This window comes from Hyperolius riggenbachi, chromosome 4, assembly GCF_040937935.1.
Source record: "Hyperolius riggenbachi isolate aHypRig1 chromosome 4, aHypRig1.pri, whole genome shotgun sequence".
In the NCBI taxonomy this organism is placed as follows: Eukaryota; Metazoa; Chordata; class Amphibia; order Anura; family Hyperoliidae; genus Hyperolius; species Hyperolius riggenbachi.
In genome coordinates this window covers 60,316,683-60,447,150 of record NC_090649.1, presented here as the reverse complement: position 1 = coordinate 60,447,150, position 130,468 = coordinate 60,316,683, and the positions used below count along the sequence as shown (strand labels likewise).

Below are 130,468 nucleotides of genomic sequence, written 5' to 3'. Positions count from 1 at the left end.
TAACTGTTAGCACGCATGTGAAAACCCCCTTAGTACGCCAAATAGAGCTTTTTGCGCGCTAGTTTGCGCGCGAACCGCATCGCGCGCAAAGTAATGCGCGCAAAACTTTACGCGCGCACTGCACAAAGCGCAGGGCGCTTCGTGCAAAATGCCCATTAAAGCCTATGGGATGGCATAGGACTTTGTGCGCGATCTGATTGAGAAAACCGGTGCTAACCTACTTAGCACCCTGGTTAGCGCGCCTAAAGACTTTAGACGTGCTAAGTAGATTAGCACCGCATAGTGAATCAAGCCCCAAGTGTATTTTTGGTGATCCGCTGCCAGATTACGCATATTTTGGGGAGCCGCTGCCAAATTATGTGTATTTGGGGGAACCGCTGCTGCCAGATAACATCTATTTTGGGGGAACGACTGCCATATTATCTGTATTTTGGAGGAACCTCTGCCAAATTGCATGGATTTTTGGTGAAATGCTGTCAGATTACATGTATTTTAGGGGGAAACACTATGGCAGAGTTCACACTTCCCCGGCAGACCTTTTACACCACTGCTAAGGTCATGTATATTTTGCCCCACCCATGACCACGCCCACATTCTGTTGTGTGACCACACCCATTTTTTGGTGCACCGCGATACGCAGGGGTTTTTGTCAGTATAAAATTTCCCAATATAAAATATTTACTGTTGTCAGTAAATGATTATATCTTAGTCTGTAAAAATATAACGTGAATGGTGGGAAACACTGGTATGGGGGCCCCATAATCTCCTATTGCCCGGGGGCCCCATGAGTTGTCAGTCCGCCCCTGAACAGTTCAGTTGGATCTGTCTTGTTTTCTGGTGAATTGGTGGTCATGTCACAGCTCACCAAGTCTGCCTGGTTGATCTGTTTTGGCTCAAGGGAAGTAATACAACATATAAGTACAGTATAATAGCACAGATTCCCACAAAGTCCATTGATGGAGTAAATGTCCTCAACTTCCACTGGTTATGGCTAGAGAGTTTGGGACCAGCAAGAAGTCCAAAGCAGTCACATAATTACTAACAGAACTTTAAAAAAAGGCTATTAAGAGCAAAATGTAGAAGGAGAGAAAAAAAAACTCACAAAAATGCTATGTATTTGCCACAATGGATCCCAGATAACCAACGCCTTAAAGAGACACTGAAGCGAAAAAATTTTTATGATATTATGATTTGTATGTGTATTACAGCTAAGAAATAAAACATTAAGATCAGATACATCAGTCTAATTGTTTCCAGTACAGGAAGAGTTAAGAAACTCCAGTTGTTATCTCTATGCAAAAAAGCAATTAAGCTCTGCGACTTTCAAAGTCGTGGAAAGGGCTGTTATCTGACTTTTATTATCTCAAGTGTTATTGAACTATTTACTTTTTCTCTGCCAGAGGAGAGGTCATTAGTTCACAGACTGCTCTGAAAGAATCATTTTGAATGCTGAGTGTTGTGTAATCTGCACATATTAGAGAATGATGCAATGTTAGAAAAAACATTATATACCTGAAAATAAAAATATGAGAATATTTTCTTTGCTGCTAAACTTCTAGTATTTATTCATAGTACACAACCAATTGATTATATCATATATTTTTTTTCGCTTCAGTGTCTCTTTAACACCGACAGCCTGCAGTCTCCTCCCTACCATAGTCATACTCTAATGTCCTTCCATGTTGTTAATATGCAGTGTGTTGTGAGGTCTTACAGATCTCTTGTCTTCTTTCATTCTCTATATCCCAAACTTATACCATGCTCTTCACCTAACCGACAAGCCCCCGCATGAACAGGAGGTGACCAAGTAGCACCTACCTGACTATGGTTACCCCACAGGACTTCAGCGTGCAAGCTATAGAGACAGACGCCGAGGAGACCAGAGTACTATCAAACCACACTAAACAAAACAGGCAAAAGACAGTCCAGGTCAGCAAAAGGAGATCAAGAGATACAGTACCAAATTGTGAGACGTGAAAGAATTCAGGGACAGTCCAGGTCATAGATCAGACTATCGCAGTACAAGGAAGCAGGCAAAGGCAAGTTCAATACAATCTGTGGTTGGTCCAGGCAGCGATCCACAGAGAGGTCAATATAACAGGCAAGGTCAAACACAGGAGATCCAAATATCAGTAACCAAAAGGCAACTTAACCATATCATGGGCAGTTACAATGAGGCAGAGCAAGACTTATGTACAGGCGCTCTCCCAATCAGTGGCCAGCCACACACAAACTCATCCAATCAGAATTCAGTCAGCCGGATCATCTAACATTACCTTTGCCAGCGTCTGAGTGCATAGGACGGACGCCTGGTAATGTGCGTCAGATCCCCTGTCAGACCCGAAGTGTGTATGCGTGGCCCCACTGGAAGGAATGCTGGGGATGTAGTGCGTAAGTGAAGACCGCCCAGGAAAAGCACGGACCCGGCCAACTCTTGGGTGGAGACGGTCACATTGCTCGAACCTGCAATATTGTCCTGCCATATTATTAATATGTATTTATATAGCTCACACCTGAATCCCTACCATAGTAATGGTCTAATGTTCTGCCATATTATTATTATGTATTTATATAGCACTGACATCTTCTGCAGCACTTTACAGAGTATGTCATGTCAGAGTAGTCATGTCACTGACTGTCCTCAGAGGAGTTTACAATCTAATCCTACCACAGTCATGGTCTAATGGCTTATCATATTATTATTATTATGTATTCATATAGTACTGACATCTCCTGCAGCACTTTACAAAGTACATAGTCATGTCACTGACTGTCCTCAAAGGAGCTCACAATTAAATATCTACCATAGTCATAGTCTAATGCCCTACCATATAACTATTATGTATTTACAGTATATAGCACTGACATCTTCTGCAGCACTTTACAGAGTACATAGTCATGTCACTGACTGTCCTCTGAGGAGCTAACAATCTAATCATACCATAGTAATAGCCTAATGGTGTACCATATTATCATTATGTATTTATACAGGACTGACATCTTCTGCAGCATAGAGTACATAGTCACGCTACTGACTGCCCTCTGTAGTGCTTTACCGAGTATTGACTGGTTGAACTTGAAGGTTTCTGGTTAAATTCAACGGACGCATGTCTTTTTTCAACCCAAATAGCTATGTAACTGTCCTCAGAGGAGCTTACAATTGAATCCTTCTATTGACCAGTTACAGAAATTCCTGGTAATGAGGACACTGACAGCAGCAGGGGCAAAGCAATAGCCATAGCAACCATAGAAGCTACTATGGGGCCCTGGAGCAGAGGGGTCCAAGCGGTACTGTGTTTACTACTTATTTTTCTGTTTTGTTCCATGCTCTGACTTTCTCCCTGTGCCCATAGACTGTTTGCAGCGTACATTGCATAGGAGTGTACATTGGCTAGTCAACTTATCTATCTTATAGGATAGGGGCATGTGACATTGCTCTTCAGTGCCACTGCCTAGGTCTGAGGGTGCCATTCAAATTCTGCTATGGGGCCCTATAATCTCTAGCTACGCCTCTGGACAGCAAATAAAAAACTTTTAATAGAAGACTTTGCTCTGAGGTCTATTGGTTTCCTTGGGTATAACATTCCCCAGTGAAAGGTGGGACATGGACAGCCACATAAGTATGCACAGCACCCTTCCCAATCTAACCAATATGTCTGAAAATAATTGCTTCCTCTTTAATTTCACTGGCCAGTGTAAGCGGCGATGAGCGCCTTGCTAAACTGTCTTGTAATAACCAGGACACAGGGACACAGCAGCACCAGCCAAGCTTGGCATGTATTTCGCATCAAACGCTGTGGCTTCTAAGCTAATACATTTTATACGCAAATGACCACTTTCCATCCCATCGCTGGATCTAGATGGCTTTCCATGCAAAAACATGAATTTGCCTTTCCAATGTCAGGAGATACTGATGTATCCACAACACACGGCTCACAGGTAAAGTGCTGCCCATCTGCTGGAAGAAATAAGGATTTGCGGAAATACGGTTGCAATTAAATTCTGTAAAATAGTGGACCTGAACTCTCGCACAGGACAGAAGGAATACATATAGAAATGTACCCTGTATGTGTTTAGAGAGTTTAGCCTGTGTAATATCCCCTCATCTGTGACTAATCACAAGTTGCAATTATATCCCTTAGCTGTGTCAGCTGACTGCCACGGCAGATAAGCTCATTTTAACTCCTTGCCGACCGCTACACGCCAATTGGCGTGCACGCTGCGGCAGCCCCAGGACGATTCACGGCAATTGGCGTGAAGTCCTGGGGGCGGAGATCTCAGGGGATCGCGCACGCCGGTGCGCGCGCATCCCCACTTCAATGACGGAGCTCTGCTCCGTCATCAGTCTCCCAGCCATCTATTTACATTGTACAGCACTGCGATCTACAGCGCTGCAACACGGCTGTACTGGGGTCACTCGGCTGTCCCCTCTGGAGGCACAAGAGCGATTGGCTCTCATAGGCTGATGTCTATGAGAGATGATCACAGGGATTGGCTGGCAGGGGGAGTGTCTAAAGTATAATAAATAAAATAGCAAATTTATTAAAAAAACAAAACCAAATAAATAAATAACACAAAAATAAACAAACATACCAGCAGAGATCAGAGCCCACCAACAGAAACTCTGTTGGTGGGCAGAAAATGTGGGGGGAATCACTTGTGTGATGAGTTATATGGCCCTGCAGCGAGGCCTTAAAGCTGCAGTGGCCTAATTTGTAAAAAATAGACTGGTCACTAGGGGGGTAAAGCCAGTGGTCCTTAAGTGGTTAAAGAGACTGTATAAAAAAAAGTTCCCCTGGGGGTTACTTACCTTGGGAGGGGGAAGCCTCCGGATCCTATCGAGGCTTCCCCCGTCCTCCTCCGTCCCACTGTGGTCTTGCTGGCCCCCTCCGTGGTCTTGCTGGCCCCCTCTGGATCTGGATGTGCAGGTGCGGACCCGACTGGGATCGGCTATTGTCGCCTGATCCTGAGCTGAGAGCCGCTACTGCACCTGCGCTGGAACTGGAGAGGTAAATATTTACATGGCCACAATTCTGAGGGGCCCAGCAAGACCACCCTGGGACACAGGAGGACGGGGGAAGCCTCGATAGGATCTAGGCTTCCCCCTCCTGAGGTAAGTACCCCCCAGGGGCACGTTTTTATGTTACAGACTTTCTTTAAAGCACAGGATGTTAACATTATATCTGCTTCCATGAAAGCAGGAAGTAGGCAAACTGCAGATCTACAGCAAGGTTTGTATCAGTTGTAACAAAGATATGTTTTTCTTTAAAGGTTAATATGCTGTTGCTTAACATTTAGAGCAGAGAGGAAGTTCTGAGTTCATGCCCGCTTTAATCTTTCCTGGTATAGTATATCAGAAAACAGGGTCATTTCTAACCTATTTAGTCACCTAGGTGAGATGTTTTGTGCCCCCTCCCCTGTATGGAAAGGGATATGGAGGTTGCCATATATTTATTTCTATTCAAACAATGCCAGTTACTTGGCTGTCCTGCTGGCGTACGTTAAAAAGGGGCGCTGGGAAAAAAGGGCGCGGGGTTTTAAACGATAAGCATGGATAACGTTTAAAAATGTATTGTACTGTATTTCGTTTAAAATTAATGTTTTATAAAGTTATAAATCATTAAATAATGTGCATTAAATCGGCAATTGTAAAAACGTTAATCTTTCGTTTAAATAGTGAAACGTATAATAACGTTTAAAAAAAAATTACTAAGTAACCCTCCCTGTACCTACCCCTAACCCCTAGACCCCCCTGTTGATGCCTAAACCTAAGACCCCCCCTGTTGGTGCCTAAGTAACCCTCCCTGTACCTACCCCTAACCCCTAGACCCCCCTGTTAGTGCCTAAACCTAAGACCCCCCTGGTGGTGCCTAAACCTAAGACCCCCCTGTTGGTGCCTAAACCTAAGACCCCCCTGTTGGTGCCTAAACCTAAGACCCCCCTGTTGGTGCCTAAACCTAAGACCCCCCTGTTGGTGCCTAAACCTAAGACCCCCCTGTTGGTGCCTAAACCTAAGACCCCCCTGTGATAAGCATTAATAAAGTTTCAAAAACATATTGTCCGGTTTTTTCGTTTAAAAATAATGTAAAAAAAAAAAATTGTACTGTTTTTCGTTTAAAAATAATGTTTGAAAAAAATATTGTACTGTTTTTCGTTTAAAAATAATATTAAAAAATGTATAAATCATTAAATAATGTGTAATCATGAGAAGCAGTAATAAAACATTAAGTCTCCGGGCGCCGCTTTTAAAACGTTATTTTTCTCCGGCGCCCTTTTTTCCTATCGGGCGCCCATTAAACGATATTTATTATGGGAGTGAATGGCGGCGCCCGATTTGTCCACTAGCCTCCTGCGCCCTTTTTTACTGGTACCGTCCAGCTGATCTTCTTGTCTTCAGTGGTATCTAAACCCCACAACTCAAACAAGTATGTAGTTAGTGTGGTCACAAACTTCAGGCATAACACTTGCTTGGCACAATTGCCCTGGGTCTCTGGCCTAAAAGGGACCCGAGGGGAGAAAAATATGGAGACTGCCATATTAATACCCTTTTAAACAATACCAGTTGCCTGGCAGCTCTGCTGATTCTTTATGAATCAGTAGTGTTTGAATCACACACCTGAAACAAGCGTGCAACATCTGATAGCATACTTTCTTGTGGACATCCACACTCAAGTGCATGGTTGCTGGGCAGCTGAACGGGTGGGGAGGGAGATGACGCTGTTCAGCTCCTCATTCAAACAAACTTTTAAGCTAAGTACACACGGGGTACCGTTGTAGCTTGTCGCTAGCACACTTGGGGACGTGTGCGAGACAGCTCGGCACCAGCTCATCGCCAGGTCCCTCTGTGCAGCAGCCGTACACACGGCGCACAGAGGGACAGAGATGCGGCGGAAGCTGTCGCCAAAGGTTCCTCCCCCCCGCCGGAAGCTCCGTCCATGATCTATGGGTTGCTGTCGCTAGTCCGCATATACACGCAGTACGCGTGGCAGACTAGCGACAGTTGCGGCGACAGCTGTTGCCGGCGATTAGCCACGTCAATCACCTGGCGACAGCTCTGACTAGCGACGGTTCGTGGCGCACGCGTTATACACACGGGGGACCTGTTGCCGCAAAACGCGCGCGCCACGTGGTTGCGGCGACAGTTGTAACCCGTGTGTATGAGCCAATAGAGTTGTGCAGATTAATCAGGGCTGGGTCAAGCCACTTTGGGGCCCTGGGGCAAAATTAACCTGGGAGCCCCCCCCCCCCACCCATAGCAACCCCCCCTGCCCATAGAACCCCCCCACACACACACTTCCTCCAGCAAATTAAGCCCCCCTAAGATCTCCCCCCTCAGGTAAGTAACTATAAATCATGGGGCCCCCCAGCAAAACCTTAATAGGGCCCCTAGTGTTCACACCCTTTTGCCTTGTACCTTGTGACCATCACAGCCTGTGGGCCCATCTCACGAGGGTCATAAAACAAGTGTGGCCATGGTAATCTTCACACCCATAGCAAGAGTGGCCACAAAGACAGCTGATCTGAAGGATGGACCCTTCATTAGAGGTACTGAAGTTGCAGCTGGGGGCCCCCTCACAGCTCTGGACCCCACTGCGGTCATGGGACTGCTACACCGTAGCTACACCCCTGTCCCTCCTCAGCTTTATTATGTTCCCCGGGGTCCCTGCCGGGACAGTTGCTATGCTGACAAAACATTTCCCACAGGGAGCATGCAAAGGGAGATTGGGGGGCAGCAGCGCTTGGGGACCCTGGGCAATTGCCCCTTTGCATCTATGGTAGCGCCAGGCCCTGAGACTAATGGATACTGTCATCTACCCTTACTGACCAGAGCTGCAGAATGTTTTGTTAATGTGTTAGGGGCGGCCATCTTGCTGCAAATTGTGTATTTGGTACTCTTTTTTTTTTGATTGTCTGCCTCTAAAGCTAGCCCTACACGGTTCCATAACAGACCAATCAGGAAGTAGCGATCAATTCTACCAATTCATACCCTCTCTACACACAAACAGATAGCAGTCCCCACTTTCTGGGACTGTGGTGTGCAGGGCCGGTTCTACTGTAGACTTTTAGCTGACAGAGGCAGACTTGTGAGGATGCCCCCCACCCCCACTTGGAATGATCGCACAGCACCTGACAATTTACTCTGCTTCGTTTAAAGTGTACCAGAGCTGAGATAAAATAATCGTTTTATACATACCTGGGGCTTTTTCCAGCCCCTTGTGCACCGATCGCTCCCACGCCGCCGTCCTTTAGGCTTCTCCCACTTCAGTACCGGGTCCCGTCACTTCAGCCAGTCGGGGCCAGTCTACGCAGAAGAAGTGCGCCCTTTACCTATCTCTCAGGCAGACGCCGACTGGCTGAAGTGACGAGACCTGGTACCGAAGATGGAGAAGACTGAGGACGGCGGCGTGGGAGCGATCCATGCGGATGGGCTGGAGGAAGCCCCAGGTATATATAAAACCTTTATTTTATCTCAGCTCTGATTTCCTTTAATGTTCTCACATGACATGCTGCAGCTAGCACACTGGCTGGCTGTGAGCCTGTGACAAACAAACTGCTCACCCTCAGCCACTCCATTCCTCCTCAGGAAGGTACACACAGTCATGAGCGTAACAATAGATCCTGCAAGGGATGCCTCCGCAGGGGGGCCCAGAAGCCACAAGGGGCCTGTGGGGGGAAAAGTTTGAGAGACTGACAGCTAAGGGCATGGAGTGAAAAGGTATTCTGCTCTTGCACCATTGTTATATTGACTTCATGTGTCCACCACACAGATAAGGACTCATACACACTTTGGAATTTGTACATGGTCCCTGCTCCCTACGGTTCGTAAAAAACATCTGTCTCTCACTGCTGCAAAGATCTGATGACTCCATGTACAACCTTACAAACAAAGGAGTCACATTTTGAAAAAAAAGTTGTAGACTTTCCCTTTTCAGCAATCACTCCCAAAGGATTCCTAGATTCTTATCACACACAGGCTAATGACCTTATGGCTCTGATTACTTTTACAACATAATGGAGTGGAGATTGATGTCTTACTGTTGCTGCTTCATTGAGAGCTTGTTGTCTCATACTGTTGTCCAAGATCCTGTAATAACAGTATCAATCAGTGACATTCTGAATGTTTTGCCAAAGTTACATTGATACTATATCTTACGTTCAGCATGTCATTGTTGTTCCTCCATATAGCATGTGCTCTCATGTAGTATAATAATACAGCTGTGTGTGTATGTATGTACTGGGAGCAGAGCTGCAACGAGGGACTTGTCGGCTGCAAGGGGCTGGAGGAAGCCCCGGGTAAGTAGATCTGGGGGTAGCTTAGATTGCCTGATGTTTCCTTTAAGTCTAAGTGTTTTTATCTGCATGGGGAAAACACATTGGTCCTCAGTTTTCCTGTGCAGAAAGCGAGGCTGGTGGGGGGCCCCATCCAAAGTTTCGCGGGGTGGGGGGCCCCATCCAAAGTTTTGCAGGGGGGCCCAGTAATGTCTAGTTACGACCCTGCACACAGTACAAAAATATTGCCCTGAAATCTCTGCGCCTGATGCAAATGCTTCACCTTGCTTCATGAGAGAACCAGCCCTGGTGATGTTAATATCAAAACTGATAGACCTGGGGACACATAGTGGCTTTTATAACTATTCTGCACACCACAAAAACTGTTTATTTGCTGATGTCTTTCTTGCTGTTGGACAAAACACAATGAAAACACTAATATATGGGGCACTAACATATAGGGGACAGCAGTAAAAAACCTGCAAGAGATTCTAACTCCTTATCGGCCTATCCAGAGCTAAAATATCTTTCCCGGAGCTTCTCAGAGCTGAACAGCCTGTCTGTACAGTGGTCTTTCAAAAACTGCTAATGTCTACAGAAGGTTTTGAGCAACAAAACTCTGCGTGTCCCTGGCTGTAGACTGGGCATTTCTTGTATGTGAAATCAGCAGTGCTGATGGCTATCATAGTGTGCGACCATAGCACATGTGACAAGTGTTCAGGATTGGGAGGGGCAGTTCTAGATTTGCCTGCCCGCTCCTAAAGCTTCGTACACACGCCTGACTTAAACAGGAACTTTAACTTTATCCCAATCAGTAGCTGATACCGCCTTTCCCATGAGAAATCTTTTCCTTTTCTCAAATAGATCATCAGGGGACTCTGTATGGCTGATATTGTGGTGAAACCCCTCCCACAGTGTGATGTCATGACCATGGTCTTGACAGTTTGCTGTCTGTAAACCTCATTGCATTGTGGGAAATAACAGCTTTTTCCAACTGCCAAGCAAGTAGTATCTCCCTCTGTGCATAGAACTCTCAGTAATGAACATTCCGCACAGGTCACCGTACAGAACTAAAGATGTCGCCAATGATAAACCTCAAAATGTAAATTTAGGAAGAGGAAAGACTTTATAATGGGGCAAACACTAACTAAATAATCTATGTATTAATATTGTAAAAAAAGAAGCAATTGTATTCACTATGTTATTTTCACTACAGTTGAGTACCTGGGGGGTACTCAACTCGGTAGGGGGAAGCCTCCGGATCCGATCGAGGCTTCCACCGTCCTCCTGTGTCCCACTGTGGTCTCGCTCTGGCCCTCCGAACGGCGGGGATGTAAATATTTACCTTCCCGGCTCCAGCGCAGGCGCAGTACCGGCTCTCCGCTCGGAGATAGGCGGAAATAGCCGATCGCTGTCGGTCCTCTCTACTGCGCAGGCGCAAGTCTCCTGCACCTGCGTAGTAGAGCGGACCCAACAGAGATCGGGTATTTCCGCCTATCTCCGTGCGGAGAGCCCCAACAGCGCCCCCGCTGGAGCCATGAAAGGTAAATAAATGTAGCTTGTCAGGCTTATTGAGTCTGGATTACCGGAGACTTCGGGGGAGCCAGCGCTGGATTGCCTGCAGCTACAACGTCGGGGGAAGCCTTATTGGGACCCTGAGGCTTCCCCCTACCGAGGTGAGTACCCCCCAGGAGAACTTTTTTTTGTTACAGGTTCTCTTTAAGACAGCTGAGGTGGCCGATGACCGCCTCAGCCAACAATCAGGCCCTACTCGCGAGCAATCCTCCAGACTGATCTACCCAACCCTGTGACAAGGATCCCCCGCCGATCCCATTGTTTGCGACACCTACCCACCGCATGGCATCATGAATGCACCGCTCGTCAGCCCTCCATTATCCCCCCACATAGCAACACAGCACGTCACTAACTACAGAGCTGACACACGTGTGTGCGGCCCAGCAATGCCGCCCAAGGGGATCTGCTTTTGACAGGCATCAGTTGGGCATGTGTAGGCATCCTTAGTACACGACATGTAATCTACCAAATAAGAAGAAGAAGCGTGTACTACATTCCAGTATTGTACAGTATTTCTTGGAGCAGTACTGCTACTTCCACCTTGACACATCACAAAAACTCCCATTTCTAGAATAAATACAAATAGGCAGTTTCAGTTTTAACCATAGATCACATTTTGACTATGCAGTTTTTCACAACATGCTCTGTTTCTATCATCAGGTTTAAAACCATACCAGGGGTCTCAAACTCAATTTACCTGGGGGCCGCAGGAAGCAAAGTCAGGATGAGGCTGGGCCGCATAAGGTATTTCAAAATCAGCAGCTCCCGTCCCTTGCATTGATTTTTATTTTAAAATCAAATTCACACTGAAGCATTTTGCCTATTTTACCTTATAGTTCGCTTCAGTGCTCCCATTACAAGTAATCCGCCGTGTCCCCACTGTAAAACGAGGGCTGCAGAGCCCCCAAATCGCCCAAGAGGCAATCCGCCGGCATTTCCTGGAAGGGACAGAGCTTTCAGCTTCAGCTTTGCCCCTCCTGACGTCAATCGTGGCTCTGCCTGCCCCTCTCACTCTTCCTTCACAGAGAGGGGCGGGGAGAGGTGGCGATCCGTGCGGCGATTGACGTCAGGAGGGGCAGAGCTGAAGCTGAAAGCTCTGCCCCTTCCAGGAAATGCCGGCGGATTGCCCCCCGGATGATTTGGGGGCTCTGCAGCCCTTGTTTAGCGGCGGGGATGCGGCGGATTACTTGGGAGCACTGAAGCGAACTACAAGGAAGCTTTTGCTGGCGAGAGCCACAAAATATTGTATCGAGGGCCGCAAATGGCCCGCAGGCCGCGAGTTTGAGACCCCTGATCTATACCATACCTCCCAACTTTTTGAGATGAGAAAGAGGGACACTTAAGCCACACCCCTGTCACATTCCTAGTCACGCATACCATAAAGATTTCATAAGAAAAATATGTTGTTTTATAGTTCAAACCACACTGGTCCTTTCTATCCTGGTTTATTTTCCTTCATATTTAAGAGAAACTCTGACCAAGAATTGAACTTTATCCCAATCAGTAGCTGATACCCCCTTTTACATGAGAAATCTATTCCTTTTCACAAACAGACCATCAGGGGGCTCTGTATGAATGATATTGTGGTGAAACCCGTCCTACAAGAAACTCTGAGGACCGTGGTACTCGTGGCAGTTTCCTGTCTGGAACCTTGTTGCATTGTGGGAAATAGCTGTTTACAGCTGTTTCCAACTGCCAAAAAAGCATGCAGCAGCTACATCACCTGCGTAACATAAAAAATGTCACCATGTGATAAATGTCAGAATGTAAATCAGGGATTTAAAAGATTTTACAATGGGCAAACACTGACTAAATCATTTATACATAATTATTGTAAAAATGAAGCATTTTTTTATTACTTTATTATCACTGGAGTTCCTCTTTAACATTTTACAATTAGTAATATAACAATTTTAAGGAAGGCAATAAAGTTTAGAGTCAATCAAACACATTTTTAGTAGAGAAAAATCTATATTTACATAGAAAGAGGGACAAAGTCCTGAAAGAGGGACAAATGAGGAGGAAAGAGGGACAGAGGGACAGGGCTCCCAAAGAGGGACTGTCCCTCCGAAAGAGGGACAGTTGGGAGCTATGTCTATACACATTCCCCTGCCTTATGTGGGTCGTTAGGAAAAAAAAACAGTTTTTTTCTTTCTTCCCTAAATCCAGCAGCCTGATCTACTAAAGTCCTCGAATGTATTCAGTATACAACAATATAAGAGCACTGGCATCCGCATTTTTTTATTCTTTCTAACTAGAAATTTTTCCTCTGACGACAGAACTTCCAGTATTGCAGATTGTAGAAACCTCTGGGGCTGACTGCAAAGCCCTGACTAGCTGGCTGGATGAACTCTGGGTAATGTAGTCCAGGCATACATACAGAGTGCGCTGTTTAGAGCACGCAGAACTACATGTCCCAGAATGCATTTGGTGAAAAGTCCCCCCTCCTGGCACGGAGTTCCCTCCCTTCCCTGGTGATCTGCGTGCTGCTTAGGAGAAGGGTGAGTGTGACATGAGGTTGGGTGTCAGGATGCAGTGATAGAGGTTAGGAGTATACTGGTCAGGTATGTGTGCATCATCCATAACAGATAGCTGAGCAGGGTTGGTCTACAAGTCAATTGACTTGTGATGGAGTTGATCATTCTTGCTTTCATGATAGTATTTTATCTGTTCTGGATAACTAAGGACAATAATGTAGAAGTGTGAATGCTATGTCACTATTCTATTCAGCAAAGCAGATTATCAAAAAGTTAAAACTTTATTCCTGACAAACAAGTGCAGCCATTGCTGACTTTCTGAAAGTTTCTAGTGAACATGGAGAGTGGAAGCTCATCTTGGATTATGTAGAGAATACATGTCAAACTCCAGCCCGCGGGTCAAATCTGGCCCTCAGAGCCATTAAATTTGGCCCCCAAGTGGTTTCCCCACTTTGCATTATATTTGGCCCAGCTATATTGGAGGTGAAGCTCTAGATCACCAGGGAAGTCATATGAAAGTGTAGGGGCAAGTAACTAAACACTAAGGAATTGTATAGGGGAGGGTGGGGGACACTAGACACCAAGGGAACTCTATAGAGGAGGGAGGACCACTAGACATCAGGGAACTGTATAGGGGTTGGAGGGGGCCCATTAGACACCAGGGAACATTATAAGGGAGGAATGTGGCCAGTAGACATTGAGTTTGGCCTTCTACTAGTACCCAGTGCTTAAAAAAAACCTGTGCTGAAACAAGTTCCCCTGGGGGGTACTCACCTCAGTAGGGGGAAGCCTCTGGACCCTATTGAGGCTTCCCCCGTCCTCCTGTGTCCCGCAACGGTCTCGCTGCAGCCCACGGAACGCACAGGTGACAATTTTGGGCTGTGCAATATTTACCTTTTCTGGCTCCAGCTAGGGTGCTGTTGCGGCTCTTCCCACAGACATAGGCGAAAATAGCCGATCTCCGTCGGGTCCGCTCTACTACGCAGGTGCAGGAGACTTGGGCCTGCGCAGTAGAGCGGCCCGACGGAGATCGGCTATTTTTGCCTATCTCCGTGCAGAGAGGGGATACTGCGCTGGAGCCAAGAAAGTAAATATTTACATCGCCGCCGCTCCGGGAGGATTTTCGCTGCTGCCGTGGGACCGAGGAGGACGGGGGAAGCCTCAATAGGATCCGGAGGCTTCCCCCACTCGAGGTGAGTACCCCCCAGGGAGGTTTTTTCATTACAGATTTTCTTTAATTTCGGACCACTTAGTATTTGAGTTTGACACCCCTGATGTAGAGGGAATGCATACATAGAACCCTTTCTGGCTTTCTCTCCATTGCCTCATTCCACTGCTGTCCCCCGGTGAAGTTCTGCGACCAAATGCCTTTGTGAAGGCCGAAGACGTGACCAACCTGGCCAAAGTGCAGCTTGGAGTAAGGGGACAGGGCGAGGACCATCCGGAACCTTCCCTCTCCATAGGTTCAGGAGCATTTCAGGCCCCTTTTACACTTACAGGTGTGTTAGGGCTGGTTCACACTTTTACGGATGGAGCATGGAAATGGTAAGCACATCCGCAAGGCAGATAAATACCGTCTGTTCTGCATCCGCATGCAACAATTTTCTCCCATCCGCACTTCGCTGCACGTTCACATCGGTGATCACATCTGCCTGTACGTATTGCCACTCACCTGTTCCGCCGCTGTTTGGTCCCTTCAACAGTCTGGAGGCTGGCAGATGCCTTTGGCTCTCCATAGGCTGCAGCAGGCCAATTGCCTAGCAACAGGGAGAATTTTCATTGGTCCAACATGGCCACCGAGCTGTTGTGAAGGGGCCGAGCGGTGGGACGCGGATGCGGCGACTAACTTAGTGAGAATGGATAGTGTCTGTTCTCATAGGCTTTCATTGGACACGTTTTCCCGTCCGGTCCATGAAAATGTGCCAAGTTGGGACTTTGCTTTCCGCGGCACACAGATTGTATGCGGATTAGTGTTTTGTAACAAGTGGAAGCGGATCTTATTTTTAACATAGGAGTGGAGCTTCAAAAACGCATCGCACGGATATGTTTTTAAAGCAAGTGTGAACCGGCCCTTACCCTATTTTACAAGGGGCCGCAAAAGCAATGGAAGTCTATGGAGACTTTCCCACCTATTGCTGTGCAGTGGACGCATCCAATCCAGTGCAAGGGCTGCAGTGCGTTACCGCAAGCACTGCATGCACGTTGTTTGGGGTAATGGAAGTCTAGGGGTGACGCAGTAAGTGTAAACAATGGAGCTTGGTGCGTCACAGCGCACATGGGCGAATCAGCGGGAATCCTAGTGACATACCGCCCAGCAGGGAGTACGTCACTGAACGGGGGGCGGCGCTATGCATATGACCCTGTTAGCGCATTCTGCCACAGGGTCATATAATTGTGGGTTTTTGTGTTGCGGTGAGATGCGGCAGGAGCATTGGGACGCAAAAATCAAGTGTGAAACCGGCCTATAGGATACCCAAGGTAAAGGAAAAAAAGTTAAGATTTACTTACCTGGGGCTTTTTCCAGCTCCCTGTAGTCTATCAGGAATCTCGCTGTGCTTCCAATCCACCACAGTGTACCTCTGCCCCCTACAAAAGATCCGCTGGTGGCTGCTACTGCACATGCACGGCCAAATTCATGCGCCTCGCTGATCATGCTACCTTTGTCGGGAGCATGTGCAAAGATTTAAACTGCGCATGCCTGCCAAGGGAGTGCAGTCGAGGAGGCGTGTGGCCAGGTTTACTTCGGGTTCTCTAAAGATGTCGCTCCCCTTCTAGAAGATTTATAACAGAAATATGTTAAAAACCGTCCCCAAATACTGCCGTAGAAAGTTGTGGTCGTGTCGTAACGCAAAAGAGCATTTGTTGTGTACATTCTTTAACGGAAATATAGATGACAACATTTTGGGGGAGGAGGGGCTATGGTGGCTATTATGAAGTGTATTTGTGTGTTATTGGAGGAGCTGTGGAGGAAGCTGTGGATGCACTTGTTATGAGGGAGTGTTATATGCTGGCCACACTTTTCATGGTATTGGTTGCGTGGACTGGTTGACACACTTGATATACGTTAAGAAAAGGTGTACGCTGAAAAAGGGTGCTGTGGTAATTTGGGCGCAAGCAGAACACCCTAGCAAAAGATATCTAAAATTACAGACATTCTACTATTCAGCACTGGCTAATACCCATAAGAATATCGATACTTTTACTGGTAGTCTACTAAAACGTTACCTAACACAGTAACCCACCCTCTACCTACTGTTAAAGGTGGCCAATAACGATCCAATTTCTAGCGAAAAATTGTTTGAGCGATCAGATAATTGTGGAAGAAAAATCGTTCACTACACCATCAACAAACCAATGTTTGCTTCCTATCACTTTTGGTTTGATCGGATGACTATTTTTATAATCGTTCGCAATTGATTGTGCTAATCAATGGAGATTGTTTACATCCAATCAGAATTTCTGATCACTCAAACGATTTTTCGCTAGAAAGAATTGGACTGTTAGTGGCCACTTTAACACTGACCTACTCCCCCAGCCAATATCTGCTCTGCAATGTGCCTCCGCCCATTTCTGTATCACCATCTAAAGCTGCCAAGTTTTGTTTAGCGGCATCTACATTGTTATATATTTATTGAATATTTTATCGATAAAGCATTCAAGAAATCTGTAACACCTTAGTGAATTCAAAATTAGATTTTACCCATGAAGTAAAATATCAAATGTTCAGTAAAGTGTTTGATAAAGCTTAGTGAATTGAGGCCAAATTTGTGTGCCGCTAATTAAAGTGTACCAGAGCTGACTTAATTAAAAGTTTTATACATACCCGGTGGCTTCCTCCAGCCCTGTCCGCTCCAATCGCTCCCTCGCCGCCATCCTTAGCCTTCTCTTTCGCTGGTTCCCAGGTCCCGTAACTTCCTCCAGCCCCATCCGCTCAGATCACTCCCACTCCACTGTCTTTCGCCTACTCCTGCGCCGGTACCGGGGTCCGTAACTTCCTCCAGTCATGGCCAGTCTGTGCAAGAGAAGTGCGCCCTCTCCGTATCTCTCCAGCGGCCGCTGGAGAGATACGTAAATAGCGTACCTCACTTGTGTCATAGTGGCCACGACTGGAAACAGGACCTGGTACCGGCGATAGGGAGAGGACCGCACATGGGAGCGATCTGTGCGGATGGGACTGGAGGAACCCCCAGGTATGTAGAATGGTGCCCATACACAGTACAATAAAAATGTTCAGTTTTCCCATATATTCAACCAAAACGAATGAATCAAATGAAAGTTTAAAAGAATCTTTTTCTCGATCAAGAAAAAAAAAATCGATTATCCCGGTTTTTTTTCAATAAAAATCTGATTAAACATGTTGGAAAAATCTTTATATTCGATCTAACAGAATAATCGAACAAAATTATCTAATTAAAAAAAATGAAAAAATTGTACCATGTATGGGCACCATTAAACTTTTAGTTCAAGTCAGCCCTCGTTTCCTTTAAAGTAAATCTGTAACTTCGAAAAAAAAAGCAAACGTTAGATACTTACCTCGGTAGGGGGAAGCCTCTGATCCAGAGGCGTCCAACATCCTCTTCCCCACTACTGATCCAGCGTTGCACCCTCTGGAAGTTCGCGGCCATGCTCTTGTACAAGGGTGGTCGCACTGCACAGGACGACTTACGTGCAGTAACACAGTAAAAAAACTGAGTCCGTTTGGCTCTGTGCTACTGCACAGCCATCTTGCGACTGCGCTCGTTCACAGGTGGGATCGCGACTGTGCACACACTTCGACAAAGCCTTGGCCCTTTTTGAAGTGGTTCTGGGGCTCCCAGCGCTGGATCAGTGGAGTTGAGGGGGGTGAGGAAGTCTTTGGATTATCCAGAGTCTTCCCTTTACTGAGGTAAATTCTCATTTGGGGCGCTTTTTTCACTTCATTTTAACCACAGCCGGTGGTACCCAAATTAACTGCTTTGTAAAAAAGGAACTGATAAAGGTGCCACTTCTGTTATGGGACAGGTTAGGGTACCCATACATCTAGCGATTTTGGCGGCCGATCGACCAAAAGACAGATCTCTCTCTGGCCGAAGAGAGATCTGTTGGCTGCTATAAACCCAAGACCAATTCCCAACCACTTTCACCATGAAATTTTGTGGGAATCGGCCTTGTGATGCCGATCGGCCGCCCCAGCCGCTGCCCCCCTAAAGCCCCCGTGCCAGTGTAGTTATACTTTACCTGCCACTCTCTGCGCTGAGTGTCCTCGTACTTCTGCATTTGCGCCCCCGCGTGGTTGTCAGCGTTATAGACGTCACACACGCACCCCACGTGATATATGTCGGTAGCCCAGTGGGGCCAAAATGTGGAAATAGGGCACAGCGGCTAACACCGGACAGGTAAAGTGTTAATTTAGGGGCACCGGGGAAGGGGACATAAAAAATAAAGGGGGGGAACAATGGCCGGGGGATTCTGTTACGTTCGCCGTTCATGATTATTGCATGCCGTTACTGCCGCTCACCCGGTCGAGCATGTTGGCCCAAGATTTTCCGGCATCTCCAATCGATACATGCGATCAGTTTTGGGTCCGAAATTGGTCGAATTGTCAATTGAACATGCTCTTGGCGGCACAGATTTTCATCAGATTCGATAATAATTATTGAATCTGATGGTTGATTCGCCGACAAGTCGACAGATGTATAGCCACGTAAAGCAAATCTAAAATAAAAATTTCCCATTTACTTACCTGGGGCTTCTTCCAGCCCCTTGAAGTCTTCCTGGACCCTCGCCATCATCCCGCGCTCAGCCGTTCCTCCGATGTCCAGCTCCGAAATCCAGACAACTGACTAGTCGGGTGGCCATTGTGCATGCTCGACGCCGGCCGCGTGTGTCCTGTAACACGCTCTTAGGCCCAGTTCACATCTGCGTTTCAAGCCAAAAGGATCTGGTGAGCGGATCCGCTTCACCAGATCTGGATGGCTCTGTCCGCGGCCTGGTTCACATAGTGAAAACGGATCTGATCAATGATTGATCGGATCCATTTCACTCAGCAAATACATACCTAATCTTCAGTAGCAGCCGGCGGTAGAGGCTTCCTCTTCTTCCGCTGTGACCACACAGCGCGTCATGTGACTAGTCACATGACGCGGAAGAAGATGGAAGCCTCTACCGCCGGCTACTACTGAAAATAAGGTATGTATAAACCCTCCCTCACCCACCCGCCAGGCTGCTGCACCCTCCCCTCACGCTCCCGTCGCTCAGGTTCGCGTGTCGGAACATGCCCCCATCCCCGGTGGAACGGTCCGTTTCTTCACTAGTGTGAAGAAACGTTCCGTTTTCCATTGCCCCAATACTACAGCATTTTTTGTCCAGATCCGTTCCACTGGGCAGAACGGTCCGGAAAATTAGGGCCTGCAGCAATTTTTAGATCCGGGGACCGGAACGTACGGAACATATCCGTACCAACGGACGCATGTGAATGGATCCATAGGTTAACATTGGATCCATTCACATCCGTTCTGTTTGTACAGTATACGTTCCGGTTCCGATCCGCAAAAAAACGCTAATGTGAACTGGGCCTTACAGCTGGGAGAGTTCTGTGCATATGCGGTAGCAATTTTTGCTTACTGTGCAAGCGCAGGGAGCATGATAGAGGACGCCCAGAGCCACACATCCAGCATCGGAGCGGGATACCGGAGGAATGGCGGAGTGCGAGATGACAGCAGGGGACCAGGAAGACTTCAGCGGGCTGGAAGAAGCCCCAGGTAAGTAAATGGACAATTTTTTTTCTACTTTTAGCTATGATTGTATGGCACCATATAAATACTAAAATAGTAACTTGGTCACCTTAGCAAAGGAGGCACAATATCACTGTGGGGGCTGCATGATTTCTAGTGACACCCCTGTAATGATAAAATAATAATGGTAAGCAATATTAACACCAACACGTCATTAAAAAAAATACAAACAAATAAATGCAGTAAATAATAATAGGTCCTGAAGGTGCTGCCCAGTCAATGTCTCACTGTGGCAGTGCGCGCGCCTTGTGTGCGCGCCCCCGTCTCAGGCTCGGCGCGCTCCCGTCTCTGTGGCTCGGCGCAGGGCATGCTGGGAGTCAGAGTTTGAAGCCGCTGGCGGGAGTTTCTCTGCAGCTGCAGCGTTTAGTGAGAGATAGCGCCGTGTGTCCCCGGAGAGCAGCCGCCGTATTCCCGCCATGGCCGCCTGCACCCCCCGCAAGAGGAAGCACAGCTCCGCCACTGGAGACGGGTGAGACAGAAGCTTGATAATGATTACTGATCAGTGCTCGTACCGGAGAGAGCCAGGCTGTGGGACTACAACACTCAGCATGCCCTGCCACCTCCTGCTAGGGCAGCGCTGTGTGCCTGCTTCCATTTACTTAGTATATGCTTATTCCCTATTTACTGCGCACGTAGGGAATGAGCGACCCTTATGTAACATGGAGCGGGCTGCAGTGCTAAGGCTGGCCATTAGGTGGCGATGGAGAGCACAGGCTGCTGCACTCAGCTGTCTGCAGAGCAATCAATGGGGAGACTTTCTGTAAAAGGACTTCATTTACATGTAGGCATTTTCTGCAGCACTTCAGACTACCTTGTGTGATTTATGTCACCAGCTTTCCCTCAGAGGAGCACACAATCTTATCTCTACCTTGATCCTAGACCAAAGCCACATACACACTCAAGAGCGGTCTTTTAGGCTCTCACAACTTTGGGTACACACGTTACTTTTTTTTGTGCGATTTTGCAGCACAATGGTTTTTTGGCATGATTCCGCAGTTGATTTTGCCCTTGATTCTCTTATCTTCATTCTTTTTCCATTCACCGCTATGAGAAATCGAGCGTGGAAATGATCGGGAGCAATATCGGACATGACAGATTTTATCTATCTTTCCCATCTATTGCATGGAAAATTGTACCATGTGTACCCAGCATAACACCTAAAAAAATCTCTTGCTATTCAAACAGCTGATAAGACTGATAAGTCAATTCAAATGTTGAATTGACTTCTTATCAGTCTTATCAGCTGCTTGAACAATAGCAAGAGATTTTTTTAAGGTATTTCACAAGAAAAGTTGTGAGAGCCTAAAGGTAGCCATACACTGGTCGATTTGCCATCAGATTCGACCAACAGATAGATCCCTCTCTGATCGAATCTGATCAGAGAGGGATCGTATGGTTACCTTTACTGCAAACAGATTGTGAACCGATTTCAGCATGAAACCGTTCACAATCTGTTGTGGTCGTGGTGGTACTGCCGCCGCTCCCCCCGCCCACATGCCCGCATACATTACCTGCTCCGCCGGCGCGACTCCAGTCCCCAGGTCTCCGCTGCCTTCTCCGCTCTGGTCTCCAGGTCCGGTATGCTTTACTTCTTCCTGCCCGGCAGGAAGTTTAAACAGTAGAGCTCCCTCTACTGTTTAAACTTCCTGCCGGGCAGGAGGAACTGAAGCATGCCGGAGACCAGCGCAGACACGGAGCAGCGGTGACCGGGGGTAGTCGCGCCGGCGGAGCAGGTAATGTAATGCTGCTCTATTGCGTCGGTCGTCGGGCACTCGAATGCCGCTAGCGACGCGCTCCCTACCCGGGGGCGATCGACGGTAATTTTTCGCACGGAGCGATCGACGGGATCGGACAAAATGGATCGAAATTCGGCGTGTAGTGCGAACGATTGGCAGTAGATTCGATCCCAGTGATCAAATCTGCTGTCGAAACGGCGGCAAATCGGGCCAGTGTATGGCCAGCTTAATGCTAGGCATACACGGATGCAATTATGCGCAGGATCGAGAAGCTGGTTCGATGCCGGTGCATCCCCGCTCGTGCGCGCGAATCGATTCCCGCTCGTCCCCGCCAGCGCTCCTTATCAGCCACTCGATTCCCTGCTATTGTCCGCCAGCGGGGATCGAGCGGGGAGTCTATCCGGCGGGTCATCGGACCTGTCAGATATTATCAATCGAGCCATTAGCGGCTCGATTGATAAGGAAAGGAAACTCTGAGTATGCCCAGCATAAAAGACCGCTGTTGAGTGTGTGTATGGGGCCTAATGTCCCTCTTATAGTCTGGCTAATTTGGAGGGAAGCCCGCTAACCTATTTTTAGAAGGGCAGTAGAGCCTTGTAGGGTGTTATGACTGGTACACACCATGCAATTTCCTGTCAGAGCGATGGGTCAAATCAATAATTTGCGATAGGGCCGATCAGGTTTTTGATCAATTTTGTACAGAAGTGATTGGAAATTATTGTTTCGACCCGTTGAACTGACGGTAAATTACCAGGCATTAGTCATCAGTAAAAGTAGTACGTTTTGAATCAGGATGATACCATTTATTGGGTATGAAACTAAGTGAGATATGTAAATGCTGGCTTTGTGGGGGGCAATGTTAAATTTACTTATGGTGCTGCTCTAAAGTCCCTGTCTTCACGAAGGCGTCCATCTTGCGGCGGTCACTGCCGTACTTAAGTGTCTGCGAGTCTAGCGTGTTCCTGCCCACTAGTGCATGCCAGGAGATGTAGCATGTTCCTGGTCGCTAGGGCATGCCAGGGCATACATGTGAAATCGACGCCGGTAGACTTGGGCGCCGGATACAGCCGGTATATGGCTGATCCTGCTTCTGCACAAGTCCGGGCCGTGTTAATTACTATTCCCCCTCCAGGCTGCCATGGATAGTGGGGGAATGATATAAATTCGGTTTCCAGCGATTGCTGGAGGCCGAATTATGTTTTTTTAAGCAACTTCGGGTCCGTCTTCTGACGGCGCCGACGTTACTCGCTGAGCGCACCTGTAGATGTGATTCCCATTATAGTCTATGGTGGCGCCGGTTGAACCCAAATCTAGCAGCGCTAAAAAGCACTGCTCCGCATGCCAGGAGATGTAGAATGTTCCTGGCCACTAGTGCATGCCGGAAGATGTAGCAAGCCTGGCCACTAGTGTATCCCGGGAGATGTAGTACGTTCCTGCCCACTAGTGCATGCCAGGAAATGTAGCGCTTTCCTGCCCACTAGTGCATACCGGGAGATGTAGTACGTTCCTGCCCACTGGTGCATGCCAGGAAATGTAGCGCTTTCCTGCCCACTAGTGCATACCGGGAGATGTAGTGCTTTCCTGCCCACTAGTGCATACTGGGAGATTTAGCACGTTCCTGCCCACTAGTGCATGCCAGGAGATGTAGCGCTTTCCTGCCCACTAGTGCATGCCGGGAGATGTAGCACGTTCCTGCCCACTAGTGCATGCCAGGAGATGTAGCACGTTCCTGCCCACTAGTGCATGCCAGGAGATGTAGCGCTTTCCTGCATACTAGTGCATGCCAGGAAGTGCAGTCGTTACATTTCGGAGATGTTTAGACAATGAGGGCTTGTTCTCACGGGCATGCTGCGATGTTTAACGAAGGCCGCGGCACATGGCGCTTAAGCGCTGTTGAAATATATAGACAGTGCCACTACCGTTGTTTACTGCCTGTTGCACAAATGCCGCCTTTATCACGGTTTTTGCGTCGTGTGGCCAGCGCTTAGGTAATCCTAAAAGCAACATGTAGCTTCCAGGATCGCTTTTCCATGTCCCCTGCGGGAGGTGAAAACCTCATACTGCGCCTGCACAGTAAGCTCCTGGAGATGCGTGCCGTATTTGTCTAGTTAGACGAATAATTAGACCAGACCGGCGGCGGAGGATCGTAGGAGGACGACGTGGGACATGACTGCTGCAGGGGGCCGATAGAAGCCCCAGGTAAGTGTCAGTTTTTTTGTTTTGTTTTTATAGCCTCCACAGTACCCCTTTAATATACTCAGGCCAGTTGCTGTTGAAATTTGATTTTTATGGTGACAATCCCACTTTAAGTGCTTATTGGGCTTCCTGTATTGTTTTATGTAAAAACACAATAAGATGTGTACAATAACCTTATTATGGGCTTTCCACCTTTTTTAGAACTTGGTCGTCGTCTTTTGGGACCCCAGTCAAGCAGCTTGTAGTGGAATGCAGCGTTGTTCTTACGCCATTACAGCCTAGAAACATGAATAAACAAAACAGCACGAGGCGTCCCTCTACTCCAGCCTACACTAATATTGAAGACCCCAAGGAGAAGGAGAATTATGGGGCCTCCCCAGCGAAGAGTAGCGTTGCTAGGAAGCTTCTTGTCTCTCCACCGCCAGCAGAGGACTTTGAATTTGACGATGCCTATGACTTTTCTCCAGTGAAGACGCCCTCCTCATTGAATGCCGTAGTGCCACCAAAGTCCTTTTACAAGAAAGATACAGTCTATGTGGGTCCTCTGGACAGAAAGCGGATCAAAGATTCCAGATCTAAGGGTGTTAGGGTCACCTCCACTCCGGTCAGCTCTAAAATCCAAAGTTCTGAGGCGAAAGTTGAGACAAAATTTACTAAAACCAAACAGTTGAGTAGTAAGAAAAGAAGGTCCGCCAGTCAAAGTGCATCATCCCCTAAAACTGAGAAGACAGAGGTGAAGCCTTCCGCCAAGACATCCCCTGCATCAGTTGATGTAGAGAGTCCGCCCCCTAGTCCTCAGAAGAGCACCATCCTGGGGTTGAAAATGAAACCACGTCCCAAACTCACGGTGGGAGCTGCTTTTTTCTCGACTGGTAAGAAGCATCATTCAGCGCCAAAGAAGCTTCCTCCTCATATCAAGTTTCCTGCAACCTCAAAGTCAAAGCTCTTAAAGAAGGCCACCAGCCCAGTCCTGAGCTCTGACGGAACAGGAAACAGTAGTATGGAGAAGATTCAGAGTACAGGGGGTGAGAAGGAAACTGCAGTTGGCAAAGCTAGGGAAGCCAAGACTGACAAGAAGGTGAGGTTCAGCCCCACGCAGACTTCTGAGCTGCCCAAAGTGAAAAGTACACCTAAATCATCAAGACTGGACAACAGTGAATTACAGGTGAGATCTTCTCTGCCATGTGATTTATCTTCCAGTATGCTACAGTATATGACTGGTTAACGACATCAAGAGGTTTGCTCTGTTAGCATTTACAAAGCGTAAAAAGTAAGGCTTGGACCACACTATGCCGGTTTTGCATTGTCCTAGTGTGATGTACAATCTGCTATGTCTGTCCATTTACATTTTTCTTTGTTTGTTTTTGTTTTGTTTTTTTGTATCAACTGATATTTGTTGTAGTATACTTTTTGACTGGTCAGCAAGGGGGACCTATTTTGGAGGGGACTAGAAATAGATATTGCTGTTATGCCTGTTTACGGTCTTTGTTTAAAGGAGTCATCAGCCAAAAATAACAAACCTCGACCCCTCCAGCCCCTTGTAGCTGACATGTCCCACGCTGACCGCTCCGCTCGCAGCCGCCACCTTCCGGTCCCCAGTGGTGCAGAGGCCGACCTCCTCTAGTGCGCTTGTGCGCCGCTGTCAAGTCCACGTTGTCTGTGGTGTACTGCGCAGGCGCAGTAGTTCCTCGAGGTTGTCCTCTGCACTGGTGGGGAACCCGGGTCAACAGCTGAGAGCGGAGCTGCAGTGTGGGAAATGTCAGCTGCAAGGGGCTGGAGGAAGCCCCGGGTAAGTAGAGCGGGGGGAGCTCTTTTGGCTGATGACTCCTTTAAAGCACGAATGAGAATGGATTTAGTTTATCTTTGTAGTACTTTATTGTGTTTGTCAGACAGAACTTTACATATTTTGCTGCCGGAGTAGAAGCAATGCATATGCTGAAAACAGATGTCTGAAAAGATCCTATAGAGATAATATGAAATACAATGGTGTCTGGTTATCAGCTTGTCTCTGTTGCGGTAAATGGTCAGTATTTATGTGTAATGTGGGCCGGTTCACACTCCAAGTGCAAATTGCGACCATGATTTTTTTGCTGAGATTTGCGTTTTTGATTCCCGTTCAATAGAACGAGAATCGCAACGCAATCGTCCCTGAAGCGCGTTTTGCTATTGATTCAAATTGCAAACCCTGCAATGATTACTTGCTGATCGCTGGCAGTCATTTCAAGCTGTTTCTTGGCTGTTTAAATTGAATGGGAACCGCATTTAAAAAAAAAATGAAGCAAATACTTACCTAAGGAGAGGGAAGGCTCTGGGTTGTATAGATCCTTCTGTCTCCTCTCTTGGTTCCCTCTATCCTGTGCTGGCTCCCTCCCCCCGCCCCCGTTTCAAGCCCCTGCTTGAAAACAAAGGGTATTTGGAAGTCTTTGGGAGCCGTGTGGCTCCATACTGCACCGGCGTGAGCATGCAAGAGAGTGTGCGTGCTCAGGCGCAGTACAGGGCCGCCCTTCTTCAGGAGCACTCTGGCTCCCTGAAGACTTCTGAAGCCTCCTTCGGCCGGGTAAAGCAGTATTGTTACCGAGCAAGCCAGCACCGGAACGACGGGACCAGGAGAGGAGCCGGAAGGCTCTATAGCACCCAGAGCCTTCCCTCTCCTTGGGTGAGTATGTCTCATTTTTTTAAAATGCGGTTCCCATTCACTTTAAAGAGACTCTGAAGCGAGAATAAGTCCCTTCACCCCCAAACCCACCCCCGCAATCGTTGGTCGTAAAATTGGTTGCAGCCCTGCCTCCAGTCGCGTCTATCAGCGGCGCATCGCCGCCTCTCCCCCGCCCCTCTCAGTGAAGGAAGACAGAGGGGCGGGGAGAGGCGGAGATACGCGCTGACAGACGCGCGTGGGGCAGGGCTGCGGCGGTTAGCCCTGCCCCAACCAGGAAGCGCTCCCTCGCTGCACCGAGGGGATTTGGGGGTGAAGGGACCCCCGTTAAGCCGCGGGATAGCGGCGTTTTAGCAGGGGCACACATGCCCCTGCTATCTATGAGGTCTGAAGCGAGATTTATTCTCTTATTCTCTCTTCAGAAAAAAAGACCGAGTTCGACCAAGTTGGTTGGTTAGCTCAGAGAAGCTCTCTTGCATGGATAGTAACTCAAGTTTTTTTTTTCTTTAGCTCTTATACTGGACAACAGGAAGGGACTTTACATCATTTGTTAGTAGGACCAGTATCCTATCTGAATATATTTTTCATCATGTCACATGTTGCTACAGATTCACTTTAAAAATAAAGAGGAAAAAGCAAACAGACACTCTCAGAACTATGAAATTACAAAAACTTTGTTAGCGCAAAATCAGTGGACCAAACTGACAGCCCTCAGTATCCCCAAACCTATTAAAATCCCCCGCAGGTACCTGTTAGCTGTGGGATGCCGCGGCACTGGTTTAACTGGATGGCTGTAAGATTAAAACGCAGCGCATACGATCGCACACCATCTGTGCTACTAGTATGCGCTGCAGATCCCATTCACTACAGTGAATGTGATTCCTGAAAAATGCATGAAGCAGTGTGATAGCGCATCACACAGCTGCGCAGCGCATATGATGGGAACGGTAGAAGGTCTGTCTATGCCCTTGTACCGTTCTTACGTGGTGAACACTATACGTGCTGCCAAAATGCGCACGGCAGCACGTATAGTCTGAACGAGGCCTAACAGCTTGGAATGCTACTACGGAAAGGTAACACCGTACGCTGAGCGGATAGCCAGCGGTCTATGGTTACAATATATGGTGTAGCTGAGCGGATAGCCGGCAGTCTATGGTTACAATATATGGTGTAGCTGAGCGGATAGCCAGCGCTCTGGTTACAATATATGGTGTAGCTGAGCGGATAGCCAGCGCTCTGGTTACAATATATGGTATAGCTGAGCGGATAGCCAGTGGTCTATGGTTACAATATATGGTATAGCTGAGCGGATAGCTAGCGGTCCATGGTTACAATATATGGTGTAGCTGAGCGGATAGCCAGCGGTCTATGGTTACAATATATGGTATAGCTGAGCGGATAGCCGGCAGTCTATGGTTACAATATATGGTATACCTGAGCGGATAGCCGGCAGTCTATGGTTACAATATATGGTATACCTGAGCGGATAGCCAGCGGTCTATGGTTACAATATATGGTATAGCTGAGCGGATAGCCAGCGGTCTATGGTTACAATATATGGTATAGCTGAGCAGATAGCCAGCGGTCTATGGTTACAATATATGGTATAGCTGAGCGGATAGCCAGCGGTCTATGGTTACAATATATGGTATAGCTGAGCGGATAGCCAGCGGTCTATGGTTACAATATATGGTATAGCTGAGCGGATAGCCAGCGGTCTATGGTTACAATATATGGTATAGCTGAGCGGATAGCCAGCGGTCTATGGTTACAATATATGGTATAGCTGAGCGGATAGCCAGCGGTCTATGGTTACAATATATGGTATAGCTGAGCGGATAGCCAGCGGTCTATGGTTACAATATATGGTATAGCTGAGCGGATAGCCAGCGGTCTATGGTTACAATATATGGTATAGCTGAGCGGATAGCCAGCGGTCTATGGTTACAATATATGGTATAGCTGAGCGGATAGCCAGCGGTCTATGGTTACAATATATGGTATAGCTGAGCGGATAGCCGGCAGTCTATGGTTACAGCGTATGGTATAGCTGAGCGGATAGCCAGCGGTCTATGGTTACAGCGTATGGTATAGCTGAGCGGATAGCCGACAGTCTATGGTTACAATATATGGTGTAGCTGAGCGGATAGCCAGCGGTCTATGGTTACAATATATGGTATACCTGAGCGGATAGCCAGCGGTCTATGGTTACAATATATGGTATAGCTGAGCGGATAGCCAGCGGTCTATGGTTACAATATATGGTATAGCTGAGCGGATAGCCGACAGTCTATGGTTACAATATATGGTGTAGCTGAGCGGATAGCCAGCGGTCTATGGTTACAATATATGGTATAGCTGAGCGGATAGCCGGCAGTCTATGGTTACAATATATGGTATAGCTGAGCGGATAGCCAGCAGTCTATGGTTACAATATACAAAATATGGTATAGCTGAGCGGATAGCCAGCAGTCTATGGTTACAATATATGGTATAGCTGAGCGGATAGCCAGCGGTCTATGGTTACAATATATGGTATACCTGAGCGGATAGCCAGCGGTCTATGGTTACAATATATGGTATAGCTGAGCGGATAGCCAGCGGTCTATGGTTACAATATATGGTATAGCTGAGCGGATAGCCGACAGTCTATGGTTACAATATATGGTGTAGCTGAGCGGATAGCCAGCGGTCTATGGTTACAATATATGGTATAGCTGAGCGGATAGCCGGCAGTCTATGGTTACAATATATGGTATAGCTGAGCGGATAGCCAGCAGTCTATGGTTACAATATATGGTATAGCTGAGCGGATAGCCAGCAGTCTATGGTTACAATATACAATATATGGTATAGCTGAGCGGATAGCCAGCGGTCTATGGTTACAATATATGGTATAGCTGAGCGGATAGCCAGCGGTCTATGGTTACAGCGTATGGTATAGCTGAGCGGATAGCCGGCAGTCTATGGTTACAATATATGGTGTAGCTGAGCGGATAGCCAGCTGTCTATGGTTACAATATATGGTATACCTGAGCGGATAGCCAGCGGTCTATGGTTACAGTATATGGTGTAGCTGAGCGGATAGTCGGCGGTCTATGGTTACAATATATGGTATAGCTGAGCGGATAGCCAGCGGTCTATGGTTACAATATATGGTATAGCTGAGCGGATAGCCAGCGGTCTATGGTTACAATATATGGTATAGCTGAGCGGATAGCCAGCGGTCTATGGACAGTGTGCTTGCCGAGGAAGGCTGAATTCCAGTATTTGTATAGTGTTATGCGGCCATATGAAACTGATATTTTTCACCATGAATACAGCAGACATGTAGTTCATTAATTGAAGATGAATCTGCCTCAGATCTGCATATAAATGCAGTTGTGCTACAGAAAAAGGAACTCTTGCTGAATTCTAATAGACTCACATTAGCCCTTTTTAACGATATATGGTATTTTAGTCCAGCTCTGTCTGCACACAATGTAGTGAATCAGCTGATCCTGAGTTTGAACTGTGTACTATGAGAGTGCGAACGTGTCCGGTAGCATTTTTGGCTGTTCTCCAGGGGGGGGGGGGGGGTTATAGGTTTGGGGATACTGTGGGTTGTCAGTTTGGGCCACTGTTTTTAATCTAATAAAGTTTTTGTAATTTCATAGTTCTGAGAGTGGCGGGTTGCTTTTTCCTCTTTTTAGATGCTTATCTTTTGCAAACCAGCCTTGCTTTATGTATAGGAGGTGAACCATAAATAAAAGGACCTGTGCACCAGATTTAGAATAATTGTGTACAGATTCACTTAAAGCTAATTGACATTTTTATAAATCTGGTTATCCAGAAAAGTGATGTTATTTCTACAGAAACAGGGCTGGTGGCCGTGCAATCAATGTTAAAGTAAACCTGAGACCATTACAGCACAGCCCAGTAGTCAGGGACTACTTACCTGAGTTTTCCTCCAGCCCCATGTAGACCGTGGGCTCCCTTGGTATCTGTCTGATCCTGTCTGCTGTCCCACTGCCAGTCCTGTAGTCAGGGGCTACTGCTCATGTGTGGCCTTCGTCATGCTCTGGTGGACGGGAGTGTTTGCGCCTGCGACGTTAGTTAAGGCTTCTAACTGCACAGACAAAGACAGAACACTCCTGACTATGGGAGTGCAACCAAGGGGGCAGGACCGCGCATATGCAGTATAACTTTACCGGGGCTGACTGGCACGGAGGGAGCTCATGGACTACAGGGGGCTGGAGGGAAGCCCCAGGTAAGTATAGAACCTTGTGTTTCATTTGTCTCGGGTACATTTTAAAGAGACCCTGAAGCTTAAAAAAATGATATAATGAATTGGTTGTGTAGTATGGAAAATACTAGAACATTAGTAGCAAAGAAAATATTCTCTTTTTATTTTCAGTTATAGGCCTGGTGGAGTTTTTCTGAGCGTTTTGAGTTTTTAAATCTGCTGCTAATGTTATTCTATGTGTCTGTGCACACTGGAGCAATGAGGTTTTGTAAAAACCCCATAGCATTACATTGGGAAGAGCTTTTAGAGGTTTCAAAAGCTCTTCCCAATGTAATGCTATGGGTTTTTTTTTTTTTTCAAAACCTCATTGCTCCAGTGTGCACAGATACAGAGGATAACATTAGCAGCAGATTTAAAGACTCAAAACGCTCAGAAAAACTCCTCTGGTGTGCACCAGGCCATAGTGTTTATTATAACATTGCATCATTCTCTAATAGTTGCAGTTTACACACTACTCAGCATTCTAAATTATTTTACAGAGCAGGACAGTGAACTTTTGACTTGTGCTCTGAAGAGAAAAAGATACAGTGACTGACAGTTGAGATAACAAGCTTCAGAAGACAGAGCTCTCTGCTACTTTGGAAGTTGTGGAGCTCAGTGGTTTTTTTGCATAGATAACTGGAGTCTCTTAACTCTTCCTGTACTGGAAACAATATTAGACTTATGTCTCTGCTCCTAATGTTTTATTTCATAGCTCTACTACACATACAAATCATTATATCATATATTTATTTTTTTGCTTCAGTGTCTTTTTAAAGGGAAATTAAACCCAGCATTTCTTCTTTGCTCTAATTTTTTTTTTTTTACAACATATTATATACAACCAGCATTTTTTTTTACTAGAACAGCATTCAAAGGGTTACACACCGGACTCAGTTCAGTGCGGAGAAATCTGGACGCAGCTGAAGTGTAGATAATGTTATCTTGTGTTTACTTAATTGTATTAAGTGAGGAATGTGACACATTCTGTGACTGTGCAGAAGCTCCTGGACACAGACAGACACTCAAAGCATTTCTGCCTTCAATACAACATGAATAAAACCAGTTATGAATAAAATGAAAAGGCAGCTCTCAAAGCAAAAAAACTGTACTTTTGGGAACTTGTAATTTCTAAATGAATAATGATACTTATGCACAAATGCAAATGATAACCGTACGGCATATAAAAAGTAGGAAAACATGTTTTTATTGAATATTATTCACAAAATATACATTGGTCTTCCATTGACATATCAACTCGGAAATCTAACTGCGCTGCATGAAAAATTTGCAGATGCACCGATGGATTGCGGGCCCTCAACTCAGATACTATGAATCTGCTATTATTATTATTATTATTTATTGAATATTATGTCAGGGTTTTATACCGCTTTAATCCAATATTTCTAATGAAATTGTATCTGGTGGTACAGAGCAGTAGACAAAAGATATAAATCTTTTACCTGCTCTACCACAAATGTTTAAAGAGACACTGAAGCGGAAAAAAATATATGATATAATGAATTGGTTGTGTGCTATGAATAATTACTAGAAGATTAGTAGCAAAGAAAATATTCTCATACTTTTATTTTCAGGTATATAGTGTTTTTTTCTAACATTGCATCATTCTCTAATATGTGCAGATTACACAACTCTCTGCATTCAAAATGAGTCTTTCAGAGCAGTCTGTGAAGTAATGACCTCTCCTCTAGCAGAGGAAAAGTAAATAGTCCAGGAACAGTTGAGATAAAAAGTCAGATAACAGCCCTCTCCATGACTAACTTAGTCGGAGAGCTTAATGGCTTGTTTGCATAGAGATAACAACTGGAGTTTCGCAACTCTTCCTGTACTGGAAACAATTAGACTGATGATCTTATGGTGGCCATACACTGGCCCGATTTGCGCCCGTTTCGACAGCAGATTCGATCACTGGGATCGAATCTGCTGCCAATCGTTCACGCTACACGCCGAATTTCGATCCATTCCGTCCGATCCCGTCGATCGCGCCGTGCGGAAAATAACCGTCGATCGCCCGCGGGTAAAGAGCGCATCGCTAGCGGCGTTCGAGTGCCCGACGACCGACTCAATAGAGCCCGCATACATTACCTGCTCCGCCGGCGCGACTCCCGGGTCTCTGCTCTTCTCCGTATCGGCTCTGGTCTGGTCTCCTCCGGTATCCTTCCCTTCTTCCTGTCCCGGCAGGAAGTTTAAACAGTAGAGGGCGCTCTACTGTTTAAACTTCCCCCAGACAGGAAGAAGGGAAGCATGTCGGAGACCAGAGCGGAGACGGAGAAGAAGAGCGGTGACCGGGGGCAGTCCCACCAGCGGAGCAGGTAATGTATGCGGGCGGGGGGAGCGGCGGCACCACCACCACCACCACAGATTGTGATCGGTTTCAGGCTGAAATCGGTTCACAATCTGTTTGCAGTAAAGGTAGCCATACGATCCCTCTCTGATCAGATTCGATCAGAGAGGGATCTATCTGTTGGTCGAATCTGATGGCAAATCGACCAGTGTATGGCCACCTTTAATGTTTTATTTCTTAGCTGTACTACACATACAAATCATAATATCATAATTTTTTTTCCGCTTCAGTGTCTCTTTAATGTGTACTTCACTTAATACATGGATGTGCTTTATAACATTACTGATCAGACATGTCTGAGTGAGTGCTGCTGCCACCTCCTGGTGAAATGTGCATACGGCATCTATAATTCACTGTGGTTTTATGTTCCTTATAGGAAACTGAAACAGATTCTCACAATCCGTTTGATCTGGATGAGCCCATCCTGAAGTCTTCCGACAAAAAAGGTAATAAGTGTAGTTCTCGTTTATGCTTTGATGTCTCCCAGTGAAATACCATTGCTAAATTTCATTTTCTTTCCTTGCAGCTTCCTCTGTGTATCCCATCTTCAGCACACCATCTGTAGCTAAGAAAAGGTTGGTGTAGAGCTAGTTTACACTTTTTATGGGCGCTCCCATGTTTGAGTGTGAAACAGCTTGCTATGTATAGTATGTACCTGCGTCTATATACTGGACAGTATCTGCAGTGTTCTCCCCAGGATTTTTGTCTAGACGGATAGCATGAAAAATTAGCTGGGTGGGGCAGGACAGGGAAATACAGGGGCTGTTGCTTCCATAGCTGCAAAGCAGTTCTATGGGGCTAACTGGGCAATTGCCCAGGGCCACCGAGCTGGCTGATGGGCCTCCAGTTAATGCGAGTGTTTCCTCAATATCCTTGCAGAGTATCTGTGTGCTCCTCTGACACATGATTGCTGTGTGCACATTCATTCACACACAAACACACACACACACACACACACACACCTGCTGCACCCTAGTTTGCTGCCTGAATTACATGCATGATGGTAATTCAGGCAGCAAACTCTAGGAGGGCACCAGCGCTGTACACTGGTACAAGAGAGGATGTTTCGCACACTCTCTCCCGATCTGCTGTTGACATGCTGGACTACAGAGCTGCATGGTGTGATCCCACCCCTTAATTGTTGTTCTCTGCTGGCTGGCCCCATCTCCTTTATGCGCTGCCCTGATAAGAGAGCCATGACAGCCGGCCGCTTCCCAGAATTAGCTGGGCGGAGCACCCGGCTAATAGGGTTTGGGAAAAACACGGCTCTACAGTGTCGGTCACAGCAGTTGCCTCACATGCCTATTTACTCAGAATACTGGCACCTCAAAGTGCACATTTATTATGCCCTGGGAGCCTTTCGTTCTGTGTAGTGTCAACTGTAGCGCTGTGCCAATCACATAAATGTATTCCTTGAATTTTCATAGACCTCAATAGTCCTCAATCCCCTTCACTCTGAATCCAATCCACCTGTAATGGCACTCCTCCAAGTGCATAAACAGAGAAACGTAGGGGGAGGATATCCTCTGTGTTCTGTCTTCAAATAATGACGGCAACAGACGAAACTAGTCGGGGCGAGAGGGAAGTGTGATGGAACGGAGTACTGAAAGGTTCAGAGTACCACTCCAGTGGGAAGCCATCACAGCCAAGGGGAGTCCTAGTTGGATTAGGACCCCTTAGACGTGGGTGAACCTGTACTTTTCATGCTTTTATACACTTCCAAGACAGAACACTGAGGATTCCTATCCCTTCTTTTCTGTTTATGCACTTGGAGAGCTATTACAGGTGGATTGGATCCAGAGTGAAGGGGAATGAGGACTGTCCTATGAGAATTCATTTATGTGATTGGCACAGCGCTACAGTTGACACTACATGTTGCTCTTGGGATGAAGGAATTGTTCCATCTGTGGCAGCGGCGTGATACATCATGTATATGACTGTTGTAAATGCGCCTCTGGTTTGATATTGCCTTTTTTCTGTGACAGTTGGCAGGAAAAGTTCTTTTGCTGGATTCGTAAATCTGCGATAACAGCTAGATATTGGCGTAAGGGAGTAAAGATCTGCATGTGTGTAACCAGTTTGTCTGTCCTCTCCAGGCCGTGCGACCTGCGGGCAGATATCGCCTCCCCCGTGTGCGCCAGCACTCCGTCTCTTCTAACCAAAATGCCAAAACACAGCAAGAAGAAAGATGCCGGAAAAGCCGAAGACCAGCTGATCATTGTAAGAGCCAGACTCCTAGGATAAAAACAGAGTTTATTATAATACTAGTTGGCTTAGGCCTGTTTAAAAACGGGCTCTGGGTCTCTTCACACCGCCAGTCAGTGCGCACGCCCCCGCCCATCTGCCGGCTCCCATGGCCCGTCCTCCTGTCCCAATGGTTTGTCTGTACTGCGCACAGGCTTAGTACAAAAAACCCACTAACACACAGACAGGGACAGGAAGGATGACACAGGGACAGTTTGGTTTTATTGTATAGGATATTAATCTTGAGTAGGCTTGGAGCTTTTTGTAGCTCTCAAATGTAGTGATGTTTTAGAGAACAACCCAGTTCGCATTGAAATAAAATTGGGCCACTTAGCGACCGTAATAGAACAGACACGGAGGTGAACAGATCCTATGTTAAAGCGGATCCAAGATGAAAAACTAACTATAACAAGTAACTTGTCTATATATCTTATCTAAAGGTTAGATAGTTTACACAGCAAATCTAGCTGCAAACAGCTTTAATAGAATATGATTATTTCTTCCTGTGATACAATGACAGCAGCCATGTTGTTTGTAAACATTACACAGAGGCAGGCTTATCTGCATCGTGAGCAAAAAAACCTAATCCCCCTCCTCCTCCCCTCCGCCTCTGAAATCTCTGGCTAGTAATACCTCCCCCTCCTCCTGCCCAGACTGAGCTCCCATGAGCCCTTGCTACTGTCTGAAAGTGCCTTGGCTCTCTGAAAACCTGTGGGCGTGGCTTCTTTAGTTTATAGGGAATTAGAGTGTTAAAACAAAAAAGTATTTGGCTTGAGGAATGCCGTATAAACAATAGGAAAGGAAAACAATTATGCAATGACTAAAATTTCATCTCGGATCCACTTTAATCAATAGGATCCGTTCACATTGATCCGTTTGACCCACTCCACCGAACGGACCGCAAGTTTGGGTCTGCAGCTATTTTTCTGGATCGACACTGCTATCGAGTTGACTGCGCGCTAACTAAATGGATCAGTATTTCATCTGTGCAAGTGTAAACCAGGCCCAAAGAGGCCCTGTAGTGACAGTATCATGCAGTAAAGAGGCCCTGTAGTGACAGTATAATGCAGTAAAGAGGCCTATAAAAAAAAAAAAAAAAAAAAAGCAATTTTATTAACTACATTACTTTCACTACAGTTCCTCTTTAAATAGATGTCTTGGTCTGTGAATAAAGGCCCGTACGCTCTACACCCTGGGTGCCCAATAGGCCTGCTGAGTAGATCCTGGCCGCGACCTGTCATAATCAGAAGCCGCGCAGCCGCAGCTGTTAGATTTTGCTGCCTTGGCAGCATCGGTGAGAAGAGGGGAGATGCGCGGCTAAAGGGGAGGCGTGGCTGAAGGAGACAGGTCTCCTCCCCTCCAGGCTGCCAGACAAGTGAGAACACAGTGGGCAAATGGCTTCAGGAGGATTCTGAAGCTATTTGCTACGTTTGAAGGGGGAGGATTGAACTGCTGGGGGGCAGGATATGTAAGGGAGAAGGCTCCTGCTGCTGCTATTCTCTAGGCTTTTGGAAGGGGGGGGGGGGGGGGGTTGAGAAGAATACTTATGTATGATGGGGGGGGGGGGGCAGGTAGATCTCATGGACTCTGCAGGTTGAAAAGTAGCGAATGTTTTTTTGATCGGCAATTTTTTTTTTTATTTTTTTTTTTTTTTACGATGAGCGATCATTTCCACAATCTTGCGATTTGGGTACAGGCGCATGATTACACAAAGTTTGGCAATGTGCGCCAGTAACGACCGTCACATCGGATCTTTAAGATCCCCGATGACCCCCGTACGAAGTGCTGCGTTTGCTTGAATTCAGGTTCGCGCCCGTCGTGTGTACCCGCTAGCAGGGAGATGGGATCAGGGGATGTTGGTGTGATCCATTTTCTTGCGCTGTCAGGTAAGTATTCAGCTTAAGAGCAGTAGGAGAGGAATATGTGAATGACTGAAGTCACGTGTGTTTCTCATTGTCTAGGACGCTGGGCAGAAGCACTTTGGTCCTGTAGTTTGCAGCACTTGTGGGATGATCTATTCAGCCGCCAGCCTAGAGGACGAGGCTCAGCACATACAATATCACCAGCGCCTTCTGGAGAGCATTCGCTATGTGGTAAGGACTTCCAGTTTCCCTTCTTCCAGTTGTCAGCGTTTGCCAAATCATATCTTCTCTACCTACTAGAGGTTGTGATGTTTTTATAATACTGTATCATTTGGGGCACTAAAAAGCCATGTTTGTAAGCATGCATACTTTATTTTATTTTGTTTTGTTTTTGGTAGGGGGGAGTGGAGTAAAGGTATATACACCACATTATCTGTGTACCTCATGACCATTGTAAAAAGAATGGGCAAGCAGGGCTTTTTGGGTACCTGGAGTCAGAGCAGTGTCCTGTGACAGACCATTTCTTCTCTAAAAGTTACTGAGCAGTTTAACAGTGTTTTTTGTTTGTTTTGTTTTTAACTTTCTAGGGGCTAGGAAATTTGGGCGGCCAGCTTGTAATTTGGGTGCGAGTAGATCACAATGTTAATTGCGCAATAGTGGAGCCCAGTGTATGGGCGCCAGAGTTCATAGCGGAATCTTCAGTGTATAGCAAGCACCCAAGGAGGGGATGTGCATATATTTGCATATTTTATGAGCAGTCTTCCTTGTGGTCTGTGTACCACTATATGAGGGAGGTACTTGCAAATGGGTGTGTGCGCGTTATTATGGGATGGGGATATTTGCATTTTATAGATATCAGTTCCCCATCAGGTTCACCATATTGCCGCTGTCCTCTGATTGGCTAAAGGCTCTTGCACCTGATTGGTGCTTGAGAGCTGAAGTTACTATGTAAGAGTGGAGTTTGTCAGTGTGATATCAAAAGGTCTGGTGACCGAAACAGCGGAGCTGTCGCTGCTGGATAGATGATGATCATGCTGCTTTTAAACCAATAAAAGTTTATTTCCACTTCAGGGTTATTTTAATTTAGATGTTTATATGAGGTTTGTTTTTCTGGTTGCAGGGTTGGAAGAAGGAGCGGGTTGTGGCGGAGTTTTGGGATGGAAGGATTCTGATGATCTGCCCAGACGACCCAAAATATGCTGTTAAGAAGGTGATTATAACTGCATGACTCACGTTTGCATTCTAATACTCAAAGTGCAGTTTTGCTTATCACTTCCGCATGTGCAAGAAGCACTGCCCACAATGCATCACTTCAGGACAGTGAGTGAATGCGCAAATCGTTCACATTGGTCCCTGAAAAGCACACCTTCCAGAACTGCTAGTCTGCAGCACATCTCTTGCTTTTAATTTCACAGAGCTCACTTCAGCCATCACCAGTGCAAGGTATAGAATGGATATGTATAGGATGCATGCAGTATGGAGCAATCAGTCTAGTTTAGAAACCAGGTAGTAGAACAATAAAAAGAGGGTTTAAAGCGGGACTGTCAGCCACAAAATCAAATTCCATTTACCCACTGCTATGTGTTTATTATGTGGTCTACATCCTGATCTTGCATTGCAAGCATTCCACTAGAATCATAAATGTTTCTGCTGTAATGAATCTTATCAGTTAGCTTGGCTCTATTTTGGTACATTCCCGGGGGGAGAAAAGCTTATCTCCCTTCTCACATTCCTGCTCCTCACTGATTGGCTGAGGACAGTTCAGTGTGACAGGAGGCTGAGAAGGGAAATGCAGCTCGTCCCTCTACAGAAGCTACTGCAATAGGTTCTACTGTATACTTTGCTCACATGTGTTAACAAAGCAAGCTAGATATGACAGTGCAGTTCCCAGGAGTGGCTTGTGATCACAAACTCCTATGAAAAGCAAGATTATAGTGACAGTAGCGCTATGTCCAACCTTTTTTACCGCTTGTTTATAAATGGTCCCCTTAGTAACTGGTTAGTGTGGAACAACGTAAAATTATTTGTTTGCTCCATAAATTTATTTTAGCTGAGTGCTCAAAAAGTTGATGGTACCACATGTGACTTGCTTAGTGTGCTGAAATTGCCGTGACCTGGATGCGTGAGATCCTTCAAGATGCTTTCTGCTGCAAAACTTGTGAATAGAATTTACGTTTTAGTTTCCTTTTCCACTAACAGCGTGTTGTGTTCTGATAGGTTAACGAATGGAAGCAGCATAGGAATGTTTCCTTTAGTGTGCAGTGATTGCAACGGCATTTTTTTCTGATCGCAAACCTTCTGCTGCATTTTTTTTGTACGCTTGAGCTCCTGCACAAAGTATGAAAGGGAAAGGAATACTGTGACCTGAGTAGGGGGTGCTTTTTGCAATCTGGCAATTTGTAATTTTTTGCCACTCCCTCTTAATTTTTTTTTTCTTCCATCTCAAATGAGCTCCAATCGTTTCCTGCTCCTTTTAAATCGCAGCACAAAACGTGGTAGTGGAAAATGAGTGAAGGTGTGGTAGTGGTTAGCGTTCTCGTCTTGCAGCACTGAGTCCCCGGTTCAAATCCAAGCCAGGTCACTATCTGCAAGGAGTTTGTAAGGTCTGTGTGGGTTTCCTCTGGGAAATCCGGTTTCCTCCCACATCACAAAAACATACAGATAAGTTAATTGGCTTCCCTCTAGACTACGACACATTCATTACACTTTACATAAATTGGCCCTAGACTTCGATACATACATAGACATGACTATGGGATTAGATTGAGAGCCCCTCTGAGGGACAGATAAGCGACAAGACAATATGCTCTGTACAGCGCAGCGGAAGATGTCAGCGCTATATAAATACTAAATAACGTTTCACTGTAGAAAAAAAGCCCTGACGTTTCACAGTGGAAAACAGGACAGTCTTCTTCGAAAAGCCAACTGATTTTGAAAATTCTGTTACATTTTGTGCACATTTTTTCATTTCTATTGAATGGCGCCGACAGTACAGCAGTTTCTCCAGCAGGTGACACTAGCGCACCGATTTTACATACTGTGCAGAAATACTTTGCAGATGGATTACTGTATATTCTGGCGTATAAGACTACTTTTTTAACCCTTGAAAATCTTTTGAAAAGTCAGGGGTCGTCTTATACGCCGGGTGTCATTTATGCCGGGTGATACGCCTTATCTTGTTACCGACTCTTAAATCTCGCTGCTGAGGACTGTAGTGAAGCGGCGCAGGCGCCCATGTGTGAGATCTGAGAGGCAGAAAAGGAGGTAAATGGGATACAAGGGCGGGCCAGACGGGTGAAAGAGGCGTGTTTTATGGGCACAGCACAATCTATTCTTCCATACCGCTCTGATAAACAGGGAGACAAGGAGAGCTGACCAATCCACTTAGGGAGAGGGAGAGTTGACCAATCCAGCCAGTCAATCACCTATATACTGTTATATACTTTATATAGGTGATTGACCACGTACAGTACAGCACCAGTATATTTTTTTTATTTAGTGTGCGTTGGAAGAGAGGTAGTCTTATATGGCGAGTATATCCCAAACTCTATATTTTAACTGGAAAAGTTGGGGGGTCGTCTTATACGCCCAGTCGTCTTATACACCGGAATGTACGAGTATTATTATTATGCATTTATATAGTACCGACATCTTCCACAGTGCATTATAGTTGTCTCGTAGAGGAGCTCACTATCTAATCCCTACCATAGTCATTTGTCCATCATGGTCTAGGGCCAATTTTTAGGGAGAGGGAAGCCAATCAGCTTATCTGCATGTTTTGGGATGTGGGAGGCAAGTGGAGTACCCACACAGAAACTGAGAGAACATACAAACTCTGTGCAGATACTGAGTGCCCTGGCTGGGATGATCTGCACATTTTCTAGCCCAGCTCATAGAAAAGTTTACACAGTAATGTTACAATCCAACAGTAGGGTTACAATTCTTAAATAGTGGATAGGTTAGATCAGGAATCACATACATTTTAAATACTGGAAACTGAATGGATTCATAGATATGTACTGAATATTCTGCATTAATGTGAATATTCATTGTGCGTTTTGCTTGCCTTGTGCAGACGGAGGAGGTGCGAGAGCTGGTGGACACGGAGCTCGGCTTTCAGCAAACCAGCTTACATTTTCCATCCAAAACCAAGACCTTTCTGTTTGTGTCTAATGACAAGAAGATTGTCGGATGTTTAATCGCCGAGCCAATCAAACAGGTAGGTTCAGCCGGAGTGACCTCTCTGCATATCTGACTCCAGTTACAGCACCTCCTCTATAAGAGACAGAGCTTGTCATGTCACCCGAGGGGAGAGGGATATGGAGGCTTCCTTATTTATTCTATAATAAACAATACCAGTTGCCTGAGAACCACCAAAAACAAGCATGTGGCTCATCTTGTCAGATCTGACAGTAATGTCAAACACCCGATATGCTGCATGCTTGTTCAGGGGCTATGGCTAAAAGTATTAGAGGCAGAGTATTAGCAGGATAGCCAGGCAACTGGTGTAGCTGAAAAGTTTCCATATCCCTCTCGCTTCAGTTGTCCTTTAACCACTTGAGGACAGTAGGTTTACAACCCCACCCCTAGTTACCAGGCTAATTTTTGCTATTTAGGCCACTGCAGCTTTAAGGCCTCACTGCAGGGTCATAAAAAATGGCACACAGGTGATTTCTGCCCACCAACAGAGCTTTCTGTTGGTGGGCTGGCTCTGACTGCTCCCACAATGTTTTTTTTTTTTTTTTTTAATAAATATTTCCTTTTTAAAAAATAAATTTTACTTTCTTTTTAACCCCGCCCTCCCTCCCTCCCCCTGCCAGCCAATCTTACCGATCGGCTCTCATACACATCATCCTATGAGAGCCAATTGCTCTCCTGCCTCCCAGGGGGACAATTGCTCTCTTGCCTCCCAGGGGGACAGCTGTATCACACGGCTGTCCCCAGTACAGTGTTGCTGTAGATCGCATCGCTGTACACTGTAAATAGCCGGCGGTTTTTCCATCTAACAGTCTCCTAGCGGCGACGCCGCTGGGAGATTGATGACAGAGTGGAGATGCGTGCGGCCTCCTGCAAAACCCCACCCCAGGACTTGACGCCAATTGGCGTTAGGTGGTCCTGGGGCTGCCGCCGCGTTCATGCCCACGACTCGGTCGTTAGGAAGTTAAATAGATGATGGTTATGTTGATGCATGGTATATGTCTTTGCAGGCCTTTAGAGTCATCCCTGAGCCTGCTGTAGAGTCTGCCTCCCAGAATCAGGACGCCCTGGAGAGGCACAGAGCCTGGCGATGCTCTTCTGATCCAGAACCGGCCCTCTGCGGGATCAGCAGGATCTGGGTCTTTGCACTGATGCGCAGAAAAGGCATTGCCAGCCGCCTGGTGGATGCTGTCAGGTGAGAAGACTCTGCTTGGAAGGCAGATGATATAAATAATGTAACTTTCTTGAGATGTTTGTTTCCCTTTTCATTTGTTAACTGCAAAAATCCTGGAGTGGAGGAGAACTCAGTAAAAGGAGAAATTCCTGCATGCCCAAGCCAAAGGTCTCCGTACCAATGAGGCCCATACAGCGTAGTTCCCCATCAGGTCCTCTCCTCCTCTATGTGCTGTGATTGGCTATTGCCTTTTTAATCTGATTGGTTAATATGATCACTTGTGACTATATAAGCAGGTGTGGTTTTGTGGTATTGTATTTAGGCTGAGTGGCTTGAGAAAGAGCTATCGAAACAGCGGGCTATCGCTGCCAAAGCCTGTTTTTTTTTTTTTACTATTATGTCATTTTAATGGCATTTCAATAAAGAGCTTATTTTTATTCTGTGGTGCCAGCCCTTTTTGTATGCCTTTGCATTTGTTAATATTGTCTTTTTAGCATAAGGTGTGCGTGTGTGTTTTTGTTTGTTTTCTGTTTTTTTGTTTTACTTGGAGTAGAACTCCTCCATCTGATCCATGTGTTCTCTCACTGTAGACCTGAATCATGGCTTCCACCCCAGTGTTGCCAACTCATCTCATTAACCTATTTTAGTTCCTGGACGTAGAAACTACGCCCAGGAACCATGCATTCTCCCGCGGCCGATCGCACGCGTGCTCCCGGCCCGCGGTTCGTTAGCCAGGTAATCAGTGAATGGAGAGTAAACAGTTGGATAAGCGCTCAGAACAAAAAGTCTCTAATAAAAAGTTCAAGTATAATCAATGATTCCTGGCATCAAAACATCACAGGGACATATCTCCCCCCCCCCCCCCCCCAACGTGGAGAGACGTTGGGGGGGGGATATGTCCCTGTGATGATTTGATGCCAGGAATCATTGATTATACTTGAACTTTATAATAGAGACTTTTTGTTCTGAGCGCTTATCCAACTGTTAACTCTGCATTCAAAAAGCTATTTTCACTAATAGTCAGGCAGCGCTCCACCGTGCATGGACTGGTGTTTACAAAATTCTCTCAAAGCTATTTTATGTTTTTTTCCATTTCCTGTGAGCGCTTACGTACATTTCTGCTTTTGTTTAATCAGTGAATTGGGGTTATGGTGCTCGATCACTGATTTACTCTCCCCCGCTGAAAAAGTGACAGCTTCTCTTGGAAGCTTCGCTTTTTCTGGCTGTAGCGTCCCCCATGCGCCTCTCTAAGCGTATGTTACACTTAGAGTGACGTCATGTAAACAAACTCATGGCCGCCATCTTGTGGCCAAAAAGTAAAACTACAGCTAAAAGTAAAAAAAAATAACTCCACACATTTACTTTATAAAACTATTGTTTACATCCCACCCTCCCAAAACTACTCAAATAAAATGTTTAATATATAAAAAAAATTACAATAAAAAAAACATGTAAATATTTACCTAAGGGTCTAAACTTTTTAAATATCAATGTAAAGATGAAATATTTCTATATTTGTTTTTATTTTTAACTTGTAAATAGTGATAGATGCAAAACAGAAAAAATGCACCTTTATTTCCAAATAAAATATTGTCGCCATACATTGTGATAGGGACATAATTTTAACGGCGTAATAACCGGGACATATGGGCAAATACAATACGTGAGTTTTAATTATGGAGGCATGTATTATTTTAAAACTATAATGGCTGAAAACTGAGAATGCATTTTCTCCGGTTTTTTTCTTATTCTTCCTGTTAAAATGCATTTACAGTAAAGTGGCTCTTAGCAAAATGTACCCCCCAAAGAAAGCCTAATTGGTGGCAGAAAAAACTAAATATAGATCAGTTCATTGTGATAAGTAGTGATAAAGTTATAGGCTAATGAATGGGAGGTGAACATTGCTCAAGTGAAAACGACGGAACGCGAATGGGTTAAAGATGGACGCTTATGAATTATACTGTTAATGTATAATGTTTTGTGGCTAGTTAGATGCAGTTTAGGCACTGATGCAGTTTAGGCACTGATTATCTGTGAGAAGCCCCAGAACCTGTATAACTTATACGTGTCAGTATTTAAAGGGATGAGTTGGCAACCCCTGCTCCACCCTACACCGTTCAGCAATGTGGGTGGAGGTGAGTGTAGATGTGCTTTTCTCTCCTTGCCCGCTCTCCCACCCCTGCCCCCTCTCTCTCTCTCCCCACCCCTGCCCCCTCTATCTCTCTCTCTCACCCCCCCTCTCACTCTCCCCTCACCCCCTCTCCCTCTGTCTGTCTGTCATCAGCAGACCTATGTGGTTAAATTGGACCTGCACAGGACACAAGGAAAACACAGATTAATCCAACCTGTTTGTGTTTAGAGTGCAGAGCCTATCTAATTCCCCTCAGCTGCAATTCATTACAACTGTAATTTGATCTGTCAGCTGGCTCCCATAGCAGAGTAGCTACTTTGTAAACACGGCATGTTAACCCTTTGTCTGCTTCCATGAAAGCAGGAAGAAGACACACTGCAGATTTATTGCAGGATTTGTATCAGCTGTAACAAATGTTTTTCTTTAAAGGTTATTATGCTGTTACTGATCTTTTAGAGCAGAGAGGAAGTTCTGAGTTCAGTCACGCTTTAACTGAATTGTTTTTATTACAGAAGTGTGCGTGTGCCATTAGATTACTGTGCTGTGTGGTGATTTTATCTGCAGTTTGCTGATAATCCTCTCCTTTCCAGGAGCTCCTTTATCTTCGGATCTCACCTGACAACCGATGAAATGGCCTTTTCAGACCCGACGCCGGACGGCAAGCTGTTTGCCAGCACTTACTGCCGAGTCCCCGACTTCCTGGTGTACAATTTCCTGAGTTAGACGTTTCAGCTTTGTTCATAGTTTGTATATTTTTATTATAGGAGATCTGATCTTGAAACCATGTGTTTGCACTTTGCCTGTTTTTAGAGTTTTACTATTTGCTGCTAAAACAGAACTTCCTGCTTTTTGGTTTGGATCATGTTGTTGTTGTGATACAGAATAAGTTATACTAGTTTTAAAGTCTTTTAACGTTTTATACGAACTTATAGATTTAATCTGTCAGTAAACGTGCACACACACATCCAATTATGATTGGCCAATCATTGACCAATTCTACCATCTCCACGTAGTATGCGGGTCAACAGACTTTGAATACTACGAACCGATTGTGCAGGTAAGCTCTCATACTATGTGAAAGTGGTAAAATTGGATGTGTGTATCATGCTTTAGGGATGAGGGAAAGAATCTGCTGACTTGCAGATTTCCACTGACCGGGTGGTTACTTAGCTGGCAGCTGGTTAATTAACCAACAGCTGGAGGTTTTGATTGGCTTAATGTAATCCCCTCCCGGGAATTCTGAAGCCCTGCATGTTGGGAGAATTTTTTTACTCATTATTTTTGGTACTTATCCGTTAGCCGGGCGCATCCTCTAGGTGGCGACAAAACTCCACCAGAGTTACATCTTTCCCTACTATCCATGTCGGCCTGGAGGGGGAATAGTAATTAGCGCCACCTGCCGGATGCGCCCGGCTAACGGATAAGTACCTTATTTTTTCCTCAAGTTCTGCTTTTTCAAGTTTTGCTTTTTCATTTGTGTGTCCTGCCGGTTTTTGTTTTTCCTTCTTTGCAGCCTGCTTACTGTTACCACAGTGCTGCTCCCTATACATGACGTACATGCGAAGGAGGGGCTTGTGGTCATTGCATCACAAGCCCCGCCTCTCCATCAGTCATAAGTGCAGAGGCTTTCTTTATTCTTTAGCTATGGAACAGTGACCTCTGCAGTAGAATCCCCACCTACTACCATTCATTCTGGATCATCCCACTCTATATTTTTGGGGATAAGGATGGGACCAAAATGATGCGTGTGGGGGAAGATTGTTTCCCTGTGCACACCTCTACTGCAGAAGTCAGGATGCACCCTGGGTTAGTGATGCAGAGGATTAGTACTGCTTTGGGGAGATGGCTCGGCTCCCAGCTATGGGCTGCTGCTTGAAGTCGGATGAAACTCAAATTTCACGTTTGGTCTAAAGCATTAAACACATAATAGTGAAAACATTTTATTATTGGTTCCAAGTTATTGGAAGGGTTGATACTCAAACTTTTCACTTCACTCAGAAGCTAATTGATATGTTTGCTGTTGCCGTACTATAATTATCAGATTGATTTGAGCTGTACTAAGAGGTGTGAACAATGCTTCTCGTCGGTTACATCAGAAGATTTTCAGCACAGAACTTTCTCTCTTTTATTTGCTCAGTAGTTACAAGTCAATCGAATCATTTGTCCTGAAATGGGCTATGAGGTTAATTGGCTTAGTGTAAACATGCTTTCAAAAGACATTAGACCTTTTTCATATTCAGTTTTTTACATGGTTTAATGTTTTACAGCAAAAATGTAATTTTGAAATTCTTACCACGTTAATTATTTGCAACACTTTTAATTAAGTCATGTGTGACTTCACTTCCTTTTTAAGGGTGTTTTCAAGAGATGTTCACATTTATGCATAATTTATGCATTGGATATAATGTTAGAAACTACATTGAGGAGGACATATGTGATAAGCTGGATGGTTTTATAGGGACCTTTTGCCATATATCTGGCTCCGCTTTGTGTGGTTGATGGTAGTTTGGGTAAAGGTGTCAACATGACCTCCTTGGAAGAGGTGTGCCCAGTAAACCATTCTAGATCTAAATTACTAACCTGGGGGAAGCCACAGGGAAGTGAAACTTTTTTTTTTTTTTTTTTTGGAACCCAGTTAAAGTAAAACAGACGAATAAATACAAAAGATTTATACATACCTGAGACTTCCAGCCCCCTCTGCATCGTTCGTTCCCACGACGTCTTCCTCTGCCTTCTTCTGGTCCCGGTAGAAGCCACGTAAGTTTGGCAAGTAGGGGCACACATAGCGCATGTGCGACTGGGGCCGCTTGCCCCACCACACTCCCCTGGCTGGGAGTGCTCTGCACCTGCGCAGTACACTTCCAGCCGCGGGAGTGAGACGGGGGGCGTGTGCAGCCGCACTGCACATGTGTCGTCTTACCCTAGCTGGACAAATTTACAGGACTTCTACTGGACCAGGAGAGGGCGGAGGAAGACGTCATAGGAGCAATCAGTGTGGAGGGGGTTGGAGGAAGCCCCCAGGTATGTAATAAATCTTTTGTATGTATTAGTCTCTGGTACACTTTAAGATGTGCCGGGCAACATCTGTAAATATCAGAAAATCCTCAAAAGTTAAACGGCCAGTCAGTATCTCGCTTTTGTTCCTTTTTCTGCATCAGTGTGTGTGGCATGACAGGTGCTCTTCAGGTAGAACTACTACAGGCAGAAAGATATCTGCATAGATAGTTCACGCCCACTATTGGATGCCTCAAAGTTTATCCGTAATCCAGGATGGAATCAGCAGTAGCCCACTGTTATCCCCGGACTGCAGGATTGCACTAGTCCAGTGGTTCTCAAACTTCTCCAGGTCAAGGCACCCTTGGTGACTGGAATTATTTCAAGGCACCCCAAGACAAAAACAATTTAGGTCGCCATATTACATGTCATGTCGCCTCCAAACTGCCTTAATCTACTTTATTATGCTTTGGGGATTATGGCAGGGCTTCTAACTGAGGATTGAGAGAGCAGAGTGAGGGGTGGTGAGGATCAGAGTGAAGGGTGCAGCGGTATGTAGGGTGGTGGGGGCAGAGTGAGTGTGGAACACTGGGGAGCAGTGAAGGGTGCAGCAGAGTGTGGGGATCAGAGTGAGGGGTGCAGCAGAGTAAGGGGTGGTGGGGGGAGGGCACAGAGTTTGGGTGTGCAGCAAAGTCAGCTGATGTGAAAGTTCATGGCGGAGGGGAGCTCTTTGGTAGAATTTTACCCAATGTTTGCCTTTCAATCCTTACCAAGCAGTGTAAGCTTATAACTCAAATATCTTCTTCAATTCAAAAGTTTTATTCTCCTATGTAAATATTTTTATGTTGCCCTGTTATTCAGTTTGTATTTTGGTTGTTTTTATCACCATTAAAAGTTCATTGTTTTGTTGTTTTAATCCCGGTGTCCGTGTCCTGGAGCGTTCTTTACTGTGCCACATGCAAAACAAAGGCAATCACTTAGACTGGCTTTTTACACCATGTGCCTCCAATTCGCTAAGCAGTTTAGACTAGTCTACTGATGATTTATTTTTTTTTAGTCTACTGATAGTTTGGTGTAAATCAGTTGCATCAAGAGGGAATTCACTAATAATTACCAAATGTTTTACACCTGTTTTTAGACTTGGTCTAAACAATTTGGTAATTAGGTGGGTAAAGCAGGGGAAATGATCAAAAGATGCAATTCACAAACTAGCAGCTATGACTGACATCCTCCTCCTATGATGAGCTCTCCTCTGGATACAATTAAACTCCTCCATAATTCATTCAAAAGGTTCCATCCTCACATCTACAATACCTCACAGAAGTACTTTACTGACAGAAATCAGCTGGTCTAATCTCTGTCAGAAAAAGTGGGCGTGGTCACTGCTTGTTTGCCTTTGTGAATTGCATCTTTTGATCATTTCCCCTGCCGACCTAATTACTGAATGTTTTAGACCAGGCCTAAAACGGGTCTAAAACATTACACCAAACCATCAGTAGTCTAAAAACTCAGTAGTCTAGTCTAAACTGCTTAGTGAATTGAGGCCTATGTTGCATGTAGATTTGAGTGGGGGTTTTTTCGTGTAAAAAAACAAAACACTACGAAACTCGGAGTCCAGTCAATTGTCAAGTCAAGTCCTGGGGGGTGAGGTTTTATGCGCACATCTCTGAAAACAGTGTATCTGACAGTGAAAATTTGTAAAATGAACCTCCTCTTAACCACTTGAGGACCATGGGCTTACACTCCCCTAGTGACCAGGCTTTTTTTTTTTTTCAATTTAGGCCACTGCAGCTTTAAGGCCTCGCTGCAGGGCTGTACAACTCAGCACACTAGTGATTTCACCCCCCCCCCCCCCCCCCCCTTTTTCTACCCACCAACAGAGTTTTGTTGGTGGGCTCTGATCGCTCCTGGAGTGGAGTGTTTATTTTTATTATTTTTTTTTTTTTGTGGCCAGCCCTCCCTCCGATCACTCTTAAGCTGTTCCCAGTACAGCACTGCAGTAGATCGCAGCGATATACAGTGTAAATAGATGGTCGTTTCTCCTAGCGGTGACTGTGCAGAGCTTGGCCTTACTGCGCCTGTGTGAAGCGCTGCTGTCAATCAAGCCCACGTTGTCCGCGGTGTATTGTGCAGTATGCCACAGACAATGTGGACCTGACAGTGACGCTCGCGCAGGCACAGTAGAGGAGATCTGCACTTGGTGCAGCGTCCAGGGGCGCCTCCGACGTCTTGAGAGGAATTGCCGGGTAACCACGAAGAAAGGTGGCGAGAGGATGATAGAGCGGCTACAGGAGTCCGCACTTGAACGGAGCTATATACTGTATGTTATGGTGCCCCTTGCCGCAGTCACTGCCTGCCACTTCTGTCCTTGGGTGAGATCTGCCATTTTGTCTGCAGCCCCTGGGGGACCCCTGACAAGTGCTGATGTAACCCCAGGAGTCCGTGGACTCCACGTTCTCACTGCTATAAGGCTATGTCAGGGGGGCGCCTATACACATGATAGGTTCTCGACTGAGGCAGTCTTTGGCCTCACCAACAGTTTAACCTTGCATGCATACATAGCTGAATAACAAAATGATACCCAGGCTGTCATGGCTGAAGAGAGATCTGTAAGTCACATGACCACTGCCTGCTACACCACCCATGCATAAACACTGAGGAGCATGTTCATCCAAGCTGCTCTTCGACAACTATGTATTGCAGGAGCTCTAATGAACTACCTCTTGTACAAGCCCTTCAGTGCTGTCAAATCGCATTCCAGCATGTCCTTGTATAAATCACCCACTTGACTTTATAAAACCATGTAAGCTGTTCAGTGCACGCCTGCAAACAGTCAATTCCTAGAGATATTCTCCCTTTATGTCTTCAGCATACATTACTTGGGAAACAGCAGCTCCCATTTCACCCCAGGAGTATCCCTGAAGAGTCATCCAGCTGCAGCACATTACATGTAATCCTTAGCTGATGATGACCGCATGCAGAGTCTTTGCTGAACTGGGAATGGTGTACAAAGCTGAGCTCATGCAGTCTCAGGGATCAGCTAACCAAGAGCTTCATGTCAGGCACAATTTCTGTCAACTGTAAATATTCTTCTGACAGGTAAGCAGTATGGACCTGATTAATAGCTAAAGGATTCTATGAGAAATACCCTCAGACCACATCTACAAGCACCACAAGGTTGGCGAACCATTGAAAAAACGAGCTGGGAAAAAAGGGCGCCGCCATTCACTCCCATAATAAATAACGTTTAATGGGCGCCGAGCAGGAAAAAAGGGTGCCGGAGCTAAGTAAAGTTTACAAACGGCGCCCGGAGATGTTTAATGATTTATAACTGAGCTTGTGGTGCTTTACGTTTATAAAATGCACCAGTGCCGAATAACGTTTATAAAAATGCTAAACATATTTATCTTATTTAACTAATTAAAACATTAAAGTTTTATCCCTTACTGTTTTTAAAACATTCACAAAATAAAGCGATCAGTACGTAAATTGCAATATATTTTTTGGAGTCACAATTTGTAAAACATTATTATCCACATAATCAAGCGATGACTAAGGGGGGTGGTTAGGCTTAGGCATCATCAGGGGGGGTCTTAGGTTTAGGCACCACCAGGGGAGTCTTAGGTTTAGGCACCACCAGGGGAGTCTTAGGTTTAGGCACCACCAGGGGAGTCTTAGGTGTAGGCACCACCAGGGGAGTCTTAGGTTTAGGCACCACCAGGGGGGTCTAGGGATTAGGGATAGGTACAGGGAGGGTTCTGTGTGAGAGTAGGCTTAGGTATAGTTTTACTACAATTTTAGTAATATTTACTAATGTTTTACAACACTTATTACGAACGTAGTTATATTTATATCATCATTATAAAGAATATTTTCAGATTTTATTATAAGAACAAACCATAAATGAAGGTTATTCACAATAATATACAATTATAACAATTAATCATATTATCGTTATTTTAATAAACGTAATTCTAAGTTTCACTTTTGAAACAGGGAAGATTAAAGTTTTCACAATTGCAGATTTCATAAACCTTATTTAATGATTTATAAATTTGTTAAACATTATTTGTAAACGAAATATAGCACACTATTTTTATAAACGCTATTAATGATTAATTAATTAGCGTTTACACCCCGCGCCCTTTTTGTCCGGGCGCCCCTTTTGTACATACGCTGAAAAAACATCCAACCAAATTGTTCTACTTGAAAAGTTAAGATTAGGCATTTATTTACCTGGATAGTAAAGCTAAGGACAAATTTTAGTTGTTACTTGGGTAAAGCAATGGGTATTTTTTTTTCCTTGCAAACCCTCAGCAGCGATGATATGCCATATCCCAACCAGAAAATGGCCTCATCAGCACCTTCCCCTTGTTGGGTAAATAGTTACATCATGGTTTGCCATATCTTTTATTTTATTGGCACCTTACAGCTGTCACGTCTCATGCCATCCTACGATCATCTGTTCCCTGCCACCAGCACCGATGTAATTATTTGTCTAACTAGACAAATAGAACTGGGGCTACACGCATCATCGGGAGCTTACTGTGCAGTAAGCTTCCGATGACACGCGGCAATGTCAGGTTTTTTTTTTTTACATATAAGAGAACCCCTTTAATATCTTGAACAGGGGTGTCAAATTCAGTCATACAAGGGGCCAAAATCTAAAACCTAGTGTAAGTCGTGGGCCAAATTGTTAATTAAGATTTAATTTATTGAACAGTCTCAAATCAAGTGCCGTATTTATATCAAATGTGGGGGGCCCTCTCCTCCCCCCCCCCCCCTTCTGCAGAGTAGCATGGTGGAGCAGTTTACGGCTGCTTTGACAGTGGGACGTTACAGGTGCACGTTAGAGCAGCCTGTAACGCAGCGCAACTCAGTCATGAAAAACCAATGGGCTGTTCACGGTGCCCACGTTGCGTTACAGTGTACCGCTGGGTGTTCAAAGAAAGTGTAGCATGCTGTGCGTTATAGGTGGTTTTAGCGGCGTTAGACTGTTTGCACATGCTCAGTAAGGGGAGAGTCGCTATTGTTCCTAGCCACATGGCTAATAATATTCACTGCACTGTAGTGTTGTCCAGATCATGAACAATTCGGATCTTTGGCTCTTTTTTGTAAGTCGAATCATCCGGATCATCACAATGAAGGATTCGGTTCACAGTGGATGTCTGGAAGAAACAGGAACTGCAGCTTCTATGCACAAGCACAATCTTCCTGCTGCATCTCTCCCTTCCCCATTAGCACCCTCAATGTGCCTTCATTCTCCCGCACCTCTCATTCTGCTGCACCCCTGCTTCCCTAGTAAAATGATTCAAAGATTCAGTTCAAAGATCCGGATCTTTTCAATGATCCGATTCGAATCATCCGGACCATTGAAAAGATCCGGACTTCCCAGGATAGCACCAAGAGCCTCATAACGCGGCTCAATCTGACGTCCAAGTTCAACACCACCATGCGTTGCGTTAGGGGCACATTATGCGACCATAACATCCCCTAAAACACAACATCTTGGTGTGAAAGAGGCCTCAAGGACAACTGAAGTGAGAGTATATGGAGGCTGCCATATTTATTTCCTTTTATACAATACCAGTTGCCTGGCAGTCCTGCTAGTCTATTAGGATGCAGTAGTGTCTGCATAATTCCAGAAACAAGCATGAAACTTTCAGACTTGACAATGACAGGAACACCTGATCTGTTCCATACTTGTTCAGGGTTTATGGCTAAAAGTATTAGAGGTAGAGGATTAGCAGGATAGCCAGGCAAGTGGTATAGTTTAAATGGAAATAAATATGGCTGCATCCATATCCCTCTTGCTTCAGTTGCCCTTAAGTATCTACCTGCATCAGTGCTGCTTCAGCAGAAAAGGATCAATCTGAAATGTGGCTCAAGTGATGCTAGCCTTCATTTCCCTTAAAGGCTTTGATTCATAAAGCATTACCGCATTCGGTAATGCAGATAACAGCCGACTTTACCGAGCACTTAAGAAAACATCAATTTATAAAGGCTGTTACTGTGTGAAAAGCTGAAATTACCGAGCAGTAAGGTAAATTACCGACTTGTGCGGTAATTACCAGGGCTGTGGAGTTGGTACAAAAATCCTCCAACTCCTAATTTACATATTACAATCTTGTTGATTGAAAGTATGTAACATGAAAATCGTCTCTAACTGCCAAAGCTTAAGAATTTTAAAAGACAACTGAAGTGAGAAGGATATGGAGACTGCCATATTTATTCCCTTTAGTCATAGACTAAAACTAGTCCTTGGTAAGAGTACTTGTAAAAGGTACAGGCCGGAACAAAGACCATCTATCAGGCCCTAGGCAATGTAAGTGTGGGTACATGCAAGAATGATGTGCAGGTACTCTGCAGGGGGATGAGGAGATTGTAAACAGACAACACCTCTGTGTTCAATGTGCACAGCATTCTCAGTGGATTCCCTGCAGCTCTGTGGGGAGAGCATATGTAGAGTATAGTACTACTGTGTAACAAAGTAAACCTGAGACAGATAAAATTAAAGTTTTATACATACCCGGTGCTTCCTCCAGCCCCCTTCAGGCTAATCAGTCCCTCGCTGTCCTTCTCCGCCACCTGGATCTTCTGCTATGAGTCCAGGTACTTGAGCCAGTCTGGTGTAGTGCGCATGCACACACTCCGCCGCCGAGAGCGTACTACACCTGCGCAGCACTATTGCGCAGGTGCAGAATGCTCCTGGCTGTAGGAGCGGCACGTGGCCAGACTGCGCCGACAGGCTGAATTACCGGGACTCATAGCAGATGATCCAGGTAGTGGAGAAGGACAACGAGGGACTGATTGGCCTGAAGGGAGCTGAAAGAAGCCCCAAGTATGTATAAAACTGTCGCAGGTACCCTTTAATTCATAGTCACCAAACCAAATTTTAACATCTCAAATTATTTGATTTCATGAGCAAAGAGTGCGTACATTTGCATAAATCAGCATCAACGCAGAATTATTTCCATCTCATTGACCATCTCTATTAGTGACAGCTACACATCATGCTTTATTCTTACAGCATAGATGTTACTATTATAGAAACAGCCCGTCTCCTAGTCAGATTTTGATAGGACCTGCAGGCTTCTCTGGTGGAACAAAACGTATAGCCCCAGGCAGCCAGCAGAGAATCAGAACAAAACAGATTTCCCCAGAAACCCTTCAGCAGTGTAACCCATTCAATTCCTGTTTGAATAGTCGGAGGATCTAGTGGGTAAAATCACCTAAGTAAGACATATGTAAAGTCTCTTGGAGTTCATCTAAGCTGTGGCAATTAAATACAATGTTAAAGACTAATGGACAGAGATTCAGAGGGAGCCTCTTACTATTGTAATACCCTCACTGCATGTAACAAAAGACAGCTCCACAGTTCTGTTACTGCTCAATGGGCTTCGGTAATTTACCAAACTTCAAAAAGGCACCTGTGAAATTCTTTATGAATTAGCACACAAGTCTAAAATACCGAATGCTGTATTTTAATGACCATCGGAGTGGTGGCCAAATAGTAAAACTACATCTACATACATTTTTCATGCCAATTTACACTTATAACATTAAAAATTAACTGTTTATTTCCCAACACCCAAAACAAATACCCAAATAAAATTTAATGAAAAAAAAAATTACAATAAAAACAGTTACCTAAGGGTCGAAACTTTTTGAATATGCATGTGAAGGGGGTATACTAATAACTATTTTTAAATTATAAGCTTGTAAATAGTGATGGATGCAAAACTGTGAAAATGCACCTTTATTTCCATATAAAATATTGGCACCATACATTGTGATAGGGTCAAAATTTAAATGGTGTAATAACCGAGTCATTTTAAAGCTATAATGGCCAAAAACTGAGAAATAAAGGATTTTCTTAATATTCCTATGAAAATGCATTTATAAAAAAATAATTCTTAGCAAAATGTACCACCCAAAGAAAGCCTAATTAGTGGTGGAAAAAACAAGATATAGTTCAATAAATAGTGAAAGTTATTAGCGAATGAATGGGAGGTGAAAATTGCTCTGATGCATAAGGTGAAAAATCTATACAGCCACATGAGGGGGTAATTTTGTTGAGGCAATCCATGAGTTGTTTAAACTGACATGGCCTCAATTCACTAAGCTTAACTCCTGTCTTTAATAACTCTTGAGCTGAGCTGTTTTACAGTTATCACAATTATATCACCATGGTGATAACTGTAAAACAGCTCAGAAGAGTTATTAAAGACAGGAGTTAAGCTTAGTGAATTGAGGCCACTAGTGTCACAACCAGAAGCACTGTCAACGGTGTGCTCCTCTGCTTACAATGAGAGGAGGCTGGCACTGCCATATAACTTGTACTCTGCTTTCTGGATTAAGCTGGTGGGCAGGTCTATGCAGCCCTCAATATCAGGTGAGCAACAGCTGTCGGGCATATTTCATAGAATCTGCATCACAGAAGCCACATGTTTACATGAGGAGGGGGAACTTTGTAGTAGTTCACAGGAAGGTGGAGACTATAACGTGATAGGGATGGAGGGCATGCCCACACGCAGCTACACAAAGGATTTTTAACAGACACCTGAAGGGAGAGATATATAGAAAGGCTATGTGCTTGTTCAGGGTCTATGGCTAAAAGTATTTGAGGCAGAGGATCAGCAGGACAGCCAGGCGATGTGCATTGTTTAAAAGGAAGGAAATAGGTCAGCCCCCATATCCCTCTTACTTCAGTTGTACTTTGGTGTAAATTACATTTGAAAAATTAAACCACTCCTTTCAGATTTTACCCCTTTCAATTTAGGGTTTAGTTGGGTTTTAAATCACAACATGGTTTGAGCATCGATGCAGTATCTTTATATGCTGCAAAATAAGATTTAATAACGAGGGGAAAAAAAAGCATTTGTCTTGGCTTATAATTTTAATAATTAAAAACAAGTACAAACATATATAGAACAATACAACAGGAAAAACATAACAAGAATACACTTAAAGAATTATAACAACTCTTCCTCTAGAACGGTCTTATTTACTACTACAGAACAGGTAGAAGATGGTAAACTCCATGTTTATTGTGCACTTATGAGCAGGAATGTGATCGATGATATCTGGGTCAGCACGCTCTGCTACTCCACGTGCTCAAGAGTAGCCATCTCCGAGCAGCAGCCCAACTGCTGCAGGAGAGTGTGCGCTTCTCCATCTATAAACATAACTTTACAGCTATAGGTACCCCTAGATCCGGGGGGGGGGGGATTTAAATAAACCCATGGAGGACTAGATTACCTAATCCCGAGAGGACTCCTGCTGCTTGTTCTGATCAGGGTCCCACCAGTTTCCCAAGCTCCCCCAGCGATGGTGACTCATGCTGCTTGTTTTCATCGCTCCGCCCTCCCCGGTCCGTCTCATATGGAGCTGGTTCCCACCACTGAATATCCTACCGGAAGCTTCCCCAGTGATGACGAGCTCTTTCACTGCGCATGTACGGTTCAGATCACGCGCCTACGCGATTTAAAAACGCTCATCGCCCCCCCAGGGACACTTCCACAAGGGTGTAGGAAGAAGACAACCGGGTATGGGAGGGACACTAAAGATAACGAGCAGCATGAGGAGTCCAAGCATTAGGTAACCTATCCCATCATGGGCTTAATTCAATATTTTTTTTTCCTGCTTCAGTGGTGCTTTAAGATTGTATTACAACTATTGCAACAAGAACCTTTAAAATTGCTACTTAAAATGCTTAGTTTACTTTCTCCGCTTCCAAGGCCTCTACGATCTGAGCGGCGGACGGCCGTTCCTTTGCATTCTCGTTGCAGCACATAAAGAACAGTTCAATGACCTGCTGGTAAGACTCATCCAGCGCCTCCATGTTGAGTGCCGGTCGTGTGCCCAGAGCCTCGAAATATGCATCCTCATCAAAGCAGTCCTCATCAAAAGACTCCTCTGTACATGAGATGCAAGAGATCAATGAAAAACAGGATCAGCCACCATAGTAAAGCTGCATGTAAACTAAACACCGTATTTTTCGGCATATAAAAGATGCACCCAAGTTTAGAAGGCAAAAAAAAAAAAATTAGTTTCACTTACCTGGGGCTTCTGCCAGCCTGCTGCAGCCGTCCTGGACCGATCCTTGGTTCCCCTGCAGTGTAAGCAGACTTCTAAGTCAACCTCCACTGCGCCTGGGCCACGCATATCCTCGTACATGTTCCCGTAGCCAGGAGCAGTACGAGAAAATCTCGACATCATTGCACTCCAACTGCGTGAAGTGAAAGTGAGCCGCGACGGGGGACCGGAGTGAATGGCTGCGTGGTCACAGGTCGGTTGCAGGAGGCTGGCAGAAGCCCCAGGTAAGTGAAACCTTTTTTTTTTTATGTCATTTCCTCTTTAAACTGGTGCATCTATTGTGCATGGGCGTCTTATAGACCTCCACCCCAACTAACATTATCCTAGCTACACTGCCCAGCTACCCCCGACTACACTCCCATCTAACTGAATGGTCTTACCGATCTAGCAACATGCTCACAGTCCTCCATCAGTCTCAGCAGCTGTATACAGACAATTACTCCGCTGTAAACAATTGTTCTGCGTGGCCTCTGTACTTCCAGGTTCACTGGTGCCCTCTAGCTGTACGTCATGCGTGACCTGACGGCGCAAGTGCGCAGCTAGAGATGACCAGTGAACCTGGAAGCCATGCAGGAAGAACATATACATTGGGAGAATCATCTGTATACAGCAGTGGAGACGGACAGAGGAGACAGAGCGCGCTGATGGATCAGTGAGAGTGGGTGCGCACTCCCGCCGCAGGGAGCATGATAAGGGTGCACGCCCAGCTGGTCATGCCTAGTACCTGGCGACAGGTGACGATTGGAAGGTATACCTGGACGGCCAGCAGTAGATCAAGGAGGATAGCAAGAGAGCCAACGGCCTGAAGGGGGCTGGAGGACGAGCGTTGTAAAAACGGCACAGGAGATTTGGGCACAACCGGTGCCACCATCGGCTGTAATAGGAATTACGGCTATAGCGGTGCTAAGTGAGTAATTTAGGCGCTGTCAAAAGACTGACCACAAATTACTACAAGAACACTAATTTGGCCGCCAGCAATAGCTAGAAGCCCAATTACATCATTCCCCACCATCCACAGTGGGCTGGAGGGGGAATAGTAATAAGCGCCGCCGGGCCTTGTGCAGGAACAGGGTGAGCCATTTATCAGCTTTACCTTGCACCCAAATCTCTCGATGGCCGAATCATATGTATTCCTGGAGGAAGCCCCAGGTGTGTATAAAGGCTTTCTTTTCTTCATCTCAGGTTTGCTATAAGGCCTGTACACACGCATGATAGGGTTGCCGGACAGCAATTGGGATCTGATCCGCGTACGTACGAAAAGGGCGTCGGGAAAAAAGGGCGCGTGGTATAAACGATAAATGGAAAATATCGTTTATAGAAATATTGTGTAGAATTTCGTTTATAAATAGTGTTTTAAGAATTTATAAATCACTCAATAATGTGTATGAGATCGGCAATTCTTAAAACGTTAATCTTCCCTATTTGTAAAGTGAAACTTATATTTACGTTTATTAAAAACCCTCCCTGTACCTATCCCTAACCCCTAGACCCCCTTTTGGTGCCTAAACCTAAGACCCCCCTGTTGGTGCCTAAACCTAAGACCCCCCAGTTGGTGCCTAAACCTAAGACCCCCCAGTTGGTGCCTAAACCTAAGACCCCCCAGTTGGTGCCTAAACCTAAGACCCCCCAGTTGGTGCCTAAACCTAAGACCCCCCTGTTGGTGCCTAAACCTAAAACCCCCTATGGATAATAATGTTTTACAGACATTAATAAATAAAAAATGTAAAGAAAAAAATGTAAATTATTTTTTGGGGTGGATAATAATGTTTTAGAAATGTTTTAGAAATAGTGATTTAGTATCTTCATAAACGTTATTCGTCACGGGCTCATTTTGTAAACTTAAATCATCACAAACATAGTTATAAATCCTTAAAAATCTCCGGGCGCCGTTATAAATCCTTAAAAATCTCCGGCGCCTTTTTTTCCCTGTTCAGCGCCCATTAAACGATATTTATAATGGGAGTGAATGGGGCGCCCTTTTTGTCCACTTGTCTCATGCGCCCAAATCTACTGCTTCCATCTGATCCCTTGGGTGATATTGCTGGGCTGACAATGTACAGACACATAGTTAGGCTACATGCTAACCACACGTTCTGTTGCAGAGTGGGGGCAGGGGGAGGGACGACGGAGCAGCACCACGTGACATCAGGAGGGACGAGCAGCAAGAACAGAGCCATCTGCTTTTGCTCAGCCGTATTAACTGTTGGATTACCAGCTGAGGGGTCAGTAATCAGCCGCCTCAGCCGACTAATCTAGCGTGTGTACGGGCCTTAACAGAGAAACTCAGACAAAGAATTGAACTTTATCCCAATCAATAGCTGATACTCCCTTTTACATGAGAAATCTATTCCTTTTCACAAACAGACCATCGGGGGCGCTGTATGGCTGATATTGTGGTGAAACCCCTCCCACAAGAACCTGAGGACCGTGTTACTCCTGGCAGTTTCCGGTCTGTGAACCTTGTTGCATTGTGGAAAATAGCTGTTTACAGCTATTTCCAACAGCCAAAAAACATGCAGCAGCTACATCACCTGCTAGCAGTATAAATGTCACCATGTGATAAATGTCAGAATGTAAATCAGGGATTTAAAAGATTTGACAATGGGCAAACACTGACTAAATAAATTTATACATAATTATTGTAAAAATTAAGCACTTTTTTTTATTACATTTTCACTTGAGTTCCTCTTTAAGCTACATACCTACATACTTACCTAACGGCCCAGGAAGATGGATCCCAGCGACATTCCACGACGACGAGCGCTCTCCAACCAATGTTCCGGTCGACGGGTATGCGTGACAACATGGTGACACACACACACACACACGACAATAGTCATTGCCATGCGACATTACACAACGTTTGCGTGATCGCACGCCTGTACCCACGGCGCTAGATCAAGGAAATGACCACTGGTCACTCAAAGTATCACAGGTCATCAGAAAAATCGCATCATGGGTACGGGCCTTTAAAGTAACTGCATCTGTACAGGGATATCTCCATAATAAAGCCAGGTTCTCCTAGAGCCATAACAAATAGTCCAACCTGCAAGTGAAGGCACACCACTGCACTGGTACCACTATTGTGTAAATCCATACCTTCATCCTCTGGTGGCAGGTTGACATGTGGGATGGACAGGGCCATCATCTCCCACAAGGTCAGGCCATAAGCAAAGATATCAGACTTGTCAGTGATCACTCCGCCTTCCTCCAGAGCTTCCTTCGGCTTCCACGACTCTGTGCCGATATAAACTGCCTTTGGATCACTCACTGTCGGGAAGAGAACAGAGTGAACGTGAAACACTTTAATCGTGAGTTTAGAAGGGTGCCGTCAGCAGAACCTAGCAAAAGAATGCTTTGTATTTTGAAACATATGGTGCTATGAACAGGGGAAGTCTGAAAAGTGTCCCAGCTACTCATTGAGGTCAACAAAAGAAGCAAAGCACTTCAAAAGCTGCACAGCAGGACAATCTGTGTTCATATTGATACATGTCATAGCTAAGCCAATTAAAGGAAACTACAAAATGCAAGTGTACACTGCTACACAACATCCCATTCATATTTCTAACACTGCCAACACCTGCGCACACTACAGTGGTTCTACAAAGCGATTGTTTAGACGTGCACAATGTAATCTCTGTATGCGTAAGCGCGCACTCGGGCATGAGCAGTACAGAGCTACCCTTCTTCAGAAGCTCTCTGTGATAGGAGTGCTTCCAAAACCTGAGGCGGCAAATTGAAAAGGGGATGACAGCGCTGGAACAAGGGGTACAAGAGGTCATGGAAGGCTCAATAGGATCCAGAGCCCTCTATAGGGGAGTATCTCACTTCTTGGTTTCAACTCTGTTCACACTTATTTTAATGCCACTATCATTTTCTAGTGAAGGAGTGCACCGTGTTAAACAACATTAAGAAAGGAAGCTAAAATGTTGCCATCACCTGTCATGTTTTCATCCAGAGGAAGGGACACCCCAACATCGCAGATCTTAATGGACTCAAAGTCACCTTTTATGACAACGTTGGAGGATTTTATATCTCCATGTAGGATCTTCTTCTCGTTGTGCAAGTACTGAAATGAGAAATTAGAGGTCAAATAGTGGGGGGTGGTTGGTCTTGCTCAAAAGCCAGGCTGCCATACTACAGGGTCAGTCGCACTTGATCATCTGTTTTCCCCAAGGCAGGTATGTCAAACTGGTCCTACGGTGGCCAAGATCCTCACACATTTTTGACACAGCTCAAATGAATTGTTGGGTCTGAATCATGAAAGGTGTGGTCCATCAGGTAGAACACATTCCTCTCTTTATCAGCCCATCCTAAACACTGGCAGGGATCTGGCCCTCCAGGCCTGGAGTTCCAACACACGTGCCCTAAGGAGACATCGAAGAAGGGGAGGTAGGGGAGGGCAGAGAGAGGTAAAGGTGCAGCAGTAATGGCCAGTGATAGCAATTCTTTGACCAATCTGACCATGAGGTGTCTCGTATGGTGTCAGATCTGGACACTTGCTTCTATTATAAGACGTGTCTCAGGCCTCTCCCACACTGTACACTGAAAAACTGATTTGGTTTAAAGCCGTCCTCCAGTGTAATAAATGGGTCCTCTTCTATCAAGTTATAATCACCTGCTGTGCCTTCTTGTGAATCAGTCCTGGAGGTCTGTGGCCGCCAGCTTTCGTAGCCCCGCCTCCACTGAACACCCCCCCCCCCCATCATGTTTTCTATATGTTGAGTAGAAAAAAAATGGCTTTTTCAGCAGGGGAGTTTACAACAACAATACCCAGCAGGTGAGCATAACTTGATAGGAGAAGAGGACCCACTGGCCGTGATTTACACTGTACACTGGAGGTCCACTTTGATTGATCAGTTGTTCCATAGCAGTGCATTGTGAAAAAGATTTCCATAAAAGCGCATATGTGAACTGAGCCACAGGGAAACATGGACATTACCTTCACCTGGGCTGCAATTTCTACAATTTGGGCAAAAAATATGTTCCTGATTGCTGCATTCATTTAATCATTTAAGGAGAATATGTACTGAAAAAAAGGGCCCCTGGGGGGTACTCACCTGCACAGTCGAGCAGCTTTGACTGGAATTGGCCATTTCTGCCTTATCCGGGCCGAGAGCTGCTACTGCGCTGGAGCCGGGGTGGGTAAATATTGTAGGCACTACAGCCAGCCAATGTGTTAGCTGTGGCTTCAGAGGGGCCTAGAGACCTCCGTGGGACTGACGACGACGAGGGAAGCCTCCATCTGATCCAGAGGCTTCCCCCTCCCGAGGTAAGTACCCAGGGGCCATTTTTTTTTCAGTGCAGGTTCTCTTTAAAGTAAAATTATGTTGTGGATAAGGCTTTTACACTTGCCTCATCCCATTACCAAATAAAACCAGTTCACTGAGCTCACTTTTAACACATTATCAAAGCGGGAAAAAAAGACAGCAGCATAACAACTCCTCATAAGACAAGGTGGAATATAGATAGAACTGGATGTACCTTCAGGCCTTTGGCCATGTGCAGAGCCACTTTCAGTATGATTACCGCAGGGAATGGGCCAGATGCCTCGTTATTCCTCTCCTCTATGAGGTCATTCAGGGACTTGTCCCCACCAAACTCCATTGCCAGACACAGGCTGCCATCGTTAGACTTGGTGAAGGCACGATAACCTGAGACAAAACCAAAGACGTTGCAAGTAGCCTTGTAGAAATGCTGTGGGTGTTACACTGATAAACAGTATTGTAGATTATACTTCCTGCTGATCTAACTACTTCCCCTGCAAACCCAGCCACCACCACTAGAGGCCTGTACACACTCTACAGATCACTCGATGGGGATCGGGAGCCAGTCCCTCAGGCAACATTGCAGGGCTGAGGCTGTACAGAAGTGTAGTTAGTCTGCAGGCTAATGACGTGTTCTGTTGCATTTTGGGAGGGAAGGCAGATCACGGGCCGGGCGGCTGTCAGGAGCTGCTGTACATAGGCCGGATTATCAGCCTGGTCCTTAAAAAGCAATTGAAGTGAGAAAAGTATGGAGGCTGCTATATTTCTTTTAAACAATACCAGTTGCCTGGCATCCCTGCTAATCTATTTGGCTGCAGTAGTGTCCAAATAACACCAGGAACAAGCATGCAGCTAATCTTGTCAGATGTCAAACCCAGGGCTGTGGAGTCGGCATCAAGGAGTTGGAGTAATTTTGGGTACCTGGAGTCGGAGGTTTCATAAACTGAGGAGCTGGAGTCAGATGATTTTTTGAAACCTCTGATCTGTTGCATGCTTGTTCAGGGTCTGTGGCTAAAAGCATTAGAGGCAGAGGGTCAGCAGGTTAGCCAGGCAATTTGCATTGTTTAAAGGGAACCTGAACGGAGTAAAAATATTTAAAATAAACAGGAGGTAACTTCAAATGAACATTACATAGTTACCTTGCCATCAGTTCCTCTCAGAAGCTCACCATTTTCTTCTGACAATGATCCCTTCCAGTTCTGACAATATTTTGTCAGATCCGAAATGTATCAGTTGCTGTCAGTTATAGCTCAGAGGACAACTGATGTGTCCATGTTTCCCTATGGCTCAAGTGGACGAGGTTACAGTTTAACAGTGTGCTGACCAGGAAGCTGTTATGGGGTAATGGCCATTTTCAAAATGGAGGTAGGAGAATTCTAGTGATCACAGTGAACAACCAGGTGGGAGAGGAGAGAGAGATCGAGGAGTAGACTACAAGGGAGGTAAGTATAACTTGTGTATGTTTATTTTGACTTAATTTTCAGTTCAGGTTTTCTTTAAAAGGAAATAAATATGGCAGCCTCCATAGCCCTCTTGCTAAAGTTTTTCTTTAAAGTGAATGGGAACCGCTTTAAAAAACAAGAGCCAGATACTTACCTAAGGAGAGGGAAGGCTCTGGGTCCTAATGACCCTTCTCTCTCCTCTCCCGGTGCCCGTTCCAGTGCTGGCTCCCCCATAGCAATATTCGACCAATTCGGTCCAATGCTGCTGTCTCCGCCGCAGGAAGTCTCCGAGTGTACCCGAAGACAGGCCACTCCATACTGCGCACACGCGAGCACCCTCTCTCGCGCACTCACATGCTCAGTGTGGAGCCGCCTGTCTGCGGGAGGACTCAGCCCACATTGGGGGATTTAAACGGGGGAGCCAGCGCAGCACCGAGGGCAACGGGAGAGGAGAGGGAAGGCTCATTAGGACCCGAGCCTTCCCTCTCCTTAGGCAAGTATCTGATAGATATATATTCTCATTGACTTTAACCTTCTGCCGCCCGCATCACGCTAGTAGGCGTGGCCGCGGCGGCAGCCCCAGGACCGCCTAACGCCAATTGGCGTAAAGTCCTGGGGCTCTGTTTTGCATGAGATCACGCGCATCTCATGCTCGGAGGGCGGAGCTCCGCCCCGCCCCGCCTTCTGTTAGACGGCGATCACGGCGTCTATTTACTAGGTGCAGCGCTGCGATGAGCAGCAGCGCTGCACTGGGGACAGCCGTGTGACACAGCTGTCCACCTGGGACACTGGAGAGCGATCGGCTCTCATAGGCAGAAGCCTATGACAGCCGGTCGCCATAATTGGCTGACTGTGGGGAGGGAGGGAAGAAATTTAAAGAAACAGGGGTTTTTCAAGAAAAAAAACAAACAATAATATGTAACAAAAAAATAAACATGGGGGGAGCGATCAGACCCCACCAACAGAGAGCTCTGTTGGTGGGGAGAAAAGGGGGGGGGGAAATCACTTCTGTGCTGAGTTGTGCGGCCCTGCAGCTTGGCCTTAAAGCTGCAGTGGCCAATTTTGCTAAAAATGGCCTGGTCACTAGGGGGGTTTAGCCCTGCAGTCCTCAAGTGGTTAAGAATCATTTGTCATATACCGGTAACCTGATCCCCAGATCTGTGATCTGCACTTCGGGTCTGATCTAGGCACACAGGTACAGGATCTGTCAGGGCTGTGGAGTCGGAGCAATTTTGGGTACCTGGAGTGGGAGTCTGTGGTTTCATTAACTGAGGAGTCAGATGATTTTTGTACAGGCTCCCCAGCCCTGGGATCTGTATTAGAGAGAGCACTGGTCAGGTTGATATGCAGATAAGTCACAGGCAGGGGAAACATGAGATGACGAGTGATGGCGGTTTGTAGTACTGAAGGAGAGGCAGCAGCATTGTTTATGCATGCAGCCCTTTGCTGGTGAAGAAACCATTACACCATCTCAGTTAGGCCTAGTTCACACTGCAAATGGCAAGCACAAAACGCTTTTGTGAGTGATTTTGTTAGAGACTAACAAAAAAAAAAAAATTCTCCCTCTGGGAGATACTTACCTCAGAAGGTGGAAGCCTCAGGGTCCTAATGAGGCTTCCCTATCCTCTGTAGCTTGGCGGAATCCAGCGCTGGCTCCCCCAAAACTTGCTAGACAAATCCTGACAACTACTGCGCAGGAAATATTTACCTCCCGCGATCCAGCGCAGGCTTACTTCGGGCTAAGGCAGAAATAGCAGAGCCCGATCATATCCACTCTACTGTGCAGGCACAAAGGACTCTGCGCAGTAGATGGAGGCACATGGGAGGATGGCGAGGAACTCAGCGGTGCTTTTAGGGTTGGAGGAAGCCCAAGGGTAAGTATCAAATCTTTTTATAACGTCTCTGGTACACTTTAAATACTGAATGAAGTAAAAATCTTTGCGAATGGTCATGCAGTTTTCTGGTAAATTACTGAACTATTACCGCATGTGTGAAAATCTTAGTGAATACTCAATATTTATCGCATGAGGTAAAATTACTGAGCATGAAAGTTTTAGTCCTAATGTAGCCATACATCTAGTGATGGGCAGATTCGACCAAGAGACAGATCTCTCTCTGATCGAATCTGATTAGAGAGATTTGTTAACTGCTCGTACACCGCAGGCAGATTCCTGATTAATTTCATGCTGAAATCTGCCTCCCGACGCTGCCCTATACTGTACATGTCTGTCTCTGCCTCCATCCTGCGTCCATACACACTCCCAACGTTGTTGCCGGAGTAACGTGGATGCGAGTAACATCACATATGTGCACACTGGCAACAATGTGGGGCCTGTGTATGGACGGAGCCAGCAATTGCCAAGTATAGTGCACAGGGGCGCACATTTGACGGGGGGGGGGGGGGGGGGCAGGGGGGACAGCACTGGGAGTGAGTTTGGTCACGTTCATCACGATATCACTCAATTACCGGAGCACACACGATCGCCCACGTTGGCCCGTCATCTTGCAGCACGTCCGACCGATACATGCGACCAATTTTGGGCAGAATTTGGTTGCATCGTTGATTAGGCATGCTCTTGGCGGCAGCAATTTCCTACCAATTCGATAATTATGGAATCTGATGGCCGCTAAGTCGTCTGATGTGTGGCCACCTTTAGTGAAATGACACCAAAGTGGGTTAGGGCCCCCAACTAACGTCTGAATCAAGCCCCACGAGTCCAGGGTGCAGGTCAGACCTGCACAAAGCTGGACCTGGGGAATATTCCACTGTACCAATCAAGTAAGCAATGCTGTGTAGTTCTATGGATGTATTGGCATTACAAACATACCATTACAACACTCCTTGACATGCGCAGGAAAGCAGTAACAAACAAATGTGTCAAAGAACACAAATTACATTTAGGCCGCATCCCACTTACCAACGATGTTGGGGTGCTGCAAGTGCTTCAGGATGTTTGCTTCCACGTTCAGCCTCTGCTCATACACGTTTCGGCTGGTTTTGTCACACTGTTTGTTAATCTTCTTCACAGCCCATGGAGAGTGAGACAAGCCCTTTGGAGATCTGAACAATAATACAGGATTTGTTGGATTTTCCTAATAGCAACACACTGTCAGATTTTTATAACTAATGATGGTAACACAAAAACAGGAAGTGTATATTCACTCAGTCACAGGTTGTGAGAGTTCCCTGGTGTAATTATGAGGAACAGCTAGCCGAATTCTTACACACAGGTTAAACCTGAAGTGAGAGGGATATGGAGGCTGCCATAGTTGCTGTATTTTCCACCGTATAAGGACGCACCAAAGTTTAGAGGGCAGAAAAAAAATATATATTTAATAAACCCGATGCGTCCTTATTTCAGGAGCATCTTGTACATGTCCTCCTATGTCCCCCCCATCCCGGTAATCTGGTTGAGGCGCATCAATCAGCTCTTCCGCGCATGCATGGCCCCTCTGCACAAGTGCAGAAGAGCCAACTGGTGCGACTCAACCAGATTACAGGGACCGATATCAGGCGTACGGGAGGCATTCGGGAGAACGGTGAGAGACTCATCGGTGTTCACGGGGCTGGAGGAAGCCCCAGGTAAATATAATTTTTTTTTGTAAACAAACTTTATTGAAATTTTGAATTTTACAACACTGCTGAAACAACAGTCAGCAGAAAAGATATACTTTTAAGTTTAAGACAAAAAAAGTGCCCCTGGGAGGTACTTACCTTGGGAGGGGGAAGCCTTTGGATCCCAATGAGGCTTCCCCATCTCCCTCAGACAGCCCAATTCAGCACTGTCAGCCTAGAGAAGAAGCTGACCACAATAATTACGTCTGTGCTCTTGCACAGTAGTGGCTCTCCACCCGTGCTCTTGCGGAAATAGCGGAGCCTGATTGGGTCCACTCTAGGGCACAGACCGGATTGGGCTCCTCTATTCTCTATCCGGAGCACGACCAGACAGCTGCACGCAGGTCAATAAGCGCCAACAAATGGTAGGTCCCAGGGCTGGATCCCCTCTGCTGCGGAGGGCGGGAGAAGCCCCTTTGGGATCTAGAGGCTTCCCCCTCCCAAGGCAAGTACCTCCCAGCAGCTATTTTTGCAACTTACAGGTTTAGGTTCTCTGGTATGTTTAAAAAAGCTAAAACTGATACTTACCTGGGGCTTCTATCGTCCCCCTGCAGCTGTAATGTCCCACGCCATCCTCCTCCGATGCTCTGTTCCCCACCGCCGCCACCGGTCTAATTATTCGTTTAACTAGACGAACAAAACTGCGGCTGCGCGGCCGTGCACGTCATTGGGAGCTTACTGTTCAGGCGCAATACAAAGTTTTCTTGCACTGCACGCTTCCGATAACACACACGGGAGCGAGCACTCACACGGCAGCACAGATGCAGTTCTATTAGTCTAGTTAGACGAATAATTAGCAAGTTACCAGCGGCGGGGAACGGAGCATCGGAGGAGGACGGCATGGGACATGACATCTGCGGGGGGCCGATTAGAAGGTAACTGTCAGTTTTAGCTTTTTTTTTTTAAACATACCAGAGAACCCCTTTAAGCCTTGATTGATTCCCTAGTACGTTTTGTTTCTGGACTCACCTCTTCATCAGGTACACGCTGACCCCAGTGCCATAGCCAAACTTCTTCATAAACGGAGAAGCTGGGATGGCGAAGGTTGGTGAGGGAGAGCTCACACCTGTAGCAGGAGAGAAGAGGGGGGTCAGTAAAGGGGCCAATAACCGATTTCCCCGCTGATATACAGCAGATTCGATCACTGTGATCGAATCTGCTCTGAAATCGTTGCGCAAACGCAAATTATTGATTTCCGTCTGAAATCAATCGTTCCCGTCGAGCCGGCCATGCGGAAGGTTTTTCTCGATCGCTGGCGAGTCAAGAGTGCGTCGAAAGCGGCATTCAACTGCCCGACGACCAGCGCAATACAGCGGACGCGTATCCCCACTGTCACCGCTGCTCCGTCTCCGCGCTGGGCTCCGAGTCCAGCAGGCTTCACTTCTTCCTGTCCCAGCAGGAAGTTTAAACAGTAGAGCAGACAGCGGCAGCTCCACAGAAATCAATTCACAATCTGTTTGCAGTAAAGGCAGCCATACGATCCCTCTCTGATCAGATTCAATCAGAGAGGGGTCTATCTGTTGGTCGAATCTGATGGCAAATCGACCAGTGTATGGCCAAAGCAATGTGCATTACATTCCTAATAATGCGATTGAGGGAGAATGTTCACATTCACTATCAAACTTATAGCAGGAGGGTTAGGGTTGGGGATAGTAAAAGTCTATGGGATGTAGGTTAGTTCCACAGTGTAGGTTGGATTGTTGGAGCACCCCCATGTGGTCGCAAGCGCTGCACCCCCTACTGCTACCACACTGGATCTCTCCCCTCCCGGTACACAGGCCAAATCTCTCCCTCCCAGCAGCCCCGCCCCCCGGTACAGGACTAAGGGTTGCTATGGGCGACCACCTCACCCGGACTCTTAGACCCCGGAACCTTGCAGGGAGTCTTAAAGCTGCTGCTGCTGCTCCGTGCCTCCATCCTGACGGCTGATATCGGAAACTCCACGAAAAAAAAAAGCCACTTCGTCACGTCAACTAGCCAGCTGTCTGCCTCGCGCTGGTTTTCAAACTGCAGCGAGCGTGTCTCCGGGCGTGACGTCACCCTGTGGAGGCGGAGCGCGCGCGCTCTGTAGCCTGGCACGAGAGCGCGCTGAGGTGGTCTCTGTACGTACGTGCGCTCGCTGCTGGAAGAGTCCTTTGCGTGGAGGGAGGCGCGTTTCACGCAGGAAGGAGTGGCTCTTGAGTTTATGTACTGTAATGAAAGACATAATTTAGAACTTGGTTGCCCAGAATAATTCTATAGAAAACTCTATAAACATTTTTTTGGAGAGAGCAACTAATAAGGGCGCTGGACATATCTTCTTTTTTGGAGGGACAGTTAGTCCCTCTGACTCAAAACCTTATTATCATTAAAATGAACATATTATTATGAAATAAAGCATGATAGATTGGACCAGCATGGTCTGAATGATAAAACAACATATTTTGCTTATGAATGTTCTGTAATAGAGTGTGGCAAGGACAGGGGCATTAACCACTTCCCTACCACGCTATGTTTTGCTGATCGGTGCTGCGTGGGCTCTCCAGCCCGCAGCACCGATCAGCTAGCAGCCAGGCCGATCAGACTTCCCCCCTTTTTTCCCCACTAGGGGGATGTCCTGCTGGGGGGGTCTGATCGCCGCCGGCTGCTTGCGCTTGCGGGGGGGGGCTCTTCAAAGCCCCTCTCCGCAGCGCTTCCTGGCCTCCTTCCCCTTCCCTCCCTCTCCCTCCCCCTGTGAGCGGCGCAGGACGGATTTCCGTCCTGCGCCTGATGGGATAGGCTTTAGCCTATCAGATGCCGGTGATCCCCGGCCAATCAGAGGCCGGGGATCACCGATCTCCTCTACGGCGCTGCTGCGCAGCAGCGCCGTATACATGTAAACACCGGGGAAGATCTTCCCCGTGTGTTTACATTTACCCTGCGAGCCGCCGATCGGCTCGCAGGGTGTTCACGGAGACACCCTCCGGGAACTGACATGGAACGGCCGCTCATACGAGCGGCCGTTTCCATGGTATACACTTCTGGATTCAGGGGCGTGTATATACGCTCCGAGAATCCGGAAGTGGTTAAAGAGAAACTCCAACCAAAAAATGAACTTTATCCCAATCAGTAGCTGATACCCCCTTTTACATGAGAAATCTATTCCTTTTCACAAACAGACCATCAGGGGGCACTGTATGACTGATATTGTGGTGAAACCCCTGCCACAAGAAACCCCTCCCACAAGAAAAGTACATACTTTTTTTGGCAGTTTCCTGTCATTGTTGCATTGTGGAAAATAGCTGCTACAGCTGTTTCTAACTGCCAAAAACCATGCAGCAGCTACATCACCTGCCCACACTAAAATGTTCACTGGAGTTCCTCTTAAAGTGAACTTAAAGTCAAAGGAAAAAACGAGATTTACTCACCTGGGGCTTCCCTCAGCCCCCTGCAGCCGATTGGTGCCCTCGCAGCCCCGCTCTGACGCTCCAGGACCCGCCGGCGAACACTTCCGGTTTGGCCGTCACCGGCCGACAGGCATGGGAACGCGAGTGATTCTTCGCATTCCCAGCCTGTATATCGCCCCCTATGCTGCTATTGCGGCCAGGAGGTCAGAGCGGGGCTGCGAGGGCACCGATCGGCTGCAGGGGGCTGAGGGAAGCCCCAGGTGAGTAAATCTCGTTTTTTTCCTTTGACTTTAGGTTAACTTTAAAGCCCCCCACTTTTTTAAAGGACATCCAAGGCGATGTGTGACATGATGAGATAGACATGATGTGTATGTACAGTGTTGGATTGTGTCAGACTATAGCATAACCCTCACTGATAAGCCATAAAACCAGTAAATAATTCATAGATTTGAGCTCCAGCATACTTCAATGAAGGTGTCATTGAGCAGAGACAATGGAACAGTAAAAACTAGATTTAAATATAAAATAAAAGTGTGGGATGTCTAACAAAAATTCATTTTTAGGAGAAGGAGGGTAGATACAATTGTTTTTCTCATCAGTTTATTTTCACCTCGGATGTCCTTTAAAAGAAAATAAACATGAAAGCCTCGCTTTAGGTGTCCTCCTCTATTGCTCTTCCACAGTAAGCACATATTGCTACCGCGCATCTGCAGTGGCCGGCTAACTCTTCAGTTTGCCGGATTACGAAGGGGGACAATGGGGGAACGGCTGAGCGGTGTGGGAAGATGGCGAGGGACCAGGAAGACTTCCGTGGCTGGAAGAAGCCTCGGTAAGTAAATGGGCATTTTTTAAATTTATTTTTTTACTTTAGGTTTACTTTAAATCAAAAAGTTAGAGGGTATGACGCTAGTCTAGTTGAGGGGACCCAGCAAGAAACCTCATAGCCCAATGGCCACTTCCTGCTCACGGCAAATTGGTTTGTAAGAAATAGAGAACCAGGGGAAACACTAATGCTAAAATTGCATGCCAGGACCCTCGCCTGCAGGCTCCGGCTGCTTGGCTTCAGGCACAGCGGTCCCTTCAGCTACTGCTTCCGCTCGTGGAACTTTACTAAACCTAATTCAATTGGTGGTGTGAATAGTGTTTCCTACAGTGTCCCCTATTTCTTACAAACTAGTGGCCGCGACCATATTGTCATGAGCAGGAAGCAGCCATGAGTCTCCTGAGTTAGGCTAGCTGCAAAAAAGTTATAGTGGATGTTTAAAGTGTAACTGTCAGGCATAAAATCAAAAATCAATTCTTTATTTTTATCTGGTAAACAAGTAATAGGGATGCTAACCAGGCAATCCAAATGTTAACATCTCTATTACGTTTCTTGTTGATAAATGATCATTCCCCAGTTTACCTGACTCTTATATCGGTACACACAAAATTTGGTACACAAAAAGGAAGTTGCAGGGCATGCTGGGTTGTCATTTTTTGCTTCTGTACATTAGTTAAGTCTGAGGGGAAATAAAGAAGCAAAAAAAGACAACCCAGCATGCCCTGCAACTTCCTTTGTGTGGCAATGTACCAATTAAGGGTCAGGTAAACTGGGGAATGATCATTTATAAACAAGAAAAGTCATAGAGATTTTAACTTTTGGATTGCCTGGTTAGTATACGTATTACTTGTTTACCAGATAAAACTAAAGAATTGATTTTATGCCTAACAGTTACACTTTAAAGGGAAGGTTCAGGGGGGGGGATTAAAAAACTAAAAATAAATTTCCACTTACCTGGGGCTTCCTCCAGCCCGTGGCAGGCAGGAGGTGCCCTCGCCGCCACTCCGCAGGCTCCCGGTGGTCTCCGGTGCCCGACCCGACCTGGCCAGGCCGGCTGCCAGGTCGGGCTCTTCTGCGCTCCATTTCCTGGCACTTCTGCGTCCCACGCCGGCGCGCTGACGTCATCGGACGTCCGCCGGGCTGTACTGCGCAGGCGCAGTAGTTCTGCGCATGCGCAGTACAGCACGGCGGCGTGGGACGCAGAAGTGCCAGGAAATGGAGCGCAGAAGAGCCCGACCTGGCAGCCGGCCTAGCCAGGTCGGGTCGGGCACCGGAGACCACCGGGAGCCTGCGGAGCGGCGGCGGGGGCACCTCCTGCCTGCCATGGGCTGGAGGAAGCCCCAGGTAAGTGGAAATTTATTTTTAGTTTTTTAATCCCCTCCCTGAACCTTCCATTTAAGGCCTGGAACCCACAACAAAATGCTATCGCTAACCGCAATCGATAACTTTTTGTATGAGCAGTTTGTAAGCGATTTCATGAGCGTTTTGGGTAGCAATTTTAAAAAGTGGTTGTGTAGTGATGAGAGTTTTTAATTCTGCTTGATCCTTTCAATTAATTTTAATTTTGTTACAATGTGCAGTAATAAAAAAACGCTAGCAAAATCGCTCTGTGTGGGTTTTGACGAGCGATTATGCTAGTGTTTATATACTTTACATTGTAGAAACGCTAACGCTAATCACTAACGCTCAAAAATGCTGCATGTCCTGCGTTTGCGACTTTGGTAATGGCAACTGTCCCAGTGGGATTTGGCCCATCCGTTAACATTAGCTGAGCGTTTGGGGAAATCGCTAGCGCTTTGAATCGCTCCCTAAACTCTCAGAAAATCACTGTAGTGGGTTCCAGGCCTCAGTGCTAGTCCATAATGACATTTTGGGGAGAGAAAAGCGATGTTTATGTATAAAAATATAGCCAACTTGAGCTAACAGGTATCCTAATTGCTGCAGCCCCCAAAACAGCTTTACACCCACAATCTGGATTCCCTGGCACCCTCTGATAACACGTGACCCGGTCACTTCTCCAGTGATGGACATAATAGGAGGACGCTGAGGAAAGTCGTCAAATATTGGTAAAATCACAGATTTTCTACTATTAACCTCCCTGGCGTTCTATTAAGATCGCCAGGGCGGCTGCGGGAGGTTTTTTTTTTAAATAAAAAAAAAACTATTTCATGCAGCCAACTGAAAGTTGGCTGCATGAAAGCCCACTAGAGGGCGCTCCGGAGGCGTTCTTCTGATCGCCTCCGGCGGCCAGAAGTAGCACGGAAGGCCGCAATGAGCGGCCTTCCGTGTTTTGCTTACTTCGTCGCCATGGCGACGAGCGGAGTGACGTCATGGACGTCAGCCGACGTCCTGACGTCAGCCGCCTCCGATCCAGCCCTTAGCGCTGGCCGGAACTATTTGTTCCGGCTGCGCAGGGCTCAGGCGGCTGGGGGGACCCTCTTTCGCCGCTGCTAGCGGCGGATCGCCGCAGAGCGGCGGCGATCAGGCAGCACACGCGGCTGGCAAAGTGCCGGCTGGGCTGCGTGTGCTGCTTTTTATTTCATCAAAATCGGCCCAGCAGGGCCTGAGCGGCAGCCATCAGCGGTGATGGACGAGCTGAGCTCGTCCATACCGCTAAGATGGTTAAATTAAAGTGTAATGAAGGATCATGAAGTATTGGTATTGGATATCCAATTCACTTTTTCTCCAAGTTGGTATTTCACACCTTGACAAAAAAATGCCTTTTAAACCCCCAGCAAGTAAAAAAAAAAAAACACACATACAATAAATTTGATAGTACTTTTTCTAATACTTTTGGTACTTTCTCAAAACGGGAAATGCTGAAAAATTATTTTAAAGAGAAGATGAAAAATCATCACCTAGGAGAAAACTTAGGAGAAAAAAGTGAATTGCATATGGGCCATATGAAAAGCTGGTGAGATAAACAATTGGATCTTTAGTTAATCCTCAAAAGGATTTCCTTGGAATCACGTAATCTTATTTAAAAGTTAAAATGTAAAAACTACATTTAAAGAGACACTGAAGCGAAAAAAAATAAATTATGATATCATGATTTGTATGTGTAGTGCAGCTAAGAAATAAAACATTAGGAACAGAGACACAAGTCTAATATTGTTTCCAGTACAGGAAGAGTTAAGAAACTCCAGTTGTTATCTATGCAAAAAAGCCATTGAGCTCCATGACTTTCAAAGTCACAGACAGCTCTGTCTTCTGAAGCTTGTTATCTCAGCTGTCAGTCACAGTATTTTCTTTTTCTCTCCAGAGGACAGTTCAAAAGTTCACAAGACTGCTCTGTAAAATAATTTAGAATGCTGAGTAGTGTGTAAACTGCAAATATTAGAGAATGATGCAAGGTTATAAAAAAAACACTATATAACTGAAAATAAAAATATGAGAATATTTTCTTTGCTACTAATCTAATCTTCTTGTAATTATCCGTACTACACAACCAATTCATTATATCATGTATTATTTTTTTTCCGCTTCAATGTCTCTTTAAAGTTATAGGGCCTGATTCACAAAGCGGTGCAAACTTTTTCGCGGACTTTTGCGATCGCGCGAATCGCGGCACTTTGCGCGCGCAAAAGTCCGCGAAAAAGTTTGCACCGCTTTGTGAATCAGGCCCATAATGTTTATTCAGATCTCAAACAGAAGAACATTGACCAGCTGATATATTTGTGTTGGTAAAATCATTGAACCGTTGGTTATACCAAGTGTCTTTTAATCAACAGGCATTTATTGTTGACCTGATGAAGCAAATGGAGTGACCTACGAAACGCAATGTCAATTGAGCTACATGGATGGCTAATTTAGGCTGTGTTGTAATTGTAGGTAAGTTCACCACTTTCCTCCTTTTAAATTAGTTTTTTTGATTATTTTATGTGCTTTGGCTTCTCCTGTAGTCTTGAACTACTGCATTTGAGGTTGATTCACATAGCTTACTTACTCTGGCCTTACTATCGCCTCTGCCGACACTGTGGTGTGTGTGTGTGTGTGTGTGTGTGTGTGTGTGGTGGGGGGCGGAGCTTGGAGGGGGCTCTGGGAGGCAGTGCTGTATGCAGAGCATTCAGCGTATGCATCTCCTCCACTCACCTCCCGGGTGGTTTTGAAGTGCCATGCACTGTATGCAGCCAGCCAATCACCATGCGGGGACTGAAGCCACATGGTGATTGGCTGACTGCATGCAGTGCACATCACTTGAAAAATTAAATAGGAAGTGAGTGGAGAAGAGCAGGTAAGAGCAGGTAATGTATACGCTCCTGCTGAGGTGAATGCTCAGCATATAGGACCGCCTCCCTGAGAGTTACACTCGTTAAGGCAACGTTCACACTTGTCAAATTTGCATATTCAGTAGTTTCCCAGATGCAAATTTGTATTAGAACTTACAACCAATGTAAGTTAATGGACTTGTTCACACTTAAAGTGTACCTGTCATTAATCCAACATAAGGATTTATACTTACCTAGAGCTTCCTCCAGCCCCTTGTAGTCAGTGGGCTCCCTCTGTGTCCTTCCAGTCTCATCCATTCCTCTGCTGTCTGACCCGGTAAAGTCCCCTGACTTATGAACTCACGGCCCTGTTCAGGTGCCTCCTTGGTTGTGCTCACGTGGCCTCATTGTGCACCTTCGCAGTTACAAGCCTTAATTCTGATACCAAGGTGAGGTTTTGGAAAACAGTTTCATGTCACAGGTCATACAACATGGCAAGACTGAGCACAACAACATAACACATCAGGTCTCTTCCAGGCAAAGATTTTAAATAATAAAGCACACTGAGATTTCAAGATGTTGCTGTTCAACAGTGGCAGCGCCAGGGGATGAAGCACCCCCTAAAATTGTCCAAGCACCCCTAAAGCCCCCCCCCCCAGCATGAACTGACTTTCAGCGTCTAGCCGTCTAATAGACGCCGCGTCAGTTCACCGGCAGCAGCCCGCAGCTCATAGTGCAGCTCCGGCAGCGGCAGAGCAGGGCTACGGTAAAATGGCATCCGAAGCCCTGCTCTGGAGACTTTGAGTCTGCAGTGCAGGGCTTTGGGCGCCATTTTCCCGTGGCCCTGCTCTCAGCGCGGGAGTTTCAGTGGCTGCAGAGGATCGTAGGAGCTGCGCGCCGGACAGAGGCAGGGACAGGAGGTCTTCTGAAGGTGAGTAAATGTTTTTTTTTTATTTATTAACACAGGTGTATTTTCTGGGCAAATCTGTCACATGATTGAAGGTGTTTTCTGGGCAAATCTGTCACATGATTGAAGGTGTTTTCTGGTCAAATCTGCCACATGATTGAAGGTGTTTTCTGGTTAAATCTGCCACATGATTGAAGGTGTTTTCTGGTTAAACCTGCCACATGATTGAACGTGTTTTCTAGTCAAATCTGCCACATGATTGAACGTGTTTTCTGGTCAAATCTGCCACATGATTGAACCTGTTTTCTGGTTAAATCTGCCACATGATTGAAGGTGTTTTCTGGTCAAATCTGTCACATGATTGAACGTGTTTTCTGGTTAAATCTGCCACACGATTGAACGTGTTTTCTGGGCAAATCTGCCACATGATTGAACGTGTTTTCTGGGCAAATCTGCCACACGATTGAACGTGTTTTCTGGGCAAATTTGCCGACATGATTGAACTTATTTTCTGGGCAAATCTGCTCACATTATGTGTATTTTCTTGAGAAAACCTGCACAATTATGTGAATTTTCTGGGGAAAGGGTCACCGAAACTTGGGCCCACTGTCTTTGCGTTGCACTTTTAAATTACAGTTAGCTCCACCCTCATCAGGTCATGGCCACGCTTATAGCCACACCCATTTTTGCACATCAGCTACCCAATGAGGTTGGTCCAGCACCTGCATAGTACCCCCCCCCCCCCAAAAAAAAAAAATCCTGGAGCCGCAACTGCTGCTGTTTAAGCTCTTTTGAAGACTCAGAAGACACTGGTAGTGTTGAGGTGCGTAGATGCTGTGGTTGGCCAAGAAAATTCAATACAGCAGATAAAACCGACATCATGCTTACTCCCCTTCAACATCAGAAGATGTCTATAAGAACCATCAGCTCACAAGTTTCAGAAACTTGTGGGACCCAGGCACACACATCTTCTGTCTAGAGAAGTCTGGTCAGAAGAGGTCTGTATGGCGGAATTGTGATTAAAATGCATGCGAAACGCAGTGCAAACGCAACTAAACGCATATTAACGCACATAATAACATGTGCTCTAATGCATTTCTATGTTCAAAAATGCACATGTGTTAATGCATGCGTTGGATGCGATTTGTAGCATGAATAAGCCCCTAAGACCAACAGGGTAGACTCCAGACAGCCCGACCCCCATTTTTAAAATTTCCGACAGCTAAGGTATCCTTTAACCTCCCTGGCGGTCTAATAAAACCTCCAGGGGGCAGCACAGCACTTTAAATTTTTTTTTTAATCATGTAGCTAGCCTAGCGCTAGCTACATGATAGCCACTGTGTAGCAGCATCCCCCCACCCCCTCCGATCGCCTCTGGCGATCAGCGCAAACAGGAAATCCCGTTCAGAACGGGATTTCCTGTTTGGCTATCCCTGTCGCCATGGCGACGATCGGCATGGACGTCATCGACGTCGTGACGTCATCGGGAGTCCCGATCCACCCCTCAGTGCTGCCTGGCGCTGATAGGCCAGGCTGCACAAGGGGTCTGGGGGGGGCGGTGCGGTGGGTAGCGGCGAACAGGTGCGGATCGGCGGCGATCGGGACGTACACACAGCTAGCAGAGTGGTTAAACCAGGGAAGTTAAAGCCCCTTCCTATTATAATATCCAGTTATAGTGCTATATGCTATAGTTACGGTAGTTTTTCCACTATATAATAGTCTAATGTCCCTAACATAGTTGACCAATCTGGAGGAATGTCAGTTATCCTGCTAGTATGACAGGACACCGAAACATGGACAGAACCTACAGACTCCATGCAGAGAATAACCTCAGAATCTGAATCTCGGACCTTAGCGCTGCAAGGCAAGCGTGCTAACCATTAAGCCACCATGCTGCCCACTAGAGAGATCTGTAGGTATTTGAACTTTGCGAGAGGAAAACAAAAGCAGCAATAAAAATAAGGCTCTAAAGGTAGCCATACATGTAGCAATGTATGGGCAGATTCGACCAAGAGACAAATCTCTCTCTGATCGAATCTTATAAGAGAGAGATCTGTCAGCTGCTCATACACTGCAGGCCGATTCTGGATGAATTTCAGCATGAAATCGATCTGGATTCGGCCTTGTGCACCGCCTTGACGCTGTGTAATGTAATGTGTCCCAAGGTGCCAAAGTGTATACATTACCTCTCCGTGGCCTCCACTTGTCTCCCGCTGGCTTCTGGGATTCCTCTTCTCTATACACACACCCCACATGGTTTCCTAGTGAGGGCGTGTGTGTGTGACATCATACATGCACCCTTGGGTTACAAATAAAACCAAACAGTGTAGTTCCACCCCTAATTAGATACCAACTTCACAACCAACAAAATGGGGCTTTAAGTGAACAATATTAGTCTTTTAATTCTTCTCATCAAAAAATGGTCTTCACAGTTGCGGACACACAGGTAAACACAGTTTCCAGAAATCCAAATCACAAACAAGAACGACTGCCTGACACGTGTTTCACGATCAAGGATCGCTTCCTCAGAGGCATACAGTACACATGTACATCACATATGGACCCAAGTATAACTAGAGACCGCAATCTGTAAAGTTGTAAAGACCAGAGCACCTGGACAGCGTCCACAGCGCACCACCGACTCCACTCGTGTTCTTGTTTGTGATTTGGATTTCTGAAAACTGTGTTTACCTGTGTGTCCGCAACTGTGAAGACCATTTTTTGATGAGAAGAATTAAAAGACTAATATTGTTCACTTAAAGCCCCATTTTGTTGGTTGTGAAGTTGGTATACATGCACCCTTACCAGGAAACCACGTGGGATGTATGCGTATGGAGAAGAGGAAACCCGGAAGCCAGCGGGGGTCAAGCCGCAGAGGGGTAATGTATACTTTACATGGGGCACGGGAGGACATTACATTACACAGCGGTGAGGCCGCGAATGGTTGCGTCGATCATCGGGAAATTGCACGCTGTTCCCGCCACACACCTAAACAACCAACTTTGGCCCGACATCTTGCAGCATGCGCGATCGACAATCCGACCAATTTCTGGCCGGTAATTGGTCACTTTGTTGGTTGGGCATGCACTTGGCGGCACCGATTTTCATCCAGTTCGATTATAATAATCGAATTGGATGTTCGATCGGCCACCAAGTCGCCTGATGTATGGCCACCTTAACGTTTCCATGTTCTACTGAAAGCTGAAACAATGCCTAAAGCTCCGCTTTACTTTGGGTTTTCTGGCAACTCTCAGTGTTTCACAAAGTATTTCCCAGTCAGCTCTCAGTGTTTCACAAAGTATTTCCCAGTCAGCTCTCAGTGTTTCACAAAGTATTTCCCAGTCAGCTCTCAGTGTTTCACAAAGTATTTCTCAGTCAGCTCTCAGTGTTTCACAAAGTATTTCCCAGTCAGCTCTCAGTGTTTCACAAAGTATTTCCCAGTCAGCTCTCAGTGTTTCACAAAGTATTTCCCAGTCAGCTCTCCGTGTTTCACAAAGTATTTCCCAGTCAGCTCTCAGTGTTTCACAAAGTATTTCCCAGTCAGTCATTGCTGCTTTATTGCTGCTTTATTCCCTCATACCTCATTCATTTTGTCATTCTGCATACATATGTAGTCCGGCTTGTCATCGTCACGTTTCCTCAGATGCTTTCAGCTGATAATATAATGCATACAGTGTGATCTGAGGTTTCCAAGTCATGCAGTATATTGGAAGTGAACATGTAGCTGAAGACAGTCACATTTACCTGTGATGAGACATAATAGTGTCACCATGCAGGAGCTGGGATCTCACAGGCTGGCAGCTAAAAAGGGCTCACGCAGCCGGACGGTAATAAGAGTCATGCATAGAGCACAATGTGCCGTATTTTTCAGCATATAGGATGCTCCAGACTATAAGACGCACCTAGGGCAGAAACCAGGGAAAAAATATACTAAACCTGATGTGTCCATGGTTCAGGAGCATCTTGTAGATGTTCTCCTTCAATTATTGTACCTTCTGTGTCCCCATGTGTCCTCTTCTTCCACCCATGTGTCCCCCTCTGTCCCCCATGTGTGTCCTTCTGTCCCCCGCTGACCCTGTGTCCTCCTCCGCTTCCCTGTGTATAATTATAAGCAGCGGCAGCACGGCTCACCTCAAGCAGCGGCGATCAGAGACCTTTGCTATAGCTCACTGCTCCTCTAGTGCCTGCTTCTGCTGATCGCGTCATCAGCAGATGCCGGCACTAGGGGATCCGTGAAGGAGAGGAGAGGTCTCTGATCGTCTCTGGAGCCGATGAATGAGGTGAGCCATGCTGACACTACTTATAATTATACACAGGGAAGCGTAGGAAACACGGAGTCCCCGACATCGCCGCGGGTCAGCAGTTCGTATCGGCGGATGTACATAAGTTGAGGACTCTGTGTATTTGGCATATAAGACACAGTGACTTTTTCTCCCCATTTTTGGGGGAGAAAAGGTGCATCTTATAAGCCGAAAAATATGGTAATTAGCAGCGCTGGGGGGCATTATATCGATAATTATTGCTTTCCGTAGCATTCATCGTTCATTATTATCGGCATGTAATTGGTCGCATCATCGATCAGGCATGCTCTTGGCGGCACCGATTTTCATCCGATTCTATCTTAATTATCGAATCAGATGGTCGGTCGCCCACCAAGTCGAGTAATCAATGGCCACCTATCGGCAAAAGAATCGTCTAGACTGATAAAATACCTTAGCTACAAGAATAGCAAAACCTGTGGTTGAGATAATGGTGGATCCAGTTATATTGTCACCTCACGCTGACAGAACCCGCTCCATACTCTCAATGGACAGCTCATAAATAGAGGCATACTTCATGAAAACAATGCCGGATGACATCACGTTCTGCAAGGCATAGCGCTATTCCTTATCTATCATATCTAATACATTAGCTGGCAGGTTTGTCTCCCGCAGCAGGCCTGTGTGATGACCCTCAACTAATCCTGGCGAAAAACTCTTCAGCATGTGTGAGATGAAGCCAGTAACTTGCCGTATGACTGAGGAATTGCAAACAGATGGCTGGAGATGCAAGCGATACTTCACTGATTGCTCTCCGAATAATTGAGAATTCCACGTGCTGCATCTTGTCGTAGAGGGAAGACAATCAAGGCCGCAGACCTATTTATATGGGATGAGGTCTGACTGCAAAATTGTTGCAGGATCCTACGACACAATCACAATGGTGCCACTGTAAAACTTCAGGCTTAAAGGGGAACTGAAGTAAGAGGTATACGGAGGCTGCCATATTTATTTCCTTTTAATCAATACCAGTTGCCTGGCAGACCTGCTGATCCTCTGCCTCTAATACTATTAACCATAGCCCCTGAACAAGCATGCAGCAGATCAGGTGTTTCAGACTTTAAAGTCAGATCTGACAAGACTAGCTGCATGCTTGTTTCTGGTGTTATTCGGATACTCTTGCAGAGAAATAGACCAGCAGGGCTGCCAGGCAACTGGTATTGATTAAAAGGAAACAAATATGGCAGCCTCCGTATACCTCTTACTTCAGTTCTCCTTTAAAGGGACCCTGAGCAGTGCATCCAAAATGAAAAAATTGCACTTAAAGAGACTCAGTAGTAGTAAACGAGTAGTTACAGGCAGCACCCAACCATCTAGATGCGACGTGCTATTGGTCGTTGTCCCTCTGTCTCCAGGAAAAGCAAGCAGAAACTCCAAGAGAAGAGACCCAGCACCGTCTTCAAGTGTATTATAAGCTCTTTTATTTATTTAAAGCATAAAAAAGACAAAAAGGGCAAGTCTGTGCGACGTTTCGAGAGGAGACTACATCTATATACTCCAATGGTCATTTTAAAATGATTGGATTATATAAATAGATGTAGTTCCCCATCAGGTCCTCTGCCAGATGGGAGGGCCTACAAGCAGGAACTTAGCCTGATTGGTTGATGACAGGGCGTCCAGACCATTTTGATTGGCTCCCTAGTGAAGCAAGGACTATTTAAGGCTGATTGTGTTTCATGTATTCAGAGGGCTTGTCAGCTTGAGAAAGAGAGGAGTCGCCTCTCGAAACGGCGCACAGACTTGCCCTTTTTGTCTTTTTGATGCTTTAAATAAATAAAAGAGCTTATAATACACTTGAAGACGGTGCTGGGTGACCTGGGTCTCTTCACTTGAGGTGCGTACACACATGCGACTATAGTCGTTTGAAACGATCGTTCCCCGATCTTTACCAATGACGATCGTTACAAAAAACGAACCACCGACTATTAAGGCAAACGATGAACGAGCCAAATCGCTACAAAAGAAAGTTCTGTCTCGGCGGATTTTAACCAACGACGATCGTTTGCAAAAGTAGTACATCGTTGGTAACGGTCGTTCGTACTAGGCTTGACATGCGCATTTCACAATTTCTCCGTGAAACTTCTCATTTTTATGCGCAGGCGCAATAGTTGCTTTATGTGATGTAACGTTAGTTCTAACGATCAGATCGTTACACACCTTTTAAAACTAACTTTACTTAGGTCGTTCTTTCATCAATTAAAAGTTCGTTCGTCGTTCTCAACGAACGATCGTTGTCGCATGTGTGTACGTAGCATTGGAGTTTCTTAAAAAGACTCAGAGACGACAGACAGCCCAGCTCTGATACTTACCCGGGGCTTCCTCCCGCCCCATAAACACGTCTAAGTCCCACGCCGTCCTCCGGCGGTCTGCCGTTCAGCCGCTGTGAGCTCCGTTACCAGGCCCAGTGACGTCTTCCGGGTCTACTGCCCATGCGCGGGAGGTCTGTGCATGCGCAGTAGACCCTGACTGGTATCAACTGAGCCCAGTAACAGAGCTCACCACAGCTGAAAGGCAGACCGCAGGAGGACGGCGTGGGACTTAGACGTGTTTATGGGGCAGGAGGAAGCCCCGGGTAAGTATCAGAGCTGGGCTGTCTGTCGTCTCTGAGTCTCTTTAAAGAGGAACTGTCGCGAAAATCTTACAATTTAAAACACATACAAATAAGAAGTACATTTCTCCCAGTGTAAAATGAGCCATAAATTACTTTTCTCCTATGTTCCAGCCATTTACAGTAAGTAGTAGAAATCTGCCATTACCAAAAGATTTTGGACTAGCCCATCTTCTCATAGGGGGGGTTCTCAGGGTTTTCTTTATTTTTAAAAGCACTTAGTGAATGGCAGTTGCTCCGACCAACTGCCAAAACAGTGCACAGCGAGCAGGGAGGCTGGCCAGCACCTTTGCATAAATCTTTTTCAGGCCTGGTGCACACCAAAAACCGCTAGCAGATCCGCAAAACGCTAGCGGATTTTGAAGCGTTTTTTTCTTATTATTATGAAGCGTTTTGCTAGCGTTTTGCGGTTTTGTGTAGCTTTTTTTGTGTATCAGATTACAGATCACAGATATTGTTACAGTAAAGCTGTTACTGAACAGCTAGTGTAACAAAAACGCCTGGAAAACCGCTCTGATCTGGCATTTTATCAAGCGTTTTGCGTTTTTCCTATATTTAACATTGGAGGCAGAAAAGCCTCCTAAATCCAAAAAATGCTTCAGCCCGGGAGTATGCGTTTCAGCAAAACGCCTACCGCTCTGGTGTGCACCAGCCCATTGAAATACCCAAGCGTTTCCACATCCGCAAGCGGTTCTAAAAATGCTACCAAAACCGCTCGGTGTGCACTAGGCCTCAGGGAGTGTCTTTATAAAGAATAAAGGCCATGCTGAGAATACCCCATGAAGAAATGGACTAACCCAAAATCTGTCGGTAATGTCAGATTTCTACTACCTACTGTAAGTGACAGCAACATAGGAGAGAAGTAATTTATGGCTCATTTTACTCAGGAAGAAACGTACTTCCTATTTGTATATGTTTTAAATTTTAAGATTTTCGTGACAGTTCCTCTTTAAGGTCCCTCAGTGTCCTCTGGGTCCCCTCTGAGGTCCTGCTGGTGGCTCCATTAAGCTGGTGACTTCGGCTGAAGTCATGAGCAACCGCGCACCTGACCTTATCACCATAAGCCTCCTGCGCATGCACGGTTCTCAAAAGACTGAACCGCGCTTGACAGGAAGTACAGCACACAGGCCGTGTCGCACCAACCATTTTACCTTCTCCATGTACTATGAGGGTTTACGTGCACACTCTGCTCATAGTATTCAATGTATGATGACCCTCATATTACATGGAGGTGGTAAAATTGGTTGGTGATTAGCCAATCATAATTAAGGCTCTGTTCACATCTAAAATTGAAATTGCAAACGCAAGCGTTTTGCAATTTTATGCGCAATTTTTTTAGCGCCTCCCGGCTCTCCACTGTGCGCTGTGGTTTTATTTAAAACCACCTTTCTAAGCGCTTTTTCAGAGCAATTTTTTTATTCACTCCCTGATGCAAGTCAGGAAGTGAACTCATTGAACCGGAAAAGAATAAATACAATGGATTTATTCTTAAAAACACAAACGCAATCGCTGCACAAAGCGATTTTGTGAGCGTTTTTCCTATACCTTCCATTGAGGCAAAATCGCCTTGGTCCAGGCACCACTTATCTGAGTGGATTGGAAACAAACCACTCAGATGTGAACTCTTTCATAGGGAATCATTGCACAAGCGCTTTCAGGGCGATTTCGAAAGTCGCCTGCGCTTGAAAAAATGCCAAAAACGCCCTAGGGTACTTATCCGTTAGCCGGGCGCATCCGGCAGGTGGCGCTTATTACTATTCCCCCTCCAGGCCGACATAGATAGTAGGGAAAGATGTAACTCTGGTGGAGTTTTGTCGCCACCTGCCGGATGCGCCCGGCTAACGGATAAGTACCCGCCCTAGATTTGAACGAGCCCTGAAAGTGAGCATCAGGCTTAAAGAGAACCCGAGGTGGCCTTGTATTACGTAAGTGGGGCACAGAGGCTGGTTGGGCACACTAACACCAGCCTCTGTTGCCCCATCGTGTGTGTCAAAGACCCCCCTGCTCGCCGCTATACCCCCGCAGAGCTGGCGACACGCAGCGTGTCGCCAGCACAATGTTTACTCTAGCGCTGTCTGTCAGCGCCGCTCCGCCGCCTCCTCCGCATCGCCGCTACCCGCCCTCGTCCCTTCCCTCCCGCTGATTGGAGGGAAGGGACGAGGGCGGGTAGCGGCGATGCGGAGGAGGCGTGGGAGCGGCGCTGACAGACAGCGATAGAGTAAACATTGTGCTGGCGACGCGCTGCGTGTCGCCAGCACTGCGGGGAGTTTAGCGGCGAGCAGGGGGGTCTTTGACACACACGATGGGGCAACAGAGGCTGGTGTTAGTGTGCCCAACCAGCCTCTGTGCCCCACTTACGTAATACAAGGCCACCTCGGGTTCTCTTTAACAGTTGACCATTTAGTAGCAAGGAAATTTCACAAATGGGCCTATTATCGCGCAGGTGGCTGGAATTCAGTGAGCTCCTGACAGCGACCCATTCTTTCACAAAAGTTTGTAGAAGTAGATTGCATACATAGGGCCATATGTAATTCATTTTTTTCACCTGAGTTTTCTCCTAGGTGATAATTTTAAACTTATAATTTTAATAGTACTTTTTCACCTACTTTTTGGTACTTTTTTAGTTGAAAAGTTCTGTAAAGTTATTTTAAATCGAAGATGAAACATTATCTCCTAGGAGAAAACTCAGGTGAAGATGTGAATTGCATATGGGCAATGGGTGCTTGATTTATTCAGCTGTTGCCATGGAAGTAATTGAGACACCTGAACTCAGTGATTTAAAGGGATGTCCCAATATGTTTGAGGCTGGGTGCACACATAACATAGCGTGAAAGGCTGGGTTTTATGTCATGTTTTATGTTAATGTTGGGTGCGTTTTTACTGCGTTTTTGGTGCGTTTCCGATGCGTTTTTAATTCATTTTACGTGCCTTTTAATGCGTTTGCGGTTTGCATATACAAAACGCATATGCGTTTTTCATGCGTTTTTATATTTCCATTTATGCAAATCACTAGGAAGACAACAGGAAGCGGAAATACAGCATAGAAAAAATGTTTTGGGTAAAAAACGCATATAAAAATGCATGGAAAACGCATACCATTGCGTCCCCATTGACTTTCATTATGTGCGTTTTTGATGCGTTTATGAATATTATGCAAGAAAACCTACATTTTTAAAAACGCAGGTTTGAAAACACATTTAAAAACGCATATGCATTTTTTATATGCTTTTTTTTCCTGCAGCCCATTGACTTCCATTAGCGGCAAAAACGAAGCGTTTTACACAACGCTAGTGTTTCTGCTATGTGTGAACCTAGCCTGACAGTATACAGATGGATAGTGCAAAGAGTTTTCTATTTACAAGAGTTGTCCTTTAAGACCTCCTTTATACATTCTTGCTTCGAAGCATAATTAAAGGAGAACTGTAGTGAGAGGTATATGGAGGCTGCCATATTTATTTCCTTTTAAGCAATACCAGTTGCCTGGCAGCCCTGCTGGTCTGTTTGGCTAAAAAAAGTGTCTGAATCACACCAGAAACAAGCATGCAGCTAATCTTGTCAGATCTGTCAAAATTGTCAGAAAAACCTGATCTGCTGCATGCTTGTTCAGGGTCTATGGCTGAAAGTATTAGAGGCAGAGGATCAGCAGGATAGCCAGGCAACTGGTATTGCTTAAATGGAAACAAATATGGCAGCCTCCATATCCCTCTCACTACAGTTCTCCTTTAATACCTCCCTTTAATTAGCTGATGCTTTCCATATGTTCCTGTACCATAATGGTTTATCTCAGGGATGGAGCGCACAGCTCGTAGATCATGCTGAAAAACACCCCGGTGTGACATGAATCTCATGGACATGGTGAGTTAATGGTTTGCCAGTGCAGGGAGCACGATGAATAACACGGGCAGCTCTGCATGCTCAGTCACTGGCTGTAATCGGGGTGTGTGGTGAGAGAGGCAGCTCTGCATGCTCAGTCACTGGCTGTAATCGGGGTGTGTGGTGAGAGAGGCAGCTCTGCATGCTCAGTCACTGGCTGTAATCGGGGTGTGTGGTGAGAGAGGCAGCTCTGCATGCTCAGTCACTGGCTGTAATCGGGGTGTGTGGGAAGAGAGGCAGCTCTGCATGCTCAGTCACTGGCTGTAATCGGGGTGTGTGGTGAGAGAGGCAGCTCTGCATGCTCAGTCACTGGCTGTAATCGGGGTGTGTGGTGAGAGAGGCAGCTCTGCATGCTCAGTCACTGGCTGTAATCGGGGTGTGTGGTGAGAGAGGCAGCTCTGCATGCTCAGTCACTGGCTGTAATCGGGGTGTGTGGTGAGAGAGGCAGCTCTGCATGCTCAGTCACTGGCTGTAATCGGGGTGTGTGGGAAGAGAGGCAGCTCTGCATGCTCAGTCACTGGCTGTAATCGGGGTGTGTGGTGAGAGAGGCAGCTCTGCATGCTCAGTCACTGGCTGTAATCGGGGTGTGTGGTGAGAGAGGCAGCTCTGCAGCCTCCCATATGATCTCTTGTAAAGCTGACTTGGGAGACACCGGGATGTTGCTTTTCGGTGCCAATATATTAGTACAATAAGATCTTTGCATGGCCTACTAGTGCAGAGATGGACAAACTTGTTGGCTGTCTGGGGATGGGCCAAAAAGGGATGTAAAATTTGACAGTGGGGCTGAACTAGTTTAGGTAGTAGTACTGGAAGCTAATTGTGTCTGTAGTCTTGGTTCGACCTCAGGTAGCTGACGTGCCACCCCCCAGTATAGGTAGATAGATGTGCCCACAGTTTAAGTAAGCCCCTGCCCCAGTTTAGGTAGCTAGGTTTACCCCAGTATCAAGTAGCCCCCTCTGCCAGTATATGTAGCCAGGTGTGCCCCTAGTATTAGGCAGCCCCCTTCCCCAACTTAGGTAGCCAGCTGTGCCCTCAGTATGCTGGTTCAGACGGACGTCTGTGTGGCGTCGCGTCTGGGGGCGTTGCGGCGGCTGCCCGGTCAGGCTTTCGGTCGCGTTCCGATGTGGTCGCATTTTTATTCCCCCCAGGGGAACATTAGCCGTCGCGGTTGGCCGCTCCCTGGAAGCAACATGTCGCTTCCAGGGGCAGCTCGAACGCTAACGAAAATCGGGACCTGAACGCCGCGTTCGGGTAAAAGCACGCAAAAGCTCAGTGTAAATGCTCCCATTCACGTTCCGAACGCTTGCGGTAAACGCTCCGCAAGCGTCCGTCTGAACCAGCCCTTAGGCAGGCAGACCTCCTCCCCTGTTTAGGTAGTCAGCTGTGCCCCCAGTATTAGGCTGTCCTCGTCCCCAGTTTAGGTAGCCAACTGTTCCCCCAGTATTAGGCAGCCCGCTCCTCAGTTTAGGTAGCCAACTGTGCCCCCTCCCCCCGTATTATGCAGACCCCCTCTGCAGTTTAGGTAACCAGCTGTGCCCCCGGTAATAGGCAGGCCCCCTCCCCAGTTTAGGTAGCCAGCTGTGCCCCCCCAATATTAGGCAGGCCCCCTCCCCAGCTTAGGTAGCCAGCTCCCCCCCCCCCCCCCGTATTAGGCAGACCCCCTCCTCAGTTTAAGTAGCCAACTGTTCCCCCAGTATTAGGCAGCCCGCTCCTCAGTTTAGGTAGCCAGTTATAACCCCCCCCCTCCCAGTATTATGCTGACCCCCTCTGCAGTTTAGGTAACCAGCTGTGCCCCCAGTATTAGGCAGGCCCCCTCCCCAGCTAAGGTAGCCGGCTGTGCTCCCGGTATTAGGCAGGCCCCCTCCCCAGCCTAAGTAGGCAGCTGTGCCCACAGTACTAGACAGACTCCCTCCCGAGTTTAGGTAGCCAGGTGTGCCCTAGTATTAGCACCCCCCACTAGATTAGGTAACCAGCTTTTCCTTCAGTATTATGCTGCCAGCTCCCCAGTTTAGTTAGTCAGCTTTGCCTCCGGTATTGGGCAGTATTAGGCAGCCCCCTCCCCGCTGGCAGTACTTTGCCCATGGTTGTATTAGCGCCAAAAGTGAACCTAAAGGCTGACGCTTAGCATCCGGTCACCATGGTTACTTACAGTGCTGCGCGTGGAGAGCGGTGATATTCGCTGCTGGATCGCGGACCTGTGAGTAACGCGGAAGGGGCAGGGGAGCACAGGTCAGCCCAGCCCGAGGCCCCTGCAGAAGGTGAGGCCCCAGGCCACTGCTTGCAGCTAGCGGCTGCCCTGCGTATGCTTGCCTGAAGAGGTGAGTTTTCAGATTGCTCCTAAAAAGGTTAAGCGTGAGTGAGTGGCGGATATGTTATGGGAGGGTGTTCCAGAGAAGGGGAGAGGCTCAAGAGAAGTTTTGTAAGCTGGTGTGAGAAGAGGTGACCAGAGAAGAAGACAGGGATGTTTGTCACAATCAGATACATTTTTATATGAGTTTTTATTTAGGCATCGGGAAGAATCACCCAGCAGTCCAACTACACTGCCTAAATGTAACATATTAAAAAAGCAAGATCCTCTTTTTGGATAATTGTTGCTTGGATATAATTATGTGGCCAAAGAATGAGGTCACCTGACTACCTGAACATACTGAATGACAACAAGGTTATTCCATCAGTGAATTTCTTCTTCCCTGATGGCACGGGCATATTCCAAGATGACAACGCCAGGATTCATCGGGCTCAAATTGTGAAAGAGTGGTTTAGGGAGCATGAGACATCATTTTCACACATGGATTGGCCACCTCAGAGTCCAGACCTCAACCCCACTGAGAATCTTTGAGATGCTGCTGGAGAAGAATTTGCGCAGCGGTCCAGCTCCCCCATCATCTTTTTCTTGGCAAAAAATTACTGCAAATCTGGATGGAAATAACTGGGACATTTCAGAAGCACATCAAAATAATGCCACACTGAATGTGTGCCGTAATCAAAGTTAAAAGCGGTCCAACTAAATATTACATTGTGTACGTCCAGCTGCAGAGAATATATTTATAGGACCAGTTTATTAATCTTTACAGTAAAAATAAGAAATAAGGAATGCAGGCAAGTTCTTAGTAGGGCTGGTACTATATATACTATTTTGACCTGTAAAACATAAGAAAAAAACTAGTTGTTTAGTAAAATATTGCCATTTTCTAGTGAACAATCTAACCTTTTAGAAATAAGTCCCACTTGTTCCCTTTTAGAAAAACTATTTTCCGTACTCTCCAGTTATAAACCTTATTTTCCACCACTAGAGGGCACTGTTGGGTAAGATTATAAGGTCTGAACCGTTTCTCATGAGTTTGGCGTGCACAGCCAGCGTGTTGTAATATTGGCCCCAATAGTGCTATTAATTGGAAAACGATTGCACAAGTCTCGCAATATTTTTATGTGCTTAAACTGAGTTTTATTTACAGCATTAAAAATTGCTGAATGATATTTTTGTTCCTTAAATATTTGCATATCTCGTGTCAGGATCTGACATTTATTGTGGGACTCTGTGGGCGGCAAAGATTGCAAATGTATTAATCAGTTACTAAGGGACTGCTCAGCTGGAACTAAATGTTCAGCCTATCTAAACACTTTGCACAACTAAGGACCACTGCCGAGTTATAGATTGCATTCAGTAGATCGTGTCCATATCAGCTCTGACCCAGGGCCAGCCCGAGGCAGAGGCTCAAGAGGCGCCAGCCTGTGGGGGCGGAGCCATAAGGGTGGCCTGTGTCCCCCTCCCTCCCCGGGCCATGGCAGAGTTGCCAGCAGTGTACCTTGTATTACGCAGTTAGCACGACCCACGGTACATGATTGAAAAGAGCATTACTGTGGTAAAGTGCATTACACAACAACAACAACAACTAACATTTGTAGAGCGCTTTTCTCCCATGGGACTCAAAGCGCATAAGCATGGATTACACTACTTGCATAACGCATGCGACCATAATCACGAATGTGACGGAAACCCTGACTGCTGTCCCTCTAAAGTTTTATGCCCCCAGTGCCAGTGCAGTTATTCTTTACCTGTCTGCCGCCTGCACTAAGCATCTGAACCCTATTTCTGCATTTGGATCCCGCATGACTACCAGCATGTGTGGCGTCCCACGTGCTATAATGCCAGGAACCATGAGGGGGCGCAAATGCAGAAGTACAATGAGGACACTCAGGGCGGACAGGTAAAGTATAACTGTATGGGGAGGGGGGACATAAAACATGAGAGGGCAGCAAGGTGGCGTAACAAGGCCGATTGCTGAAAGATTTTGTACTGAAATCGATCGGGAATTGTCCTGCGGTTAAAATAAAATCGCCAGATGTATGCCCACCTTAAAGTGTACCAAAGACTACAGATTTTAAAGACTCTATACTTACTCGGGGCTTCCTCCAGCCCCATAAGCACGGATGCGTCCTGCTGTCTGTCACAACTCACAAGTACCAAGCACTAACAAGCACCTGGCCAATGCAGGAGAGCAGCTAACAGGGGGTGGCTTTACTGCCTGTCAGCTGCTGGTCTGAAAGAGGCCTGACTAGTTGCAAGGGAAAGGGCCGCCATCAGAAACTTTGGGTCTGGGCCCCCCCTCCCTTGGCCCACCCACTGGTTGCTGTGCCCGCTCACTAGCCACCCCACCCCATGTCTGTGTGCGAAGTATGCTGCGGTAAAAAATGTGCATGGCTCCGACACTGAAAAAGCGGCATGCACAGCGTGATGCGGCAAAAAGTGGGCGTGACCATGGCATATTGTGGGTGGAGCAAAATACTAGCAAAATACAGGTAATCCCTGGTTAACAAATGATGATAGGGACTTGTAGGTCCGTTCGTATCCTTTATCTGTTCTCTTTTGTCCCCCTCTTTTCTTCCTGTGCCTCTTTTGTCCCCCTCTGTCTCACTTCAGTTTGTGCCTCTTTTGTGTCCCTCTGTGTGACCTCATGTTCCCGTCTCATCTCTTTTCTTCTTGTGCCTCTTTTGTGCACCTCTGTTCCCCGTGTCTCTTTCATCCCCCTGTGTTACCTCTTATCCCCTTCTGGCTCAGCTCCTCCCCCTGCCCTAGCCAGGTATAGGTGCCCCCAGTATAGGTATCCAGACATAGGTACCCCCAGTATAAGTAGCCAGGTATAGGTTCCCCCTGTAAAAGTAGCCAGCTATAGGTGGTGCCCCATATAGGTAGCCTGTTGTAGATGCCTCCAGTATAGGTAGCCTGGTATAGCTGATGCCCCAGTATAGGCTAGCAAGATACAGGTGCCCCAGTATAGGTATTCAACTATAAATGGTGCCCTGGTATAGGTAGCCTGGTATAGTTGCTCCCAGTACAGGTAGCCTGGTATGGGTGGTGCACCAGTATAGGTTAGCCAGGTACAGGTGCCCCCAGTATAGGTAGCAAGCTATAGGCGCCACAGTATAATTAGCCAAGTATAGGTGGTGCCCCCAGTATAGGTAGCCAAGTATAGGTGGTGCCCCAGTATAGGTAGCCAGGTACAGGTGGTGCCCTCAGTAAAGGTAGCCAAGTATAGGTGGTGCCTCAGTATAGGTAGCTACAGGGGCTGGAACCACCTATACCTAGCTAGTAGCCAGGTATAGGTGGTTCCAGCCCCAGTAGAGGTAGCCAGGTATAGGTGATGGCCCAGTATAGGTAGCCTGTAGCCAGATATAGGTGGTGCCCCAGTATAGGTAGCTAGGTATAGGTGGTTCCAGCCCCAGTATAGGTAGCCAGGCATAGGTGGTGGCCCAGTATAGGTAGCCAGGTACAGGTGGTGCCAGCCCCAGTATAGATAGCCAGGTATAGGTAGTGGCCCAGTATAGGTAGCCTGTAGCCAGATATAGGTGGTGCCCCAGTATAGAAAGTCAGCTGTAGCGGGCTCACTCATCTGCTCCCCACGTTCAAGCGCTGATGTCACTCTTCTCACAGTGCTGGAATGCGGTGTGCTGGTTAGTGAGCCACAGGCCCGCAGCCAGCACATGCGGCCCTTCCAGCGCTTTGGGGGGGGGGGGGCAGAAGCCCTGGGCCCCTCACTGCAGTGTCAGTAGTCCCCCCTCTGATGGCTGCCCTGGCCAGGGAGCCTTTTATTTATACTCTGCTGTGCATTGGAAACTTAAAGCATACTTGTGATTAAAAGTAAAAATTCATACATACCTGGGGCTTCCTCCAGCCCCCTTAATCACAAGTTCTCTTTAACCTGCATATTGGGAATAAAAATGATTAGAAATTAGAAATAGCTGGTGCAGGATGCAGTATATGTTTCATCAATGCTCATTGGTAGATTAGCTTTCCTTCAGAACAATGTGATGGAACACATAACTGTAACAGGTTCACTAGTTTAATAAGCCTAAGAGGACCCAGATATTGCTACGACATTTACATGTTTCTGCCCTGCCAATGGCCTTCAGATGTTCAAACAATGTTCAGTATGGACAGGATTTGTATCCTCGGTTTAACTTTTTACTGTTTCAAAGTTGTCTATTGACCACTCGATCCTTATAAAGAAATAGTCATGAATTGTTAGGGTTTGATAGAACATTTTTCTACAGGCACCTGGAGTGCAGTGGTCTTGTCACATATTTGTTTCATGGCTATGTATGATTCAAGCCAGTACATTACTAGGATTGACACTAAATATACTGTATATCCTGCCAGTTAGGGAACCGAGGTGAGAGGGCTATGGAGGCTGACATGTTTGTTTTCTTTTAAATAATGCACATTGCCTGGCAGCCTTGCTGATCCTCTGTCTCTAATACTTTTAGCCATAGCCCATGAACAAGCATGCAGCAGATCAGGAGTTTCTGACATTATTGTCAGATCTGACAAGATTAGCTGCATGCTAATTAGCTGCACTTAAAGAGAATCTGTATTGTTAAAATCACACAAAAGTAAACATACCAGTGCGTTAGGGGACATCTCCTATTACCCTCTGTCACAATTTCGCCGCTCCTCGCCGCATTAAAAGTGGTTAAAAACAGTTTTTAAAAGTTTGTTTATAAACAAACAAAATGGCCACCAAAACAGGAAGTAGGTTGATATACAGTATGTCCACACATAGAAAATACATCCATACACAAGCAGGCTGTATACACCCTTCCTTTTGAATCTCAAGAGATCATTTGTGTGTTTCTTTCCCCCTGCAGCTATCTTCCACTGAAGTGTCAGGCCTTTTCTTCCTGCAGAGTGCAGACAGCTCTGCCTGTATGTAATTCCTCAGTATGTGAAAGCCCAGCCAGCTCAGAGGAGGATTTATCCAGCTTGTAAAAGATAAGAGAGAAGCTGCCCTAATCTAAATAATACACAGGCAGTGTGCAGAGAGGGGCCTGGAGGGGGGAGATGCATCACAAAACCACAACACTGAAGAACTTGGCAGCCTTCCAGACACAGGCTGACAAGTCTGACAAGAGAGAGATAAGTTGATTTATTACAGAGATGGTGATAGTAGAACGTGCTGCAGTAAGCCAGAACACATTAGAATAGCTTTTGGAACTTGTAGGATGATAAAAAACAGGATGCAATTTTTGTTACGGAGTCTCTTTAAAGTGACTCTGTAACAAAAATTACAACGTTTTTTCTACCATCCTACAAGTTCCTAAACCTATTCTAATCTGTTCTGGCTCACTGCAGCACTTTGTACTATCACGGTCTCTGTAATAAATCAATGTATCTTTCCCCTGTCAGACTTGTCGGCCTGTGTCTGGAAGGCTGCCAACTCTTCCGTGCTGGTCTGTTCCTCTATGCACATTCCAGTGTGTGTTTTATTTACATAAGCCAGCAGCTTCTCTGCTATCTTATCAGTGATAGAAGAGAGCTGGATAAAAATCCTCCTCTGTTAGGCTGTGAAAGTAGCTGGCTGACACATACTGAGGAATTACAAACACAGGCACAGGCAGAGCTGTCTGCAGGAAGCCTGTAATGTTCAGTGCATGAGAGAAGAAGGGGACAGAAGGTAAACACACAAATGATCTTTTGAGATTCAAAAGGAAAGCTGTACACAGCCTGCTTGTGTATGGATGTATTTTCTATGTGTGGACATATTGTACATCAATCTATTTCCTGTTTTGGTGGCCATTTTGTTTGTTTATAAACAAACTTTTTAAAACTGTTTTTGACTACTTTACTTTTAATGCGGCGGGGAGCGGCGAAATTGTGACAGAAGGTAATAGGAGATGTCCCCTAACACACTGGTATGTTTACTTTTGTGCGATTTTAACAATACAGATTCTCTTTAATGACTCCAGTGCTGCTGCCGCTGTGCGCGTGCATGTGCATGCTCCCGCGGGTGCACGTGCATCCCCGTGCACGTGAAAATTGTGAAAAAAAACCCACCCCCAAAAAATACACATACTTTTTCAGCCCTGATGAAAAACTGAGTCCCGGATACTAATGTTAAAAATAGCAGCCAACCTCACCCAAAAAAAAAACGGATCCGTCTGCATTTGCAGGGACCCGTTTTCCAAACCTGAACGGAAGGCCCGGAATTGCTGCATTTTTACGGACCACGGATACACAGATGAGTAGTAAAAAGCAATAAGAAAATGCATCTCCATCTCCACAGGCAAAATAGCACCAAAAACTGATGAGAAAACGGATAACCTGAATTTTATTATTGGCCCAAAACCTCCTCTCACTACCTTCCTAATGACAGAGACGTTTTCTGTCCATTTTTTGGGGTAAAAAACTGAACGGAAACTGATGCAAAACTGATGCACTTTTTATGAAAACGGATCAGTTTGCGGTCTGGTGGTACTTCCCCTGATCTTCCCCTGATCCCGGACTGCAGCGTCCGTCCTGCAACCGGGCCTAGTGTGGACCTAGCCTTACTTCCAAACGATATATTGTCACCATACTTTGTACTAGAGACATAATTAAAATCGTGTGATAACCAGGACAAATGGTCAGATAAAATGTGTGGGATTTATGTACAGTAGCAGTGTTTATATTAAAACCATAGGGGATGAAATTGGAGAAATAGTGTATTTTTTTATTTTTTCCTTGTATTTCCCTTTAAAATGCATAGAAAATAAAGTAATTACTGAAATCAAATATCAACCCCAAAAAGCCCAATTTTTGGTGAAAAAAACAAGATATAGATCATTTCATTGTGATTAGTAGTGATTAAGCTATTGGCAAATGAAAGGAATGAGCACTGAAAGGTGAAAATCGCTCTTGTCCGTTAGGGTAAAAACTGCCTTGGGGTGAAAGGGTGGTTAAAGGACTTACGAGGTGAAAAGTTTAAAAAAAGTTCCGTACCTGTGTCTATTTTGTATCCATGGAGGACGCCATCCGCGCCCTCCGTTTACTTCCGCCGGGTCCCCGTTCTGTTACCAGCCCCCAGTCGGCTCCTGACCCCACGGCCTAGGTCTCGTTCCACAAGTAAAATGGCCGCCAGAGCTTGCTGGCTCCTCCCGCTGCATCCTCGCTACAGGCTATCTCCTGTGTGTGGATCGGGGGGGCCCTAGAGCTGCGCAGCCACACTCGTGTCTATGCAGACTGCGCAGCCGAGGCAAGCTCATTTTACTTGTGGAACGAGAGCCCGACCCGGGCCGTGGGGTTGGGAGCTGACCGGGGGCCGGTAACAGAGCGGGGACCCGGCGGAAGTAAACGGAGTGCGCGGATGGCATCCTCCAAGGATACAAAATAGGCACAGGTACAGAACGTTTTTAAAACTTTTCACCTCGTAAGTCCTTTAATTCTGGTGTTATTCAGACACTACTGTAGCCAAATAGATCAACAGAGCTGCCAGGCAACTGTATCGTTTAAAAAAGGAAATAAATATGGCAGCCTCCATATATCTCTCGCTTCAGTTGTCCTTTAAAGAGACACTGAAACGAGAATAAATCTTGTTTCAGAGCTTATATTTAGCAGGGGCATGTGTGCCCCTGCTAAAACGCCGCTATCCCGCGACTAAACAGGGGTCCCTTACCTCCCAAATCCCCCCCTGCAAAATCTACGACCAACTTGGTCGTAGATTTTGCTGCTGCTGGAGGCAGGGCTAACGGCTGCAGCCCTGCCTCTCAGCGTCGTCTATCAGCGGCGCATCGCCGCCTCTCCCCCGCCCCTCTCAGCGAAGGAAGACTGAGAGGGGCGGGGGAGAGGCAGAGATACGCGCTGACAGACGTGCGTGGGGCAGGGCTGCGGCCATTAGCCATGCCTCAATGCGGAAGTGATCCTCCGCTGCATGGAGGGGATTTGGGAGGTAAGGGACCACCGTTTAGCTGCGGGATAGCGGCGTTTTAGCAGGGGCACACATGCCCCTGCTGAATATAAGCACTGAAGCGAGATTTATTCTCGCTTCAGTGTCTCTTTAAAGCATGTCTCCACTGGCTGATGTTGCCTCTCAGAGCATCAGTGAGTGATTGCTGGCATGAAGCACATGTTTCACGGCAGTCAGATGTTGCCCGAGAGAGGTGGCCACTGGGGTAGACTTCACATATGGCAAAGGTGAACATGATGGGATTTGTTTGTGCGTGACCGCCGGCACTCACAAACTTTTTGTACCGTAATGTCCAGCGTGGCCGGTAAACTAAGTGGTCAGCTGGCTAACAGTGATGGAGTTTGCCGCTGCAAATACATTCAGAAACACGCGTTTCATGTTGAGATTGATTGATTGCATGCACATGTGTTCACCAAACTGCACTATACCAGGTTCACCAATCACTACCAGCAACATGGTATGAATACCCACTTTACGGTAAGTTTCCTAGTTTCAGCCTCGGTAACACTTCCTATATCTATAGATTGCTATATATTAGTATGTAGCCCCGCCCTCCCAGTTATGTCACAGCATAGGCTATTTAGCTATGCAGAATTCTCCCCCAGAGCATGCTGGGAGACCAGGTTTTATTTGCACTGGCTTCGGAACTCTCAATAAACTTTTTACAGAGCCGCACCTGATAGGACTAAAGATGTCGCCATCTGTGATAAATTCCAGAATGGAAATCAGGGAGAGGAAATATTTTACAGCGTGCAAACACTGACTAAATAATCTATAAATAAATGTTAAAAAAAAAAAAAAAAGAAGCATTTTTATTCATTACATTATTTCCACTAGAGTTCCCTTTGAAGCTGCTGATGTTATGAGGCCATCTTCATATTTGCTGTTTGCACAGCTATTGATAGAATTGGTCCACTCATGAGTTACACTGTATGGTTTTTCATGCATGTAGAGGGAAAGTCTATAGCACAGCAGTGGCGGCTCCAGGAAATTTTTTTAGGGGGTGCTATGCAGGTGCTGGACCAATTTCCGGGGGAGCTGACGGCAAAAATGGGTGCGGTTACAACCTGCGGCGCGCGAAGCGCGCCGCGGCGAAAAAATGGGCGTGGTCATGACCGGATGAGGGCGGGGCTAACTGTAATTTAAAGTGAACCCAGGGTGAGAGTGATATGGTGGCTGCCATATTTATTTCCTTTTAAACAATACTAGTTGCCTGGCAGCCCTGCTGATCTATTTGGCTGTAGTAGTGAACTGAATTACACCTGAAACAAGCCATGCAGCTAATCTTGTCAGTTCTGACAATATTGTCAGAAACCCCTGACCTGCTGCATGCTTGTTCAGGGTCTATGGTTGAAAGAATAAGAGGCAGAGGACCAGCACGGCAGCCAGGCAACTGGTATTGCTTAAAGGGAGATAAATATGGCAGCCTCAATATTATTCTCACCTCGGGTTCCCTTTAAGGGCCCGTTCAGATCACAAATGCGGATGGCCATGCGTGCAGAACGCAATGCGTACGAACGCATGGCCATCCGCGATTGTGTGCGTTGCGTGGCTGATCCCATCACTGAAAAGTGAATGGGACAGCCACGCGTTTTAGCAAAATCTGCGTGCAGCATGCGTTCCCGGACCGCACAGGTCCGGAACGCATTCAGTGTGAACATCATACATTGCACTCTATGCAATGTCTGATGTCGTGCGTATCGGCCACCTGCACGCGTTTCCAAAACGCGGCTGGAAACGCGTGCAGTGTGAACGGGCCCTTAAAGTGCAACGCAAAGACAGAGGGCCCAAGTTTTGGTGACCCTTTTCCCAGAAAATTCACATAATTGTGCAGGTTTTCTCAAGAAAATACACGTAATATGAGCAGATTTTAACAAAAAACACGTCCAATGACCCCAATATGCACAATCGGTGGCAGATATGGCCCCAATATGCACAATCGGTGGCAGATATGGCCCCAATATGCACAATCGGTGGCAGATATGGCCCCAATATGCACAATCGGTGGCAGATATGGCCCCAATATGCACAATCGGTGGCAGATATGGCCCCAATATGCACAATCGGTGGCAGATATGGCCCCAATATGCACAATCGGTGGCAGATATGGCCCCAATATGCACAATCGGTGGCAGATATGGCCCCAATATGCACAATCGGTGGCAGATATGGCCCCAATATGCACAATCGGTGGCAGATATGGCCCCAATATGCACAATCGGTGGCAGATATGGCCCCAATATGCACAATCGGTGGCAGATATGGCCCCAATATGCACAATCGGTGGCAGATATGGCCCCAATATGCACAATCGTTATCAGATATGGCCCCAATATGCACAATCGTTATCAGATATGGCCCCAATATGCACAATCGTTATCAGATATGGCCCCAATATGCACAATAGGTAGCAGATATGACCCCAATATGCACAATCGGTAGCAGATATGACCCCAATATGCACAATCGGTAGCAGATATGACCCCAATATGCACAATCGGTAGCAGATATGACCCCAATATGCACAATCGGTAGCAGATATGACCCCAATATGCACAATCGGTAGCAGATATGACTCCAATATGCACAATCGGTAGCAGATATGACCCCAATATGCACAATCGGTAGCAGAAATGACCCCAATATGCACAATCGGTAGCAGAAATGACCCCAATATGCACAATCGGTAGCAGAAATGACCCCAATATGCACAATCGGTAGCAGAAATTACCCCAATATGCACAATCGGTAGCAGAAATTACCCCAATATGCACAATCGGTAGCAGAAATTACCCCAATATGCACAATCGGTAGCAGAAATGACCCCAATATGCACAATCCGTAGCAGAAATGACCCCAATATGCACAATCCGTAGCAGAAATGACCCCAATATGCACAATCCGTAGCAGATATGACCCCAATATGCACAATCCGTAGCAGATATGACCCCAATATGCACAATCCGTAGCAGATATGACCCCAATATGCACAATCCGTAGCAGAAATGACCCCAATATGCACAATCCGTAGCAGAAATGACCCCAATATGCACAATCGGTGGCAGATATGGTCCCAATATGCACAATCCGTAGCAGATATGACCCCAATATGCACAATCCGTAGCAGATATGACCCCAATATGCACAATCCGTAGCAGATATGACCCCAATATGCACAATCCGTAGCAGATATGACCCCAATATGCACAATCAGCATCACCTGAAAAAGAAAAGAAAAACCCATTTACTCACCTACAGCCAGAAGACCTTCTTTCCCGACCTCCTGTCCCGAGTCCCGACCTCATTGTGGCGCGCAGCGCCCGCGCGCCCACGATCCTCTTCCTTCCCGACGTCACGACGAGACTTCCTGCCTGCATGCAGAGAGCAGGGCTACGGGAAAATGGCCGCCCGAAGTCTGCAGAACAGGGCTCCGGGCGGCCATCTTACCGTAGCCCTGCCTGCTGCTCCGTGCTGCCGCTGTGTGAACTGACTTGGCGTCTTTTAGACGCCTGAAGTCAGTTCACTCCAGGGGGTGCTTTGGGGGTGCTTGGACAATTCTAGGGGGTGCTCGAGCACCCCCAAGCACCCCCCTGGCGCCGCCCCACTGGTCAGTGAGCTCATTTTAATCCATAATAATGGAAAGGGGCTTGAGCCATCAGCACTGTAATGGGTTAGCCAGCCCAGTTCTATGTATTGTGTTGGAAAGCCCATCACTAGAAATTGTCCGTTATCTCCCTGGCGGTAACCCAAGTCAGGCTCGGGGTAGAAAAAAGAAGCTCAGCACTAGAAAATTGTCCATAGCTTTCTTGGTGGTAACCCCGAGTCAGACTTGGTATGGAAAAAAGCCAGGCACGCTAATCCCAAGCCTGACTCGAGGTAGCCAGATGGTGATTTCACTATAGGGTTACAGCGCCACCCGGATAATGGAGGGAGAATTGCAGAGCTGGATTCCAGGGTGGTAAGTGCAGGAGCTGCTGCAGATCTCTCCTCGGTATGATTTTTTTCTGGATTTTAGGGTCTAAAAGTGTGCAAAAAATTTGCTGATTTTAGACCCTAAAATCTGGAAATAATCATACTGGCAGGGAGGTTAAAAGATATCTGAGGCAATTGTAAAATCTATCTTTACTTACTTGGGGCTTCTTCCAGCCCCTAGAGGTCATGTGTTTCCCTTGCCGCAGCTCCGGTCCTCTCCCGGGTCCCTCTGGCCACCTTTGAGGATTGCCTAACCCCGATGGGCCTGCGTCTTCTGAGCCTGCACGGGCGTGCCCTCGTCACTGGAAGCGTACTGCGCACCTGGAAGAAGTAAAGATAGATTTTACAACTCGCCTCGGATATCCTTTAACCACTTGAGGACCTCAGTGTTAAACACCCCTAAAGACCAGGCCATTTTTTGCTTAATTGGCCACTGCAGCTTTAACCTCCTTGCCGGTTGTCCCGAGCTCAGCTCGGGGTAACCTGCGCAGGAGGATTTCTCAGGCCCCGCTGGGCCGATGTGCATATTTTTTTTCCTTTGCCAGCTGCGTGTGGTACGCGATCGCCGCCGCTACCTGCCGATTCGCCGCTACTCGCCGCACCGAGCCGCCCCCCCCAGACCCCTGCGCAGCCTGGCCAGGCAGCGCTTAGGGGTGAATCGGGATTCCCTCTGACGTCCCGACGTCCATAACGTCGGTGATGTCATCCCACCCCGTTGCCATAGCGACCGGGGAAGCCCTGCAGGAAATCCCGTTCTGAACGGGTTTTCCTGCTTACTCTGATCGCCGGAGGCAATCGGAGTGGGTGGGGGGATGCCGCTGCTCAGCGGCTATCATGTAGCTGCGCTGCCTCCTTGCCGGCGGGAATTGGACTGGCAAGGAGGTTAAAGAGGAACTCCAGTGAAAATAATGTAATAAAAAAGTGGTTCATTTTTTTCAATAATTATGATTTAGTCAGTGTTTGCTCATTGTAAAATATTTTAAATCCCTGATTTATATTCTGACATTTATTACATGGTGACATTGTTACTGTTGGCAGGTGATGTAGCTGCTGATTGCTGTTTTGGCAGTTGGAAACAGCTGTAAACAGCTATTTCCCACAATGCAACAGGGTTCACAGACAGGAAGCTGCCGGAAGTACCTCGGTACTCAGAGCTTCTTGTGGGAGGGGTTTCACCATAAGATCAGCCATACAGCGCCCCCTGATGGTCTGTTTGTGAAAAGAAATAGATTTTTCATGTAAAAGGGGGTATCAGCTACTGATTGGGATAAACTTCAATTCTTGGTCGGAGTTTCTCTTTAAGGCCAAGCAGCAGGGCCACACAACTCAGCACACAATTGTCACAAGGCTGTCCCCAGTACAGCGATGCTGTAGATCGCAGCGCTGTACTATGCTAATAGACGGCTGTTTCGCTGGCTAACAGTCTCTGAACGGTGATCTCCTGCAAAAGCCAGCCCCAGGACTTCACGGCAATTGGCGTGACGCGGTCTTTAGGTAATTAAGCGCAGGTTCATTTATAGTATTATAAAGCCTCAGGCTGGTGCTTACTAGGCAGTGCAGAGAACGGTGGAGCTAATATACAGTAACATATCTTTTAAAATGAAAAACTAATTAAAAAATCCCATTCCTCTGGGCTTTCATTGAGATACATTATGTACATTTTACATGCGTTTTTAAAAAGTATGCAGCAAAGTTTTCAAAGTAAAACGCACATATATGCAATTTTACATGTGGCCTATAGACTTTCATTAGCGGCAAAAATGCTAGCGTTTCTGCCTACTGTGTTCCTAGCCTCAAGAACTTCAACTGATTAGTGAGCTTATATTTATCTGTAATATTGCAATGCCTCCAGCACTCCTACTGGTTAGTGAGCTCACGTTTATCCATAGTGCTGAAGAGCCTGCAGCGACTGAGTTCAAGGTTATCCTTCATGTTGCAGTCCTTAGCACTTTAATCAGTCACATTGGATATCTGTGTGTATGCGCTAAGGATTAAATGTCCATTTAAACCTGTTGCAGCGGCAGCTCCTCTCAGCCTGTTGCAGCGACAGCTCATCTCAGCCTGTTGCAGTGACAGTTCTTCTCAGTCTTGCAGTGACAGCTCCTCTCAGCCTGTTGCAGTGCAGCTCCTCTCAGCCTGTTGCAGCGACAGCTCCTCTCAGCCTGTTGCTGTGACAGATCTTCTCAGTCTGTTGCAGCGGCAGCTCCTCTCAGCCTGTTGCAGCGACAGCTCATCTCAGCCTGTTGCAGTGACAGTTCTTCTCAGTCTGTTGCAGTGACAGCTCCTCGCAGCCTGTTGCAGTGAATGCTCATCTTAGCCTGTTGCACCGACAGTTCCTCTCAGCCTGTTGCACCGACAGTTCCTCTCAGCCTGTTGCACCGACAGTTCCTCTCAGCCTGTTGCAGTGACTGTTCTTCTCAGCCTGTTGCAGTGCAGCTCCTCTCAGCCTGTTGCAGTGCAGCTCCTCTCAGCCTGTTGCAGTGCAGCTCCTCTCAACCTGTTGCAGCGACAGCTCCTCTCAGCCTGTTGCATGGACAGCTCCTCTCAGCCTGCTGCAGGGACAGCTCCTCTCAGCCTGTTGCAGCGACACCTCCTCTCAGCCTGTTGCAGCGACAGCTCCTCTAAGCCTGTTGCAGCGGCAGCTCCTCTCAGCCTGTTGCAGTGACAGCTCCTCTCAGCCTGTTGCAGTGCATCTCCTCTCAGCCTGTTGCAGTGCAGCTCCTCTCAGCCTGTTGCAGTGCAGCTCCTCTCAGCCTGTTGCAGTGCAGCTCCTCTCAATCTGTTGCTGCGACAGCTCCTCTCAGCCTGTTGCAGCGGCAGCTCCTCTCAGCCTGTTGCAGCGACAGCTCCTCTCAGCCTGTTGCAGTGCAGCTCCTCTCAGCCTGTTGCAGCGACAGCTCCTCTCAGCCTGTTGCAGGGACAGCTCTTCTCAGCCTGTTGCAGCAACATCTCCTCTCAGCCTGTTGCAGCGACAGCTCCTCTCAGCCTGTTGCAGCGGCAGCTCCTCTCAGCCTGTTGCAGCGACACCTCCTCTCAGCCTGTTGCAGCGACAGCTCCTCTAAGCCTGTTGCACCGACAGTTCCTCTCAGCCTGTTGCACCGACAGTTCCTCTCAGCCTGTTGCAGTGACTGTTCTTCTCAGTCTGTTGCAGTGCAGCTCCTCTCAGCCTGTTGCAGTGCAGCTCCTCTCAATCTGTTGCTGCGACAGCTCCTCTCAGCCTGTTGCAGCGACAGCTCCTCTCAGCCTGTTGCAGTGGCAGCTCCTCTCAGCCTGTTGCAGCGACAGCTCCTCTCAGCCTGTTGCAGTGCAGCTCCTCTCAGCCTGTTGCAGCGACAGCTCCTCTCAGCCTGTTGCAGGGACAGCTCTTCTCAGCCTGTTGCAGCGACATCTCCTCTCAGCCTGTTGCAGCGGCAGCTCCTCTCAGCCTGTTGCAGCGGCAGCTCCTCTCAGCCTGTTGCAGTGACAGCTCCTCTCAGCCTGTTGCAGCGGCAGCTCCTCTCAGCCTGTTGCAGGGACAGCTCCTCTCAGCCTCTTGCAGTGACAGTTCCTCTCAGCCTCTTGCAGTGACAGTTCCTCTCAGCCTGTTGCAGTGGCAGTTCCTCTCAACCACAACTCTGTAATTTTAGCCCAATCACAGAGCTTGGAAACATTGGACTAATTGGAGAATGCAGAATTTTTCCACGAAAATCAGATTGGTGTGGTAATTTTATACCAAGCCTCCGATACCAACGAGAATTCTTGTGATTGTCCTAAAATTTCTGTGGTATTCCAATTACTGCGGTAAAATTCTGCATTCTTTGATTGGTCCAATACTTCTGAGTCAAGTCGGAAGTCTTTGGCCGATCAGAGAATGCAAAAAATTACAAAAAAGACTCCTCGGAAATCAGAAATCTGCAGAATCGGTAATCGGTAATCAGCATTTTCAACCATCCCTATTGTTGTCTAGTTAGCTGCAAAATCTCTGTAAAGGGTGAGTCTGAGAGGGCATCTGTTATACTCTGCTCCCCCTTCAGCTTCACTCCCACAATGCACTGCTTCAGCTCAGTAAGTGATTACGCAGACCATTAGGACCATGAAAGGCCAAGCATGCATTCAGTACTGCTGGTTTACAGCATGCCTACAGCCTATTCATTTTACAGAGCTATATAATCCATCTCACGGACAGCTGTTTCAGGCTATTATGGCCTTCATCAGCACAGCGCATGGATTGATAGGGCTGTATGGTAGGACTTGGATGTTAAAGGAATCTAGTAGAAGAAATTCATCTGTTGCAATCCTGAGATTTACTGGCTTGTGGAGCTTCCAGCTGTATGAATGTTTTCGATAAAACGATAACCTGTGTTTAACAAAAACTAACAACTTTTATTGATCATCTGTTTGGGAAGAAAAGCGCCTGTGCCTTGGCCAATTTTGGTGCGTGAATTCCCTAAACCTCAATTATTTTCCAGGCCTGGAATATTTCATGGTTACAGCCCTATTCGGGATGTTAGTATTTATGAGTTCTTCCTCCCGTGTATTGTATTTGTTTTTAAATAGGCATTAATAAAATATAATAACAGAATCACTTTATTCACCAAGTGCGCCGTTTGGCGTACTCAGAGTTGGTTGTGGTTCACATGGCAATGGCAGTACAATACAATACAAAAAGAACAGACATGGCCTTGTCAATATGACATAAGACAGTCATGGCATTGTCAGTGACTGAAAATGTCCTCACAGTTCTCAAGGCAAGCATTCAAACAGCAGGGAGGACAAACAGGACTTCTACAGCTTAGGACTCGGGGAAGAGATCTGACACGGGAGTGCCGGTAGTTGGGCAACAGGTGAAGTGATGCCTCCCGTAGGACTAGAGTGCGTTACATGGTAAAAAATATTCAAGGATACAAAACGGGGGAGTACACTCCAATTAAATGCTCAAGCAAACTATAATCGTAATAAAATGTAAACATTTTATCAAATATCCAAATATTAACCACTTCACCACTGAGGAGTTTTACGCCTTGAGCACCAGAGCAATTTTCACCTTTCAGCGCTCCTTCTATTCATTCGCCTATAAGTTTATCATTACTTATCACAATGAAATGAACTATATCTTGTTTTTTTCGCCACCAATTAGGCTTTCTTAGGGTGGGAGATTATGCCAAGAATTATTTTATTCTAAATGTATTTTAATGGGAAAATAGGAAAAAATATGGGGAAAAAAATCATTATTTTTCAGTTTTCGCCTATTATAGTTTTTAAAGGACTTCCGAGGCCAAAATCAAGAAAATCACACTGTACCTTTTTATTAGCAGAATCCACGGAGGACGTCCTGCCCGTCCTCCGCTCCGTTCCGCCATCAATGCAGGTCTTACCGTTCCCCTATGGCTTGGCCCGACCCCACCGAACGGGTCACATCGATTCCGCCATGCTCCGCGGCTGCGCAGTACGCTTTGCACTTGGGGAGCATGCCGGGACCTAATACGCTGCGGGAGGCGGGCATTATGCTGCGCAGTCGCGCTAGCGGCAAAGCGTGCTGCGCAGCCTTGGAGCATGGCGGCGGCCATCTTAGAGGTGGAATCGATGCGACCCGTTCGGTGGGGTCGGGCCAAGCCATAGGGGAACAAAAAGATCTGCATTGATGGCGGAACGGAGCGGAGGACGGGCAGGACGTCCTCCGTGGATTCTGCTAATAAAAAGGTACAGTGTGATTTTCTTAATTTTGGCCTCGGAAGTCCTTTAAATAATGCATGCTACTATAATTAAAATCCACATAAATGATTTGCCCATTTGTACTGGTTATTACACCGTTTAAATGATGTCCCTATCACAATGTCTGGTGCCCTAATTACAAGCCCATAGTTCAGTCCCTTCAGTCCCTAAGGACTTTTTTTATTGTACATTTTTTTTACAAAATAATAAAAAAAAATGGTAACAATTGGAGAGTGTGGGAGGTAATGAGTTAATTTAAGATGTAAAAATATAAATCTATATATATATAATCGGATGTGTGTTTGTATGTGTGTATGTGCCGCGATCACTCGAAAACCCCTTGACCAATTTGAACGAAACTTGGTACACACATCCCTTACTACCTGGGATGATAGGTTCTGGGGGTCTCGCGGCCCCCCTACACACCTGGGTGGAGCTACAAACAGCAAATCAGATTTCACCCATTCAAGTCAATGGAAAAAATGTAAAAGGCTGCCATTCTCACAGTAATCAAGCCAGAGTCCCCACACTTCGCACAGTTGGTCACTTGGTGACCGAGGTTACAAATCCAGGAAAAGCGGGCGGAGCATAAAACAGTCAATCAAAATTCAGCCATTCATTTTAAATGGGAAAATGTAAACTGCAGCCATTCTTATACTGTTAATCACAGGGTTCTCAAACTTGCCACACTTGGTCACTGGGTGAATAAGATTAAGATTTAGGAAAGTGGGTGGAGCCTACAACAGCCAATCTAAATTCACCTATTGCGTTTAAAGGGGAATATTTAAACTGCTGCCATTCTTACACTGTTTATGGCAGAGGCTTCAGACTTGCTGCAGTCAGTCATTGGGCAGGGCCACAAACAGCCAATCAGATTTCTTTGCAGGATAAACTGCTTCCATTCACACATTTTTGATGTAGGGAACCTGAAAGCTCACAAAGTTGGTCATTGAGTGACTGTGTGACAAGGTTACACAAATTGGGCGGAGCCAAAAACAAATTTTACTGGGAAAATATAAACAGCAGCCATTCTTACACTGTTAATGGCAGGGTTGTCAAACTTTGCACAGTTGGTCATTGGGTGAATGAGATTAAGATTTTGGAAAGTGGGTGGAGCCTACAACAGCCAATCAAAATTCAACTTTTGATTTTCAAAGGGAATATTTAAACTGCTACCATTCTTATACTGTTAATAGCAGATGCCTCAACCCTGGTACAGTTGGTCACTGGGTGACTGGGGTTCAAATTTAGAAAGGGGCGGAGCCAAAAACAGCCAATCAGATATACAAAGTATTGATACCAAGGACCCCAAAGCTGATAAACTTGGTAATTGAGTGACTATATGTCCAGGTTACAAAAAGTGGGTGGTGCCAGAAACTTAATTTTTTACATGGCAGGGTTCCCAAACTTGACACAATTGGCCACTGGGTGCCTGGGATTATTATTCAGAAATGTGGGTGGAGCCTACAACAGCCAATCAAAATTCACCTATTGATTTTCATGGGGAATATTTACATTGCTACCATTCTTACACTGTTAATGGCAGAGGCCTCAAACCTGATACAGTCAGTAATTGAGTGACTGGGGACCAAATTCACTAAAGGTGGTGGAGCCACAAACAGCCAATCAGATTTGTTAGATTGATTTAAGCCATTCTGTTATTGGCAGGGTTCTCAAACTTGACACAGTTGGCCACTGGGTGACTAGGATTAATATTCAGGAAAGTGGGTGGAGTGTACAGCAGCCAATCAAAATTCATCTTTTGATTTTCAAGGGGAATATTTGCATTGCTGCCATTCTTGCACTGTTAATGGCACAGATTATTATACAGATAAGTGGGTGGAGCCTAAAAAAGCCAATCAAAATTCATCTGTTGATTTTCAAGGGGAATATTAAAATTGCTGCCATTCTTGCACTGTTAATGGCACAAGCCTCAAACCTGATACAGTTGGTCATTGGGTCACTGGGGTTCAAATTAAGAAAAGGGGATAAAGCAGGCCTGGGCAAACTTGGCCCTCCAGCTGTTGAGGAACTACAAGTCCCACAATGCATTGCAGGAGTCTGACAGACACAGTCATGACTCATAAAGGCAAATGCATTGTGGGATTTGTAGTTCATTAACAGCTGGAGGGCCAAGTTTGCCCATGCCTGGGATAGAGCCACAAACAGCCAATCAGATGTGTTTCATTTCACTGGGAAAATACAAATTATTGATGCCAAGGACCCAAAGCTCACAAACATGGTCAAAGAGTGACTGTGTGTCCAGGTTACAAAAAGTGGGCGGAGCCAAAACCAAATTTCACTGGGAAAATTTAAACTGAAGCCCTTCTTCACTGTTAATGGCAGGGATCTCAAACTTTGCCAAGATGGTCACTGGGTGACTGAGATTAATATTCAGGGAAGTGGGTGGAGCCTATAATAGCCAATCAAAATTCACCTGTTATATTTAAATTGCTGCCATTTTTACACTGGTAGTAGCAGATGCCTCAAACCTGCTATAGTTGGTCATTGGGTGACTGGGGTTCAAATGTTGGAGAGGGGCGCGCCACAAACAGCCAATCTGATTTGTTTAATTTCTATGGGAATATACAAATTATTAATGCCAAAGACCCCAAAGCTCACAAACTTGGTCATTGAGTGTTCGTGCATTAAGGTTAGAAAAAGTGGGCGGAGCCAAAACGGGTTAAATACATACACGGGTGGGCAGTTCTAGGTCATTAGTGGGCAGAGACAAATACAAATTTCACTGGGAAAATGTATACTGCAGCCATTCTTACACTGTTAATGGCAGGGTTCTCAAACTTTGCACAGTTGGTCACTGGGTGACTGGGTTTAATATTCAGAAAAGTGGGTGTAGCCTACAAAAGTGAATCAAACTTCACCTATTGATTCTCAAGGGGAATATTTAATTGCTGCCATTCTTGCACTGTTAATGGCACAGGCCTCAAACCTGCTACAGTTGGTCAATGGGTGACTGGGGTTCAAATTCAGAAAAGGGGCTGGAGCCACAAACAACCAATCAGATTTTTTTCATTTCAATGCAAATTATTGATTCCAAAGATCGCAAAGCTCACAAACTTGGTCATCGAGTAATTGTGTGTTAGGGTTAGAAAAGTGGGCGGAGCCAACACTAGCCAAATACATTCCCGGGCAACGACGGGCAATCAGCTAGTTTGTATATAAAAAAATGCTTTTAAATGTAAGTTTACTATTTGGCCACAAGATGGCCACAGTACATTTTTGTGAATGCTTCTTGTTAGCATAGTATGTACGCTTACAGGAATTATAGTGAGGATGGGAAACTTCTTTTTTTTTTTTTTTTATAATGATAGAAGCGGCCGATCATTGCTGCTGGGACTTAGATCATTTATTGAGCTCCGGGCAAGCGGGCAGCAGCGTGCGCGAGAGCACAGACAGCAGCGGTGGCGGAGGGTGTACGTATATATCCACTGCTCAGGCGCGGAAATTAAGTTTAAAGGGGTGTAGAAATACTGTACATGGGTGGCGAAGTGGTTAAAAAGTTAACCCACAGGGTAGCCAGCCAACCCACAAATATATGCAACCCTCCCCACTAGTGATGCTCAAATACCCCTTTTTAAAATTCGAGTTTGGTCGAATTCGAATAGTAAATTATTCGAGGTCAGTCGAATATTCGAGTCGAATAATTTTTACTATTCGATTCGACCTCGGACTTCGAGCTCACTATTCGAGTCGGTATTCGAGCTCACTATTCGAGCTGACTATTCGAATTGGCCTTAAATAGCTTCCAACACTTGTTTTGAGGGTGAATGATGCAAGAAACATCTTTTTTTCCAAGTAACAACAGCAAGTGATTATGTGGGGATGTTCCTTTAAAAAAAAATGTGGAAAGAGAAGTTGTGTCCTAAATTTTGTTCAGTAGTGTTACTGTATATACTTGTTCTTCTTCTTCTTTATCGTTCTTCTTCTTCTTCTAGATCTTCTTCTTCTATATCTTCTTCTTCTTCTTCTTCTTCTTCTTCATCTTCTTCTTCTTCTTCTTCATCATCTTCTTCTTCTTCTTCTTCTTCATCATCTTCTTCTTCTTCTTCTTCTTCATCATCTTCTTCTTCTTCTTCTTCATCTTCTTCTTCTTCTTCTTCATCATCTTCTTCTTCTTCTTCATCATCTTCTTCTTCTTCTTCTTCTTCTTCATCATCTTCTTCTTCATCTTCTTCATCTTCTTCTTCTTCTTCATCTTCTTCTTCTTCATCTTCTTCATCTTCTTCTTCTTCATCTTCTTCTTCTTCTTCATCTTCTTCTTCTTCTTCTTCATCTTCTTCTTCTTCATCTTCTTCATCTTCTTCTTCTTCTTCTTCATCTTCTTCTTCTTCATCTTCTTCTTCTTCATCTTCTTCATCTTCTTCTTCTTTTTCATCTTCTTCTTCATCATCTTCACGTATTTCTCTTTTCAATTTTTTTTTAAAGAAATGCAGCTATTTTTGAGCGTAACAAATAGCTGGTGGGCGCACGCATGTTGGAAGCGCCATTGTATGTGCTCCCTGGCAGTGGAAACACAAAGACAGCAGGAGGTAAATTCAGCAGCAGGAGGAGGAGGATGAGTGTGTGGCAGCAGGCAGTCAATGAGGCAGGCAGCTCGCCGTGACATAATAGCCCTGGTACCTAGCGGTGATACCAGGGCTGTAAATAAACACAACAGGAGGTCCCAGACAGCGGTCGTGCAGCCCACATTGTGTCCAATACACAACTGGGACAACACAGTTTTCAACCCGGGCACCTCAGAAAAATTAAACCTTTTTTTTTTTTTTTAATGGTTTGTTTGGTTTTGGTTTTGCAACCAATATAGCTATTGTTTGACGTAATAGCTGGTGGCAGAGTGGCAGCAGAAGGTAATTCTGTGTACCCTGGCAGTGGGAAACACAGACAGACAGCAACAGCAGCAGGAGGAATGGAGGAGTAATGTGAGCAGCTATTGTTTGACGTAATAGCTGGTGGCAGAGTGGCAGCAGAAGGTAAATCATCTGTGTAGTGTACCCTGGCAGTGGGAAACACAGACAGACAGCAGCAGCAGCAGCAGGAGGAGGTATGGAGAAGCAGTGTGAGTGTGGCAGCAGGTAGGCAGCGTGACATAATAGCCCTGGTACCTAGCGGTGATACCAGGGCTGTAAATAAACACAACAGGAGGTCCCAGACAGCGGTCGTGCAGCCCACATTGTGTCCAATACACAACTGGGACAACACAGTTTTCAACCCGGGCACCTCAGAAAAATTAAACCTTTTTTTTTTTTTTAATGGTTTTTTGGTTTTTGGTTTTACAACCAATATAGCTATTGTTTGACGTAATAGCTGGTGGCAGAGTGGCAGCAGAAGAAGGTAATTCTGTGTACCCTGGCAGTGGGAAACACAGACAGACAGCAGCAGCAGGAGGAGGAATGGAGGAGTAGGCGAGCAGCTATTGTTTGACGTAATAGCTGGTGGCAGAGTGGCAGCAGAATGTAAATCATCTGTGTAGTGTACCCTGGCAGTGGGAAACACAGACAGACAGCAGCAGCAGCAGCAGGAGGAGGTATGGAGGAGCAGTGTGAGTGTGGCAGCAGGTAGGCAGCGTGACATAATAGCCCTGGTACCTAGCGGTGATACCAGGGCTGTAAATAAACACAACAGGAGGTCCCAGACAGCGGTCGTGCAGCCCACATTGTGTCCAATACACAACTGGGACAACACAGTTTTCAACCCGGGCACCTCAGAAAAATTAAACCTTTTTTTTTTTTTTAATGGTTTTTTGGTTTTTGGTTTTACAACCAATATAGCTATTGTTTGACGTAATAGCTGGTGGCAGAGTGGCAGCAGAAGAAGGTAATTCTGTGTACCCTGGCAGTGGGAAACACAGACAGACAGCAGCAGCAGGAGGAGGAATGGAGGAGTAGGCGAGCAGCTATTGTTTGACGTAATAGCTGGTGGCAGAGTGGCAGCAGAAGGTAAATCATCTGTGTAGTGTACCCTGGCAGTGGGAAACACAGACAGACAGCAGCAGCAGCAGCAGGAGGAGGTATGGAGGAGCAGTGTGAGTGTGGCAGCAGGTAGGCAGCGTGACATAATAGCCCTGGTACCTAGCGGTGATACCAGGGCTGTAAATAAACACATACAGGAGGTCCCAGACAGCGGTCGTGCAGCCCACATTGTGTCCAATACACAACTGGGACAACACAGTTTTCAACCCGGGCACCTCAGAAAAATTAAACCTTTTTTTTTTTTTTTTTTAATGGTTTTTTGGTTTTTGGTTTTACAACCAATATAGCTATTGTTTGACGTAATAGCTGGTGGCAGAGTGGCAGCAGAAGAAGGTAATTCTGTGTACCCTGGCAGTGGGAAACACAGACAGACAGCAGCAGCAGGAGGAGGAATGGAGTAGGCGAGCAGCTATTGTTTGACGTAATAGCTGGTGGCAGAGTGGCAGCAGAAGGTAAATCATCTGTGTAGTGTACCCTGGCAGTGGGAAACACAGACAGACAGCAGCAGCAGCAGCAGGAGGAGGTATGGAGGAGCAGTGTGAGTGTGGCAGCAGGTAGGCAGCGTGACATAATAGCCCTGGTACCTAGCGGTGATACCAGGGCTGTAAATAAACACAACAGGAGGTCCCAGACAGCGGTCGTGCAGCCCACATTGTGTCCAATACACAACTGGGACAACACAGTTTTCAACCCGGGCACCTCAGAAAAATTAAACCTTTTTTTTTTTTTTTAATGGTTTTTTGGTTTTTGGTTTTACAACCAATATAGCTATTGTTTGACGTAATAGCTGGTGGCAGAGTGGCAGCAGAAGAAGGTAATTCTGTGTACCCTGGCAGTGGGAAACACAGACAGACAGCAGAAGGGCAGTACACAGCAGCCCACTGTAGGTGTAAAATGTGTGGCTGCAGGCGACGTAATAGTCAAAGTGAACCAGGCTGGCTTAGTGAGCAGGAGCCAGGAGGTGGTAAAGGGTGGTAAGGCACATTAACGATGGTTCCGGCAGCCAGTTCATGTCCCCCTCTCGCCGACAACAGGGGCCAGGAACTCGCCTTCCACCCACGCCTGGTTCATCTTGAGAAACGTCAGTCTGTCCACAGACTTGTGAGACAGACGTGAGCGTTTCTCGGTGACCACGCCACCAGCTGCACTGAAGCAGCGCTCGGACAGCACGCTGGAAGGGGGGCAGGACAGCACTTCCAGGGCGTACTGCGCCAGCTCGCTCCAGATCTCCATGCGCTTGACCCAATACTCCATGGGATCAACAGGGGCATCGCTGTCAAGCCCGCTGTACGACCCCATGTAGTCAGCCACCATGCGGGTCAGGCGCTGGCTGTGACCGGAGGAGGATGCTGCTGCATGCATCTCCTCTCTAGTCACTGCTGCCGGAGCCTCTACAGTCCTGTAGAGCTCGTGGCTGAGAGACAGCAGGTCTGTGGGGCGCTTGCTGCTGCTGGATGCAGGCACCTGCTGCTGCCTCTGTGCTGGCTGCTGGACAGTGGGGGTGGAAGGCTGGGGGAAGGCTTCCTCCAAGCGCTCAACAAGGGCCTGCTGCAAGCTCCTTATTTGTTGCGCTGGGTCTCCTCCTGCAGGCGGCAGGAACTGGCTCAACTTCCCCTTGAGGCGTGGGTCCAACATCATGCTGATCCAGATCTCCTCCCTCTGCTTCATCTGGATCACCCTGGGGTCCCTGCGCAGGCACGTCAGCATGTGCGCTGCCATTGGGAAGAGGCGGGCCACGTCTGCTGGCACATCGACGTCAGTGCTGTCCTCATCCTCCTCCTCTGCCGCCTCATCCTCTCTCCACCCCCGCACCAACTCAGCTGCGCTGTGCTGATCCCCCTCATCAGCAGCCAGGTCAGGGACCTCCACCAAGTCCTCCTCCTCCTCCCCCTCAGAGGTGGACTGCGCAGCTGGTTGCCGCTCCTGCTGGTCCAAGGCTGCCGCTCCCTGTTCCAGCAAAGCATCGAGGGCCCTGTTCAGCAGAGAAACCAGGGGCACCCACTCGCAGACCATAGCATGGTCCCTGCTCACCATGTTTGTGGCCTGCAGGAAGGGAGCCAGCACAAAGCACACCTGCTGCATGTGCCTCCAGTCATCATCGGGGACGATGGACGGGATGTTGCTGGTCTTGTCCCTTCTCTGAGCTGCGGAAACAGTGGCCAGGGCAAGGTACTGTTTGACAGCGTGCCTCTGTTCAACCAGACGCTCCAACATCGCCAGGGTGGAGTTCCAGCGAGTCGGAACGTCAAGGATCAGCCGATGGCGTGGCAGATCCAGCTCCTTTTGCACGTCTTCCAGGCTCGCACAGGCTGCAGCCGAGCGCCGGAAGTGACGCACAACATTCCTTGCCGTTTCCAGCAGTTCGCCCATCCCCTGGTAGGTGCGCAGGAACTTCTGCACCACCAGGTTCAGCACGTGGGCAAGACAGGGGATGTGGGTCAGGTTTCCCCTGTCTATTGCGGCAACCAGATTGGCCCCATTGTCGGCCACCACCTCTCCGACTCTGAGGCCTCTGGGGGTCAGCCAAATCCTCTCCTGCTCCTGGAGTTTGGCCAACACATGGGTTGCCGTCAGCTTGGTCTTCCCAAGGCTGACCAAGTGCAGCAGCGCTTGGCAGTGGCGGGCCTTCACGCTGCTGCTGAGGCGGGGGGTTTGGCCAGGTGTGCCGGAGGATGGCAGAGGATCGGAGGAACCTGCTGCAGTTCCCCTGACCCTGCGGGGTGGCACCACCCACTGTGTTGCTGCTGCTGCTGTGCCCGCTGCTGCTCTCCCATCCTCACCCCCTTCCACCAAGCTGACCCAGTGGACAGTGAAGGACAGGTAGCGGCCTGTCCCGAAGCGGCTGCTCCAGGAGTCCATGGTGACGTGGACCCTTTCACCAACCGCGTGCTCCAGCCCTCGCTCCACATTGGCCATCACAAAGCGGTGCAGTGCTGGAATGGCCTTGCGGGCAAAGAAGTGTCTGCTGGGGAGCTGCCAGTCTGGGGCTGCGCGAGCAAGCAGCGCACGAATGTCGCTCCCCTCCTGCACGAGCGTGTACGGCAGGAGTTGGGAGCACATGGCCCGTGCCAGCAAGCCGTTCAGCTGCCGCACGCGACGGCTGCTGGGAGGCAGAGCCCTAACCACCCCCTGGAAGGACTCGCTCAAAAGGCTCTGGCGTGGCCTTTTGCTGACACGGGAATCAGCAGACACAGCAGAGGAGGCCACTGAGGACTGGCTGCCAGAACAGGCCTCAGTGTCGGCGGCAGGAGTTGCAGAGGGGGGAGGAGCAGTGCGTTTCCGCACTCCTGCTGGTGCTGCTGGAGGAGCAGGAGGGCGGGTGGCTGCTGTTGCTGCTGCTGCTGCTGAAGGCTGTGCAGTGATGGGTGTGGTGCCACTGCCAGCACCAGATGCCTTCAGCCTCTGGAACTCCTCATGCTGGTGGAAATGTTTAGCCGCAAGGTGGTTGATGAGCGAGCTGGTGCAGAACTTTAAGGGGTCTGCACCTCTGCTCAACTTCCGCTGACAGTGGTTGCAAGTGGCGTACTTGCTGTACACAGTGGGCATGGTGAAATATCGCCAGATTGGTGACTTAAACATCCCCCTACGGCATGGAAGCGCTGCTGCCTGTCTCCCTGTGGTGGTTGGGGGGGGGGCTTGGGGGGCTTGGGTGCGGCTGGTGGTGGTACTGGCAGATGCTGCTGCTGCTGCTGCTGAGCCTGAGACACCAGCAGGCTGTGGGACCTGCCTACTGCTGCTGCCAATGCTTGCAATGATGCGCCTCCTTGCAAGGCCCACAAGAGCATCCTCCTCCTCCTCCTCAGAGCTGCTGAGGACGACATCCCCTGGAGGTGGTGGCACCCAGTCTCTGTCTGTCACCGGGTCATCATCATCCTCCCCCTCCTGAAACATGTCCTGCTGGGATGAGGACCCCCCAAACTCCTCTCCTGATGCATGGATGGGCTGCTTGACTGTCGCCACAGTCTTGCTGTCCAATCCCTCATCCCCCAAAGTGCCCATCAGCATCTCCTCCTCAAGATCGCCAACAACAGCAGACAATTTACTCATGATGCCTGGGGTCAAAAGACTGCTGAATGACAGGTCGGCGAGTGACGGTGAACTGGCCTCCTCCCCAGACCCTGCTGGGCGGCTGCTGCGAACAGGGGTGGTGGTGGTGGTGGTGGTGAGGGTGGAGGCCTCGGATGCAGAGCTGATGGCGGGCTGCTCATCCTCCGTCATGAGTTGCACCACAGTGTCTGCATCCTTTTCCTCAATGGGACGTTTCCGACCCGGCTGGAGGAAAATGGGAGCAGGTGCTACACGCTGCTGCTGCTGTGTCTCTGCAGCGTGAGTTGCAGATGCTCCTGCTGGGCGGCGCCCAAGGCGTCCACGGCCAGTGGCTATGGGAGGAATGTTAGCCACTGACGCTGCTGCTGCTGCTGCGGAACTGTGCATGGTGGCGCGCCCGCGGCCGCGGCTTGCCACAATGCTGCTCCCTCTCCTCCTGATTCCCTTGCTGCCCTTCCCCTTGCCCAAACCGCGCTGGCTGCCACTTCCAGACATCTTCAATGTTTTGGGCGTATAGAGAAAAGTTTTTTAAAAGGGCGGCTGAAAAGTGGGGTACTTTAATGGAGTGGGTTGGTTGGTGAGGTGACTGAGTGAGTGTCCCCTAGTACAGTAAGTAAGTAGTAACAGTCAGGAAGTACAACTAGCAGTTACAATAATCAGTAGTAATCACAAGTAAATTTAGTGTGTGTACACTCAGACAGTGAGTGACCGCACGCAGGAGCTAGTAGCCTATGGACAGTGACTGAGTGTCCTAGACTCCTAGTACAGTAAGAGTAAGTAGTAACAGTAAGTAGAACTAACTAATTACAATAATCAATCAGCGATCAGAAGGAAATGGAGTGTGGGTGTGTGTACACTCAGACAGTGAGTGCACGCACGCAGGAGCTAGTAGCCTATGAACACAGTGACTGAGTGTCCTAGACTCCTAGTACAGTAAGAGTAAGTAGTAACAGTAAGTAGAACTAACTAATTACAATAATCAATCAGCGATCAGAAGGAAATAGAGTGTGGGTGGTGTGTGTACACTCAGACAGTGAGTGACCGCACGCAGGAGCTAGTAGCCTATGAACACAGTGACTGAGTGTCCTAGACTCCTAGTACAGTAAGAGTAAGTAGTAACAGTAAGTAGAACTAACTAATTACAATAATCAATCAGCGATCAGAAGGAAATAGAGTGTGGGTGGTGTGTGTACACTCAGACAGTGAGTGACCGCACGCAGGAGCTAGTAGCCTATGGACAGTGACTGAGTGTCCTAGACTCCTAGTACAGTAAGAGTAAGTAGTAACAGTAAGTAGAACTAACTAATTACAATAATCAATCAGCGATCAGAAGGAAATGGAGTGTGGGTGTGTGTACACTCAGACAGTGAGTGCACGCACGCAGGAGCTAGTAGCCTATGAACACAGTGACTGAGTGTCCTAGACTCCTAGTACAGTAAGAGTAAGTAGTAACAGTAAGTAGAACTAACTAATTACAATAATCAATCAGCGATCAGAAGGAAATGGAGTGTGGGTGTGTGTACACTCAGACAGTGAGTGCACGCACGCAGGAGCTAGTAGCCTATGAACACAGTGACTGAGTGTCCTAGACTCCTAGTACAGTAAGAGTAAGTAGTAACAGTAAGTAGAACTAACTAATTACAATAATCAATCAGCGATCAGAAGGAAATGGAGTGTGGGTGTGTGTACACTCAGACAGTGAGTGCACGCACGCAGGAGCTAGAAGCCTATGAACACAGTGACTGAGTGTCCTAGACTCCTAGTACAGTAAGAGTAAGTAGTAACAGTAAGTAGAACTAACTAATTACAATAATCAATCAGCGACCAGAAGGAAATAGAGTGTGGGTGGTGTGTGTACACTCAGACAGTGAGTGACCGCACGCAGGAGCTAGTAGCCTATGGACAGTGACTGAGTGTCCTAGACTCCTAGTACAGTAAGAGTAAGTAGTAACAGTAAGTAGAACTAACTAATTACAATAATCAATCAGCGATCAGAAGGAAATGGAGTGTGGGTGTGTGTACACTCAGACAGTGAGTGCACGCACGCAGGAGCTAGTAGCCTATGAACACAGTGACTGAGTGTCCTAGACTCCTAGTACAGTAAGAGTAAGTAGTAACAGTAAGTACAACTAACTAATTACGATAATCAATCAGCGATCAGAAGGAAATAGAGTGTGTGTTGTGTGTGTACACTCAGACAGTGAGTGCAGTGCGCACACGCAGGAGCTAGTAGCCTATATGAACAGTGACAGTGAGTGTCCCTACGGGTACAGTAAGAGTAAGTAGTAAGTAAGTACAACTAAATAACAATAATCTATCAGTAATCAGAAGGAAATAGAGTGTGTGTACACACAGACAGTGAGTGAGTGCACACACGCAGGAGCTAGCTAGTAGCCTATAAACAGTGACAGTCAGTGAGTGTCCTACTCCTAGTACAGTATAACTACAATACTATTAGTAAAGGACAGCAGAAATACTGGTATAGATGAGAGAAATAAACAGAGGACAGCTGCCCACAGAGGCAAGGCCCCCCTGAGGCCTAAACCTGTAAGCTTGCAGCAGCTGCCTGTCTCTAATGTAACACACAAGCTACTAACTAAAATACAATGTCTATCTAACTAACAACAATATAGGTGTATATGGCAGGTGTAGGTGAGCAAAAACGCTAGGTAAATGATCACAATAGAGCACTTGCTAAGCCAAAGCACATAGGAGCAACTCTCTCTCTGTACAAGTCTCAGGCAAGCATGGAGAAACGGAACATGGCGGCCGCTATTTATAGGGTAGGGGCTGGCCAGGGTCCCCCTCTGTGATTGGCTGCCGTCAGAGGGCCTGGGAGCCCTCTGATTGGCTCTAAGGACATCAATCTGGGCTATGACGCTATTCGAGCTCGGTACCGAGCTCGAATAGCGCCGGGTTGCTCGAATAGCTCGAATAGTGAATGGGCTATTCGAGTGTACTCGGATAGCCCATTCGAATAGCTCCAGCTATTCGGAGCTCGAATACCGAGCTCGAATAGCTGAAAAAGAGCTCGAATATTCGAGCTACTCGAATATTCGAGCTCTGCTGAGCACCACTGCTCGCCACTAATACAACCCATGCATGCAGGGATAGAGCTCATAGGTCCATATATCAGCTGCAAAATATATATATATATATATATCTCCACCATGGATCCACCAAAGACAGGTAATCAGTTCACAACAGTCACAGTTCCTGAGGCAATACCATCAGCACATAGCGCAGCATTAGCTGGGAAATAACACACATCCACTGTAGCCAGGTAAGCGGTAATGCAAGGCAGGAAGTAACTTCAAAGCTTAAAGAAAACCTGAACTGAAAATTAAAAGTCAAAATAAGCATACACAAGTCATACTTACCTCCCGTGTACTCTACTCCTCAATCTCTTTTTCCTCTCCTGCGTCCTGTTTCTCCACTGTGATCAATGGATTTCTCCATCCTCCATTTGGAAAATGGCCATTACACCATAACAGCTTTCTGGTCAGCACACAGTTAAACTGTAACATCGCCCACTTGAGCCATAGGGAAACATGGACACATCAGTTCTCCTCTCAGCTGTAACTGACAGCAACTGATATATAACCGACAGCAACTGATATATTTCAGTTCTGACAAAATGTTGTCAGAACTGGAAGGGATCACTGTAAGAAGAAAATGGTGAGTTTCTGAGAGGAACTGATGGCAAGGTAACTATGTAATGTTCATTTGAAGTTACCTCATGTGTTTATTTTAAATAATTTTACTCAGTACAGGTTCTCTTTAAAAACACAGAAAAGCACAAGCAGTGCAAGCAAAATCACAGCCAGATCATTGGTGTACTTTATCCTCTGCCAGTTCCACAATGCTACTGGCATAGAGGTGTCCATATATCCTGCTGCAAGATCTCATTTACACAGCTGGAAAAGTCCATGTGACTTAGCTTTAGTATACCCGACATGTTTCGCCGGCACACTTCCGGCTTTTTCGTGGGGGCGTGAACAAGCGTTCAGTAGATGTACAGCTTGGGGGAAGAACGTGCGCCCTCGCCTGGTGGTCTTAGAGTGGGGGGCTCTGAAACGTCTACCTGATGGGTGCAGGTCAAAGGAGCGACTGCCTGGGTGGGAGGGGTTGTACGAGATCCTGGTGGCCCTTGACCTCGTTCTGGTAGTGTGAAGGTGATCCAAGAATGGCAGGGGCGTCCTATGGTCGTTTTCGCAGCACTGATCATGCTGTGGAGTTTATACTTATCGCTGGTGGATGCTCCTGCATACCAAACAATAAGCGAAGAGCAGAGGACAGATTCGACTTTGGCTGTGTAAAGGAAGCTGTTGAGTAGTTCCCGTGGTATACCAAACTTTTTCAGCTAACACAAGAAAAAGAGCCTCTGCTGAGCCTTCTTTTGGATGTGTTAATTAGAGATGGCCCAAAAATGTCACCAGCGAGCAGTATTCTGCTAACATCGGCTGTTCGCATTCGTGTCATACAGCGAACATTTCGCGTGTTTGATTCGTCCCCTATACATCATCATTGAGCTAAACTTTGACCCCTTACCTCACAGTCAGCAGACACATGGCAGCCAATCAGCTAGCACCCTTTCCTGGACCCCCCACCCCCTATCAAAAAGCAGTTGCGGTGGCCATATTGGATTAATTCTCTGCTGGCTGCTGACTGTTAGTGAGAGCGGGGTCAGACTTGCTACAGATAGGTAGTGAAAGCATTAGCTAGGCCTGTGTTCTTGTTCCTCACTTGCTGTGAAAGCACCCCAAACAGCCCTATTGAGGGCTAGCACATCGGTCTCCTGTGTTTTTTTATTTGTTTTTGTGTATGACACTCCACAGCCCACTGACACCCAGAGCTGTGTGCACTACTTCTGTTGCCTCATTAACAGGAACAGAACCACTCCAGTGCATTATTATTTCACTGTATTATGATAGTACTATTGCATTTCCCTGTGTGAGAGTCTATGGCTGTTCACCAGATTCGCTTGTTCGCAAACATTTTTTGGAAGTTCGCGTTTGCCGTTTGCGAACTGAAAATTCTATGTCCGCGACATCTGTAGTGTTAATATGTGTTATTTGCTCTGAGCTGTCCTCATGTCTGGACGAACTAACCCCCCCCCCCCCCCCCGCACCTCTTTCCTTCCATAGTAGCCCACGTTTTGACCTGTTGCTTCAGATTCCTGTAAATGTAAATTCACCCAGCCCTAGGCATGACAGCGGTGTAGAACCTTAGTGCTGGAGTTCCAAGATCAAATCTCACCTGAGGAACTATCTGCCCTGTCTGGAAGACGATCCATAAGTTGTGCAATATTCATTTTTAATATGTATGCATTAAAGGGAAGGTCCAAGCAAAAAAAAAAAATGAGTTTCACTTACCTGGGGATTCTACCAGCCCCATGTAGCCATCCTGTGCCCTCGTAGTCACTCACTGCTGCTCCAGTCCTCCGTTGGCAGCTTTCTGACCTCGGAGGTCAGGGCCGCATTGCGTACATTTTTACGCATTCTCGCTAGTGCAGGAACATTAACATATACATTTTTACGCGTTAGTGGTGCAACGCATACATTTTTGTCCCTGCACTAGCTGAAATGCGTAAAAATGTATGCAATACGGCCCTGACCTCCGAGGTCAGAAAGCTGCCAGCGGCGGACTGGAGCAGCAGTGAGTGACTACGAGGGCATAGGATAGCTACATGGGGCTGGTAGAAGCCGCAGGTAAGTGAAACTCATTTTTTTTTTTTGCTTGGACCTTCCCTTTAAAGCAAACCTGAAACTAAGTTTAAATAAAAAAAAAAATAAAATAAAAAGGCACAGGACATTTATATCACACTCTTCTCCTGCTGTACTCAAAGCACCAGAGCTGCAGTCACAGGAAGCTTTGAACCCTGGTCCCCTGTGTCAAAAGCAGAGCCCTTAACCAGTACACTATCCAGGCACCACCACATAACTATGGAGAGGGAACGCCCTGGGTCCCATAGCTTTGGACTGCACATGCGCAAGTGTGCAATAGAGCACGCTCACGCAGGCGCAGTATGGAGCCGCCTGTCTTAGGGAGTTCTCGAAGACTTCCAAAGTCTCCCATGGCAGCACAGAGCAGTGTTTGACCCATTGATCAAAGACTGCTAATGGGGGTCGCGGCACTGGAACGAGGGAATTGTGAGAGGAACAGGAAGGCTCTATAGGGCCCAGAGCCTTCCTTCTCCATAGGCGAGTATCTATTTTTAATATATTTCACTTCAGATTTGCTTTAAAGGATACCCGAGGTGACATGTGACATAATGAGATAGACATGGGTATGTACAGTGCCTAGCACACAAATAACTGTGCTGTGTTCCTTTTTTCTTTCTCTGCCTGAAAGAGTTAAACATCAGGTATGTAAGTGTCAGTTCCTGTCTGAGTCAGGACTGGGTCAGACTACGGATCCATCTGAAAATGGCGCCTGCAAATAATGGCACACGGTGTTGCCGCTAATCCGTTTGCTGCTTATCGCTATTTAACGTTAAAGCCTTATTGTTATTTAATGTTAAAGCCTTATTGTTATTTAGCGTTAACACACAGAACCCTCTCTGTACTCCTTAACCCCTAAACCCCCCTTGGTGGTACCTAACCCTAACCACCCCCCCTGGTGGTGCCTAACCCTAAGACCCCCCCCCCCCCCCCAGTGGTGCCTAACCCTAACCTTGACAGTGTTACATTAAATCCATTCACAGTTTTGCAGTTAAATAACGTCTGCAGTTTGGCTTATGTAGGGCGCTATTGATAAATAACGTTACTGTGGGCAATAATGTCTACTGTTTCGCAAATGAGTGGCACTATTGATAAATAACGTTAGTGTGTGCCACTATTGATAAATAACGTTACTGTGTGCCACTATTGATAAATAACGTTAGTGTGTGCCACTATTGGTAAATAACGTTAGTGTGTGCCACTATTGGTAAATAACGTTAGTCTGTGCCATTTTTCTTCTTTTTTCCCTGTGCGCCATTATTATGCAGTACTAACGATAAATAGCGATAAGCGTATCTTTTTAATGCGGCGCCATTTTTTTGCATAGGCACTCTGCGCCATTATTCACTGATCCATCAGACTACAGTGTTACCCTCACTGATAAGAAATTACAACAATAAAACACTTTCCTAGCAGAAAATGGCTTCTGAGAGCAGGAAAGAGATAAAAAGGGTCAATCGTTCATCGATTTTTAGCTCTGGCATACTTCAATGAATGCGACATTGAGCAAAAACAATAACACAGTAAAAACTTAAAAAGTAAATTAAAATATAAAATAAAAATGTGGAATATCTTAAAAAGTCGTTTTTAGCAGAAGGGGGATAGATACAATTGTTTATTTCATTAGTTTATTTTCACCTCAGGTGTGATTTTACAAACGACCGTCAAACTACAATTACACACACCTACATTCAAACAGCAATTGAAAGTTTATTGTACAAAACAAATGTACTTTTGAATACTCCAGTTAGCTAATCCCGGTAATCAGAGGGAGTCAAGTTACCTAGGACTGCGTTGACAGTGAGACGTTACTGTATGGTAGGAAATATGCTGTAGAAGATTACTTGAATGCAGGCTGGCGCTACCACAGGGGGGGCACTACCACAATTGCCCCATTGCCCCAGTGCCCCTAGTTGTCTGCCAGGCCCCCCTCATGTCTCTCCTAAATTTAACTGTTGCTCCCCGGGGCCTCTGCAGAGTCTTCAGCAGCAATCCAGTCTTCATCCTCGCTGGGCACCTCTCCTATGTGACCTGGTGCCGATTATTACATAATAACCTGCCGCGGGTCACAGAGAAGATGCAGCCAGCGGTAGATGAAGAGCACATGGAGCCATGGACTGACGGAGGACCACGCCCGCCGGGCCAGGTGAGATGCTAATCTGCAGGGGCTCCGGAGAGCAACAGTTAAAGGGAACCTAAACTGAGAAGGATATGGATTTTTCCTTTTAAAATAATACCAGTTGCCTGACTCTCCTGCTGATCCTGTGTCTCTAATACTTTTAGCCACAGCCCCTCAACAAGCATGCAGATCAGGTGCTCTGACCGAAGTCAGACTGGATTAGCTGCATGCTTGTTTTAGGTGTGTGATTCAGCCACTACCGCAGCCAAAGAGATCAGCAGGACTGCCAGGCAACTGGTATTGTTTAAAAGGAAAAATCCATCTTCCTCTCAGTTTAGGTTCCCTTTAAAGGACAACTGAAGTGAGGGGGATATGGAGGCTGCCATATTTATTTGCTTCTAAGCAATACCAGTTGTCTGGCTATCCTGCTGATCCTCTGCCTCTAATACTTTTAGCCATAGCCCCTGAACAAGCATGCAGCAGATCGGGTGTTTCTGACATTATTGTCAGATCTGACAAGATTAGCTGCATGCTTGTTCCTGGTGTTATTCAGACATTATTGCAGCCAAAAAGATCAGCAGGGCTGCCAGGCAACAGGTATTGTTTAACAGGGATTAAATAAATATGGCAGCCTCCACATCTCTCTCAGGGAGAGACCTGGAGGGGGGGGCAGAAGCTGGCTCGGGGCCCTGCGTGGAATTTGGAATATACAAAGGGGCCCCAAATACCGCTTTAGGGAAGAAGGGATCAGATCTGATAGGGTGCTGTCAGGAGGGGCCCTGGTTAATTTTGCCTGGGGGCCCCATTGGACTAGCCCTGCTTTAATGGACAGTAGCAGAAAAGGGTTATGGGTCAGCACAATGGAGCACAGCAGCTGCTATAACCTTCCCGTGTTACACTGAGCAGGTTGGATGCGGACTAGCTCACAGAAGGAACAGCTCACAGAAGGAACGTACCACTAGCAGTGATCACAGTGGGTGGTAGAGAGTCTCTGGAACACACCAGGTCACTGGGGCGGCTCCAGTTCACACAGCTCAAGGAGGCCATAAAGCAGAGCTTCCAATATACCTGTGCCAGAAAAAGATTTAAAGATATTCCCCTGCCAGGATGATAACCCGATGCTGAGCAGCAGAACACTGCAGTCCTGTATTACAAAGCTTAATGAGAAACACAGAGCTCAGTTCACAAAGGAAATGTAAAGTGGACGTATCCGCTGAGTTCCACCTCACCTGAAGCGTCAGGGCACGTGTGAGCATTACCAAACCACACTGTTATGAATTCTGGAAAGGCCACAATGGCCCGGGCTTTGGGCGGAGGCAGAAAGAGGAGGCTGCAAATGGGGAGCAATACATGAAAAGGGATACTGATGCCCAAGAGAGCTGTTCATGAAAGAAAAGGACTGCTGTAAAGGGATGATACTCATGGAAATTGGGCAGCACATGGAGTGGGAGGGGCGCTGCTGCGCTTGGAATGGAAGCCCTAATATACTTGTCCTAGGGGCGAAAAAGTGTAAATCTGGCCTTGGTTATTCTGATGAAAAAGTGCACCAATTTGCTACCATGGATAGAAAAAGTAGCTCTTGACTTTCCACTTGTCCAGGTAACTCGAAAGGAAAACTCATCAGATTGGTCAGGAGGGGTGAGAGTGATGACAAGCAGCACGATCCGGCCCTCGCACACTGTCACCTTGACTCCTCCCGTTAGCCTGAAGGACCTGACCAATATAGTTAACCTCCTTGGCGGTATAAAAAAATCCGCCAAGAGGGAGCGCAGCAGTTTTTTTAAAAAAATGTTTTCCTATATCATGAAGCGAGCCCAGGGCTCGCTACATGATAGCCGCTGCTCAGCGGCATCCCCCCGCCCTCTTCGATCGCCTTCGGCGATCTCCGATCAGGAAATCCCGTTCAAAGAACAGGATTTCCTGGAGGGCTGTTTGGGAGTCCCAGGCCACCCCTCGGTGCTGCCTGGCACTGATTGGCCAGGCAGCGCACGGGGTCTGGGGGGGGGGGGGGGCGGGGTTACCGCCAAGGAGGTTAAAGAGGAACATTACCAAATGATAGTAGTAGAGTGAAAAAAATAAATCAGTACATTGCAAGGTGAGAAGTTAAGAAAAAGAGAACATAGATCAGGAAATGGTTGATATTCGTCATGTGATTGGATTATATTGTTTGATCCACAATGAGCCTGCGGGTCATCATCTTTACGGCTGGCAGACAAGGAAAAAAACACCACCAACTGCCATTATCTATAAACACACCCACTAACAAAGCTAAAAGCTAGACAGAGATGCTGGTTGCTTGGCAGTTGGAAACAGTCATTATTTCCCACAATGCAACGAGGTTCACAGACATGAAACTGTCAGGGCAGTTAATTCCTGGCCAGTGGGGAGACGAAATTTCTCATTGAAATTCACAATTATGCATCGTAATCGTAATGCGAAATTTCAGAAAAAAAACGTAATTAATTTCGTATATAATAGTAGTATTTCAAAATTGTGCGTAATTTTTTGCATAATTTTTGTGAAATTTCACATAATTTTGTGCCGACTTTAGAGGTTAATAGCAAAGCCCCTTACATGCTATTTCTACATATGTTAAGCAGAATAGAGGGTACAAGTCACAAAAATAATTGTTCAAAAAGACCTTGTAGTTTTTGAGAAACTCGAGTTTAAAAATGCAAAGAAAAATGGTTTTTAAACTTTTTTCCAAGTTTAAAAACCATTTTTTTACTTGCATTTTTAAAATCGAGTTTCTCAAAAACTACAAGGTCTTTTTGAAAAATTATTTTTGTGACTTGTTCCCTCTATTCTGCTTAACATACGTATGTAGCAATGTGTCAATAGCATGTATGGGGGTTTTGCTAGTCTCTGCTAAAGTTGGCAAGAAATTACGCAAAATTTTGTGAAATTTTATGCGAAATTACAAATGACTACGCAAAATCAATTGAATTTGCAAATCGTAATTACGTATAAGCATAATTGCGAAAATGTATGCGAAATTTAGCGAAATCGTAATTTGTTGATTGCGATCATTAAAGTTCCCCTGTAATGCCATTTTGCCTTCTGAAACCTTGATATCATTAACTCCTAATCATACTAATCCTAATCATAATCAGCCGGTAATCAGTTGTGTGGGTATTTCACATACGCTTTCAGTCTCCACTTCACGCCGTTCGGAAGAGTTAATAATACGTCAGGCCTTCGTTTTGTTTATGTGATACCCACTCATGGCCCCTTTACTATATAATGGGCACATTAGCCGCATACTGTGGATTATACAAAACATATGGACTGTATGCAGATAAATGTGTTTAGCAAATGTGTCGCTATGACGTCCTGTCAGGAAATGGCTGCATATTCTACTTGTAGAGCACAGTGTATTGTACTGATGTACTCTGCATGAGGAAAGATATTGTCAGCAGGCGAGGGAGATGATTCCAAGTGCTCCATACAGCATTCTTTGGAAATGTGATGTGAGGTCATCTGACCAAACACCCTTTAAAGTGTACCTGAGAGGAGTAATAAAAAGTTTTATACATGCCTGGGGCTTCTTCTAGCTCCCTTCAGGCTGATCGGTCTCTCGCTGCCTTCCCATGCTACCTGGAACCTCCACTAGGCGGCCTGGTAATTTCACAAGTCGGCGCCAGTTGACACAGTCCGGCTGCGCATGCTCCCCCGTTGTGTACCCGCAGCAAGGAACATTCTGCGCCTGTGCAGCATTACTCATACCTCCCAACTTTTTGAGATAAGAGGGACACTTAAGCTACGCCCCTGCCACACCCCTAATCACGCCCACAGCGCACCCCTAGTCACGCATACCATAAAGACTTCATAAGAAAAATATGTTGTTTTATAATGTAAACCACACTGATCCTTTCTATCCTAGTTCTTATTAACACATGTAAATAAGAATGATATCAATTCAAAGGATTGGAATAAGGTTTAGAGTATATTAAACAAATTCTTCAGTAGAAAAATACATATATTTACATAGATCTGTACATCAGTCCTGAAAGAGGGACAATTGAGGAAGAAAGAGGGACATTGCTCCCAAAGAGGGACTGTCCCTCCAAAAGAGGGACAGCTGGGAGCTATGGCATTACTGTGCATGCGCAAAACTCTCCCAGTCACGGGAGCGCGATGGGGCGCAGCCAAGCAATGCATGAGCAGTACACTCCAACTTGCGAAATTAACAGGTCGCCTAGTAGAGGATCCAAGTGGTGTGGGAAGACGGCAAGGGACCGATCAGCCTGAAGGGGGCTGGAGGAAGCC

At 46.5% G+C, this 130,468-nt stretch overlaps 2 protein-coding genes across 5 annotated transcripts; one reads left to right on the top strand and one right to left on the bottom strand.

The window, feature by feature from the left end:
- The first annotated feature begins 13,267 nt into the window (after positions 1 to 13,267).
- On the top strand, positions 13,268 to 45,698 carry ESCO2 (establishment of sister chromatid cohesion N-acetyltransferase 2). Of its 3 annotated transcripts, none has more exons than XM_068280113.1 (10): positions 13,268 to 13,346; positions 24,229 to 25,192; positions 33,686 to 33,755; positions 33,836 to 33,884; positions 35,406 to 35,529; positions 37,515 to 37,646; positions 38,536 to 38,625; positions 41,491 to 41,634; positions 42,623 to 42,807; positions 45,508 to 45,698. In XM_068280113.1, the coding sequence occupies exons 2-10, from the start codon at positions 24,314 to 24,316 to the stop codon at positions 45,638 to 45,640; spliced, it is 1,806 nt and encodes a 601-aa protein (XP_068136214.1). In that variant the 5' UTR covers positions 13,268 to 13,346; positions 24,229 to 24,313; the 3' UTR covers positions 45,641 to 45,698. The 3 variants fall into 3 exon arrangements, with proteins under 3 accessions (XP_068136214.1, XP_068136213.1, XP_068136212.1); XM_068280112.1 differs by having other exon boundaries at positions 13,345 to 13,409; XM_068280111.1 differs by lacking the exon at positions 13,268 to 13,346 and adding an exon at positions 20,406 to 20,564.
- An 11,093-nt stretch (positions 45,699 to 56,791) lies between these two features.
- Positions 56,792 to 101,991, bottom strand: PBK (PDZ binding kinase). 2 transcript variants are annotated; one of them, XM_068280110.1, is made up of 7 exons: positions 101,910 to 101,991; positions 69,304 to 69,400; positions 67,637 to 67,779; positions 63,494 to 63,663; positions 61,949 to 62,078; positions 61,109 to 61,279; positions 56,792 to 57,829 (listed from the first exon to the last, which is right to left on the bottom strand). In XM_068280110.1, the coding sequence occupies exons 2-7, from the start codon at positions 69,351 to 69,353 to the stop codon at positions 57,627 to 57,629; spliced, it is 867 nt and encodes a 288-aa protein (XP_068136211.1). In that variant the 5' UTR covers positions 69,354 to 69,400; positions 101,910 to 101,991; the 3' UTR covers positions 56,792 to 57,626. The 2 variants fall into 2 exon arrangements, with proteins under 2 accessions (XP_068136211.1, XP_068136210.1); XM_068280109.1 differs by lacking the exon at positions 101,910 to 101,991 and adding an exon at positions 70,185 to 70,392.
- Positions 101,992 to 130,468: the final 28,477 nt, after the last annotated feature.

Coding starts and splice junctions, on each gene's coding strand:
- ESCO2 (XM_068280111.1), top strand. CDS start 20,512: ATGGCCGCCTGCACCCCCCGCAAGAGGAAGCACAGCTCCGCCACTGGA. Junction 20,565..24,228: donor AGCTCCGCCACTGGAGACGG/GTGAGACAGAAG, acceptor CACCTTTTTTAG/AACTTGGTCGTCGTCTTTTG. Junction 42,808..45,507: donor CGCCTGGTGGATGCTGTCAG/GTGAGAAGACTC, acceptor TCTCCTTTCCAG/GAGCTCCTTTATCTTCGGAT.
- PBK (XM_068280109.1), bottom strand. CDS start 70,251: ATGGAGGCACGGAGCAGCAGCAGCAGCTTTAAGACTCCCTGCAAGGTT. Junction 62,079..63,493: donor ACATGGCCAAAGGCCTGAAG/GTACATCCAGTT, acceptor TTCTCATTTCAG/TACTTGCACAACGAGAAGAA. Junction 57,830..61,108: donor CCTGCCACCAGAGGATGAAG/GTATGGATTTAC, acceptor TCTCATGTACAG/AGGAGTCTTTTGATGAGGAC.